This window comes from Sceloporus occidentalis, unplaced genomic scaffold (assembly GCF_023333645.1).
Source record: "Sceloporus occidentalis isolate IW3139 unplaced genomic scaffold, rSceOcc1.0.p SCAF_22, whole genome shotgun sequence".
Classification (NCBI taxonomy): Eukaryota; Metazoa; Chordata; class Lepidosauria; order Squamata; family Phrynosomatidae; genus Sceloporus; species Sceloporus occidentalis.
The window spans coordinates 15,193,163-15,336,840 of NW_028317002.1; the positions used below are offsets into that span (position 1 = coordinate 15,193,163).

General features: G+C 46.4%; 15 non-coding genes across 15 annotated transcripts; all 15 read left to right on the plus strand.

Moving 5' to 3' along the window:
* The first annotated feature begins 26,054 nt into the window (after positions 1-26,054).
* TRNAD-GUC (transfer RNA aspartic acid (anticodon GUC)) lies at positions 26,055-26,126 on the plus strand. The gene has a single exon. It is a non-coding gene; the product is annotated as a tRNA-Asp (tRNA).
* Positions 26,127-34,361: 8,235 nt separating this feature from the next.
* TRNAD-GUC (transfer RNA aspartic acid (anticodon GUC)) lies at positions 34,362-34,433 on the plus strand. Its single transcript has one exon. It is a non-coding gene; the product is annotated as a tRNA-Asp (tRNA).
* A 1,010-nt stretch (positions 34,434-35,443) lies between these two features.
* Positions 35,444-35,515, plus strand: TRNAD-GUC (transfer RNA aspartic acid (anticodon GUC)). Its single transcript has one exon. It is a non-coding gene; the product is annotated as a tRNA-Asp (tRNA).
* Positions 35,516-37,463: 1,948 nt separating this feature from the next.
* Positions 37,464-37,535, plus strand: TRNAD-GUC (transfer RNA aspartic acid (anticodon GUC)). Its single transcript has one exon. It is a non-coding gene; the product is annotated as a tRNA-Asp (tRNA).
* Positions 37,536-58,645: 21,110 nt separating this feature from the next.
* On the plus strand, positions 58,646-58,717 carry TRNAD-GUC (transfer RNA aspartic acid (anticodon GUC)). Its single transcript has one exon. It is a non-coding gene; the product is annotated as a tRNA-Asp (tRNA).
* Positions 58,718-59,727: 1,010 nt separating this feature from the next.
* Positions 59,728-59,799, plus strand: TRNAD-GUC (transfer RNA aspartic acid (anticodon GUC)). Its single transcript has one exon. It is a non-coding gene; the product is annotated as a tRNA-Asp (tRNA).
* A 7,184-nt stretch (positions 59,800-66,983) lies between these two features.
* Positions 66,984-67,055, plus strand: TRNAD-GUC (transfer RNA aspartic acid (anticodon GUC)). Its single transcript has one exon. It is a non-coding gene; the product is annotated as a tRNA-Asp (tRNA).
* Positions 67,056-68,065: 1,010 nt separating this feature from the next.
* On the plus strand, positions 68,066-68,137 carry TRNAD-GUC (transfer RNA aspartic acid (anticodon GUC)). Its single transcript has one exon. It is a non-coding gene; the product is annotated as a tRNA-Asp (tRNA).
* Positions 68,138-72,344: 4,207 nt separating this feature from the next.
* Positions 72,345-72,416, plus strand: TRNAD-GUC (transfer RNA aspartic acid (anticodon GUC)). The gene has a single exon. It is a non-coding gene; the product is annotated as a tRNA-Asp (tRNA).
* Positions 72,417-86,913: 14,497 nt separating this feature from the next.
* TRNAD-GUC (transfer RNA aspartic acid (anticodon GUC)) lies at positions 86,914-86,985 on the plus strand. The gene has a single exon. It is a non-coding gene; the product is annotated as a tRNA-Asp (tRNA).
* Positions 86,986-90,280: 3,295 nt separating this feature from the next.
* On the plus strand, positions 90,281-90,352 carry TRNAD-GUC (transfer RNA aspartic acid (anticodon GUC)). Its single transcript has one exon. It is a non-coding gene; the product is annotated as a tRNA-Asp (tRNA).
* Positions 90,353-100,007: 9,655 nt separating this feature from the next.
* On the plus strand, positions 100,008-100,079 carry TRNAD-GUC (transfer RNA aspartic acid (anticodon GUC)). The gene has a single exon. It is a non-coding gene; the product is annotated as a tRNA-Asp (tRNA).
* Positions 100,080-120,723: 20,644 nt separating this feature from the next.
* TRNAD-GUC (transfer RNA aspartic acid (anticodon GUC)) lies at positions 120,724-120,795 on the plus strand. Its single transcript has one exon. It is a non-coding gene; the product is annotated as a tRNA-Asp (tRNA).
* A 3,613-nt stretch (positions 120,796-124,408) lies between these two features.
* TRNAD-GUC (transfer RNA aspartic acid (anticodon GUC)) lies at positions 124,409-124,480 on the plus strand. Its single transcript has one exon. It is a non-coding gene; the product is annotated as a tRNA-Asp (tRNA).
* An 18,745-nt stretch (positions 124,481-143,225) lies between these two features.
* Positions 143,226-143,297, plus strand: TRNAD-GUC (transfer RNA aspartic acid (anticodon GUC)). The gene has a single exon. It is a non-coding gene; the product is annotated as a tRNA-Asp (tRNA).
* The last annotated feature ends 381 nt before the right edge of the window (positions 143,298-143,678 follow it).

Below are 143,678 nucleotides of genomic sequence, written 5' to 3' on the forward strand. Positions count from 1 at the left end.
CCGCAGACAGAGGCAGCCAGGGGGGAGAAACTGCCCTTACCGTTAGGGACATTTTGGGCATGACTCTAGCCAGGAAGCAAACTGGCACGGAAGAGATGCTGGCACCACCACCACCAGCAGCAGCAGTGAAAAATGGGAAAGGCGAATGAGTGGGCAATTGGCGACCCACTCACCTGTTTCACCCCAGGGCAAAGCACCCAAACACTGTCAGTCTTAGACGTTTGGCAGCAGACTTCCAGAGCTCAGACACTAGGCCCTAGCGTAAGCTGGCCACTCCGGCGGAGGTAGCAGGCGTTGCCACACCGCAAACAGACGCAGCCAGGGGGGAGAAACTGCCCTCACCATTAGGGACATTTTGGGCATGACACCAGCCAGGAAGCGAACTGGCATTGAAGAGACGCTGGCACCACCAGCAGCAGCAGCAGAATTGGGAAAGGCGAATGAGTGGGCAATTGGCGACCCACTCACCTGTTTCACCCCAGGGCAAAGCACCCAAACACTGTCAGTCTTAGACGTTTGGCAGCAGACTTCCAGAGCTCAGACACTAGGCCCTAGCGTAAGCTGGCCACTCCGGCGGAGGTAGCAGGCGTTGCCACACCGCAGACAGAGGCAGCCAGGGGGAGAAACTGCCCTTACCGTTAGGGACATTTTGGGCATGACTCTAGCCAGGAAGCAAACTGGCACGGAAGAGATGCTGGCACCACCACCACCAGCAGCAGCAGTGAAAAATGGGAAAGGCGAATGAGTGGGCAATTGGCAACCCACTCACCTGTTTCACCCCAGGGCAAAGCACCCAAACACTGTCAGTCTTAGACGTTTGGCAGCAGACTTCCAGAGCTCAGACACTAGGCCATAGCGTAAGCTGGCCACTCCGGCGGAGGTAGCAGGCGTTGCCACACCGCAAACAGACGCAGCCAGGGGGGAGAAACTGCCCTCACCATTAGGGACATTTTGGGCATGACACCAGCCAGGAAGCGAACTGGCATTGAAGAGACGCTGGCACCACCAGCAGCAGCAGCAGAATTGGGAAAGGCGAATGAGTGGGCAATTGGCAACCCACTCACCTGTTTCACCCCAGGGCAAAGCATCCAAACACTGTCAGTCCTTGGCGTTTGGGAGCGGACTTCCAGAACTCAGACACAAGGCCCTAGCGTAAGCTGGCTACACTGGCGGAGGTAGCAGGCGTTGCCACTCCGCAGCAAGTGCAACCGGGGGGGAGAAACTGCCATTACCATTAGGGACATTTGAGGCATGACACTAGCCAGGAAGCGAACTGGCATTGAAGAGACGCTGGCACCACCAGCAGCAGCAGCAGAATTGGGAAAGGCGAATGAGTGGGCAATTGGAGACCCACTGACCTGTTTAACCCCAGGGCAAAGCATCCAAGCACTGTCAGTCCTTGGCGTTTGGGAGCGGACTTCCAGAACTCAGACACAAGGCCCTAGCGTAAGCTGGCTACACCGGCGGAGGTAGCAGGCGTTGCCACACCGCAAACAGACGCAGCCAGGGGGGAGAAACTACCCTCTCCATTAGGGACATTTAAGGCATGACACTAGCCAGGAAGCGAACTGGCAGAGAAGAGACGCTGGCACCACCACCACCAGCAGCAGCAGCAGCATTGGAAAAGGCGAATGAGTGGGCAATTGACGACCCGCTCACCTGTTTCACCCCAGGGCAAAGCATCCAAAGACTGTCAGTCCTTGGCGTTTGGGAGCGGACTTCCAGAACTCAGACACTAGGCCCTAGCGTAAATTGGCTACACCGGCGGAGGTAGCAGGCATTGCCACACCGCAGCAAGTGCAACCAGGGGGAGAAACTACCCTCTCCATTAGGGACATTTGAGGCATGATTTCAGCCAGGAAGCGAACTGGCAAAAGATACTGGCACCACCACCAGCAGCAGCGTTGGAAACGGAAAAAGGTGGATGAGTGGGCAATTGACGACCCGCTCACCTGTTTCACCCCAGGGCAAAGCATCCGAAGACTGTCAGTCCTTGGCGTTTGGGAGCGGACTTCCAGAACTCAGACACTAGGCCCTAGCGTAAATTGGCTACACCGGCGGAGGTAGCAGACGTTGCCACACCACAAACACGTGCAACCAGGGGGAGAAGCTACCTTAAACATTACAGAGAAAAAAAATTAACTTTCCAAGCTAAGAGCTGGGTAACCCAACTTGGGCAGATTGAATTTAAGAAAGGCAATCTGCTCCATCAGATGAGGTGCCATGCGTGAGCTCTGTGGACTCAGTATGTTTCCAGTCATAGAAAACACGCGCTCACTTTGAACAGTGGTTGGCGGACATGATAGTAGCTGCTGCGCAACCCATGAGAGTGCAGGCCACACACTCTTCTTTTCATCCCAGTAGCTAAGAGGATCAACATTAGGCGCAGAAGGAACTTCACAGAGGTAAAGTTTGACCATTTCAGCAGCACTACTCTCCTTTCTGCTGCTAGCTCTGTCAGATGGTCCAACTATACTCCCAAGTGCCTCTTCCCAAAACGCAGCTGCTCCACTCAGCTGTGTTGTGCTGCTTGTGGCACTGCTGCTGATGCTGCTGCTAGGAGTAGCAGACCACATCATCTCTTCCTCCTCCTGCACCCTCCCTCCTCGGACAGCATTCCCATTTTACGCTGCCAGTCACGCACCTTGTTGACCAATTGCTCCCGGTAGCTACTGAGAACATTAAATTTCAAAGCTAGCTTTCCCTTAATTCTTGGATCGCAAAGGCACGCTAGCATCATTTTGGGACTCTCTTCCATTCGTTTGCGAAGGTGTACTTTTAGCAGATCCTTCAGCTTCCTGGCTATGGCTGCTACGTCAGGATGTAGAGTGCCACCTTGAACAGCCTCACGGTTTCCAAGGAACACATCCATCTTGCTGCCTAGATGGGAGAACACTGGGATTACCTGGGCCAGACTGGCAGTGTTTGAGCTTAAATTTTCTGTGGCATCCCTGAATGGTTTAAGGACTGCCATTAGCTGGGCGATCACTGTCCAATCCTCCCTATTCAATGGAGAGGTAATCCCAATATTGTGCTCTGAGGCAAGATTATGGATTGCCCTCTGCTGCTCCAAAATCCTCTCCAGCATGTCTAACGTGGAGTTCCACCGTGTACTGACATCCTGGCGTAGGCAGTGTACGGGAAGACCTGACCTCTCTTGCTCTTCCCTCAAAAGTTGGCTAGCCTTAACACTATGGTGAAAGTGCCCAGCGATCTTTCTGCAGCGGGACAGAACTACTGCTGCCACATTAGTTCCTTCTGACATTGCTGCCTTCACTACAAGATGGATGATGTGGGCTGCACAGCGCACACCAACAATATGACCATCTCGCAGCGCTTTCACCATATTGGCACCTCCGTCAGTTACCACAAAACCAACTTCAACATTGGTGCCCGCCTCTGCTCCCACCCAAAGGCTAAACATTTTCCTCATTGCATGCAGAATATTTTGGGAAGTGTGCTTTTCATCCATCACTTCTGCATGGAGAAGGAAAGATCGGTAGCCTGCTGCAGCAGCTTCCTTAGACACACCGGGCTGCCACCAGTGTGCTGTCAAAGAAAGAAAGGCATGCTGGCCGCTAGGTGCACTCCACAAATCTGTAGTGAAATGAACACACTGACCAGCAGCCTTGGAAAGCTCCTCTTTCACTGCTGCAACACAGGACCAATACAATGAGGGGACAATGTTCCTGCTGAAAGTGGAACGTGACGGAACTGTATATTGTGGAGCCACAGCCGCCATCAATTGTTTGAAAGGCTCCCCTTCGATCATAGAGAAGGATGCCCCTCCAACAGCAATGAACTGACCAATCAGTCGCGTTACTTTATTGGCCTGCTGTTTGGGCATTGACCTTTTGGATTGGAATGCCACAAATTGTTCCAGGGTGGGCTGGACATGCAGTGCTCCAACCTGCCTTGGTCTCTGGCTGCCAGCACTAGCTGCTGCTGCTGCTGCTGCTGCTTTTGGCACAGAAGAAGAAGCTGTTGGGGTTTTTCCACGGCCACCAGCTATGCTGCCTGCACTAAGTTTTACTTCTGCATCTTTCCCCAATAGCACAGCGTTGTGTTGAGTGCTGAGGTGATGCTTCATGCTAGCACTGGTAAAATGGCCAGACACTTTCCCTCTGCTTATTAGCTTCCCACAATGTTTGCACTTTCCATAGCGCCCTTCTTCAACATTTTCAAAGTACTCCCAAATTGGGGCGCGCATAGCCTTGGAGTGTGCCTTGGGTGCTGCTCCTACTGCTCGGGGTGGATGAACAGAGGCAGAACTAGTGGTGGTGGGACTGGTGGTAACAGTACTGGCCATAGTGGGACTGCTAAATGCTTTAGATTTGCTAGGTTTTGCTGCTGCTGCTGCTGCTGGTGGTGGTGGTGATGGTGATGATCATAGCGGAGAAGGTGGAGGCTCAGGGGAAAATTGTGCACTAGTCATTTGGACACTGCTCCCTGAGGAATCTGATTCCTGACCACTCATCTCCTCTACTTCCTCTGGCTCATAGTCTAGCTCTTCATTAGCCAGATCGAATGGAATTCCTGCTAGGCTGGAGCTAAGACTGATATCGTCGTGAGACTCATGACTAGTAGTAGTGCGAGCAGGAAGAATAGACTCTGCACTTGGCCTCTCGGTCTCAGGCTCCTCTGCTACCTCGCTAGGTGGAGTCCCACTATGTGTAGCCCTCTCTCTAACTGTCTTTACAAAAATGTTGTAAGGACTTGGTGGCTTGCTAGAGGTACTAGGAGGACATGGCGTGGCGGGACCAGTGGGAACAGTAGGTGCAGCACTAGTGGTGGTAGAGGCGGTGGGGGTGGTGGTGGTGGTTTTCCCTACAAAGGAATGAGATCGCTTTTGTTTTAGACCCCTCTGAGTCTTGCTGCTAATTTGGCTCTGCTTGGTACCTTGCATGCTGCTTGTGGATGGGGAAGATGCTGCTTGGGGCAAAAGGCACTTCTTTTTAGTCACTGGGCTGGTACTACTTGTGCTACCCTTTAACTTTGAACGTGCTTCTGGTGCTTTAGGCTTTCCGTAAAAAACCATAGAGCTTGTGGGCCTAGCCGCACTACTACTGCCTGCTTTTGGTGCCTTTCCTTTACTTGATGATCCTTCAAGCAATGCTTCCCCAAATGATAAGCGAGAGCTTGGCCTACTTGGCCGACTAGACTGACGCAAAGGCTGCATCTTAGAACTGGTGGTGGTGGTGCTGGTGGTGGTGGTGGTGGTAGATGGAGCTTGTCCCTCCTTAGTCCCAAAAGGAGGATCCATTTCAAATTTTGTGTTGTGTGTGTAGTGTAGTGTAGTGTTTAAAAAACTATTAAAAAAAAATAAATAAAAAAAAAATTAAAAAAAAGGAAAAATGAATTAAAGACAAAAAAATTAGAGGAAGTTCTCTTCAGTGCTACTGCTTAAAAAGTAAAACTATGCACTACTGCACTGTGCTGTTGTGTGCAATCTGGCAAAGTGCTAAAGTTATTTAAATTATTAACTATTTAATAACTAGCAGTATTTTATTTTTAATTTGAATTTACACGGGCCTAAGAGCTTAGCCTACTACTATGCTAGCCTAAAGCTATATTTCCTTACTATAAGTCTATCTCTAGGCAGACGCTCTCAAACCCACTAAGCTAAAGTGAGGTTAAATCAGATTCGGTATGATTTATTAATTAATATTAAGTTATATAATATTAATAGATTAGAAATAATTTACTTATATATTATGTATTATAGATAGAAGAATATAGATTATGAATTAGAATTTAGAATTAGAATTACTTATATTATAGATTATGAATTAGAATTTAGATTGTTATATATTATTTATAATATATTATAGATTAAGATTAAAGAAGATTAGAATTATTTTAGTACTACAGCTAGTAGCTTGAAGCTTTGCTTAGTACAGCTCGTCACAGTCAATTTTTCTTGAAAAGAATTAGAAATAAAATAAAATGTCACAGCAAAACAGTTAGCTTCACTGCTTGCTGAACAAAAACACACAGCACTTATGCGGCTGCACTCACTAGCCCAACAAGTTCACTTCACTGATGGACTGAGGTGAGCAAAACACTAAGGGTACTTTTAATAAAATTGAAATAAAATGTAAAATAAATGAGAAAATCTTTGCAAAACAGTTAACGTCACTGCTTGCGGATCAAAAAAAAACACAGCACTTATGCGGCTGCACTCACTAGCCCAACAAGTTCACTTCACTGATGGACTGAGGTGAGCAAAACAAATGAAATAAAATGAAAGATTATTAATTAAGAAAAATTGACTTGGTCTCTTGCTGTTGCTAAAACAAAGCACAAACTATAGAGCTGCAGCACCAGTACTAATAAGATTAGCTGAACTATACACTAGTAGTAATTAATTAATATTATTACTTTTATTTATAGCTAATTTAATTAACTATTAAGATAAGAAAGAATTATAGAATTATTGATATTACTGATTTTAGATTAGACACTAGTAGATGTCTTGAATGTCTACAGTACACTCTACACTAGTATACTATTACTAACTATAACTGACAAATATATATATAATTTTATAATGAATTCAATTATTAATTATATTAATTAATATTACTGATTTTAAATTAGACACTAGTAGATGAATGTCTACAGTACACTCTACACTAGTATACTATAGTATATATATATATGACTGACAAATATATATATATATAATATTATAATGAACTATTAAATTATAGACTCTATTAAATTATTATTTATAAATTCTATTTAATTTATTTAAGCAGGACAGGCAGTAGACACTAGTGCCAGCCCAGGGCAAGGGCACCCCAGTGCCACTGAGACACTGGGTGCACTGTCAACTCAACAGCACTTACACTACAGTTGATGACAAATTAAATTAAAAAAAATTAAATTAATCAAATTATTATTATTATTAATTATATTAAGTAGCACTGAAGTGAGGATGAAGTACACTGTGAGAAATGGCAGGCTAAGGCTTACCAGTCTCACACAGAACAGAACAATCTCTCTGTAACGCTCGGATGCAGCACAGGAGTGTTGCCAAAGCAGTCACAGCGAAAAATGAATGGATCTCTCAGGCAAGCTCTGGTCTTATAAAGGCGCCTTCAGAATTCAAAAAACAGCAGCACAGGCATTGGACGAGACCCTTAGCGTGACGTCACAAGAGTGAGCTGATTGGACAGACGAGATCAGCTCACTCCTGTTTGAAATTTTGGCGGCTGCGCGGCAAAAACGAAGACGATCACGAAGAATCTTCGATTCTTCGTGGTTGGGAGTCTTCGTCTTCTCCTACGTTTTGCCGGCACTGTATTCTCTTCGGCGTGTCTTCGGAACGAACAAAAAAACGGCCTCTTCGTGCTCGTTTTCATGTTCGCCCAAAGACGAATGCGCAAGTCTACTTTTCAGCACAGTCTTAACATGAGCTGTTGCAACTTGCAAACCTTGTCCCATACGCACGTTGCATCTGGCTAAGGAAAGCTACTGATACAGGATTTAGGGCTGTTTGGAGCACGTGCTTGCAGTTAGTCTGCGCTTTCCAGCGGAAGGAAGTTGGTACAAAACGTAGTGGCAAGGTAAGTCCTTTAGTTGATTCCCTTTTGATGACAATCCAAATTTCCAAGCAATTGTACTGGAAATAATAATGCCAAGGTCGCAGGTTCAATCCCCGTATGGTCCTGTTGCTTCTTTTCTCTCTTTTCAGCACAGTCTTAACATGAGCTGTTGCAACGTGCAAACCTTGTCCCGTACGCACGTTGCATCTGGCTAAGGAAAGCTACTGCAACAGGATTTAGGGCTTTTTGGAGCACGTGCTTGCACTTAGTCCTCCTTAGTATAGAGTAAACTTCTTACTCTGCACTGTCCACCTCTGAATCTGTTGCGGATGGATAGCATTAAATATGTCTCGCAAGCCTGATTGCCTATGCCGGGAGATATGGTAAGATCTCTAACTAGCACTCGTCCTCTTTTTCACAAGCTGGGGCAAGCCCGGGGGTAGAGACCCTTTACCTTTTTAACGATACAGCTTGTCCATTAGTAGCTTTTTTGATGATGACAATACAAATTTTGGGGCAATTGTACGGGAAATAATAATGGCAAGGTCGCGAGTTCCATCCCGGTACAAGCCAGTCACTTCTATTCTCTCCTTTCAGTACAGTCTTAAAAGGTGCGTGAGCTTTTGCAGTGTACAAACCTTGCACCAGACACTCTTTAAATCTGTCTAACGAAAGTCACTGATACAGGTTTTAGGGCTTTCGGGAGCAGCCGCATCCACAGCTGGTCCTCGTTAGTATAGTGGTGAGTATCCCCGCCTGTCACGTGGGAGACCGGGGTTCGATTCCCTGATGGGGAGGCCTTCCCTTAGTGCTTTTGATTGCTCTGCTGGATTTCCAACTTTGCAAATGAAACCCCAATACCGATTGTAAGAGTAAAATCCTTACTCTGCGCTTTCCAGCGGAAGGAAGTTGGTACAAAACGTAGTGGCAAGGTAAGTCCTTTAGTTGATTCCCTTTTGATGACAATCCAAATTTCCAAGCAATTGTACTGGAAATAATAATGCCAAGGTCGCAGGTTCAATCCCCGTATGGTCCTGTTGCTTCTTTTCTCTCTTTTCAGCACAGTCTTAACATGAGCTGTTGCAATGTGCAAACCTTGTCCCGTACGCACGTTGCATCTGGCTAAGGAAAGCTACTGCAACAGGATTTAGGGCTTTTTGGAGCACGTGCTTGCACTTAGTCCTCCTTAGTATAGAGTAAACTTCTTACTCTGCGCTGTCCACCTCTGAATCTGTTGCGGATGGATAGTAATAAATACGTCTAGCAAGCCTGATTGCCTATGGCGTGAGATATGGTAAGGTCTCTCTGACTAGCACTCGTCCTCTTTTTCACAAGCTGGGGCAAGCCCGGGGGTAGAGACTCTTTACCTTTTTAACGATACAGCTTGTCCATTATTAGCTTTTTTGATGATGACAATACAAATTTTTAGGCAATTGTACGGGAAATAATAATGGCAAGGTCGCGAGTTCCATCCCGGTACAAGCCAGTCACTTCTATTCTCTCCTTTCAGTACAGTCTTAAAAGGTGCGAAGTTGGTACAAAACGTAGTGGCGAGGTAAGTCCTTTAGTTGATTCCCTTTTGATGACAATCCAAATTTTCAAGCAATTGTACTGGAAATAATAATGGCAAGGTCGCGAGTTCCATCCCGATACAAGCCAGTCGCTTCTATTCTCTCCTTTCAGTACAGTCTTAAAAGGTGCGTGAGCTTTTGCAGTGTACAAACCTTGCACCAGACACTCTTTAAATCTGTCTAACGAAAGTCACTGATACAGGTTTTAGGGCTTTCGGGAGCAGCTGCACTCACAGCTAGTCCTCGTTAGTATAGTGGTGAGTATCCCCGCCTGTCACGCGGGAGACCGGGGTTCGATTCCTTGCCTTAGTGCTTTTGATTGCTCTGCTGGATTTCCAGCTTTGCAAATGAAACCCCAACACCGATTGTAAGAGTAAAATAATTACTCTGCGCTTTCCAGCGGAAGGAAGTTGGTACAAAACGTAGTGGCGAGGTAAGTCCTTTAGTTGATTCCCTTTTGATGACAATCCAAATTTTCAAGCAATTGTACTGGAAATAATAATGCCAAGGTCGCAGGTTCAATCCCCGTATGGTCCTGTTGCTTCTTTTCTCTCTTTTCAGCACAGTCTTAACATGAGCTGTTGCAACTTGCAAACCTTGTCCCATACGCACGTTGCATCTGGCTAAGGAAAGCTACTGATACAGGATTTAGGGCTTTTTGGAGCACGTGCTTGCAGTTAGTCCTCCTTAGTATAGAGTAAACTTCTTATTCTGCGCTGTCCACCTCTGAATCTGTTGCGGATGGGTAGTATTAAATACGTGTTGCAAGCCTGATTGCCTATGGCGGGAGATATGGTAAGGTCTCTCTGAGTAGCACTCGTCCTCTTTTTCACAAGCTGGGGCAACCCCGGGGTAGAGACTCTTTACCTTTTTAACGATACAGCTTGTCCATTAGTAGCTTTTTTGATGATGACAATACAAATTTTTGGGCAATTGTACGGGAAATAATAATGGCAAGGTCGCGAGTTCCATCCCGGTACAAGCCAGTCACTTCTATTCTCTCCTTTCAGTACAGTTTTAAAAGGTGCGAAGTTGGTACAAAACGTAGTGGCGAGGTAAGTCCTTTAGTTGATTCCCTTTTGATGACAATCCAAATTTTCAAGCAATTGTACTGGAAATAATAATGGCAAGGTCGCGAGTTCCATCCCGGTACTAGCCAGTCGCTTCTATTCTCTCCTTTCAGTCCAGTCTTAAAAGGTGCGTGAGCTTTTGCAGTGTACAAACCTTGCACCACACACTCTTTAAATCTGTCTAACGAAAGTCACTGATACAGGTTTTAGGGCTTTCGGGAGCAGTCGCAGCCACCGCTAGTCCTCGTTAGTATAACGGTGCGTATCCCCGCCTGTCACGCGGGAGACCGGGGTTCGATTCCCCGTCGTGGAGGCTTTCTTTTAGCGCTTTTGATTGCTCTGCTGGAGTTCCACCTTTGCAAATGAAACCCAAATACCGATTGTAAGAGTAAAATCCTTACTCTGCGCTTTCCAGCGGAAGGAAGTTGGTACAAAACGTAGTGGCGAGGTAAGTCCTTTAGTTGATTCCCGTTTGATGACAATTACATGATTTTAATATTTACATGACGAAAAGTCATGATTTTATTAAAGACACGGAGGCGAGTATTGCTTAACTCTTTCTTTACTGGATAAAATAGCCGCAAGAAAACATGAATAAAGGTACAAAGAGAAAAAATATATAGTATAACATGTGACTCCAACAACCAATCCCACAACAGACTGCTTCATAACGCCAAACTCCTCCTCCAAAACTTCCTCTTTCTTTGGCTGGCGAACGTGAAGAAACTTGGAACCAGCAGTCAGACACGAACGTCAAGGTCCCGAAATCCACATCTGGGAGAAACGTAGAACAAAGAAACATCCTGGAATCCACTTAGGCTGCAGAAGAAACAAGAAATAGTAGGCGATCCATGGGTTAATACCAGCGGACCAAACAGAAATATACGGCATAGGCAACAAATACAAAACTGACAATGAGGATACAGAACATCATACACAATCAAAGATGTAATGAAAAGAGAAATAATTAAACTGATCATATGAGTATGCACCCAACACTTACCCATACCAGAACCAATCATCGGGAGGGAACGAGGAAAAATCAGACGAAGGGAGGGAAGCAATACTCGCCTCCGTGTCTTTAATAAAATCATGACTTTTCGTCATGTAAATAGCAAAATCATGTAATTTTATGACAAGACACGGAGGCTCCTCTTGCAAGTTTAAAGCTGGGCAATAATCGAGGAGAACAGATTAGGGGCAGGTTTGAAATAAAATTCTTTAAACGTAGAATGTCTGGACCAATCTGCCGCTTTCATAAGATCCTCCAAACGGCCGCCAAAAGTAATGACTTTGGTAGCCACGGCACTCCTGGATGAATGAGCCCCAAAAACCGAGGTATCCACCCCGGCGAGCCCCATAACACGCCGCAACCAGCGAGCCAAAGTTGTAGAAGACACAGGTCCGAATGGAGCTTTGAATGAAATAAAAAGATTAGGGTGAGATAGAGATCGAAACTCCACTGTGCGAGATTCATACTCCCGAAGACAAGCCACTGGGCATAAGGCCAAATTAGATGGAAAAGCCGGGTAAAAAACAGATGTGATCGACGTTTTTGTCCGCCTGGATATGTTAAAGGTAACCCCGTCCGGGTCGAAGGAACGATTGTCAAAGTCCAAAGCACGGACATCGGCTACTCGTTTGCACGAGATCAAACACAATAAAGTTACCAGTTTGGCCGATAAGTCCTTTAGGGAAAGGTCTTCATTCCGAGGCCAGGCCTCCAGGAAAGAGAGAACACAAGAGACATCCCAGGTAGTGGAATACCTAGGACGAGGAGGTCTACTATATCGAACACCCTTCAGCAAACGACAAACCAAAGGGTGTTTGCCGATCGGACAACCATTCAGGCCTCCATGCGAAGCAGAAATGGCAGATCTGTAAACGTTAACCGTCCTGTAAGCCTTGCCGTCCTCAAAAAGAGATGTAAGAAACTGGAGTACCGCGTTCAAAGGTGCTGAAGCGGGATCCAAGTCCCTAGCCACGCACCAACGGGACCAAACTCTCCAAGCTGACCCGTAAGCCTTCCTGGTTCCCGGAGCCCAAGATGCTGCCAAAAGCCGATTAGTCGTGTCCGATACACCGCAGATTGACCAAGGTTCCCGGAAATCAGCCATGCTACCAGAAGCAGGGAGCCATCCTGGACCAAAGGATGAGGATGACCCTCCGGATTCCGTAGAAGGAAGAGTGACGTTGGCAACAACCTGGGGTGGTCTATCGACATTTCCAACAGAGAAGGGAACCACGGTTGCGACCTCCATAGTGGCGCAATGATCACCAACTGAACCCCTTGACGTCTGACTTGAAGTAGGGTACGAGGGATCATGGAAAAGGGGGGAAACGCATAATGGAGGTTTCCCGTCCAATCCTGCGCGAACGCCTCTACTGCCACAGCTTCCGGGTCCGGACGCCAGCTGAAGAACCTCGGGAGCTGAGCGTTGAGTCTGGAGGCGAACAGGTCTGTACATAAAGGGCCCCAAAGAGAAGCGATAGAAAGGAACACCGTCGGATCCAATTTCCAGTCGCTGTAGTCCCGCAGGTATCGTGAGTACCAATCCGCTACCGTGTTGTGCAGACCCGGTAAGTATTCGGCCTGGATGGTAATGTTCCTGAGAAGACAGTGGTGCCAGAAATCCAACGCCAGAATCGCCAATGCCTTGGAATGGGTACCCCCCATGTGGTTGATGTATCGGACTGCCGAGACATTGTCCATCCGGAGTCTGATACAAACATTGGCGCAATCTTTCGAAAAACTGCGAACAGCAAACGATCCTGCCAGAAGTTCCAGACAATTGATATGGAGCCTGGTTTCCCCTGGAGACCAACTGCCTCCCGTAGTGAATCCCTCGCAATGAGCACCCCAACCATGAAGGCTGGCATCCGAGTCTATGGTGAACTCCGGTTGCGGACCCATAATGGCTCTGCCATTCCACGCTTCCAGGTTCTTGATCCACCATCGCAATTCGTCCCGTGTGTCCGAGTCCAAGGAAATGAGATCTGCGTAAGAAGCCCCTTCGCGGAGGTGAGCTATCTTCAGACATTGAAGAGCTCGATAGTGCAACGGGGCAGGAAAGATCGCCTGGATCGATGATGTTAACAATCCCATGATCCTGGCAAGGTAACAAATAGAAATGAAAGGGCGGTTGAGAGCCCGGGTCAATTCCTTGCGAATAGTACGGATCTTGGCAGAGGGTAGACTGAGGGACCCTGATTCCGCGTCCACTAGGAAACCCAGAAATTCCATCCTGTGGGCAGGCGTCATACATGACTTCTCCTCGTTGATGAGGAAGCCCAAATCCACCAGAAGGGTAATTGTCAACTGAAGGTGCAACAACAACGTCTGCTGGTCCTGGGCCATGATCAGGAGATCGTCCAGGTAGATGATAAGCCTTACTCCTTGCATACGAAGCCAAGCCACCACAGGCCGTAGCAGTTTGGTGAAGCACCACGGAGCTGATGAAAGCCCAAAAGGAAGACATGTAAAACGCCATCTCCGTGCCTTCCAAAAGAACTGGAGCAGGTCCCGCGACGTTTCTGCCATGGGTACAGTGAGATACGCGTCTTGTAAGTCCAACTTCACCATCCAGTCGTTTGGTAAAAGTAAGTCTCGAAGGAGATGGATTCCTTCCATCTTGAAATGTCTGTAACGAACTAAAGCGTTTAGTGACCTGAGATTGATCACTGGACGAAAGCCGCCTCCCTTCTTTTGAACCAGAAATATGTTGCTTACATAACCTGGCGACTCTGCGTTGGCGAGTTCTATAGCACCTTTCTCCCATAAATTTGACAATTCTGTCTCTATCAAAATCTGGTCTTGAGGGGAGAACATAATAGGAGACGGAAGAACAGGCTGGTACGGAATATCTATCAACTCTATTTCGTAACCCCGAACACAATTGAGGACCCACACGTCTGCCGTGAGATTTTCCCAAGCAGGGAAAAAATGACGGAGACGACCTCCCACCAGAAGACGGGAAGAAGGGATGGTTATATGTGTACTCACCATAGGGACGTCGCTGTGCTCTTCCCGAACCTCGTGAGCGCCATGGTCTGGCTCTTGACGGGAAAAATGGTGAAACCTGTCTGTACTGTCGGAAGTTGTCCATCCTGGTAGGAGGGGGTTGAGAGAAAGAGCCTCTGGAAGTTCGTGATGAACTAAAGGTGTTACGGCCGGCCAGACGGCCCCTGAATCTGCCGGCCCTGGTGGAAACCCGATTGTCGAAGACACGTCTCATAGAGGATTGGGCCTTATCTAACGCAGTGAAAGCCCCTACAAACCTCCCAAGTTCTTTTATGAAAGAATCTCCAAACAATAGCCCCTGAGCATCCTTGCCCGATTCAGTAAGGGCAAGGTTAACCAACTTAGGCTCCACTTTTAAGAGAATGGCTTTACGCCTCTCAATACAAAATGAGGTGTTAACGTTGCCCGCAATACATATAGCCCTCTGGATCCAGCCTAAGAGGGTATCCGGGTCAACGGCCTCACCCTTGTCTTTGGCAGTAGCCGCCAATTCAAACAATTTGGCCAAAGGACCAAAAATATCTAGGTGCTTGTCTTGACAAGACTTGAGGGCAGCCTCTAAGCCCTTTCTGGGGTTCCACCCTGACTTAGATAAGTATTGAACCATTTTAGGGTCCACCACAGGAGTCTCACAGACCTTGTTAGGTACAATAGGTCGTGGACATTCAGCCCGGAGCTTTTGTCTAGCAGTTTTACTAAGTGGTCGCCTGACCCATTTCTCGAGGTATTGGGCGATATGATCCGCCGGAACCCATTCAGCTGATCTAGGGTGATGGAGATCCTCGGGATCGAAAAGGGAATCACACTGGGGATCCAGAATACCCTCCGTGGTCGGGGAAACGTGAGAGACCTTTTGGTCCTCGAGAGTGGGGGATGCTAGCCCCGAGGAACGTAAAGGTTCCTCATCCAAAACCTCATCCTCGGCCGAGGACACATCCGACACAGACCAGACCTCCTCTGCGGAGTCAAGCTCCGAATCCGAAACGTCGATGAGTGCCTTTGCGCACTTCCACCGCCGCGCCCGTTCTGCCTGGCGCGGAAAGGCTCGTTTGCGTGCTGAAATCACGCCATCTTGGGCGGCATGTACATCGCCAGTCATATAATTTCTGGAGGTCGGAGGATTAAGATGCTTACGTTTAGCAAGCGCCTTCCTAGGTGCTGATAACATGGGAGGGGCTGAGGAATGATGGTCAGGTGGTAAACTAGAAGTATGTTGAGGTACATTTTGATGAGAGGATTTTAGGGCCTGAGAAATTGAGTGAGACAATGTGGAGGTCATGGAGCCCATGGCTGCCAAAATGGCCTCTGAGACAGACTTTTGAAAGTCCATGTGGAGGCCTGCCCCTGAAGAGGATTCACCTCCTTCCATACTCATAGGTGAAACATTAGCAGTAACTTCCCCAGTAGGGGTTAAATTTTTGGTTGCCTGAGCAGGCATATCACTAGAAGTTTTATGCATGACTGAACAGGTGCTTAGAAGATAAGAACCTATGTGAAGAAAAAACTAACCTACTAAAATAAACTTACCCCTGCCTGGAAAAAACTGTGAAAAAAGTAATAAAACGCGGTACTGCAAGACAAAGACAGGTTCACCAGGGTGTAAGAGATGCTGATAGGTAGAAACGCCTGAAAACGATCAGAAAACGCTAACACGGCCGTCACAGCAGGCTTCGTGAGGAAGAAAAACGAAGCCACAATATGAAGAAACGGCGGACTCGCACATGCGCAGAAGAACGCGTAACACGTCCATTGCCGGAATGGCAGAGAAAAAAACCCCGCGAACAGCCGAAAAACGGAACGGAGCCGTCGGGTTCGCGTCTAAGAGGGACACAACTCAAACAAACTAAAGTCCAAGGCAGAACCAAACTCAAAAGCACAACGAACTGACAATAAGGAGAGAGTAACACTGGAGGTAGGAAACACTACATACGAAAGAGGGGTCAGCCGAAGGAGAAATAAGCAATAGAGCAAAATAAGAAAATACACATATCGAAGAATTATATAAAAAAAAATCAAATATATATGGTAAAATATGAGAGAATGCACTGGCAATACTTATCTTTCCAGTGAGCAGCAAAGAAAGAGGAAGTTTTGGAGGAGGAGTTTGGCGTTATGAAGCAGTCTGTTGTGGGATTGATTGTTGGAGTCACATGTTATACTATATATTTTTTCTCTTTGTACCTTTATTCATTTTTTCTTGCTGCTATTTTATCCAGTAAAGAAAGAGTTAAGCAATAGGAGCCTCCGTGTCTTGTCATAAAATCCAAATTTTCAAGCAATTGTACTGGAAATAATAATGCCAAGGTCGCAGGTTCAATCCCCGTATGGTCCTGTTGCTTCTTTTCTCTCTTTTCAGCACAGTCTTAACATGAGCTGTTGCAACGTGCAAACCTTGTCCCGTACGCACGTCGTATCTGGCTAAGGAAAGCTACTGATACAGGATTTAGCGCTTTTTGGAGCACGTGCTTGTAGTTAGTCCTCCTTAGTATAGAGAAAACTTCTTACTCTGTGCTGTCTACCTCTGAATCTGTTGCGGATGGATAGTATTAAATACGTCTCGCAAGCCTAATTGCCTATGCCGGGAGATATGGTAAGGTATCTCTAACTAGCACTCGTCCTCTTTTTCACAAGCTGGGGCAAGCCCGGGGGTAGAGACTCTTTACCTTTTTAACGATACAGCTTGTCCATTAGTAGCTTTTTTGATGATGACAATACAAATTTTTGGCGCAATTGTACGGGAAATAATAATGGCAAGGTCGCGAGTTCCATCCCGGTACAAGCCAGTCACTTCTATTCTCTCCTTTCAGTACAGTCTTAAAAGGTGCGAAGTTGGTACAAAACGTAGTGGCGAGGTAAGTCCTTTAATTGATTCCCTTTTGATGACAATCCAAATTTTCAAGCAGTCTTAAAAGGTGCGTGAGCTTTTGCAGTGTACAAATCTTGCACCACACACTCTTTAAATCTGTCTACCGAAAATCACTGATACAGGTTTTATGGCTTTCGGGAGCGGCCACACCCACTGCTAGTCCTCGTTAGTATAGTGGTGAGTATCCCTGCCGGTCACGTGGGAGTTCGATTCCCTGACGGGGAGGCCTTCTGTGCTGTCTTCTGTACTGTTCTCATATTTATTTAACTGTCCACCATATTATCGGTTCTTCCATCACCATATTGTTTCTATGTATGGTCGTTTTGCTGCCATCTGCTGGCCAGAATTTGTATGCTGCACGCCTCTGTTCTTGTTAATAAAGCTTTCCTTTGCTGGGTGTGTTTTCAGGAGCCTGGGTCCATGTCACTTCCTGCAACCCTTGTGTGAGGGATCTGCTTTCTGTGTGACTGGACATTCATCACTCGGGCTCGTAAGGCATCAGTTTTTTGACCAGCAGTTAGCCTCAGGAAAGATATCAACAGACAACACCAAGGTCATTTCAGTATTATACCAATGTTTGTATTTTGGGTCAAATAAACCCACATTGATTCAAATCACTGTGTCTACGTGTATCCGTCTAACCTGAGCTTTTGCCGGTCCTGTCTGCTCCACTGCTTGGACACGAAGGTAGGAAAGTCACACAGCCACTACCAGTTACACCTTCATTCGCCTTCATGTGGAGACAGAACAGTCAAAAAACTGCCTTAGTGACCAGTACCACACTCAGGAATCTCCCTAGCAACAGGCCCACGTGCAGCAAATCTGCCCAGCCACTGAACATGTCTGGACAAGCCTAGGGGAATCAACGTGCATCCGCAGTATCTACTCCCTCGCCTGGAAGTCCTCCACAACTCCAAAAACCCAGCAATTCACTCAAAACACCTTAGGAAGCTTATCAAGTGCCCTATAGGAACCGTGCAGCAATTTTCAGCCCCCAATTCAAAAGTTTATTTTCTTAAAGAGATAGCGCACCTTAAATCAAAATGGCCGAAAAGGACCTTGCTCAGTTCCCCAGTGATAAAACAAAGCAAATGCAACCTGATAATGATAATTATGAAGAGCAGGAAGCAGAACCCACGCTTCCAGCAGACCAAGACGCACGACCAAGACGCTTTCTTAAACCGACGATAAAGGTCATTGAAAACTATCACACCATGAAAGATGAGCTATGTGATAACCTGGAAGAGCAATGGGAACGGGTTTCCTCCCTCATGTCAGGACTTAAATCCTCCTCAGGTGGTGCTGCCAGCTTACAAGTCGCCGTTGGACGGCTGAACACAGCTTATGAAAGATACAAGGGACTATCCACAAGGTATATAACCTTTCTAAGAGACTCTAATATCGATGAAGCCTCATCAGAACTGAGCAAGGCAGAATCATTAGACAGAGAAAGAGACGCCATGGTGCAGGATGTTAAAGATAAAGCGGAACTCCATATCTCTCATATGCAGGAAACTAGATCACACAGATCAAATTCATCTAAACATTCCTCCCGGTCATACAGATCATCGCGCTCTAGAAGCTCAGCCATGAGTGACAGAATAATAGAGGCCCGCATAAATGCAGAACAATCCAAGGCGAGACGTACCTTCATTGAGAAAACAGCTCTTGCAAAGGCAGAAGCAGAAGCTCGGATAAAGATTTTTGAATCAGAGATGGATGAGGAAATTGTGTTAGCCAAAGTAAGAATACTTGAGCAAGCATTGAGCCAAGGTCTTGATCCAGTCTGCTCGCTACCACTGGAAATGGACGATCCAGTCGATCGCACCAGTGACTATGTGCTGAAACAGTTACCCGTGCCACCCCTTATTTCCAGTACTGTACAAGTCGACAACACTGAAACCTCCGAACCAGCTTTACCTACGGTGCTAGTGCCACCCACAGCACCCGAGCAAGCTAATAACTGTCACCCGGATGTGCCCACTCAAGGACAGTTATTACAGCAAGATCAGGTGCTTTCTGGCCTACCTCCACAGCTCAAGCAGCAGTCATCAGAATCTACAGAGGCTAAACCACGGCTCAACCCTGCAGCAACATCATTCTACCCGGTAGCGTCTCACCCTTTCACGCCAAGCAACCCATACGCCCCAGGGGCATCACAAGTTGTCATGGCAACAAGCAGTGAGAAATCAGATATGTCTGAGTTTGCCAGGTTTATGGTGAGCAGAGAGCTAATCAACACCAGTCTTTCAAAGTTCGATGACCGTGCAGAGAGCTATAGAGCCTGGAAAGCAACCTTCAAAGCCGCCATTGCCAACCTCAACCTAACCGTAGAGCAAGAACTTGACCTCATGATCAAATGGTTGGGCCCAGGCTCTACAAATCGTATCAAGAGCCTCAGAACTGTCTATGTGGGACAAGCAGAAGCAGGTCTCGCTGCCGCCTGGCAGAGACTTGAACGGACCTTTGGTAGTGCAGAAGCGATAGAGAAGGCCCTATTCCAGAGACTGCAAAACATCCCAAAGATCAATCTCAAGGAAGTCCATAAGCTTCAGGACTTAAGTGATCTGCTCATGGAACTGGAGCTAGCCAAAAGAGACCCTCGTTTGACTGGGCTGTGCTACCTGGATACAGCGCATGGAGTGAACCCAATTGTTGTGAAGCTACCATACGGTCTGCAAGAGAAGTGGGCAGCGTCGGTCTCAAGGTACAAAAGAGCACATGACGTCACCTTTCCCCCATTTATTCATTTCTGTAGGTTCATCGATGAACAGTCCCAGATGAGGAATGACCCCAGCCTTGACTTCCTGGGGTCCAACACTATAGCCTCAGCGACGTCATCATCAGGGTTTGAAAGTGTCATGCATAAACACAGAGACTTTAAGAGCAGCGTGAGCGTTAGAAAGACTAACCTACCATCACCTGCAGTACCCACGGGAAAACAGTACACTACCTCATTAGGAAACAAGTCCTTCAATCGTGAATGTCCCATTCATAAAAAACCACACTCACTGAACAAATGCAGAGGGTTTAGATCCAAAACCATACAGGAGCGCAAGAAAGTCCTCACCGAGCTTGGGGTATGTTTCAGATGCTGCGCTTCATTGGAGCACATGGCCAAGGACTGTAAATCTGCCATCAAGTGTGAAGAGTGTCATAGCGAAAGACATGCCTCAGCTATGCACCCAACCCCACTCGCCAGGGACTCACCGGCTGCAGTTGCCATTAGCCCCGCTCCAAGTCATGGCGGGGAGCCCCAGAATCACGCCAACACCGCCACAGCTGTTTCCTGCTCATGCTTGGAAGTATGTGGGGAGAGTCAGAATGAGAAATGTTGTGCCCGACTATGCCTAATCAAGGTTTACCCAGACGGACAACCAGAAAAGGCAGTAAGAATGTATGCCATCATCGACGACCAAAGTAACCGGTCCCTAGCGGGACCTAAATTCTTTGAAGCCTTTGGAATCAAAGGACCATCAGAACCCTACACCTTAAACACCTGCTCGGGCCGCATAGAGACTAGCGGCAGAAGGGCACAAGGATTCATTGCTTCTCCTATCAATGGGGATACCGAAATACCCCTACCGACGCTGATCGAATGCGACCAAATACCCAACCATAGGGATGAGATTCCTACCCCAGAAGTTGCATTTCACCAACCACACCTAAGGCACCTAGCCAGCCTTATCCCACCTATGGACATCAACGCCGAGATTCTACTCCTGCTCGGCAGAGACAATCTAAGGGTACACAAGGTGCGTCAACAATGTAATGGTCCCGACTATGCACCATACGCCCAGAGACTGGACTTGGGATGGGTAGTCATAGGGAACGTATGCTTAGATCAACCAGGAATTGACTCCTTCAAGACTTATGTGCGTGGAGATGGACGCACAACTTGCATTAAGCCGTGTCCTCATCACTATGAGGTGAAAGAGAAGTCTCCAGACCTCATACAGCCACCTGACATAATTTCTCCCTTCTTTGCCGAAGACTTGGGGAGATCAGTCTTTCACACAACCAAGAACGACGATAAAGTAGCCTTGTCAGTAGAGGACAGAGAATTTGTCAAGATAATGGACAGAGAGTCCTTTAAAGACGAAACCGATCACTGGGTTTCTCCATTACCCTTCCGAGCTACCAGGCTAAGACTCCCTAACAATCTGGAACAAGCTCTGTCTAGATTTAACTCTCTTCAGCGTACCATGAACAGCAAGCCTGAAATGAGAAAACACATTGTCGCCTTTATGGATAAAATATTCCGTAACAACCACGCAGAAACAGCTCCATCCTTAAGGAAGAACGAAGAGTGCTGGTACTTGCCTTCATTCGGAGTGTATCATCAATGGAAACCTAATCAAATTAGGGTTGTTTTCGATTCAAGCGCCAAACATCAAGGTGTATCTCTAAATGATGTTCTTCTCACAGGTCCCAATCTGACAAATAACTTAGTAGGAGTGCTGATGAGGTTCAGGAAAGAGCCTGTCGCCATCACTGCCGACATTGAACAGATGTTCCACTGTTTCGTAGTCAGAGAGGACCACCGGAATTTCCTCAGGTTTCTGTGGTACAAGGACAATGACACCAATGCAAAGATGGTGGAGTATCGAATGAGGGTGCATGTATTTGGAAACAGCCCTTCACCTGCCGTAGCAACTTACGGCCTTCGGAGAACTGCATTAGAAGGGGAGTCCGAGTATGGAGCAGACGCGAGAGACTTTGTAGAAAAGGACTTCTACGTAGATGACGGACTCAAATCACTACCGACTGAAGAAGCGGCTATCAGTCTGCTCAAGAGGACTCAAAGAATGTTGTACCAAGCTAAACTTAGACTACACAAAATTGCTTCAAACAGCCTGGCCGTAATGAGAGCCTTCGAGTCAGGTGATCATGCACCTGGATTCAAGGACATTAACCTGGGACTGGACAGTCCACCTGTGCAGAGGAGCTTGGGCCTCAGGTGGGATCTCTCGGCCGACTCCTTCGGTTTTCAAATAAGTTGTGCAGACAAGCCATTCACAAAACGTGGTGTCCTATCAGTGGTGAACAGCCTATTTGATCCGCTGGGATTTGTAGCACCCATCACCATACAAGGTAGATCCCTACTGAGACAACTTTCTGAAACCGTCAAGGATTGGGATACCCCACTTCCTTCTGATAAAGAGCAAAAATGGGAAGCCTGGAAACAATGTTTGTGTGCCTTGGATGAGATCCACATCCCGAGATGCTATGTCAAAACCTCATCTACCTCTAGCATAAAGAAAGAACTCCACGTGTTCTCAGACGCCTCCACGGAAGCCATTGCAGCGGTTGCCTATCTGAAGGTGACAGAACTCAACAAACAAAGTCACATTGGATTCGTCTTTGGTAAGGCTAAGTTGGCTCCCAAGCCTGATCATACTATTCCCAGACTTGAACTCTGTGGGACTGTGTTAGCAGTGGAGATTGCAGACTTCATACAACAAGAACTGGGTGTCGACATAGAAGAGGTCCAGTATTACACGGACAGTAAGGTCGTTTTAGGTTACATTTATAATCGGACTAAACGATTTTATGTGTACGTCAGTAACCGCATAGAGAGAATCAGGAGGTCTTCAAAACCTGAACAATGGCACTATGTGCCATCCAACTTTAATCCAGCAGACCACGCCACTAGGCCGATGTCTATAGGTTCCTTTATTAACTCTTCTTGGCTTACAGGTCCGGAGTTTCTGTTGAGACAGAGGGACGAATGTGTACAGGAAGTTTTCAGCATCCAGGATCCGGATAATGATCCAGAAATCCGCGCTGAAGTTAGTGCATTAGTTACTGGAATAAAGCAAACCTCCAGCCTCGGTTGTCAGCGCTTCCAGCGTTTCTCCTGTTGGATGAGACTCGTCAGAACTATCGCTAGGTTAGTGCACATTGCGAGATGTTATCACAGTACTCAACAAGATAAGGATTGTCATGGCTGACACGTCTGTCATAAACCCCTCTCTGCTGAAGATATCTCTCATAGTGAGTCCCTCATAATACGCCATGTCCATCAGGAAGAATTCAACGTAGAATGGAAGTGCTTGTACAACAAGCAGCGGATTCCAATAAAAGGCCCTCTTGCCAATTTAAATCCAGTTATGGACGGTTCTGGCTTGCTGAGAGTCGGTGGTCGTTTGAATCAAGCCCACCTAGGAGTTGCAGAACAAAATCCTCTCATCATTCCCAGCAAACATCATATCACTGTCTTGCTGATCCGACACCACCACGAAAAGGCTGAACACCAAGGCAGACAAATCTCTGAGGGCAGGTTACGGTCTGCAGGCCTTTGGATTATAGGTATGAAAAAACGTGTGGCCCAAATACTTCACGACTGCGTGCACTGTCGTAAAGCAAGAGGAAAACAACTATACCAACAAATGGCTGACTTGCCTGTGGATAGACTATGTACAGAGCCACCATTCACCTACGTTGGCCTAGACATTTTCGGGCCATGGATGGTGTCTGCACGCAGGACCAAAAGTAAGCGTTGGGCTGTACTATTCACTTGCATGAGTGTGCGTGCCGTTCACATAGAGGTGATAGAATCCATGGACACATCCAGCCTTATTAATGCCTTAAGACGGTTCTTCGCAATCAGAGGACCAGCGAAACAGTTGAGGTCTGACCGCGGAGGAAACTTCATCAGAGCAAGTAAAGAACTGAACATCGATACCAAGCCCACTCAAGATCAGTTGGCAGAGAAAGGTTGCACTTGGATTTTCAATCCTCCTCATAGTTCCCACATGGGGGGCTCCTGGGAGAGGATGATCGGGATCTCACGCAGCATCTTGAATTCTATGTTAATGGATGTAAACTCTTCAAGGCTCACACATGAGACCCTAGTCACCCTTCTCGCTGAAGTTTCAGCCATAATCAATTCAAGACCACTTGTGCCAGTGTCGATGGATCCTGAAACACCAACTGTACTGACTCCTGCTATTCTCCTTACCCAAAAAACGGAGGATACGCTAATACCTAGTAAAGAATTTACCCATGCGAACATCTACCAGAAACAATGGAAACGTGTACAATACCTAGCGGATTACTTCTGGAAGAAGAAAATGGCAACACCACAAACCAAACTTGAAAGAAGGAGACCTCGTGTTGATGAAGGAGCAACAAACCGAACGGATTCACTGGCCTATGGGACTTATTACAAAGGTTTTTCCTAGCAAAGATGGCAGGGTCCGGAAGGTGGAGTTGACTATCTTCAGGGTGAGCATAAAACGTTTGCAAGGCCAATTAACGAACTTATTATGATACTACCCATCGAGAACATCCCTGCAGGATAAACAGAACTGAACTTGAATTTTGTGGATCTTCTCCATTCCAAGTTTGAAACAGGACTATGTTGTAATGTTTCCTGTTTTATTCTAACATGTTTGTTACAGGTTTGTTCCATATATTTTTTGGAAATTACTCATAGTGAAATTCCCTTGGGAATTTCAGACGGGGAGTGTGCTGTCTTCTGTACTGTTCTCATATTTATTTAACTGTCCACCATATTATCGGTTCTTCCATCACCATATTGTTTCTATGTATGGTCGTTTTGCTGCCATCTGCTGGCCAGAATTTGTATGCTGCACGCCTCTGTTCTTGTTAATAAAGCTTTCCTTTGCTGGGTGTGTTTTCAGGAGCCTGGGTCCATGTCACTTCCTGCAACCCTTGTGTGAGGGATCTGCTTTCTGTGTGACTGGACATTCATCACTCGGGCTCGTAAGGCATCAGTTTTTTGACCAGCAGTTAGCCTCAGGAAAGATATCAGCAGACAACACCAAGGTCATTTCAGTATTATACCAATGTTTGTATTTTGGGTCAAATAAACCCACATTGATTCAAATCACTGTGTCTACGTGTATCCGTCTAACCTGAGCTTTTGCCGGTCCTGTCTGCTCCACTGCTTGGACACGAAGGTAGGAAAGTCACACAGCCACTACCAGTTACACCTTCATTCGCATTCATGTGGAGACAGAATACCTTCCTTTAGTGCTTTTGATTGCTCTGCTGGATTTCCACCTTTGCAAATGAAACCCCAATACCGATTGTAAGAGTAAAATCCTTACTCTGCGCTTTCCAGCGGAAGGAAGTTGGTACAAAACGTAGTGGCGAGGTAAGTCCATTAGTTGATTCCCTTTTGATGACAATCCAAATTTTCAAGCAATTGTACTGGAAATAATAATGCCAAGGTCGCAGGTTCAATCCCCGTATGGTCCTGTTGCTTCTTTTCTCTCTTTTCAGCACAGTCTTAACATGAGCTGTTGCAACTTGCAAACCTTGTCCCGTACGCACGTTGCATCTGGCTAAAGAAAGCTACTGATACAGGATTTAGGGCTTTTTGGAGCACGTGCTTGCAGTTAGTCTGCGCTTTCCAGTGGAAGGAAGTTGGTACAAAACGTAGTGGCGAGGTAAGTCCTTTAGTTGATTCCCTTTTGATGACAATCCAAATTTTCAAGCAATTGTACTGGAAATAATAATGGCAAGGTCGCGAGTTCCATCCCGGTACAAGCCAGTCACTTCTATTCTCTCCTTTCAGTACAGTCTTAAAAGGTGCGTGAGCTTTTGCAGTGTACAAACCTTGCACCACACACTCTTTAAATCTGTCTAACGAAAGTCACTGATACAGCTTTTAGGGCTTTCCGGAGCAATTGCACCCACAGCTAGTCCTCGTTAGTATAGTGGTGAGTATCCCCGCCTGTCACGCGGGAGACCGGGGTTCGATTCCTTTTTTGATGATGACAATACAAATTTTTGGGCAATTGTACGGGAAATAATAATGGCAAGGTCGCGAGTTCCATCCCGGTACAAGCCAGTCACTTCTATTCTCTCCTTTCAGTACAGTCTTAAAAGGTGCGTGAGCTTTTGAAGTGTACAAACCTTGCACCAGACATTCTTTAAATCTGTCTAACGAAAGTCACTGATACAGGTTTTAGGGCTTTCGGGAGCAGCCGCACCCACAGCGAGTCCTCGTTAGTATAGTGGTGAGTATCCCCGCCTGTCACGCGGGAGACCGGGGTTCGATTCCCTGACGGGGAGGCCTTCCCTAAGTGCTTTTGATTGCTCTGCTGGATTTCCAGCTTTGCAAATGAAACACCAATACCGATTGTAAGAGTAAAATCCTTACTCTGCGCTTTCCAGCGGAAGGAAGTTGGTACAAAACGTAGTGGCAAGGTAAGTCCTTTAGTTGATTCCCTTTTGATAACAATCCAAATTTCCAAGCAATTGTACTGGAAATAATAATGCCAAGGTCGCAGGTTCAATCCCCGTATGGTCCTGTTGCTTCTTTTCTCTCTTTTCAGCACAGTCTTAACATGAAGCCCATGGAGCAGCGCAGCTTAGGCGGAGTGGGCCTTGACAGAGCTAGGTGGTGTGCAAAAAGGAAGGATTTAATTTAATTGGTTTAGAATTGTTATGGGTGGGGTTATTAGTAAGGTATATAAGTGGCAACCATTTTGTAAACTGTCACTTAACTGCTTATCCAAATCCTGGTTGTTCTGTATTGAGCAATTTGGTTCGGAGAGGCTTTTGCTTTCTTTTTCAGATGGAGCGGGAAATTGAGGAGACTCTGGAGGGGCTTCGGATGGCTACGAGGGAACGTGGTACCGGTTGGCTGAGGGAGCAGTTGGCACCTGTGTTGGACGTCGCGGCGGTTCCTTCGTCGGGTCGGCCTGTGCGGCGCACACGGCCTCCGGAACGCTTGAGCCCGGAGTTGTCATCTGGTGGACGTCGGGTCCGGAGCCGTTCAGGAGACAGGCGTGACGAGAGTGTTGGAGGCCGGGGCGGAGTTGGTGTTCGTGGGAGTGGTACTTCGCGGGCGCCCCGTGGTTTTCAACGGGCCCTGGCGGAACAGCAGAGGTTGGAGGTCGACATGGCTGGTGTGGGTCGCGGCTACGTTGGCAGGTATGAGGAAACGAGTGCGGCGGGCCCCGGGAGGTCGAGGGGTGCTGTTAGGTCAGCGGGGGGTGAGATAGGTGGCAGCGTGGTTGGCGGTGCGTCTGCCCCTGAGGTGCGCAGTGGTGGGAATTCTCCGTCGTGCTCGTCGGAGGAGGAGGGAGCGGTTTCTGCAGCGTTGAGGGTTAGTGGCAGCCCCCGAGCGTTTTCTGCGGGCCTTCGGTGCGGAGAAGGTGCCGTTTCGGCGGCTGAGCAGCTGACTGGAGGTGGTGAGAGTTTCGCGGCGGGCCTCGGGCGGTCCCGTGGTGCCGTCTCCGGTTTTACGGCCACTTCATTGGGCCGGGCTCAGCGTGTGACGCAGGATGTTGGGTTGTTGGTTGAGGAGGCTAGTTCTAGGCAGGTGGGTCGCGGTGGCCGCACTTTGGGGTTTGAGAGTCAGGCGCAGGATGTTTCTTTTCTTCGGGATAGTATTGAGGCGCTGTCTTCGTCGGGGGGTTTAGGTAGAGGTTTTAATAGGGCTTGTGATAGGTCTAGGTCTCCCTGTGGTAGTCCGGGGAGGGAGGTTGGGGATGTTAGTGGTTTTCGGTCTCGGATTCCTGTTCGGCGTGGTTCGTCTGTTCGTGTGGAATCTTTTTCTGTGCCTCGTATTTTATCTCCTTCTAGGTCTTTCGGTGCGGTTGGAGGTCATGGCCCGGGTCCTCAGCGACGTCCTTCTGCGGCGGCTGGGGGTGATGGGAGTGCGGCCTTGCCAAGGGATTCTCATGATGGCGGCGGCCAGGATGCAGCCTCGGGGCTTGGAGCTGCAGCCAGAGGTTCCGGTGGTGAGTCTAGAGCTATGGTTGAAACCCGACAATTGTTAGACGGTTTGAAGGGGTTGTTGGGGTCTCTGCAGAAGGGGTCTCAGGTGAGTTCTGGTTGTGGGCAGGTGTGGTCTTCAGTTGGCTCCTGTGTGGGAGCAGGCGGTGCGGTAGTTGTGCCAGCAGTGGAGGGAGCGGATAGTGGTGAGGCTTTGGTCTCGGGGGCTTCTTCGGTTAGTGTCGAGAGGGCAGAATTGACAGGTGGGATTCCGGATTCGGCTAGGCAGAACGCCTATGTTTCTTTTGCTGGCCCCCTGGGGGTTCATCTGAAGCAGGATGTTAAGGATAAGATTTGGAAAGGGGATTTTGTGGAGATATTTTCTTTGTTGCCTTTGGAGGAGTTTATAGATTTGAAAGAGGAGGATAAGAAGGATGCTAAGAAGGAGGAGGAGGAAAAGAAAAAGCGTTATAGGAAGATTCCCAAGTCGTTTGGTAACTGGTTGAGGGCATTTTGTATATTGGCTAGTGTTATTGGGGAGAAGTCGGCTAATTTGTGCTCTCCCCTTTTTTGTTACTTGGATGGTATCTGGGAAGCGTATAGAACGTATGGGGGTCTGGCGTGGTGGAAATACGACGAGCAGTTTAGGCAGCGGTTGTCGGCTAATCCAGGTATGCGGTGGGACCAGATGGACCTGCCATTGTGGATGAAGCTTATGATGGCGCAGAAGGCGCAGCCCTTTCAGTCGGGGGCCGGCGCGGGCGGGCACGGTTCCGCGTCGGCCGTCAATAGGAAAGGTTTTTGTTGGCTGTTCAACGACAGCCATTGTAAGTGGGGGTCTGCTTGCAAGTTCAAGCATGAATGTTCCGGTTGTGGGGGCGCCCATAGTTTCACGAAGTGTTTCAAGAAGGGGAAATCTGGAGGAGTCCCGGGAACTACGTCTTCCGGGTCCGGGGCCGCTTCCTCTGGGGCTAACCCCGGTGAGGTTAAACGCGATGCTACCCTGGCTAAGCCGTTACGGTAATCGTGAAGCGGCTCAGTTGTTGTGCGACGGTTTTCGGTATGGGTTTTACATTCCTTTTTCTGTTAGGCAATTTAGAAGTTGTAATCGGAATTTGAAGTCGGTTTTGGAGTTTCCAGAGGTGGTGAGGGACAAGTTGGCAAAGGAAGTCTCTTTGGGCAGGATGGCGGGTCCTTTTTCTTCTCCCCCTCTGGGTAATTTACGTCTGTCACCTTTGGGGGTGGTACCTAAGAAGGAAGTTGGGAAGTACAGGTTGATCCATCACCTGTCATACCCGAAGGGTTTGTCGGTGAACGATGACATTGCTGAGGTGCTGTGTTCTGTTTCCTATGCATCATTTGACCAGGCTGTCGAGTTGGTTAGGAAGGCGGGCCCTAATGCCCTTATGGCTAAGGCAGATATTGAATCGGCATTTCGTTTGTTACCGATTCACCCGGATTGTCATCATCTGTTGGGTTGTTATTTTGAGGGTCAGTATTTTGTCGACTTGTGTCTCCCTATGGGTTGCTCCATCTCTTGTTCTTATTTTGAGACGTTCAGTTCGTTCCTCGAATGGGTGGTCAGGATGGAGGCGGGGAGTCGGTTTTTGGTTCACTATCTGGATGACTTTCTTTGTGTGGGTCCGTGTGGATCTGGGGAGTGTGGTTACTTGTTACGGATGTTGGAGTGGGTGGCCGGGTCGTTTGGCGTCCCGCTGGCTGCGGACAAAACCGAGGGTCCTACTACCTGTTTGAGTTTTTTGGGCTTGGAAATTGACTCGGTGGCGGGTGAATGCAGGCTGCCGCAAGATAAGCTGCGGGCGCTTAGGGATGTGGTTCACGAGTTTCGTGGTGTTCGGAAGGTGACCTTACGGCAGTTACAAGCCTTGATTGGTCGTTTGAATTTTGCGTGTAGGGCCATTCCCATGGGTAGGATTTTCATTCGAAGTTTGTCACGGGCCACTTCGGGCGTCCAGTTGGCGCATCATTTTGTACGGGTTTCGGCAGCTATGAGAGCTGATTTGGAGGTATGGGAGGTGTTTTTGCAACATTTTAATGGTACGGTGTTTTTTCGCAGGGAGTCGGTGTCCGCCGAAGAGTTGGAGCTTTATACTGACGCTTCGGGGAGTGTTGGTTTTGGGGCGTATTTTCAGGGCCATTGGTGTGCGGAACGTTGGCCGGATTCTTGGAGGGATAGTCCGCTCATGCGCAACTTGGCGTTTTTGGAGTTTTTTCCTTTGGTGGTCGCCTTGTCTTTGTGGGGCGATTCGTTTCGTGATAAGAAGGTGGTGTTTTTCTCGGATAATATGGCGGTGGTTCATGCGGTAAATCGGCTGTCGGCTTCTTCTATGGCGGTGGTTCGGTTGTTACGGAGGTTTGTTCTGCTCTGCATGTCTCTTAATGTGGTGTTTCGGGCTGAGCATGTCCCGGGTTTCTTAAATGTTATAGCGGATTCCCTGTCTCATTTTCAGTGGGATCGGGGCTCAGGATTCAGGTCTGGTCTGTCCGGACGAGATGTGGCACTTAGGGACGAGTTGCTTGCTGGAGGCGTGAGGGCATCGTTGGCGCCGGTAACATGGTCGGCTTATGGTAAGGTTTGGGCCGATTGGGACAGGATGGTTTCCTGTGTGGGATCTGTGCATACGGCAGCGGAACAGCTGGATGTGCTGTTGTGGTTCCTGTTTGATTTGGTTTCAAAAGGGGCTTCCCCCGCGGTCTTGGGGAGGAATATGTCAGCTTTGGCGTTTTTGTTCAAGCTTAAGGGTTGGAAAGATCATACTAAGGAATTTTTGGTTCGTCAGGCTTTGAGGGGTTTTCGGAGGCGGGTTGGTGTTGGTGACAATAGGCGCCCGGTGTCGGTGCAGGTGTTACAGAAAGTGTTGGATGTTTTGCCATCGGTGTGTTTTTCAGTTTATGAGTCCAGGCTGTTTGGGTTGGCATTCATTTTGGCGTTTTTCGGAGCTTTCCGGATCGGGGAGCTGGTGAGTAGGAGTCGGGCTGGAGGTGGGGGTCTTCAGGGGTCTGACGTGCTGGTCAGCGAGGACATGGTGTCTATTCGTTTACGGCGGTCCAAGACGGATGTGCTTGGGAAGGGGTGTGATGTCGTGTTGTATCCATGGCCTGGGTCCATGATGTGTCCAGTTCGGGGTTGTTTGGAATACTTGGCTCATCGCCCTGCTGTGGTGGGACCTTTTTTCTTATCGCGGTTTCAATTTTTACAGATCTTCCGTGTATGTTTGGAGCGCGTGGGTTTGGATCCGCGTCAATTTGGTACGCACTCTTTTCGTATTGGGGCTGCTACGGTAGCAGCCCAGATGGGGTTCGGTGATGATTTGGTCAAGAAGTTGGGGCGTTGGGAGTCGGTTCGTTTTAGGTCGTATGTTCGGCCTGAAGGTCTGTTGTGAGCTCTGCTCTGCTGGAGGGTTTTGTTTACTGTTGTTTTGTTTTTCAGGTTTGGTGGCCTGGATCATGGGCCATTCCTACGTCTATTGGGCTGGTCAGAGAGCTGCAGTTCGTGGGACGTGTGCGCAACTGGGCTTTCAGGAGGATCGGCTGTTGCTGCGATGGATCGGCCTTCGCGGTGCGGGATGGAATGATGTGTGTGCGGAACTTTGGCGACTCTTGAGGGATGAAGGGGTTCCGGACATTGTTTTGTTCCATGCGGGAGGGAACGATTTAGGTGTGGTTCCCCAGAAGGAATTAGTTTGGCGAATGAAACGGGATGTGGAGAGATTGAGGGCTTTAGTTCCTCGTGTTTTGGTTGTATGGTCGGAGATTGTTCCGAGGTTACACTGGAGGCATGCACGTGATGCGGATGCCCTTGCGCGGTGCAAGGGTAAGGTGAATAAGCTCATGGCGAGCTTTATTAGGCGTTGTGGTGGCCTGGTGATACGGCATTGGGAGTTGGAGTCCCTGTTGCCTGGCTATTTTAGGGAGGACGGTGTCCACTTATCTGATGTGGGCCTGGATTTTTTGAATTTGGGTTTTCAGGACGCGTTAACCCAAGCTTTGTTTTTTCGGTGTGGCGGGGCTCAGACGGCTTGAGGGGTTCAAGGTCTGGCCTGTGGCGGGGTTAGTTGGGGATTATTGCCTAATACGGTGTTTTGTTATGTTTTTGGTTAATAATTTGACTTGGTTCAAGTTATTGGTGTAGGTTTCGAGCTGGTCTGTGGCTCAGAACCTGGGGTGGTGTAGGGGTGTCGCGGTATGCCCCTGCATTGGTGTGTGGTTAAATTGGTTGTGTTGGGGTGTCTCGGTATGCCCCTGCAGTGGTAATTTGGTTAAATCGGTGGTGTAGGGGTGTCTCGGTATGCCCCTACATAGTTATAATTTGGTTAAACGGTCTGGTAGGGGTGTCTCGGTACATCCCTATTGTGGTCAATATGTTAATATGTTAATGTGGAGGCACCTGGTATGTGTTGGTGCCATTATATGGTTAATTTATTGGTTATGTGAGGTCATTGTCAGTGTTAATAAGATTTGAGCTGTTAATAATGTTAACCGGGGTGGCTGGGTTGACAATGACCTCTAAATATTGTATATATGTTAATAAAGCTGTGGACAAAATATTTTGCACCCAAGTAAAGTGTCAGAGTCATTATTTGGGTATGGGGGTATGAGCTTCCTGGGGCACAAACTCAACTATGCGCTTGTCATGAGCTGTTGCAACATGCAAACCTTGTCCCGTACGCACGTTGCATCTGGCTAAGGAAAGCTACTGCAACAGGATTTAGGGCTTTTTGGAGCACGTGCTTGCACTTAGTCCTCCTTAGTATAGAATAAACTTCGTACTCTGCGCTGTCCACCTCTGAATCTGTTGCGGATGGATAGTAATAAATACGTCTTGCAAGCCTGATTGCCTATGGCGGGAGATATGGTAAGGTCTCTCTGACTAGCACTCGTCCTCTTTTTCACAAGCTGGGGCAAGCCCGGGGGTAGAGACCCTTTACCTTTTTAACGATACAGCTTGTCCATTAGTAGCTTTTTTGATGATGACAATACAAATTTTTGGGCAATTGTACGGGAAATAATAATGGCAAGGTCGCGAGTTCCATCCCGGTACAAGCCAGTCGCTTCTATTCTCTCCTTTCAGTACAGTCTTAAAAGGTGCGAAGTTGGTACAAAACGTAGTGGCGAGGTAAGTCCTTTAGTTGATTCCCTTTTGATGACAATCCAAATTGTCAAGCAATTGTACTGGAAATAATAATGGCAAGGTCGCGAGTTCCATCCCGGTACAAGCCAGTCGCTTCTATTCTCTCCTTTCAGTACAGTCTTAAAAGGTGCGTGAGCTTTTGCAGTGTACAAACCTTGCACCACACACTCTTTAAATCTAACGAAAGTCACTGATACAGCTTTTAGGGCTTTCAGGAGCAATTGCTCCCACAGCTAGTCCTTGTTAGTATAGTGGTGAGTATCCCCGCCTGTCACGCGGGAGTCCGGGGTTTGATTCCCCGACGGGTAGGCTTTCTTTTTAGCGCTTTTGATTGCTCTGCTGGAGTTCCACCTTTGCAAATGAAACCCCAATACCGATTGTAAGAGTAAAATAATTACTCTGCGCTTTCCAGCGGAAGGCAGTTGGTACAAAACGTAGTGGCGAGGTAAGTCCTTTAGTTGATTCCCTTTTGATGACAATCCAAATTTTCAAGCAATTGTACTGGAAATAATAATGCCAAGGTCGCAGGTTCAATCCCCGTATGGTCCTGTTGCTTCTTTTCTCTCTTTTCAGCACAGTCTTAACATGAGCTGTTGCAACGTGCAAACCTTGTCCCGTACGCACGTTGCATCTGGCTAAGGAAAGCTACTGCAACAGGATTTAGGGCTTTTTGGAGCACGTGCTTGCACTTAGTCCTCCTTAGTATAGAGTAAACTTCTTACTCTGCGCGGTCCACCTCTGAATCTGTTGCGGATGGATAGTAATAAATACGTCTCGCAAGCCTGATTGCCTATGGCGGGAGATATGGTAAGATCTCTAACTAGCACTCGTCCTCTTTTTCACAAGCTGGGGCAAGCCCGGGGGTAGAGACCCTTTACCTTTTTAACCATACAGCTTGTCCATTAGTAGCTTTTTTGATGATGACAATACAAATTTTTGGGCACTTGTACGGGAAATAATAATGGCAAGGTCGCGAGTTCCATCCCGGTACAAGCCAGTCACTTCTATTCTCTCCTTTCAGTATAGTCTTAAAAGGTGCGAAGTTGGTACAAAATGTAGTGGCAAGGTAAGTCCTTTAGTTGATTCCCTTTTGATGATGATTTAGGGCTGTTTGGAGCACGTGCTTGCAGTTAGTCTGCGCTTTCCAGCGGAAGGATGTTGGTACAAAACGTAGTGGCAAGGTAAGTCCTTTAGTTGATTCCCTTTTGATGACAATCCAAATTTCCAATCAATTGTACTGGAAATAATAATGGCAAGGTCGCGAGTTCCATCCCGGTACAAGCCAGTCGCTTCTATTCTCTCCTTTCAGTACAGTCTTAAAAGGTGCGTGAGCTTTTGCAGTGTACAAACCTTGCACCACACACTCTTTAAATCTAACGAAAGTCACTGATACAGGTTTTAGGGCTTTCGGGAGCAGCCGCACCCACACCTAGTCCTCGTTAGTATAGTGGTGAGTATCCCCGCCTGTCACGCGGGAGACCGGGGTTCGATTCCCTGACGGGGAGGCCTTCCATTAGTGCTTTTGATTGCTCTGCTGGATTTCCAGCTTTGCAAATGAAACCCCAATACCGATTGTAAGAGTAAAATCCTTACTCTGCGCTTTCCAGCAGAAGGAAGTTGGTACAAAACGTAGTGGCGAGGTAAGTCCTTTAGTTGATTCCCTTTTGATGACAATCCAAATTTCCAAGCAATTGTACTGGAAATAATAATGCCAAGGTCGCAGGTTCAATCCCCGTATGGTCCTGTTGGTTCTTTTCTCTCTTTTCAGCACAATCTTAACGTGAGCTGTTGCAACGTGCAAACCTTGTCCCGTACGCACGTTGCATCTGACTAAGGAAAGCTACTGCAACAGGATTTAGGGCTTTTTGGAGCACGTGCTTGCACTTAGTCCTCCTTAGTATAGAGTAAACTTCTTACTCTGCGCGGTCCACCTCTGAATCTGTTGCGGATGGATAGTAATAAATACGTCTCGCAAGCCTGATTGCCTATGGCGGGAGATATGGTAAGGTCTCTCTGACTAGCACTCGTCCTCTTTTTCACAAGCTGGGCCAAGCCCGGGGGTAGAGACTCTTTACCTTTTTAACGATACAGCTTGTCCATTAGTAGCTTTTTTGATGATGACAATACAAATTTTTAGGCAATTGTACGGGAAATAGTAATGGCAAGGTCGCGAGTTCCATCCCGGTACAAGCCAGTCACTTCTATTCTCTCCTTTCAGTACAGTCTTAAAAGGTGCGAAGTTGGTACAAAACGTAGTGGCGAGGTAAGTCCTTTAGTTGATTCCCCTTTGATGACAATCCAAATTTTCAAGCAATTGTACTGGAAATAATAATGGCAAGGTCGCGAGTTCCATCCCGGTACAAGCCAGTCGCTTCTATTCTCTCCTTTCAGTACAGTCTTAAAAGGTGCGTGAGCTTTTGCAGTGTACAAACCTTGCACCACACACTCTTTAAATCTAACGAAAGTCACTGATACAACTTTTAGGGCTTTCAGGAGCAATTGCACCCACAGCTAGTCCTCGTTAGTATAGTGGTGAGTATCCCCGCCTGTCACGCGGGAGACCGGGGTTCGATTCCCCGACGGGGAGGCTTTCTTTTAGCGCTTTTGATTGCTCTGCTGGAGTTCCACCTTTGCAAATGAAACCCCAATACCGATTGTAAGAGTAAAATAATTACTCTGCGCTTTCCAGCGGAAGGAAGTTGGTACAAAACGTAGTGGCGAGGTAAGTCCTTTAGTTGATTCCCTTTTGATGACAATGCAAATTTTCAAGCAATTGTACTGGAAATAATAATGCCAAGGTCGCAGGTTCAATCCCCGTATGGTCCTGTTGGTTCTTTTCTCTCTTTTCAGCACAGTCTTAACATGAGCTGTTGCAACGTGCAAACCTTGTCCCGTACGCATATTGCATCTGGCTAAGGAAAGCTACTGATACAGGATTTAGGGCTTTTTGGAGCACGTGCTTGCAGTTCCAGCGGAAGGAAGTTGGTACAAAACGTAGTGGCGAGGTAAGTCCTTTAGTTGATTCCCTTTTGATGACAATCTAAATTTTCAAGCAATTGTAATGGAAATAATAATGCCAAGGTCGCAGGTTCAATCCCCGTATGGTCCTGTTGCTTCTTTTCTGATACAGGATTTAGGGCTTTTTGGAGCACGTGCTTGCAGTTAGTCCTCCTTAGTATAGAGTAAACTTCTTACTCTGCGCTGTCCACCTCTGAATCTGTTGCGCATGGATAGTATTAAATACGTCTCGCAAGCCTGATTGCCTATGGCGGGAGATATGGTAAGGTGTCTCTGACTAGCACTCGTCCTCTTTTTCACAAGCTGGGGCAAGCCCGGGGGTAGAGACCCTTTACCTTTTTAACGATACAGCTTGTCCATTAGTAGCTTTTTTGATGATGACAATACAAATTTTTGGGCACTTGTACGGGAAATAATAATGGCAAGGTCGCGAGTTCCATCCCGGTACAAGCCAGTCACTTCTATTCTCTCCTTTCAGTATAGTCTTAAAAGGTGCGAAGTTGGTACAAAATGTAGTGGCGAGGTAAGTCCTTTAGTTGATTCCCTTTTGATGACAATCCAAATTTTCAACTAATTGTACTGGAAATAATAATGCCAAGGTCGCAGGTTCAATCCCCGTATGGTCCTGTTGCTTCTTTTCTCTCTTTTCAGCACAGTCTTAACATGAGCTGTTGCAACTTGCATACCTTGTCCCATAAGCACGTTGCATCTGGCTAAGGAAAGCTACTGATACAGGATTTAGGGCTTTTTGGAGCACATGCTTGCAGTTAGTCCTCCTTAGTATAGAGTAAACTCTTTACTCTGCGCTGTCCACCTCTGAATCTGTTGCGGATGGATAGCATTAAATACGTCTCGCAAGCCTGATTGCCTATGCCGGGAGATATGGTAAGATCTCTAACTAGCACTCGTCCTCTTTTTCACAAGCTGGGGCAAGCCCGGGGGTAGAGACCCTTTACCTTTTTAACGATACAGCTTGTCCATTAGTAGCTTTTTTGATGATAACAATACAAATTTTTGGGCAATTGTACGGGAAATAATAATGGCAAGGTCGCGAGTTCTATCCCGGTACAAGCCAGTCACTTCTATTCTCTCCTTTCAGTACAGTCTTAAAAGGTGCGTGAGCTTTTGCAGTGTACAAACCTTGCACCACACACTCTTTAAATCTAACGAAAGTCACTGATACAGCTTTTAGGGCTTTCAGGAGCAATTGCACCCACAGTTAGTATAGTGGTGAGTATCCCCGCCTGTCACGCGAGAGACCGGGGTTCGATTCCTTCCTTTCTTGATGATGACAATACAAATTTTTGGGCAATTGTACGGGAAATAATAATGGCAAGGTCGCGAGTTCCATCCAGGTACAAGCCAGTCACTTCTATTGTCTCCTTTCATTACAGTCTTAAAAGGTGCGTGAGCTTTTGCAGTGTACAAACCTTGCACCAGACACTCTTTAAATCTGTCTAACGAAAGTCACTGATACAGGTTTTAGGGCTTTCGGGAGCAGCCGCACCCACAGCTAGTCCTCGTTAGTATAGTGGTGAGTATCCCCGCCTGTCACGCGGGAGACCGGGGTTCGATTCCCTGACGGGGAGGCCTTCCATTAGTGCTTTTGATTGCTCTGCTGGATTTCCAGCTTTGCAAATGAAACCCCAATACCGATTGTAAGAGTAAAATCCTTACTCTGCGCTTTCCAGCAGAAGGAAGTTGGTACAAAACGTCGTGGCGAGGTAAGTCATTTAGTTGATTCCCTTTTGATGACAATCCAAATTTTCAAGCAATTGTACTGGAAATAATAATGCCAAGGTCGCAGGTTCAATCCCCGTATGGTCCTGTTGCTTCTTTTCTCTCTTTTCAGCACAGTCTTAACATGAGCTGTTGCAACTTGCAAACCTTGTCCCATACGCACATTGCATCTGGCTAAGGAAAGCTACTGATACAGGATTTAGGGCTGTTTGGAGCACGTGCTTGCAGTTAGTCTGCGCTTTCCAGCGGAAGGATGTTGGTACAAAACGTAGTGGCAAGGTAAGTCCTTTAGTTGATTCCCTTTTGATGACAATCCAAATTTCCAAGCAATTGTAATGGAAATAATAATGGCAAGGTCGCGAGTTCCATCCCGGTACAAGCCAGTCGCTTCTATTCTCTCCTTTCAGTACAGTCTTAAAAGGTGTGTGAGCTTTTGCAGTGTACAAACCTTGCACCACACACTCTTTAAATCTAACGAAAGTCACTGATACAGCTTTTAGGGCTTTCAGGAGCAATTGCACCCACAGTTAGTATAGTGGTGAGTATCCCTGCCTGTCACGCGAGAGACCGGGGTTCGATTCCTTTCTTGATGATGACAATACAAATTTTTGGGCAATTGTACGGGAAATAATAATGGCAAGGTCGCGAGTTCCATCCCGGTACAAGCCAGTCACTTCTATTCCTTCCTTTCAGTACAGTCTCAAAAGGTGCGTGAGCTTTTGCAGTGTACAAACCTTGCACCAGACACTCTTTAAATCTGTCTAACGAAAGTCACTGATACAGGTTTTAGGGCTTTCGGGAGCAGCTGCATCCACAGCTGGTCCTCGTTAGTATAGTGGCGAGTATCCCCGCCTGTCACGTGGGAGACCGGGGTTCGATTCCCTGACGGGGAGGCCTTCCCTTAGTGCTTTTGATTGCTCTGCTGGATTTCCAACTTTGCAAATGAAACCCCAATACCGATTGTAAGAGTAAAATCCTTACTCTGCGCTTTCCAGCGGAAGGAAGTTGGTACAAAACGTAGTGGCAAGGTAAGTCCTTTAGTTGATTCCCTTTTGATGACAATCCAAATTTCCAAGCAATTGTACTGGAAATAATAATGCCAAGGTCGCAGGTTCAATCCCCGTATGGTCCTGTTGCTTCTTTTCTCTCTTTTCAGCACAGTCTTAACATGAGCTGTTGCAACGTGCAAACCTTGTCCCGTACGCACGTTGCATCTGGCTAAGGAAAGCTACTGCAACAGGATTTAGGGCTTTTTGGAGCACGTGCTTGCACTTAGTCCTCCTTAGTATAGAGTAAACTTCTTACTCTGCGCTGTCCACCTCTGAATCTGTTGCGGATGGATAGTAATAAATACGTCTCGCAAGCCTGATTGCCTATGGCGTGAGATATGGTAAGGTCTCTCTGACTAGCACTCGTCCTCTTTTTCACAAGCTGGGGCAAGCCCGGGGGTAGAGACTCTTTACCTTTTTAACGATACAGCTTGTCCATTATTAGCTTTTTTGATGATGACAATACAAACTTTTAGGCAATTGTACGGGAAATAATAATGGCAAGGTCGCGAGTTCCATCCCGGTACAAGCCAGTCACTTCTATTCTCTCCTTTCAGTACAGTTTTAAAAGGTGCGAAGTTGGTACAAAACGTAGTGGCGAGGTAAGTCCTTTAGTTGATTCCCTTTTGATGACAATCCAAATTTTCAAGCAATTGTACTGGAAATAATAATGGCAAGGTCGCGAGTTCCATCCCGGTACAAGCCAGTCGCTTCTATTCTCTCCTTTCAGTAGTCTTAAAAGGTGCGTGAGCTTTTGCAGTGTACAAACCTTGCACCAGACACTCTTTAAATCTGTCTAACGAAAGTCACTGATACAGGTTTTAGGGCTTTCGGGAGCAGCCACACCCACAGCTAGTCCTCGTTAGTATAGTGGTGAGTATCCCCGCCTGTCACGCGGGAGACCGGGATTCGATTCCCTGACGTGGAGGCCTTCCCTTAGTGCTTTTGATTGCTCAGCCGGAGTTCCACCTTTGCAAATGAAACCCCAACACCGATTGTAAGAGTAAAATAATTACTCTGCGCTTTACAGCGGAAAGAAGTTGGTACAAAACGTAGTGGCGAGGTAAGTCCTTTAGTTGATTCCCTTCTGATGACAATGCAAATTTTCAAGCAATTGTACTGGAAATAATAATGCCAAGGTCGCAGGTTCAATCCCCGTATGGTCCTGTTGCTTCTTTTCTCTCTTTTCAGCACAGTCTTAACATGAGCTGTTGCAACGTGCAAACCTTGTCCCGTACGCACGTTGCATCTGGCTAAGGAAAGCTACTGATACAGGATTTAGGGCTTTTTGGAGCACGTGCTTGCAGTTAGTCTGCGCTTTCCAGCGGAAGGAAGTTGGTACAAAACGTAGTGGCGAGGTAAGTCCTTTAGTTGATTCCCTTTTGATGACAATGCAAATTTTCAAGCAATTGTACTGGAAATAATAATGCCAAGGTCGCAGGTTCAATCCCCGTATGGTCCTGTTGGTTCTTTTCTCTCTTTTCAGCACAGTCTTAACATGAGCTGTTGCAACGTGCAAACCTTGTCCCGTACGCACGTTGCATCTGGCTAAGGAAAGCTACTGATACAGGATTTAGGGCTTTTTGGAGCACGTGCTTGCAGTTAGTCCTCCTTAGTATAGAGTAAACTTCTTACTCTGCGCTGTCCACCTCTGAATTTGTTGCGGATGGATAGCATTAAATACGTCTCGCAAGCCTGATTGCCTATGCCGGGAGATATGGTAAGATCTCTAACTAGCACTCGTCCTCTTTTTCACAAGCTGGGGCAAGCCCGGGGGTAGAGACCCTTTACCTTTTTAACGATACAGCTTGTCCATTAGTAGCTTTTTTGATGATGACAATACAAATTTTTGGGCAATTGTACGGGAAATAATAATGGCAAGGTCGCGAGTTCCATCCTGGTACAAGCCAGTCACTTCTATTCTCTCCTTTCAATACAGTCTTAAAATGTGCGTGAGCTTTTGCAGTGTACAAACCTTGCACCAGACACTCTTTAAATCTGTCTAACGAAAGTCACTGATACAGGTTTTAGGGCTTTCGGGAGCAGCCGCACCCACAGCTAGTCCTCGTTAGTATAGTGGTGAGTATCCCCGCCTGTCACGCGGGAGACCGGGGTTCGATTCCCTGACTGGGAGGCCTTCCATTAGTGCTTTTGATTGCTCTGCTGGATTTCCAGCTTTGCAAATGAAACCCCAATACCGATTGTAAGAGTAAAATCCTTACTCTGCGCTTTCCAGCAGAAGGAAGTTGGTACAAAACGTAGTGGCGAGGTAAGTCCTTTAGTTGATTCCCTTTTGATGACAATCCAAATTTCCAAGCAATTGTACTGGAAATAATAATGCCAAGGTCGCAGGTTCAATCCCCGTATGGTCCTGTTGCTTCTTTTCTCTCTTTTCAGCACAGTCTTAACATGAGCTGTTGCAAGGTGCAAACCTTGTCCCGTACGCACGTTGCATCTGGCTAAGGACAGCTACTGCAACAGGATTTAGGGCTTTTTGGAGCACGTGCTTGCAGTTAGTCTGCGCTTTCCAGCGGAAGGAAGTTGGTACAAAACGTAGTGGAAAGGTAAGTCCTTTAGTTGATTCCCTTTTGATGACAATCCAAATTTCCAAGCAATTGTACTGGAAATAATAATGCCAAGGTCGCAGGTTCAATCCCCGTATGGTCCTGTTGCTTCTTTTCTCTCTTTTCAGCACAGTCTTAACATGAGCTGTTGCAACTTGCAAACCTTGTCCCATACGCACGTTGCATCTGGCTAAGGAAAGCTACTGATACAGGATTTAGGGCTTTTTGGAGCACGTGCTTGCAGTTAGTCCTCCTTAGTATAGAGTAAACTTCTTACTCTGCGCTGACCACCTCTGAATCTGTTGCGGATGGGTAGTATTAAATACGTCTTGCAAGCCTGATTGCCTATGGCGGGAGATATGGTAAGGTCTCTCTGACTAGCACTCGTCCTCTTTTTCACAAGCTGGGGCAACCCCGGGGGTAGAGACCCTTTACCTTTTTAACGATACAGCTTGTCCATTAGTAGCTTTTTTGATGATGACAATACAAATTTTTGGGCAATTGTACGGGAAATAATAATGGCAAGGTCGCGAGTTCCATCCCGGTACAAGCCAGTCACTTCTATTCTCTCCTTTCAGTACAGTCTTAAAAGGTGCGAAGTTGGTACAAAACGTAGTGGCAAGTTAAGTCCTTTAGTTGATTCCCTTTTGATGACAATCCAAATTTTCAAGCAATTGTACTGGAAATAATAATGGCAAGGTCGCGAGTTCCATCCCGGTACAAGCCAGTCGCTTCTATTCTCTCCTTTCAGTACAGTCTTAAAAGGTGCGTGAGCTTTTGCAGTGTACAAACCTTGCACCACACACTCTTTAAATCTGTCTAACGAAAGTCACTGATACAGGTTTTAGGGCTTTCGGGAGCAGTCGCGGCCACCGCTAGTCCTCGTTAGTATAATGGTGCGTATCCCCGCCTGTCACGCGGGAGACCGGGGTTCGATTCCCCGTCGTGGAGGCTTTCTTTTAGCGCTTTTGATTGCTCTGCTGGAGTTCCACCTTTGCAAATGAAACCCAAATACCGATTGTAAGAGTAAAATCCTTACTCTGCGCTTTCCAGCGGAAGGAAGTTGGTACAAAACGTAGTGGCGAGGTAAGTCCTTTAGTTGATTCCCGTTTGATGACAATTACATGATTTTAATATTTACATGACGAAAAGTCATGATTTTATTAAAGACACGGAGGCGAGTATTGCTTAACTCTTTCTTTACTGGATAAAATAGCCGCAAGAAAACATGAATAAAGGTACATTCAGAAAAAATATATAGTATAACATTTGACTCCAACAACCAATCCCACAACAGACTGCTTCATAACGCCAAACTCCTCCTCCAAAACTTCCTCTTTCTTTGGCTGGCGAACGTGAAGAAACTTGGAACCAGCAGTCAGACACGAACGTCAAGGTCCCGAAATCCACATCTGGGAGAAACGTAGAACAAAGAAACATCCTGGAATCCACTTAGGCTGCAGAAGAAACAAGAAATAGTAGGCGATCCATGGGTTAATACCAGCGGACCAAACAGAAATATACGGCTCAACAAATACAAAACTGACAATGAGGATACAGAACATCATACACAATCAAAGATGTAATGAAAAGAGAAATAATTAAACTGATCATATGAGTATGCACCCAACACTTACCCATACCAGAACCAATCATCGGGAGGGAACGAGGAAAAATCAGACGAAGGGAGGGAAGCAATACTCGCCTCCGTGCCTTTAATAAAATCATGACTTTTCGTCATGTAAATAGCAAAATCATGTAATTTTATGACAAGACACGGAGGCTCCTCTTGCAAGTTTAAAGCTGGGCAATAATCGAGGAGAACAGATTAGGGGCAGGTTTGAAATAAAATTCTTTAAACGTAGAATGTCTGGACCAATCTGCCGCTTTCATAAGATCCTCCAAACGGCCGCCAAAAGTAATGACTTTGGTAGCCACGGCACTCCTGGATGAATGAGCCCCAAAAACCGAGGTATCCACCCCGGCGAGCCCCATAACACGCCGCAACCAGCGAGCCAAAGTTGTAGAAGACACAGGTCCGAATGGAGCTTTGAATGAAATAAAAAGATTAGGGTGAGATAGAGATCGAAACTCCACTGTGCGAGATTCATACTCCCGAAGACAAGCCACTGGGCATAAGGCCAAATTAGATGGAAAAGCCGGGTAAAAAACAGATGTGATCGACGTTTTTGTCCGCCTGGATATGTTAAAGGTAACCCCGTCCGGGTCGAAGGAACGATTGTCAAAGTCCAAAGCACGGACATCGGCTACTCGTTTGCACGAGATCAAACACAATAAAGTTACCAGTTTGGCCGATAAGTCCTTTAGGGAAAGGTCTTCATTCCGAGGCCAGGCCTCCAGGAAAGAGAGAACACAAGAGACATCCCAGGTAGTGGAATACCTAGGACGAGGAGGTCTACTATATCGAACACCCTTCAGCAAACGACAAACCAAAGGGTGTTTGCCGATCGGACAACCATTCAGGCCTCCATGCGAAGCAGAAATGGCAGATCTGTAAACGTTAACCGTCCTGTAAGCCTTGCCGTCCTCAAAAAGAGATGTAAGAAACTGGAGTACCGCGTTCAAAGGTTCTGAAGCGGGATCCAAGTCCCTAGCCACGCACCAACGGGACCAAACTCTCCAAGCTGACCCGTAAGCCTTCCTGGTTCCCGGAGCCCAAGATGCTGCCAAAAGCCGATTAGTCGTGTCCGATACACCGCAGATTGACCAAGGTTCCCGGAAATCAGCCATGCTACCAGAAGCAGGGAGCCATCCTGGACCAAAGGATGAGGATGACCCTCCGGATTCCGTAGAAGGAAGAGTGACGTTGGCAACAACCTGGGGTGGTCTATCGACATTTCCAACAGAGAAGGGAACCACGGTTGCGACCTCCATAGTGGCGCAATGATCACCAACTGAACCCCTTGACGTCTGACTTGAAGTAGGGTACGAGGGATCATGGAAAAGGGGGGAAACGCATAATGGAGGTTTCCCGTCCAATCCTGCGCGAACGCCTCTACTGCCACAGCTTCCGGGTCCGGACGCCAGCTGAAGAACCTCGGGAGCTGAGCGTTGAGTCTGGAGGCGAACAGGTCTGTACATAAAGGGCCCCAAAGAGAAGCGATAGAAAGGAACACCGTCGGATCCAATTTCCAGTCGCTGTAGTCCCGCAGGTATCGTGAGTACCAATCCGCTACCGTGTTGTGCAGACCCGGTAAGTATTCGGCCTGGATGGTAATGTTCCTGAGAAGACAGTGGTGCCAGAAATCCAACGCCAGAATCGCCAATGCCTTGGAATGGGTACCCCCCATGTGGTGGATGTATCGGACTGCCGAGACATTGTCCATCCGGAGTCTGATACAAACATTGGCGCAATCTTTCGAAAAACTGCGAACAGCAAACGATCCTGCCAGAAGTTCCAGACAATTGATATGGAGCCTGGTTTCCCCTGGAGACCAACTGCCTCCCGTAGTGAATCCCTCGCAATGAGCACCCCAACCATGAAGGCTGGCATCCGAGTCTATGGTGAACTCCGGTTGCGGACCCATAATGGCTCTGCCATTCCACGCTTCCAGGTTCTTGATCCACCATCGCAATTCGTCCCGTGTGTCCGAGTCCAAGGAAATGAGATCTGCGTAAGAAGCCCCTTCGCGGAGGTGAGCTATCTTCAGACGTTGAAGAGCTCGATAGTGCAACGGGGCAGGAAAGATCGCCTGGATCGATGATGTTAACAATCCCATGATCCTGGCAAGGTAACAAATAGAAATGAAAGGGCGGTTGAGAGCCCGGGTCAATTCCTTGCGAATAGTACGGATCTTGGCAGAGGGTAGACTGAGGGACCCTGATTCCGCGTCCACTAGGAAACCCAGAAATTCCATCCTGTGGGCAGGCGTCATACATGACTTCTCCTCGTTGATGAGGAAGCCCAAATCCACCAGAAGGGTAATTGTCAACTGAAGGTGCAACAACAACGTCTGCTGGTCCTGGGCCATGATCAGGAGATCGTCCAGGTAGATGATAAGCCTTACTCCTTGCATACGAAGCCAAGCCACCACAGGCCGTAGCAGTTTGGTGAAGCACCACGGAGCTGATGAAAGCCCAAAAGGAAGACATGTAAAACGCCATCTCCGTGCCTTCCAAAAGAACTGGAGCAGGTCCCGCGACGTTTCTGCCATGGGTACAGTGAGATACGCGTCTTGTAAGTCCAACTTCACCATCCAGTCGTTTGGTAAAAGTAAGTCTCGAAGGAGATGGATTCCTTCCATCTTGAAATGTCTGTAACGAACTAAAGCGTTTAGTGACCTGAGATTGATCACTGGACGAAAGCCGCCTCCCTTCTTTTGAACCAGAAATATGTTGCTTACATAACCTGGCGACTCTGCGTTGGCGAGTTCTATAGCACCTTTCTCCCATAAATTTGACAATTCTGTCTCTATCAAAATCTGGTCTTGAGGGGAGAACATAATAGGAGACGGAAGAACAGGCTGGTACGGAATATCTATCAACTCTATTTCGTAACCCCGAACACAATTGAGGACCCACACGTCTGCCGTGAGATTTTCCCAAGCAGGGAAAAAATGACGGAGACGACCTCCCACCAGAAGACGGGAAGAAGGGATGGTTATATGTGTACTCACCATAGGGACGTCGCTGTGCTCTTCCCGAACCTCGTGAGCGCCATGGTCTGGCTCTTGACGGGAAAAATGGTGAAACCTGTCTGTACTGTCGGAAGTTGTCCATCCTGGTAGGAGGGGGTTGAGAGAAAGAGCCTCTGGAAGTTCGTGATGAACTAAAGGTGTTACGGCCGGCCAGACGGCCCCTGAATCTGCCGGCCCTGGTGGAAACCCGATTGTCGAAGACACGTCTCATAGAGGATTGGGCCTTATCTAACGCAGTGAAAGCCCCTACAAACCTCCCAAGTTCTTTTATGAAAGAATCTCCAAACAATAGCCCCTGAGCATCCTTGCCCGATTCAGTAAGGGCAAGGTTAACCAACTTAGGCTCCACTTTTAAGAGAATGGCTTTACGCCTCTCAATACAAAATGAGGTGTTAACGTTGCCCGCAATACATATAGCCCTCTGGATCCAGCCTAAGAGGGTATCCGGGTCAACGGCCTCACCCTTGTCTTTGGCAGTAGCCGCCAATTCAAACAATTTGGCCAAAGGACCAAAAATATCTAGGTGCTTGTCTTGACAAGACTTGAGGGCAGCCTCTAAGCCCTTTCTGGGGTTCCACCCTGACTTAGATAAGTATTGAACCATTTTAGGGTCCACCACAGGAGTCTCACAGACCTTGTTAGGTACAATAGGTCGTGGACATTCAGCCCGGAGCTTTTGTCTAGCAGTTTTACTAAGTGGTCGCCTGACCCATTTCTCGAGGTATTGGGCGATATGATCCGCCGGAACCCATTCAGCTGATCTAGGGTGATGGAGATCCTCGGGATCGAAAAGGGAATCACACTGGGGATCCAGAATACCCTCCGTGGTCGGGGAAACGTGAGAGACCTTTTGGTCCTCGAGAGTGGGGGATGCTAGCCCCGAGGAACGTAAAGGTTCCTCATCCAAAACCTCATCCTCGGCCGAGGACACATCCGACACAGACCAGACCTCCTCTGCGGAGTCAAGCTCCGAATCCGAAACGTCGATGAGTGCCTTTGCGCACTTCCACCGCCGCGCCCGTTCTGCCTGGCGCGGAAAGGCTCGTTTGCGTGCTGAAATCACGCCATCTTGGGCGGCATGTACATCGCCAGTCATATAATTTCTGGAGGTCGGAGGATTAAGATGCTTACGTTTAGCAAGCGCCTTCCTAGGTGCTGATAACGTGGGAGGGGCTGAGGAATGATGGTCAGGTGGTAAACTAGAAGTATGTTGAGGTACATTTTGATGAGAGGATTTTAGGGCCTGAGAAATTGAGTGAGACAATGTGGAGGTCATGGAGCCCATGGCTGCCAAAATGGCCTCTGAGACAGACTTTTGAAAGTCCATGTGGAGGCCTGCCCCTGAAGAGGATTCACCTCCTTCCATACTCATAGGTGAAACATTAGCAGTAACATCCCCAGTAGGGGTTAAATTTTTGGTTGCCTGAGCAGGCATATCACTAGAAGTTTTATGCATGACTGAACAGGTGCTTAGAAGATAAGAACCTATGTGAAGAAAAAACTAACCTACTAAAATAAACTTACCCCTGCCTGGAAAAAACTGTGAAAAAAGTAATAAAACGCGGTACTGCAAGACAAAGACAGGTTCACCAGGGTGTAAGAGATGCTGATAGGTAGAAACGCCTGAAAACGATCAGAAAACGCTAACACGGCCGTCACAGCAGGCTTCGTGAGGAAGAAAAACGAAGCCACAATATGAAGAAACGGCGGACTCGCACATGCGCAGAAGAACGCGTAACACGTCCATTGCCGGAATGGCAGAGAAAAAAAAACCCCGCGAACAGCCGAAAAACGGAACGGAGCCGTCGGGTTCGCGTCTAAGAGGGACACAACTCAAACAAACTAAAGTCCAAGGCAGAACCAAACTCAAAAGCACAACGAACTGACAATAAGGAGAGAGTAACACTGGAGGTAGGAAACACTACATACGAAAGAGGGGTCAGCCGAAGGAGAAATACGCAATAGAGCAAAATAAGAAAATACACATATCGAAGAATTATATAAAAAAAAATCAAATATATATGGTAAAATATGAGAGAATGCACTGGCAATACTTATCTTTCCAGTGAGCAGCAAAGAAAGAGGAAGTTTTGGAGGAGGAGTTTGGCGTTATGAAGCAGTCTGTTGTGGGATTGATTGTTGGAGTCACATGTTATACTATATATTTTTTCTCTTTGTACCTTTATTCATTTTTTCTTGCTGCTATTTTATCCAGTAAAGAAAGAGTTAAGCAATAGGAGCCTCCGTGTCTTGTCATAAAATCCAAATTTTCAAGCAATTGTACTGGAAATAATAATGCCAAGGTCGCAGGTTCAATCCCCGTATGGTCCTGTTGCTTCTTTTCTCTCTTTTCAGCACAGTCTTAACATGAGCTGTTGCAACGTGCAAACCTTGTCCCGTACGTACGTCGCATCTGGCTAAGGAAAGCTACTGATACAGGATTTAGGGCTTTTTGGAGCACGTGCTTGCAGTTAGTCAGGCCCCTGGGAATCAGCGTAGCTAAATGGACAGGGAGCATGTATGTGTGTGGGTTAGTGCATGCTCAGGGCATGTCCGTGTTTTGATTGGGGGATGTTAATTGAGGGGTGGGAGACCCTAGGTGATATAAGGTGCCCTCTGGGTGACCCCGGTCACTGTCCTTTTTTACAGACACGGCCAACAGTCTTACCTGCTTCCCACCCACCCTCCCTCCCTATTTCTTGTGTACTAACTTTCTTTCTTTTGTCACAGCTGGCGGTTTGTGTGTCCTTGCCGGTCTGGTTTTGGTAAGTGATGGAGTTTGGATGCTGGTGTAATGGAAGGCTCAATCCTCCCCTAACCTCTGGTGTTTTATTGGACGTGCCCACCGAGCTTGTTGGACAGCTGGTGGTTAGCATTGGTGGTGGGACAGCGAAAGGTAGCTGTCAATTTTGTTTGGACGAGGGGGGAGGTGAGTACCTGTGGTCTGGATTGTGCAGTGTGAGAGGCCGGCAAGGACGGGGTTAATTCGGTTCCTGTGTTGGTTATGTTTTGAATATGTTACGGTAATGTGTTATGTATATTTGTATATTTGTATTTATTATTTATCGGTATTGTATATTATTCTTATTGGTTTATGGTGTTTTGGGCCAACACAGTGTTTTATGGTTTTATAATAAAATTGTGCTGTGGCCTGCTTTATCCAATTTCGGTCTCCGTGTCGTTATTTGGTGGGTTAAACTGGTATTGGGTTTACAATGCACGATACACACTACCTACATACATGCGCTTTCCAGCGGACGGAAGTTGGTACAAAATGTAGTGGCGAGTTAAGTCCTTTAGTTGATTCCCTTTTGATGACAATCCAAATTTTCAAGCAATTGTACTGGAAATAATAATGCCAAGGTCGCAGGTTCAATCCCCGTATGGTCCTATTGGTTCTTTTCTCTCTTTTCAGCACAGTCTTAACATGAGCTGTTGCAACGTGCAAACCTTGTCCCGTACGCACGTCGTATCTGGCTAAGGAAAGCTACTGATACAGGATTTAGCGCTTTTTGGAGCACGTGCTTGTAGTTAGTCCTCCTTAGTATAGAGTAAACTTCTTACTCTGTGCTGTCTACCTCTGAATCTGTTGCGGATAGATAGTATTAAATACGTCTCGCAAGCCTAATTGCCTATGCCGGGAGATATGGTAAGGTATCTCTAACTAGCACTCGTCCTCTTTTTCACAAGCTGGGGCAAGCCCGGGGGTAGAGACTCTTTACCTTTTTAACGATACAGCTTGTCCATTAGTAGCTTTTTTGATGATGACAATACAAATTTTTGGCGCAATTGTACGGGAAATAATAATGGCAAGGTCGCGAGTTCCATCCCGGTACAAGCCAGTCACTTCTATTCTCTCCTTTCAGTACAGTCTTAAAAGGTGCGAAGTTGGTACAAAACGTAGTGGCGAGGTAAGTCCTTTAGTTGATTCCCTTTTGATGACAATCCAAATTTTCAAGCAATTGTACTGGAAATAATAATGGCAAGGTCGCGAGTTCCATCCCGGTACAAGCCAGTCGCTTCTATTCTCTCCTTTCAGTACAGTCTTAAAAGGTGCGTGAGCTTTTGCAGTGTACAAATCTTGCACCACACACTCTTTAAATCTTTCTAACGAAAATCACTGATACAGGTTTTATGGCTTTCGGGAGCGGCCACACCCACCGCTAGTCCTCGTTAGTATAGTGGTGAGTATCCCTGCCGGTCACGTGGGAGTTCGATTCCCTGACGGGGAGGCCTTCTGTGCTGTCTTCTGTACTGTTCTCATATTTATTTAACTGTCCACCATATTATCGGTTCTTCCATCACCATATTGTTTCTATGTATGGTCGTTTTGCTGCCATCTGCTGGCCAGAATTTGTATGCTGCACGCCTCTGTTCTTGTTAATAAAGCTTTCCTTTGCTGGGTGTGTTTTCAGGAGCCTGGGTCCATGTCACTTCCTGCAACCCTTGTGTGAGGGATCTGCTTTCTGTGTGACTGGACATTCATCACTCGGGCTCGTAAGGCATCAGTTTTTTGACCAGCAGTTAGCCTCAGGAAAGATATCAACAGACAACACCAAGGTCATTTCAGTATTATACCAATGTTTGTATTTTGGGTCAAATAAACCCACATTGATTCAAATCACTGTGTCTACGTGTATCCGTATAACCTGAGCTTTTGCCGCTCCTGTCTGCTCCACTGCTTGGACACGAAGGTAGGAAAGTCACACAGCCACTACCAGTTACACCTTCATTCGCCTTCATGTGGAGACAGAACAGTCAAAAAACTGCCTTAGTGACCAGTACCACACTCAGGAATCTCCCTAGCAACAGGCCCACGTGCAGCAAATCTGCCCAGCCACTGAACATGTCTGGGCAAGCCTAGGGGAATCAACGTGCATCCGCAGTATCTACTCCCTCGCCTGGACGTCCTCCACAACTCTAAAAACCCAGCAATTCACTCAAAACACCTTAGGAAGCTTATCAAGTGCCCTATAGGAACCGTGCAGCAATTTTCAGCCCCCAATTCAAAAGTTTATTTTCTTAAAGAGATAGCGCACCTTTAATCAAAATGGCCGAAAAGGACCCTGCTCAGTTCCCCAGTGATAAAACAAAGCAAATGCAACCTGATAATGATAATTATGAAGAGCAGGAAGCAGAACCCACGCTTCCAGCAGACCAAGACGCACGACCAAGACGCTCTCTTAAACCGACGATAAAGGTCATTGAAAACTATCACACCATGAAAGATGAGCTATGTGATAACCTGGAAGAGCAATGGGAACGGGTTTCCTCCCTCATGTCAGGACTTAAATCCTCCTCAGGTGGTGCTGCCAGCTTACAAGTCGCCGTTGGACGGCTGAACACAGCTTATGAAAGCTACAAGGGACTATCCACAAGGTATATAACCTTTCTAAGAGACTCTAATATCGATGAAGCCTCATCAGAACTGAGCAAGGCAGAATCATTAGACAGAGAAAGAGACGCCATGGTGCAGGATGTTAAAGATAAAGCGGAACTCCATATCTCTCATATGCAGGAAACTAGATCACACAGATCAAATTCATCTAAACATTCCTCCCGGTCATACAGATCATCGCGCTCTAGAAGCTCAGCCATGAGTGACAGAATAATAGAGGCCCGCATAAATGCAGAACAATCCAAGGCGAGACGTACCTTCATTGAGAAAACAGCTCTTGCAAAGGCAGAAGCAGAAGCTCGGATAAAGATTTTTGAATCAGAGATGGATGAGGAAATTGCGTTAGCCAAAGTAAGAATACTTGAGCAAGCATTGAGCCAAGGTCTTGATCCAGTCTGCTCGCTACCACAGGAAATGGACGATCCAGTCGATCGCACCAGTGACTATGTGCTGAAACAGTTACCCGTGCCACCCCTTATTTCCAGTACTGTACAAGTCGACAACACTGAAACCTCCGAACCAGCTTTACCTACGGTGCTAGTGCCACCCACAGCACCCGAGCAAGCTAATAACTGTCACCCGGATGTGCCCACTCAAGGACAGTTATTACAGCAAGATCAGGTGCTTTCTGGCCTACCTCCACAGCTCAAGCAGCAGTCATCAGAATCTACAGAGGCTAAACCACGGCTCAACCCTGCAGCAACATCATTCTACCCGGTAGCGTCTCACCCTTTCACGCCAAGCAACCCATACGCCCCAGGGGCATCACAAGTTGTCATGGCAACAAGCAGTGAGAAATCAGATATGTCTGAGTTCGCCAGGTTTATGGTGAGCAGAGAGCTAATCAACACCAGTCTTTCAAAGTTCGATGACCGTGCAGAGAGCTATAGAGCCTGGAAAGCAACCTTCAAAGCCGCCATTGCCAACCTCAACCTAACCGTAGAGCAAGAACTTGACCTCATGATCAAATGGTTGGGCCCAGGCTCTACAAATCGTATCAAGAGCCTCAGAACTGTCTATGTGGGACAAGCAGAAGCAGGTCTCGCTGCCGCCTGGCAGAGACTTGAACGGACCTTTGGTAGTGCAGAAGCGATAGAGAAGGCCCTATTCCAGAGACTGCAAAACATCCCAAAGATCAATCTCAAGGAAGTCCATAAGCTTCAGGACTTAAGTGATCTGCTCATGGAACTGGAGCTAGCCAAAAGAGACCCTCGTTTGACTGGGCTGTGCTACCTGGATACAGCGCATGGAGTGAACCCAATTGTTGTGAAGCTACCATACGGTCTGCAAGAGAAGTGGGCAGCGTCGGTCTCAAGGTACAAAAGAGCACATGACGTCACCTTTCCCCCATTTATTCATTTCTGTAGGTTCATCGATGAACAGTCCCAGATGAGGAATGACCCCAGCCTTGACTTCCTGGGGTCCAACACTATAGCCTCAGCGACGTCATCATCAGGGTTTCAAAGTGTCATGCATAAACACAGAGACTTTAAGAGCAGCGTGAGCGTTAGAAAGACTAACCTACCATCACCTGCAGTACCCACGGGAAAACAGTACACTACCTCATTAGGAAACAAGTCCTTCAATCGTGAATGTCCCATTCATAAAAAAACCACACTCACTGAACAAATGCAGAGGGTTTAGATCCAAAACCATACAGGAGCGCAAGAAAGTCCTCACCGAGCTTGGGGTATGTTTCAGATGCTGCGCTTCATTGGAGCACATGGCCAAGGACTGTAAATCTGCCATCAAGTGTGAAGAGTGTCATAGCGAAAGACATGCCTCAGCTATGCACCCAACCCCACTCGCCAGGGACTCACCGGCTGCAGTCGCCATTAGCCCCGCTCCAAGTCATGGCGGGGAGCCCCAGAATCACGCCAACACCGCCACAGCTGTTTCCTGCTCATGCTTGGAAGTATGTGGGGAGAGTCAGAGTGAGAAATGTTGTGCCCGACTATGCCTAATCAAGGTTTACCCAGACGGACAACCAGAAAAGGCAGTAAGAATGTATGCCATCATCGACGACCAAAGTAACCGGTCCCTAGCGGGACCTAAATTCTTTGAAGCCTTTGGAATCAAAGGACCATCAGAACCCTACACCTTAAACACCTGCTCGGGCCGCATAGAGACTAGCGGCAGAAGGGCACAAGGATTCATTGCTTCTCCTATCAATGGGGATACCGAAATACCCCTACCGACGCTGATCGGATGCGACCAAATACCCAACCATAGGGATGAGATTCCTACCCCAGAAGTTGCATTTCACCAACCACACCTAAGGCACCTAGCCAGCCTTATCCCACCTATGGACATCAACGCCGAGATTCTACTCCTGCTCGGCAGAGACAATCTAAGGGTACACAAGGTGCGTCAACAATGTAATGGTCCCGACTATGCACCATACGCCCAGAGACTGGACTTGGGATGGGTAGTCATAGGGAACGTATGCTTAGATCAACCAGGAATTGACTCCTTCAAGACTTATGTGCGTGGAGATGGACGCACAACTTGCATTAAGCCGTGTCCTCATCACTATGAGGTGAAAGAGAAGTCTCCAGACCTCATACAGCCACCTGACATAATTTCTCCCTTCTTTGCCGAAGACTTGGGGAGATCAGTCTTTCATACAACCATATAATGGACAGAGAGTCCTTTAAAGACGAAACCGATCACTGGGTTTCTCCATTACCCTTCCGAGCTACCAGGCTAAGACTCCCTAACAATCTGGAACAAGCTCTGTCTAGATTTAACTCTCTTCAGCGTACCATGAACAGGAAGCCTGAAATGAGAAAACACATTGTCGCCTTTATGGATAAAATATTCCGTAACAACCACGCAGAAACAGCTCCATCCTTAAGGAAGAACGAAGAGTGCTGGTACTTGCCTTCATTCGGAGTGTATCATCAATGGAAACCTAATCAAATTAGGGTTGTTTTCGATTCAAGCGCCAAACATCAAGGTGTATCTCTAAATGATGTTCTTCTCACAGGTCCCAATCTGACAAATAACTTAGTAGGAGTGCTGATGAGGTTCAGGAAAGAGCCTGTCGCCATCACTGCCGACATTGAACAGATGTTCCACTGTTTCGTAGTCAGAGAGGACCACCGGAATTTCCTCAGGTTTCTGTGGTACAAGGACAATGACACCAATGCAAAGATGGTGGAGTATCGAATGAGGGTGCATGTATTTGGAAACAGCCCTTCACCTGCCGTAGCAACTTACGGCCTTCGGAGAACTGCATTAGAAGGAGAGTCCGAGTATGGAGCAGACGCAAGAGACTTTGTAGAAAAGGACTTCTACGTAGATGACGGACTCAAATCACTACCGACTGAAGAAGCGGCTATCAGTCTGCTCAAGAGGACTCAAAGAATGTTGTACCAAGCTAAACTTAGACTACACAAAATTGCTTCAAACAGCCTGGCCGTAATGAGAGCCTTCGAGTCAGGTGATCATGCACCTGGATTCAAGGACATTAACCTGGGACTGGGCAGTCCACCTGTGCAGAGGAGCTTGGGCCTCAGGTGGGATCTCTCGGCCGACTCCTTCGGTTTTCAAATAAGTTGTGCAGACAAGCCATTCACAAAACGTGGTGTCCTATCAGTGGTGAACAGCCTATTTGATCCGCTGGGATTTGTAGCGCCCATCACCATACAAGGTAGATCCCTACTGAGACAACTTTCTGAAACCGTCAAGGATTGGGATACCCCACTTCCTTCTGATAAAGAGCAAAAATGGGAAGCCTGGAAACAATGTTTGTGTGCCTTGGATGAGATCCACATCCCGAGATGCTATGTCAAAACCTCATCTACCTCTAGCATAAAGAAAGAACTCCACGTGTTCTCAGACGCCTCCACGGAAGCCATTGCAGCGGTTGCCTATCTGAAGGTGACAGAACTCAACAAACAAAGTCACATTGGATTCGTCTTTGGTAAGGCTAAGTTGGCTCCCAAGCCTGATCATACTATTCCCAGACTTGAACTCTGTGGGACTGTGTTAGCAGTGGAGATTGCAGACTTCATACAACAAGAACTGGGTGTCGACATAGAAGAGGTCCAGTATTACACGGACAGTAAGGTCGTTTTAGGTTACATTTATAATCGGACTAAACGATTTTATGTGTACGTCAGTAACCGCATAGAGAGAATCAGGAGGTCTTCAAAACCTGAACAATGGCACTATGTGCCATCCAACTTTAATCCAGCAGACCACGCCACTAGGCCGATGTCTATAGGTTCCTTTATTAACTCTTCTTGGCTTACAGGTCCGGAGTTTCTGTTGAGACAGAGGGACGAATGTGTACAGGAAGTTTTCAGCATCCAGGATCCGGATAATGATCCAGAAATCCGCGCTGAAGTTAGTGCATTAGTTACTGGAATAAAGCAAACCTCCAGCCTCGGTTGTCAGCGCTTCCAGCGTTTCTCCTGTTGGATGAGACTCGTCAGAACTATCGCTAGGTTAGTGCACATTGCGAGATGTTATCACAGTTCTCAACAAGATAAGGATTGTCATGGTTGACACGTCTGTCATAAACCCCTCTCTGCTGAAGATATCTCTCATAGTGAGTCCCTCATAATACGCCATGTCCATCAGGAAGAATTCAACCTAGAATGGAAGTGCTTGTACAACAAACAGCGGATTCCAATAAAAGGCCCTCTTGCCAATTTAAATCCAGTTATGGACGGTTCTGGCTTGCTGAGAGTCGGTGGTCGTTTGAATCAAGCCCACCTAGGAGTTGCAGAACAAAATCCTCTCATCATTCCCAGCAAACATCATATCACTGTCTTGCTGATCCGACACCACCACGAAAAGGCTGAACACCAAGGCAGACAAATCTCTGAGGGCAGGTTACGGTCTGCAGGCCTTTGGATTATAGGTATGAAAAAACGTGTGGCCCAAATACTTCACGACTGCGTGCACTGTCGTAAAGCAAGAGGAAAACAACTATACCAACAAATGGCTGACTTGCCTGTGGATAGACTATGTACAGAGCCACCATTCACCTACGTTGGCCTAGACATTTTCGGGCCATGGATGGTGTCTGCACGCAGGACCCGTGGCGGTCACGCAAACAGTAAGCGTTGGGCTGTACTATTCACTTGCATGAGTGTGCGTGCCGTTCACATAGAGGTGATAGAATCCATGGACACATCCAGCCTTATTAATGCCTTAAGACGGTTCTTCGCAATCAGAGGACCAGCGAAACAGTTGAGGTCTGACCGCGGAGGAAACTTCATCAGAGCAAGTAAAGAACTGAACATCGATACCAAGCCCACTCAAGATCAGTTGGCAGAGAAAGGTTGCACTTGGATTTTCAATCCTCCTCATAGTTCCCACATGGGGGGCTCCTGGGAGAGGATGATCGGGATCTCACGCAGCATCTTGAATTCTATGTTAATGGATGTAAACTCTTCAAGGCTCACACATGAGACCCTAGTCACCCTTCTCGCTGAAGTTTCAGACATAATCAATTCAAGACCACTTGTGCCAGTGTCGATGGATCCTGAAACACCAACTGTACTGACTCCTGCTATTCTCCTTACCCAAAAAACGGAGGATACGCTAATACCTAGTAAAGAATTTACCCATGCGAACATCTACCAGAAACAATGGAAACGTGTACAATACCTAGCGGATTACTTCTGGAACAGGTGGTGAAAGGAGTATCTTGTGATTCTTCAAGGAAGAAGAAAATGGCAACACCACAAACCAAACTTGAAAGAAGGAGACCTCGTGTTGATGAAGGAGCAACAAACCGAACGGATTCACTGGCCTATGGGACTTATTACAAAGGTTTTTCCTAGCAAAGATGGCAGGGTCCGGAAGGTGGAGTTGACTATCTTCAGAAAGGGTGAGCATAAAACGTTTGCAAGGCCAATTAACGAACTTATTATGATACTACCCATCGAGAACATCCCTGCAGGATAAACAGAACTGAACTTGAATTTTGTGGATCTTCTCCATTCCAAGTTTGAAACAGGACTATGTTGTAATGTTTCCTGTTTTATTCTAACATGTTTGTTACAGGTTTGTTCCATATATTTTTTGGAAATTACTCATAGTGAAATTCCCTTGGGAATTTCAGACGGGGAGTGTGCTGTCTTCTGTACTGTTCTCATATTTATTTAACTGTCCACCATATTATCGGTTCTTCCATCACCATATTGTTTCTATGTATGGTCGTTTTGCTGCCATCTGCTGGCCAGAATTTGTATGCTGCACGCCTCTGTTCTTGTTAATAAAGCTTTCCTTTGCTGGGCGTGTTTTCAGGAGCCTGGGTCCATGTCACTTCCTGCAACCCTTGTGTGAGGGATCTGCTTTCTGTGTGACTGGACATTCATCACTCGGGCTCGTAAGGCATCAGTTTTTTGACCAGCAGTTAGCCTCAGGAAAGATATCAACAGACAACACCAAGGTCATTTCAGTATTATACCAATGTTTGTATTTTGGGTCAAATAAACCCACATTGATTCAAATCACCGTGTCTACGTGTATCCTTCTAACCTGAGCTTTTGCCGGTCCTGTCTGCTCCACTGCTTGGACACGAAGGTAGGAAAGTCACACAGCCACTACCAGTTACACCTTCATTCGCATTCATGTGGAGACAGAATACCTTCCTTTAGTGCTTTTGATTGCTCTGCTGGATTTCCACCTTTGCAAATGAAACCCCAATACCGATTGTAAGAGTAAAATCCTTACTCTGCGCTTTCCAGCGGAAGGAAGTTGGTACAAAACGTAGTGGCGAGGTAAGTCCATTAGTTGATTCCCTTTTGATGACAATCCAAATTTTCAAGCAATTGTACTGGAAATAATAATGCCAAGGTCGCAGGTTCAATCCCCGTATGGTCCTGTTGCTTCTTTTCTCTCTTTTCAGCACAGTCTTAACATGAGCTGTTGCAACTTGCAAACCTTGTCCCGTACGCACGTTGCATCTGGCTAAAGAAAGCTACTGATACAGGATTTAGGGCTTTTTGGAGCACGTGCTTGCAGTTAGTCTGCGCTTTCCAGTGGAAGGAAGTTGGTACAAAACGTAGTGGCGAGGTAAGTCCTTTAGTTGATTCCCTTTTGATGACAATCCAAATTTTCAAGCAATTGTACTGGAAATAATAATGGCAAGGTCGCGAGTTCCATCCCGGTACAAGCCAGTCGCTTCTATTCTCTCCTTTCAGTACAGTCTTAAAAGGTGCGTGAGCTTTTGCAGTGTACAAACCTTGCACCACACACTCTTTAAATCTAACGAAAGTCACTGATACAGGTTTTAGGGCTTTCGGGAGCAGCCGCACCCACACCTAGTCCTCGTTAGTATAGTGGTGAGTATCCCCGCCTGTCACGCGGGAGACCGGGGTTCGATTCCCTGACGGGGAGGCCTTCCATTAGTGCTTTTGATTGCTCTGCTGGATTTCCAGCTTTGCAAATGAAACCCCAATACCGATTGTAAGAGTAAAATCCTTACTCTGCGCTTTCCAGCAGAAGGAAGTTGGTACAAAACGTAGTGGCGAGGTAAGTCCTTTAGTTGATTCCCTTTTGATGACAATCCAAATTTCCAAGCAATTGTACTGGAAATAATAATGCCAAGGTCGCAGGTTCAATCCCCGTATGGTCCTGTTGGTTCTTTTCTCTCTTTTCAGCACAATCTTAACGTGAGCTGTTGCAACGTGCAAACCTTGTCCCGTACGCACGTTGCATCTGGCTAAGGAAAGCTACTGCAACAGGATTTAGGGCTTTTTGGAGCACGTGCTTGCACTTAGTCCTCCTTAGTATAGAGTAAACTTCTTACTCTGCGCGGTCCACCTCTGAATCTGTTGCGGATGGATAGTAATAAATACGTCTCGCAAGCCTGATTGCCTATGGCGGGAGATATGGTAAGGTCTCTCTGACTAGCACTCATCCTCTTTTTCACAAGCTGGGGCAAGACCGGGGGTAGAGACTCTTTACCTTTTTAACGATACAGCTTGTCCATTAGTAGCTTTTTTGATGATGACAATACAAATTTTTAGGCAATTGTACGGGAAATAGTAATGGCAAGGTCGCGAGTTCCATCCCGGTACAAGCCAGTCACTTCTATTCTCTCCTTTCAGTACAGTCTTAAAAGGTGCGAAGTTGGTACAAAACGTAGTGGCGAGGTAAGTCCTTTAGTTGATTCCCTTTTGATGACAATCCAAATTTTCAAGCAATTGTACTGGAAATAATAATGGCAAGGTCGCGAGTTCCATCCTGGTACAAGCCAGTCGCTTCTATTCTCTCCTTTCAGTACAGTCTTAAAAGGTGCGTGAGCTTTTGCAGTGTACAAACCTTGCACCACACACTCTTTAAATCTAACGAAAGTCACTGATACAACTTTTAGGGCTTTCAGGAGCAATTGCACCCACAGCTAGTCCTCGTTAGTATAGTGGTGAGTATCCCCGCCTGTCACGCGGGAGACCGGGGTTCGATTCCCCGACGGGGAGGCTTTCTTTTAGCGCTTTTGATTGCTCTGCTGGAGTTCCACCTTTGCAAATGAAACCCCAATACCGATTGTAAGAGTAAAATAATTACTCTGCGCTTTCCAGCGGAAGGAAGTTGGTACAAAACGTAGTGGCGAGGTAAGTCCTTTAGTTGATTCCCTTTTGATGACAATGCAAATTTTCAAGCAATTGTACTGGAAATAATAATGCCAAGGTCGCAGGTTCAATCCCCGTATGGTCCTGTTGGTTCTTTTCTCTCTTTTCAGCACAGTCTTAACATGAGCTGTTGCAACGTGCAAACCTTGTCCCGTACGCACGTTGCATCTGGCTAAGGAAAGCTACTGATACAGGATTTAGGGCTTTTTGGAGCACGTGCTTGCAGTTAGTCCTCCTTAGTATAGAGTAAACTTCTTACTCTGCGCTGTCCACCTCTGAATCTGTTGCGGATGGATATCATTAAATACGTCTCGCAAGCCTGATTGCCTATGCCGGGAGATATGGTAAGATCTCTAACTAGCACTCGTCCTCTTTTTCACAAGCTGGGGCAAGCCCGGGGGTAGAGACCCTTTACCTTTTTAACGATACAGCTTGTCCATTAGTAGCTTTTTTGATGATGACAATACAAATTTTTGGGCAATTGTACGGGAAATAATAATGGCAAGGTCGCGAGTTCCATCCCGGTACAAGCCAGTCACTTCTATTCTCTCCTTTCAATACAGTCTTAAAATGTGCGTGAGCTTTTGCAGTGTACAAACCTTGCACCAGACACTCTTTAAATCTGTCTAACGAAAGTCACTGATACAGGTTTTAGGGCTTGCGGGAGCAGCCACACCCACAGCTAGTCCTCGTTAGTATAGTGGTGCGTATCCCCGCCTGTCACGCGCGAGACCGGGGTTCGATTCCCTGACGGGGAGGCCTTCCATTAGTGCTTTTGATTGCTCTGCTGGATTTCCAGCTTTGCAAATGAAACCCTAATACCGATTGTAAGAGTAAAATCCTTACTCTGCGCTTTCCAGCAGAAGGAAGTTGGTACAAAACGTAGTGGCGAGGTAAGTCCTTTAGTTGATTCCCTTTTGATGACAATCCAAATTTCCAAGCAATTGTACTGGAAATAATAATGCCAAGGTCGCAGGTTCAATCCCCGTATGGTCCTGTTGCTTCTTTTCTCTCTTTTCAGCACAGTCTTAACATGAGCTGTTGCAACGTGCAAACCTTGTCCCGTACGCACGTTGCATCTGGCTAAGAAAAGCTACTGCAACAGGATTTAGGGCTTTTTGGAGCACGTGCTTGCAGTTAGTCTGCGCTTTCCAGCGGAAGGAAGTTGGTACAAAACGTAGTGGCAAGGTAAGTCCTTTAGTTGATTCCCTTTTGATGACAATCCAAATTTCCAAGCAATTGTACTGGAAATAATAATGCCAAGGTCTCAGGTTCAATCCCCGTATGGTCCTGTTGGTTCTTTTCTCTCTTTTCAGCACAGTCTTAACATGAGCTGTTGCAACGTGCAAACCTTGTCCCGTACGCACGTTGCATCTGACTAAGGAAAGCTACTGCAACAGGATTTAGGGCTTTTTGGAGCACGTGCTTGCACTTAGTCCTCCTTAGTATAGAGTAAACTTCTTACTCTGCGCGGTCCACCTCTGAATCTGTTGCGGATGGATAGTAATAAATACGTCTCGCAAGCCTGATTGCCTATGGCGGGAGATATGGTAAGGTCTCTCTGACTAGCACTCGTCCTCTTTTTCACAAGCTGGGCCAAGCCCGGGGGTAGAGACTCTTTACCTTTTTAACGATACAGCTTGTCCATTAGTAGCTTTTTTGATGATGACAATACAAATTTTTAGGCAATTGTACGGGAAATAGTAATGGCAAGGTCGCGAGTTCCATCCCGGTACAAGCCAGTCACTTCTATTCTCTCCTTTCAGTACAGTCTTAAAAGGTGCGTGAGCTTTTGCAGTGTACAAACCTTGCACCACACACTCTTTAAATCTAACGAAAGTCACTGATACAGCTTTTAGGGCTTTCAGGAGCAAGTGCACCCACAGCTAGTCCTCGTTAGTATAGTGGTGAGTATCCCTTCCTGTCGCGCGGGAGACCGGGGTTCGATTCCCCGATGGGGAGGCTTTCTTTTAGCGCTTTTGATTGCTCTGCTGGAGTTCCACCTTTGCAAATGAAACCCAAATACCGATTGTAAGAGTAAAATAATTACTCTGCGCTTTCCAGCGGAAGGAAGTTGGTACAAAACGTAGTGGCGAGGTAAGTCCTTTAGTTGATTCCCTTTTGATGACAATGCAAATTTTCAAGCAATTGTACTGGAAATAATAATGCCAAGGTCGCAGGTTCAATCCCCGTATGGTCCTGTTGCTTCTTTTCTCTCTTTTCAGCACAGTCTTAACATGAGCTGTTGCAACGTGCAAACCTTGTCCCGTACGCACGTTGCATCTGGCTAAGGAAAGCTACTGATACAGGATTTAGGGCTTTTTGGAGCACGTGCTTGCAGTTAGTCCTCCTTAGTATAGAGTAAACTTCTTACTCTGCGCTGTCCACCTCTGAATCTGTTGCGGATGGATAGCATTAAATACGTCTCGCAAGCCTGATTGCCTATGCCGGGAGATATGGTAAGATCTCTAACTAGCACTCGTCCTCTTTTTCACAAGCTGGGGCAAGCCCGGGGGTAGAGACCCTTTACCTTTTTAACGATACAGCTTGTCCATTAGTAGCTTTTTTGATGATGACAATACAAATTTTTGTACGGGAAATAATAATGGCAAGGTCGCGAGTTCCATCCCGGTACAAGCCAGTCACTTCTATTCTCTCCTTTCAATACAGTCTTAAAATGTGCGTGAGCTTTTGCAGTGTACAAACCTTGCACCAGACTCTCTTTAAATCTGTCTAACGAAAGTCACTGATACAGGTTTTAGGGCTTTCGGGAGCAGCCACACCCACAGCTAGTCCTCGTTAGTATAGTGGTGCGTATCCCCGCTTGTCACGCGGGAGACCGGGGTTCGATTCCCTGACGGGGAGGCCTTCCATTAGTGCTTTTGATTGCTCTGCTGGATTTCCAGCTTTGCAAATGAAACCCCAATTCCGATTGTAAGAGTAAAATCCTTACTCTGCGCTTTCCAGCAGAAGGAAGTTGGTACAAAACGTAGTGGCGAGGTAAGTCCTTTAGTTGATTCCCTTTTGATGACAATCCAAATTTCCAAGCAATTGTACTGGAAATAATAATGCCAAGGTCGCAGGTTCAATCCCCGTATGGTCCTGTTGCTTCTTTTCTCTCTTTTCAGCACAGTCTTAACATGAGCTGTTGCAACGTGCAAACCTTGTCCCGTACACACGTTGCATCTAGCTAAGGAAAGCTACTGCAACAGGATTTAGGGCTTTTTGGGGCACGTGCTTGCAGTTAGTCTGCGCTTTCCAGCGGAAGGAAGTTGGTACAAAACGTAGTGGCAAGGTAAGTCCTTTAGTTGATTCCCTTTTGATGACAATCTAAATTTTCAAGCAATTGTAATGGAAATAATAATGCCAAGGTCGCGGGTTCAATCCCCGTATGGTCCTGTTGGTTCTTTTCTCTCTTTTCAGCACAGTCTTAACATGAGCTGTTGCAACGTGCAAACCTTGTCCTGTACGCACGTTGCATCTGGCTAAGGTAAGCTACTGATACAGGAATTAGGGCTTTTTGGAGCACGTGCTTGCAGTTAGTCCTCCTTAGTATAGAGTAAACTTCTTACTCTGCGCTGTCCACCTCTGAATCTGTTGCGCATGGATAGTATTAAATACGTCTCGCAAGCCTGATTGCCTATGGCGGGAGATATGGTAAGGTGTCTCTGACTAGCACTCATCCTCTTTTTCACCAGCTGGGGCAAGCCCGGGGGTAGAGACTCTTTACCTTTTTAACGATACAGCTTGTCCATTAGTAGCTTTTTTGATGATGACAATACAAATTTTTGGGCACTTGTACGGGAAATAATAATGGCAAGGTCGCGAGTTCCATCCCGGTACAAGCCAGTCACTTCTATTCTCTCCTTTCAGTATAGTCTTAAAAGGTGCGAAGTTGGTACAAAATGTAGTGGCGAGGTAAGTCCTTTAGTTGATTCCCTTTTGATGACAATCCAAATTTTCAAGCAATTGTACTGGAAATAATAATGCCAAGGTCGCAGCTTCAATCCCCGTATGGTCCTGTTGCTTCTTTTCTCTCTTTTCAGCACAGTCTTAACATGAGCTGTTGCAATGTGCAAACCTTGTCCCGTACGCATGTTGCATCTGGCTAAGGAAAGCTACTGATACAGGATTTAGGGCTTTTTGGAGCACGTGCTTGCAGTTAGTCTGCGCTTTCCAGCGGAAGGAAGTTGGTACAAAACGTAGTGGCGAGGTAAGTCCTTTAGTTGATTCCCTTTTGATGACAATCTAAATTTTCAAGCAATTGTAATGGAAATAATAATGCCAAGGTCGCGGGTTCAATCCCCGTATGGTCCTGTTGGTTCTTTTCTCTCTTTTCAGCACAGTCTTAACATGAGCTGTTGCAACGTGCAAACCTTGTCCTGTACGCACGTTGCATCTGGCTAAGGTAAGCTACTGATACAGGAATTAGGGCTTTTTGGAGCACGTGCTTGCAGTTAGTCCTCCTTAGTATAGAGTAAACTTCTTACTCTGCGCTGTCCACCTCTGAATCTGTTGCGCATGGATAGTATTAAATACGTCTCGCAAGCCTGATTGCCTATGGCGGGAGATATGGTAAGGTGTCTCTGACTAGCACTCGTCTTCTTTTTCACAAGCTGGGGCAAGCCCGGGGGTAGAGACCCTTTACCTTTTTAACGATACAGCTTGTCCATTAGTAGCTTTTTTGATGATGACAATACAAATTTTTGGGCACTTGTACGGGAAATAATAATGGCAAGGTCGCGAGTTCCATCCCGGTACAAGCCAGTCACTTCTATTCTCTCCTTTCAGTATAGTCTTAAAAGGTGCGAAGTTGGTACAAAATGTAGTGGCGAGGTAAGTCCTTTAGTTGATTCCCTTTTGATGACAATCCAAATTTTCAACTAATTGTACTGGAAATAATAATGCCAAGGTCGCAGGTTCAATCCCCGTATGGTCCTGTTGCTTCTTTTCTCTCTTTTCAGCACAGTCTTAACATGAGCTGTTGCAACTTGCAAACCTTGTCCCATAAGCACGTTGCATCTGGCTAAGGAAAGCTACTGATACAGGATTTAGGGCTTTTTGGAGCACGTGCTTGCAGTTAGTCCTCCTTAGTATAGAGTAAACTCTTTACTCTGCGCTGTCCACCTCTGAATCTGTTGCGGATGGATAGCATTAAATACGTCTCGCAAGCCTGATTGCCTATGCCGGGAGATATGGTAAGATCTCTAACTAGCACTCGTCCTCTTTTTCACAAGCTGGGGCAAGCCCGGGGGTAGAGACCCTTTACCTTTTTAACGATACAGCTTGTCCATTAGTAGCTTTTTTGATGATAACAATACAAATTTTGGGGCAATTGTACGGGAAATAATAATGGCAAGGTCGCGAGTTCCATCCCGGTACAAGCCAGTCACTTCTATTCTCTCCTTTCAGTACAGTCTTAAAAGGTGCGTGAGCTTTTGCAGTGTACAAACCTTGCACCAGACACTCTTTAAATCTGTCTAACGAAAGTCACTGATACAGGTTTTAGGGCTTTCGGGAGCAGCCGCACCCACAGCTAGTCCTCGTTAGTATAGTGGTGAGTATCCCCGCCTGTCACGCGGGAGACCGGGGTTCGATTTCCCGACAGCGAGTCCTTCCTTTAGCGCTTTTGATTGCTCTGCTGGATTTCCCCCTTTGCAAATGAAACCCAAATACCGATTGTAAGAGTAAAATCCTTACTCTGCGCTTTCCAGTGGAAGGAATTGGTACAAAACGTAGTGGCTAGGTAAGTCCTTTAGTTGATTCCCTTTTGGTGACAATCCATATTTTCAAGCAATTGTACTGGAAATAATAATGCCAAGGTCGCAGCTTCAATCCCCGTATGGTCCTGTTGCTTCTTTTCTCTCTTTTCAGCACAGTCTTAACATGAGCTGTTGCAATGTGCAAACCTTGTCCCGTACGCATGTTGCATCTGGCTAAGGAAAGCTACTGATACAGGATTTAGGGCTTTTTGGAGCACGTGCTTGCAGTTAGTCTGCGCTTTCCAGCGGAAGGAAGTGGGCACAAAACGTAGTGGCGAGGTAAGTCCTTTAGTTGATTCCCTTTTGATGACAATCCAAATTTTCAAGCAATTGTAATGGAAATAATAATGCCAAGGTCGCAGGTTCAATCCCCGTATGGTCCTGTTGGTTCTTTTCTCTCTTTTCAGCACAGTCTTAACATGAGCTGTTGCAACGTGCAAACCTTGTCCTGTACGCACGTTGCATCTGGCTAAGGTAAGCTACTGATACAGGATTTAGGGCTTTTTGGAGCACGTGCTTGCAATTAGTCCTCCTTAGTATAGAGTAAACTTCTTACTCTGCGCTGTCCACCTCTGAATCTGTTGCGCATGGATAGTATTAAATACGTCTCGCAAGCCTGATTGCCTATGGCGGGAGATATGGTAAGGTGTCTCTGACTAGCACTCGTTCTCTTTTTCACAAGCTGGGGCAAGCCCGGGGGTAGAGACCCTTTACCTTTTTAACGATACAGCTTGTCCATTAGTAGCTTTTTTGATGATGACAATACAAATTTTTGGGCACTTGTACGGGAAATAATAATGGCAAGGTCGCGAGTTCCATCCCGGTACAAGCCAGTCACTTCTATTCTCTCCTTTCAGTATAGTCTTAAAAGGTGCGAAGTTGGTACAAAACGTAGTGGCAAGGTAAGTCCTTTAGTTGATTCCCTTTTGATGATGATTTAGGGCTGTTTGGAGCACGTGCTTGCAGTTAGTCTGCGCTTTCCAGCGGAAGGATGTTGGTACAAAACGTAGTGGCAAGGTAAGTCCTTTAGTTGATTCCCTTTTGATGACAATCCAAATTTCCAAGCAATTGTACTGGAAATAATAATGGCAAGGTCGCGAGTTCCATCCCGGTACAAGCCAGTCGCTTCTATTCTCTCCTTTCAGTACAGTCTTAAAAGGTGCGTGAGCTTTTGCAGTGTACAAACCTTGCACCACACACTCTTTAAATCTAACGAAAGTCACTGATACAGGTTTTAGGGCTTTCGGGAGCAGCCGCACCCACACCTAGTCCTCGTTAGTATAGTGGTGAGTATCCCCGCCTGTCACGCGGGAGACCGGGGTTCGATTCCCTGACGGGGAGGCCTTCCATTAGTGCTTTTGATTGCTCTGCTGGATTTCCAGCTTTGCAAATGAAACCCCAATACCGATTGTAAGAGTAAAATCCTTACTCTGCGCTTTCCAGCAGAAGGAAGTTGGTACAAAACGTAGTGGCGAGGTAAGTCCTTTAGTTGATTCCCTTTTGATGACAATCCAAATTTCCAAGCAATTGTACTGGAAATAATAATGCCAAGGTCGCAGGTTCAATCCCCGTATGGTCCTGTTGGTTCTTTTCTCTCTTTTCAGCACAATCTTAACGTGAGCTGTTGCAACGTGCAAACCTTGTCCCGTACGCACGTTGCATCTGGCTAAGGAAAGCTACTGCAACAGGATTTAGGGCTTTTTGGAGCACGTGCTTGCACTTAGTCCTCCTTAGTATAGAGTAAACTTCTTACTCTGCGCGGTCCACCTCTGAATCTGTTGCGGATGGATAGTAATAAATACGTCTCGCAAGCCTGATTGCCTATGGCGGGAGATATGGTAAGGTCTCTCTGACTAGCACTCATCCTCTTTTTCACAAGCTGGGGCAAGACCGGGGGTAGAGACTCTTTACCTTTTTAACGATACAGCTTGTCCATTAGTAGCTTTTTTGATGATGACAATACAAATTTTTAGGCAATTGTACGGGAAATAGTAATGGCAAGGTCGCGAGTTCCATCCCGGTACAAGCCAGTCACTTCTATTCTCTCCTTTCAGTACAGTCTTAAAAGGTGCGAAGTTGGTACAAAACGTAGTGGCGAGGTAAGTCCTTTAGTTGATTCCCTTTTGATGACAATCCAAATTTTCAAGCAATTGTACTGGAAATAATAATGGCAAGGTCGCGAGTTCCATCCTGGTACAAGCCAGTCGCTTCTATTCTCTCCTTTCAGTACAGTCTTAAAAGGTGCGTGAGCTTTTGCAGTGTACAAACCTTGCACCACACACTCTTTAAATCTAACGAAAGTCACTGATACAACTTTTAGGGCTTTCAGGAGCAATTGCACCCACAGCTAGTCCTCGTTAGTATAGTGGTGAGTATCCCCGCCTGTCACGCGGGAGACCGGGGTTCGATTCCCCGACGGGGAGGCTTTCTTTTAGCGCTTTTGATTGCTCTGCTGGAGTTCCACCTTTGCAAATGAAACCCCAATACCGATTGTAAGAGTAAAATAATTACTCTGCGCTTTCCAGCGGAAGGAAGTTGGTACAAAACGTAGTGGCGAGGTAAGTCCTTTAGTTGATTCCCTTTTGATGACAATGCAAATTTTCAAGCAATTGTACTGGAAATAATAATGCCAAGGTCGCAGGTTCAATCCCCGTATGGTCCTGTTGGTTCTTTTCTCTCTTTTCAGCACAGTCTTAACATGAGCTGTTGCAACGTGCAAACCTTGTCCCGTACGCACGTTGCATCTGGCTAAGGAAAGCTACTGATACAGGATTTAGGGCTTTTTGGAGCACGTGCTTGCAGTTAGTCCTCCTTAGTATAGAGTAAACTTCTTACTCTGCGCTGTCCACCTCTGAATCTGTTGCGGATGGATAGCATTAAATACGTCTCGCAAGCCTGATTGCCTATGCCGGGAGATATGGTAAGATCTCTAACTAGCACTCGTCCTCTTTTTCACAAGCTGGGGCAAGCCCGGGGGTAGAGACCCTTTACCTTTTTAACGATACAGCTTGTCCATTAGTAGCTTTTTTGATGATGACAATACAAATTTTTGGGCAATTGTACGGGAAATAATAATGGCAAGGTCGCGAGTTCCATCCCGGTACAAGCCAGTCACTTCTATTCTCTCCTTTCAATACAGTCTTAAAATGTGCGTGAGCTTTTGCAGTGTACAAACCTTGCACCAGACACTCTTTAAATCTGTCTAACGAAAGTCACTGATACAGGTTTTAGGGCTTGCGGGAGCAGCCACACCCACAGCTAGTCCTCGTTAGTATAGTGGTGCGTATCCCCGCCTGTCACGCGGGAGACCGGGGTTCGATTCCCTGACGGGGAGGCCTTCCATTAGTGCTTTTGATTGCTCTGCTGGATTTCCAGCTTTGCAAATGAAACCCTAATACCGATTGTAAGAGTAAAATCCTTACTCTGCGCTTTCCAGCAGAAGGAAGTTGGTACAAAACGTAGTGGCGAGGTAAGTCCTTTAGTTGATTCCCTTTTGATGACAATCCAAATTTCCAAGCAATTGTACTGGAAATAATAATGCCAAGGTCGCAGGTTCAATCCCCGTATGGTCCTGTTGCTTCTTTTCTCTCTTTTCAGCACAGTCTTAACATGAGCTGTTGCAACGTGCAAACCTTGTCCCGTACGCACGTTGCATCTGGCTAAGAAAAGCTACTGCAACAGGATTTAGGGCTTTTTGGAGCACGTGCTTGCAGTTAGTCTGCGCTTTCCAGCGGAAGGAAGTTGGTACAAAACGTAGTGGCAAGGTAAGTCCTTTAGTTGATTCCCTTTTGATGACAATCCAAATTTCCAAGCAATTGTACTGGAAATAATAATGCCAAGGTCTCAGGTTCAATCCCCGTATGGTCCTGTTGGTTCTTTTCTCTCTTTTCAGCACAGTCTTAACATGAGCTGTTGCAACGTGCAAACCTTGTCCCGTACGCACGTTGCATCTGACTAAGGAAAGCTACTGCAACAGGATTTAGGGCTTTTTGGAGCACGTGCTTGCACTTAGTCCTCCTTAGTATAGAGTAAACTTCTTACTCTGCGCGGTCCACCTCTGAATCTGTTGCGGATGGATAGTAATAAATACGTCTCGCAAGCCTGATTGCCTATGGCGGGAGATATGGTAAGGTCTCTCTGACTAGCACTCGTCCTCTTTTTCACAAGCTGGGCCAAGCCCGGGGGTAGAGACTCTTTACCTTTTTAACGATACAGCTTGTCCATTAGTAGCTTTTTTGATGATGACAATACAAATTTTTAGGCAATTGTACGGGAAATAGTAATGGCAAGGTCGCGAGTTCCATCCCGGTACAAGCCAGTCACTTCTATTCTCTCCTTTCAGTACAGTCTTAAAAGGTGCGAAGTTGGTACAAAACGTAGTGGCGAGGTAAGTCCTTTAGTTGATTCCCTTTTGATGACAATCCAAATTTTCAAGCAATTGTACTGGAAATAATAATGGCAAGGTCGCGAGTTCCATCCTGGTACAAGCCAGTCGCTTCTATTCTCTCCTTTCAGTACAGTCTTAAAAGGTGCGTGAGCTTTTGCAGTGTACAAACCTTGCACCACACACTCTTTAAATCTAACGAAAGTCACTGATACAACTTTTAGGGCTTTCAGGAGCAATTGCACCCACAGCTAGTCCTCGTTAGTATAGTGGTGAGTATCCCTGCCTGTCACGCGGGAGACTGGGGTTCGATTCCCCGACGGGGAGGCTTTCTTTTAGCGCTTTTGATTGCTCTGCTGGAGTTCCACCTTTGCAAATGAAACCCCAATACCGATTGTAAGAGTAAAATAATTACTCTGCGCTTTCCAGCGGAAGGAAGTTGGTACAAAACGTAGTGGCGAGGTAAGTCCTTTAGTTGATTCCCTTTTGATGACAATGCAAATTTTCAAGCAATTGTACTGGAAATAATAATGCCAAGGTCGCAGGTTCAATCCCCGTATGGTCCTGTTGGTTCTTTTCTCTCTTTTCAGCACAGTCTTAACATGAGCTGTTGCAACGTGCAAACCTTGTCCCGTACGCACGTTGCATCTGGCTAAGGAAAGCTACTGATACAGGATTTAGGGCTTTTTGGAGCACGTGCTTGCAGTTAGTCCTCCTTAGTATAGAGTAAACTTCTTACTCTGCGCTGTCCACCTCTGAATCTGTTGCGGATGGATAGCATTAAATACGTCTCGCAAGCCTGATTGCCTATGCCGGGAGATATGGTAAGATCTCTAACTAGCACTCGTCCTCTTTTTCACAAGCTGGGGCAAGCCCGGGGGTAGAGACCCTTTACCTTTTTAACGATACAGCTTGTCCATTAGTAGCTTTTTTGATGATGACAATACAAATTTTTGGGCAATTGTACGGGAAATAATAATGGCAAGGTCGCGAGTTCCATCCCGGTACAAGCCAGTCACTTCTATTCTCTCCTTTCAATACAGTCTTAAAATGTGCGTGAGCTTTTGCAGTGTACAAACCTTGCACCAGACACTCTTTAAATCTGTCTAACGAAAGTCACTGATACAGGTTTTAGGGCTTGCGGGAGCAGCCACACCCACAGCTAGTCCTCGTTAGTATAGTGGTGCGTATCCCCACCTGTCACGCGGGAGACCGGGGTTCGATTCCCTGACGGGGAGGCCTTCCATTAGTGCTTTTGATTGCTCTGCTGGATTTCCAGCTTTGCAAATGAAACCCTAATACCGATTGTAAGAGTAAAATCCTTACTCTGCGCTTTCCAGCAGAAGGAAGTTGGTACAAAACGTAGTGGCGAGGTAAGTCCTTTAGTTGATTCCCTTTTGATGACAATCCAAATTTCCAAGCAATTGTACTGGAAATAATAATGCCAAGGTCGCAGGTTCAATCCCCGTATGGTCCTGTTGCTTCTTTTCTCTCTTTTCAGCACAGTCTTAACATGAGCTGTTGCAACGTGCAAACCTTGTCCCGTACGCACGTTGCATCTGGCTAAGGAAAGCTACTGCAACAGGATTTAGGGCTTTTTGGAGCACGTGCTTGCACTTAGTCCTCCTTAGTATAGAGTAAACTTCTTACTCTGCGCGGTCCACCTCTGAATCTGTTGCGGATGGATAGTAATAAATACGTCTCGCAAGTCTGATTGCCTATGGCGGGAGATATGGTAAGGTCTCTCTGACTAGCACTCATCCTCTTTTTCACCAGCTGGGGCAAGCCCGGGGGTAGAGACTCTTTACCTTTTTAACGATACAGCTTGTCCATTAGTAGCTTTTTTGATGATGACAATACAAATTTTTAGGCAATTGTACGGGAAATAATAATGGCAAGGTCGCGAGTTCCATCCCGGTACAAGCCAGTCACTTCTATTCTCTCCTTTCAGTATAGTCTTAAAAGGTGCGAAGTTGGTACAAAACGTAGTGGCGAGGTAAGTCCTTTAGTTGATTCCCTTTTGATGACAATCCAAATTTTCAAGCAATTGTACTGGAAATAATAATGGCAAGGTCGCGAGTTCCATCCCGGTACAAGCCAGTCGCTTCTATTCTCTCCTTTCAGTACAGTCTTAAAAGGTGCGTGAGCTTTTGCAGTGTACAAACCTTGCACCCCACACTTTAAATCTACCGAAAGTCACTGATACAGCTTTTAGGGCTTTCTGGAGCCATTGCACCCACCGCTAGTCCTCGTTAGTATAGTGGTGAGTATCCCCGCCTGTCACGCGGGAGACCGGGGTTCGATTCCCCGACGTGGAGGCTTTCTTTTAGCGCTTTTGATTGCTCTGCTGGAGTTCCACCTTTGCAAATGAAACCCCAACACCGATTGTAAGAGTAAAATAATTACTCTGCGCTTTCCAGCGGAAGGAAGTTGGTACGAAACGTAGTGGCGAGGTAAGTCCTTTAGTTGATTCCCTTTTGATGACAATCCAAATTTTCAAGCAATTGTACTGGAAATAATAATGCCAAGGTCGCAGGTTCAATCCCCGTATGGTCCTGTTGCTTCTTTTCTCTCTTTTCAGCACAGTCTTAACATGAGCTGTTGCAACTTGCAAACCTTGTCCCATACGCACGTTGCATCTGGCTAAGAAAAGCTACTGATACAGGATTTAGGGCTTTTTGGAGCACGTGCTTGCAGTTAGTCCTCCTTAGTATAGAGTAAACTTCTTACTCTGCGCGGTCCACCTCTGAATCTGTTGCGCATGGATAGTATTAAATACGTCTCGCAAGCCTGATTGCCTATGGCGGGAGATATGGTAAGATCTCTGACTAGCACTCGTTCTCTTTTTCACAAGCTGGGGCAAGCCCGGGGGTAGAGACCCTTTACCTTTTTAACGATACAGCTTGTCCATTAGTAGCTTTTTTGATGATGACAATACAAATTTTTGGGCAATTGTACGGGAAATAATAATGGCAAGGTCGCGAGTTCCATCCCGGTACAAGCCAGTCACTTCTATTCTCTCCTTTCAGTACAGTCTTAAAAGGTGCAAAGTTGGTACAAAACGTAGTGGCGAGGTAAGTCCTTTAGTTGATTCCCTTTTGATGACAATCCAAATTTTCAAGCAATTGTACTGGAAATAATAATGGCAAGGTCGCGAGTTCCATCCTGGTACAAGCCAGTCGCTTCTATTCTCTCCTTTCAGTACAGTCTTAAAAGGTGCGTGAGCTTTTGCAGTGTACAAACCTTGCACCACACACTCTTTAAATCTAACGAAAGTCACTGATACAGCTTTTAGGGCTTTCAGGAGCAAGTGCACCCACAGCTAGTCCTCGTTAGTATAGTGGTGAGTATCCCTTCTTGTCGCGCGGGAGACCGGGGTTCGATTCCCCCATGGGGAGGCTTTCTTTTAGCGCTTTTGATTGCTCTGCTGGAGTTCCACCTTTGCAAATGAAACCCAAATACCGATTGTAAGAGTAAAATAATTACTCTGCGCTTTCCAGCGGAAGGAAGTTGTTACAAAACGTAGTGGCGAGGTAAGTCCTTTAGTTGATTCCCTTTTGATGACAATCCAAATTTTCAAGCAATTGTACTGGAAATAATAATGCCAAGGTCGCAGGTTCAATCCCCGTATGGTCCTGTTGCTTCTTTTCTCTCTTTTCAGCACAGTCTTAACATGAGCTGTTGCAACTTGCAAACCTTGTCCCATACGCACATTGCATCTGGCTAAGGAAAGCTACTGATACAGGATTTAGGGCTTTTTGGAGCACGTGCTTGCAGTTAGTCTGCGCTTTCCAGCGGAAGGAAGTTGGTACAAAACGTAGTGGCGAGGTAAGTCCTTTAGTTGATTCCCTTTTGATGACAATGCAAATTTTCAAGCAATTGTACTGGAAATAATAATGCCAAGGTCGCAGGTTCAATCCCCGTATGGTCCTGTTGCTTCTTTTCTCTCTTTTCAGCACAGTCTTAACATGAGCTGTTGCAACGTGCAAACCTTGTCCCGTACGCACGTTGCATCTGGCTAAGGAAAGCTACTGATACAGGATTTAGGGCTTTTTGGAGCACGTGCTTGCAGTTAGTCCTCCTTAGTATAGAGTAAACTTCTTACTCTGCGCTGTCCACCTCTGAATCTGTTGCGGATGGATAGCATTAAATACGTCTCGCAAGCCTGATTGCCTATGCCGGGAGATATGGTAAGATCTCTAACTAGCACTCGTCCTCTTTTTCACAAGCTGGGGCAAGCCCGGGGGTAGAGACCCTTTACGTTTTTAACGATACAGCTTGTCCATTAGTAGCTTTTTTGATGATGACAATACAAATTTTTGGGCAATTGTACGGGAAATAATAATGGCAAGGTCGCGAGTTCCATCCCGGTACAAGCCAGTCACTTCTATTCTCTCCTTTCAATACAGTCTTAAAATGTGCGTGAGCTTTTGCAGTGTACAAACCTTGCACCAGACTCTCTTTAAATCTGTCTAACGAAAGTCACTGATACAGGTTTTAGGGCTTTCGGGAGCAGCCACACCCACAGCTAGTCCACGTTAGTATAGTGGTGCGTATCCCCGCTTGTCACGCGGGAGACTGGGGTTCGATTCCCTGACGGGGAGGCCTTCCATTAGTGCTTTTGATTGCTCTGCTGGATTTCCAACTTTGCAAATGAAACCCCAATACCGATTGTAAGAGTAAAATCCTTACTCTGCGCTTTCCAGCAGAAGGAAGTTGGTACAAAACGTAGTGGCTAGGTAAGTCCTTTAGTTGATTCCCTTTTGATGACAATCCAAATTTCCAAGCAATTGTACTGGAAATAATAATGCCAAGGTCGCAGGTTCAATCCCCGTATGGTCCTGTTGCTTCTTTTCTCTCTTTTCAGCACAGTCTTAACATGAGCTGTTGCAACGTGCAAACCTTGTCCCGTACACACGTTGCATCTAGCTAAGGAAAGCTACTGCAACAGGATTTAGGGCTTTTTGGGGCACGTGCTTGCAGTTAGTCTGCGCTTTCCAGCGGAAGGAAGTTGGTACAAAACGTAGTGGCAAGGTAAGTCCTTTAGTTGATTCCCTTTTGATGACAATCCAAATTTCCAAGCAATTGTACTGGAAATAATAATGCCAAGGTCGCAGGTTCAATCCCCGTATGGTCCTGTTGCTTCTTTTCTCTCTTTTCAGCACAGTCTTAACATGAGCTGTTGCAACGTTCAAACCTTGTCCCGTACGCACGTTGCATCTGGCTAAGGAAAGCTACTGCAACAGGATTTAGGGCTTTTTGGAGCACGTGCTTGCACTTAGTCCTCCTTAGTATAGAGTAAACTTCTTACTCTGCGCGGTCCACCTCTGAATCTGTTGCGGATGGATAGTAATAAATACGTCTCGCAAGTCTGATTGCCTATGGCGGGAGATATGGTAAGGTCTCTCTGACTAGCACTCATCCTCTTTTTCACCAGCTGGGGCAAGCCCGGGGGTAGAGACTCTTTACCTTTTTAACGATACAGCTTGTCCATTAGTAGCTTTTTTGATGATGACAATACAAATTTTTAGGCAATTGTACGGGAAATAATAATGGCAAGGTCGCGAGTTCCATCCCGGTACAAGCCAGTCGCTTCTATTCTCTCCTTTCAGTACAGTCTTAAAAGGTGCGTGAGCTTTTGCAGTGTACAAACCTTGCACCACACACTCTTTAAATCTAACGAAAGTCACTGATACAGCTTTTAGGGCATTCAGGAGCAATTGCACCCACTGCTAGTCCTCGTTAGTATAGTGGTGAGTATCCCTGCCTGTCACGCGGGAGACTGGGGTTCGATTCCCCGACGGGGAGGCTTTCTTTTAGCGCTTTTGATTGCTCTGCTGGAGTTCCACCTTTGCAAATGAAACCCCAATACCGATTGTAAGAGTAAAATAATTACCTTGCGCTTTCCAGCGGAAGGAAGTTGGTACAAAACGTAGTGGCGAGGTAAGTCCTTTAGTTGATTCCCTTTTGATGACAATGCAAATTTTCAAGCAATTGTACTGGAAATAATAATGCCAAGGTCGCAGGTTCAATCCCCGTATGGTCCTGTTGCTTCTTTTCTCTCTTTTCAGCACAGTCTTAACATGAGCTGTTGCAACGTGCAAACCTTGTCCCATACGCACGTTGCATCTGGCTAAGAAAAGCTACTGATACAGGATTTAGGGCTTTTTGGAGCACGTGCTTGCAGTTAGTCTGCGCTTTCCAGCGGAAAGAAGTTGGTACAAAACGTAGTGGCGAGGTAAGTCCTTTAGTTGATTCCCTTTTGATGACAATGCAAATTTTCAAGCAATTGTACTGGAAATAATAATGCCAAGGTCGCAGGTTCAATCCCTGTATGGTCCTGTTGGTTCTTTTCTCTCTTTTCAGCACAGTCTTAACATGAGCTGTTGCAACGTGCAAACCTTGTCCCGTACGCACGTTGCATCTGGCTAAGGAAAGCTACTGATACAGGATTTAGGGCTTTTTGGAGCACGTGCTTGCAGTTAGTCCTCCTTAGTATAGAGTAAACTTCTTACTCTGCGCTGTCCACCTCTGAATCTGTTGCGGATGGATAGCATTAAATACGTCTCGCAAGCCTGATTGCCTATGCCGGGAGATATGGTAAGATCTCTAACTAGCACTCGTCCTCTTTTTCACAAGCTGGGGCAAGCCCGGGGGTAGAGACCCTTTACCTTTTTAACGATACAGCTTGTCCATTAGTAGCTTTTTTGATGATGACAATACAAATTTTTGGGCAATTGTACGGGAAATAATAATGGCAAGGTCGCGAGTTCCATCCCGGTACAAGCCAGTCACTTCTATTCTCTCCTTTCAATACAGTCTTAAAATGTGCGTGAGCTTTTGCAGTGTACAAACCTTGCACCAGACACTCTTTAAATCTGTCTAACGAAAGTCACTGATACAGGTTTTAGGGCTTTCGGGAGCAGCCACACCCACAGCTAGTCCTCGTTAGTATAGTGGAGAGTATCCCCGCCTGTCACGCGGGAGACCGGGGTTCGATTCCCTGACAGGGAGGCCTTCCATTAGTGCTTTTGATTGCTCTGCTGGATTTCCAGCTTTGCATATGAAACCCCAATACCGATTGTAAGAGTAAAATCCTTACTCTGCGCTTTTCAGCAGAAGGAAGTTGGTACAAAACGTAGTGGCGAGGTAAGTCCTTTAGTTGATTCCCTTTTGATGACAATCCAAATTTCCAAGCAATTGTACTGGAAATAATAATGCCAAAGTCGCAGGTTCAATCCCCGTATGGTCCTGTTGGTTCTTTTCTCTCTTTTCAGCACAATCTTAACGTGAGCTGTTGCAACGTGCAAACCTTGTCCCGTACGCACGTTGCATCTGGCTAAGGAAAGCTACTGCAACAGGATTTAGGGCTTTTTGGAGCACGTGCTTGCACTTAGTCCTCCTTAGTATAGAGTAAACTTCTTACTCTGCGCGGTCCACCTCTGAATCTGTTGCGGATGGATAGTAATAAATACGTCTCGCAAGCCTGATTGCCTATGGCGGGAGATATGGTAAGGTCTCTCTGACTAGCACTCATCCTCTTTTTCACAAGCTGGGGCAAGCCCGGGGGTAGAGACTCTTTACCTTTTTAACGATACATCTTGTCCATTAGTAGCTTTTTTGATGATGACAATACAAATTTTTAGGCAATTGTACGGGAAATAATAATGGCAAGGTCGTGAGTTCCATCCCGGTACAAGCCAGTCACTTCTATTCTCTCCTTTCAGTACAGTCTTAAAAGGTACGAAGTTGGTACAAAACGTAGTGGCGAGGTAAGTCCTTTAGTTGATTCCCTTTTGATGACAATCCAAATTTTCAAGCAGTCTTAAAAGGTGCGTGAGCTTTTGCAGTGTACAAATCTTGCACCACACACTCTTTAAATCTGTCTAACGAAAATCACTGATACAGGTTTTATGGCTTTCGGGAGCGGCCACACCCACTGCTAGTCCTTGTTAGTATAGTGGTGAGTATCCCTGCCGGTCACGTGGGAGTTCGATTCCCTGACGGGGAGGCCTTCTGTGCTGTCTTCTGTACTGTTCTCATATTTATTTAACTGTCCACCATATTATCGGTTCTTCCATCACCATATTGTTTCTATGTATGGTCGTTTTGCTGCCATCTGCTGGCCAGAATTTGTATGCTGCACGCCTCTGTTCTTGTTAATAAAGCTTTCCTTTGCTGGGTGTGTTTTCAGGAGCCTGGGTCCATGTCACTTCCTGCAACCCTTGTGTGAGGGATCTGCTTTCTGTGTGACTGGACATTCATCACTCGGGCTCGTAAGGCATCAGTTTTTTGACCAGCAGTTAGCCTCAGGAAAGATATCAACAGACAACACCAAGGTCATTTCAGTATTATACCAATGTTTGTATTTTGGGTCAAATAAACCCACATTGATTCAAATCACTGTGTCTACGTGTATCCGTCTAACCTGAGCTTTTGCCGGTCCTGTCTGCTCCACTGCTTGGACACGAAGGTAGGAAAGTCACACAGCCACTACCAGTTACACCTTCATTCGCCTTCATGTGGAGACAGAACAGTCAAAAAACTGCCTTAGTGACCAGTACCACACTCAGGAATCTCCCTAGCAACAGGCCCACGTGCAGCAAATCTGCCCAGCCACTGAACATGTCTGGACAAGCCTAGGGGAATCAACGTGCATCCGCAGTATCTACTCCCTCGCCTGGAAGTCCTCCACAACTCCAAAAACCCAGCAATTCACTCAAAACACCTTAGGAAGCTTATCAAGTGCCCTATAGGAACCGTGCAGCAATTTTCAGCCCCCAATTCAAAAGTTTATTTTCTTAAAAAGATAGCGCACCTTAAATCAAAATGGCCGAAAAGGACCCTGCTCAGTTCCCCAGTGATAAAACAAAGCAAATGCAACCTGATAATGATAATTATGAAGAGCAGGAAGCAGAACCCATGCTTCCAGCAGACCAAGACGCACGACCAAGACGCTCTCTTAAACCGACGATAAAGGTCATTGAAAACTATCACACCATGAAAGATGAGCTATGTGATAACCTGGAAGAGCAATGGGAACGGGTTTCCTCCCTCATGTCAGGACTTAAATCCTCCTCAGGTGGTGCTGCCAGCTTACAAGTCGCCGTTGGACGGCTGAACACAGCTTATGAAAGATACAAGGGACTATCCACAAGGTATATAACCTTTCTAAGAGACTCTAATATCGATGAAGCCTCATCAGAACTGAGCAAGGCAGAATCATTAGACAGAGAAAGAGACGCCATGGTGCAGGATGTTAAAGATAAAGCGGAACTCCATATCTCTCATATGCAGGAAACTAGATCACACAGATCAAATTCATCTAAACATTCCTCCCGGTCATACAGATCATCGCGCTCTAGAAGCTCAGCCATGAGTGACAGAATAATAGAGGCCCGCATAAATGCAGAACAATCCAAGGCGAGACGTACCTTCATTGAGAAAACAGCTCTTGCAAAGGCAGAAGCAGAAGCTCGGATAAAGATTTTTGAATCAGAGATGGATGAGGAAATTGTGTTAGCCAAAGTAAGAATACTTGAGCAAGCATTGAGCCAAGGTCTTGATCCAGTCTGCTCGCTACCACTGGAAATGGACGATCCAGTCGATCGCACCAGTGACTATGTGCTGAAACAGTTACCCGTGCCACCCCTTATTTCCAGTACTGTACAAGTCGACAACACTGAAACCTCCGAACCAGCTTTACCTACGGTGCTAGTGCCACCCACAGCACCCGAGCAAGCTAATAACTGTCACCCGGATGTGCCCACTCAAGGACAGTTATTACAGCAAGATCAGGTGCTTTCTGGCCTACCTCCACAGCTCAAGCAGCAGTCATCAGAATCTACAGAGGCTAAACCACGGCTCAACCCTGCAGCAACATCATTCTACCCGGTAGCGTCTCACCCTTTCACGCCAAGCAACCCATACGCCCCAGGGGCATCACAAGTTGTCATGGCAACAAGCAGTGAGAAATCAGATATGTCTGAGTTCGCCAGGTTTATGGTGAGCAGAGAGCTAATCAACACCAGTCTTTCAAAGTTCGATGACCGTGCAGAGAGCTATAGAGCCTGGAAAGCAACCTTCAAAGCCGCCATTGCCAACCTCAACCTAACCGTAGAGCAAGAACTTGACCTCATGATCAAATGGTTGGGCCCAGGCTCTACAAATCGTATCAAGAGCCTCAGAACTGTCTATGTGGGACAAGCAGAAGCAGGTCTCGCTGCCGCCTGGCAGAGACTTGAACGGACCTTTGGTAGTGCAGAAGCGATAGAGAAGGCCCTATTCCAGAGACTGCAAAACATCCCAAAGATCAATCTCAAGGAAGTCCATAAGCTTCAGGACTTAAGTGATCTGCTCATGGAACTGGAGCTAGCCAAAAGAGACCCTCGTTTGACTGGGCTGTGCTACCTGGATACAGCGCATGGAGTGAACCCAATTGTTGTGAAGCTACCATACGGTCTGCAAGAGAAGTGGGCAGCGTCGGTCTCAAGGTACAAAAGAGCACATGACGTCACCTTTCCCCCATTTATTCATTTCTGTAGGTTCATCGATGAACAGTCCCAGATGAGGAATGACCCCAGCCTTGACTTCCTGGGGTCCAACACTATAGCCTCAGCGACGTCATCATCAGGGTTTGAAAGTGTCATGCATAAACACAGAGACTTTAAGAGCAGCGTGAGCGTTAGAAAGACTAACCTACCATCACCTGCAGTACCCACGGGAAAACAGTACACTACCTCATTAGGAAACAAGTCCTTCAATCGTGAATGTCCCATTCATAAAAAACCACACTCACTGAACAAATGCAGAGGGTTTAGATCCAAAACCATACAGGAGCGCAAGAAAGTCCTCACCGAGCTTGGGGTATGTTTCAGATGCTGCGCTTCATTGGAGCACATGGCCAAGGACTGTAAATCTGCCATCAAGTGTGAAGAGTGTCATAGCGAAAGACATGCCTCAGCTATGCACCCAACCCCACTCGCCAGGGACTCACCGGCTGCAGTTGCCATTAGCCCCGCTCCAAGTCATGGCGGGGAGCCCCAGAATCACGCCAACACCGCCACAGCTGTTTCCTGCTCATGCTTGGAAGTATGTGGGGAGAGTCAGAATGAGAAATGTTGTGCCCGACTATGCCTAATCAAGGTTTACCCAGACGGACAACCAGAAAAGGCAGTAAGAATGTATGCCATCATCGACGACCAAAGTAACCGGTCCCTAGCGGGACCTAAATTCTTTGAAGCCTTTGGAATCAAAGGACCATCAGAACCCTACACCTTAAACACCTGCTCGGGCCGCATAGAGACTAGCGGCAGAAGGGCACAAGGATTCATTGCTTCTCCTATCAATGGGGATACCGAAATACCCCTACCGACGCTGATCGAATGCGACCAAATACCCAACCATAGGGATGAGATTCCTACCCCAGAAGTTGCATTTCACCAACCACACCTAAGGCACCTAGCCAGCCTTATCCCACCTATGGACATCAACGCCGAGATTCTACTCCTGCTCGGCAGAGACAATCTAAGGGTACACAAGGTGCGTCAACAATGTAATGGTCCCGACTATGCACCATACGCCCAGAGACTGGACTTGGGATGGGTAGTCATAGGGAACGTATGCTTAGATCAACCAGGAATTGACTCCTTCAAGACTTATGTGCGTGGAGATGGACGCACAACTTGCATTAAGCCGTGTCCTCATCACTATGAGGTGAAAGAGAAGTCTCCAGACCTCATACAGCCACCTGACATAATTTCTCCCTTCTTTGCCGAAGACTTGGGGAGATCAGTCTTTCACACAACCAAGAACGACGATAAAGTAGCCTTGTCAGTAGAGGACAGAGAATTTGTCAAGATAATGGACAGAGAGTCCTTTAAAGACGAAACCGATCACTGGGTTTCTCCATTACCCTTCCGAGCTACCAGGCTAAGACTCCCTAACAATCTGGAACAAGCTCTGTCTAGATTTAACTCTCTTCAGCGTACCATGAACAGCAAGCCTGAAATGAGAAAACACATTGTCGCCTTTATGGATAAAATATTCCGTAACAACCACGCAGAAACAGCTCCATCCTTAAGGAAGAACGAAGAGTGCTGGTACTTGCCTTCATTCGGAGTGTATCATCAATGGAAACCTAATCAAATTAGGGTTGTTTTCGATTCAAGCGCCAAACATCAAGGTGTATCTCTAAATGATGTTCTTCTCACAGGTCCCAATCTGACAAATAACTTAGTAGGAGTGCTGATGAGGTTCAGGAAAGAGCCTGTCGCCATCACTGCCGACATTGAACAGATGTTCCACTGTTTCGTAGTCAGAGAGGACCACCGGAATTTCCTCAGGTTTCTGTGGTACAAGGACAATGACACCAATGCAAAGATGGTGGAGTATCGAATGAGGGTGCATGTATTTGGAAACAGCCCTTCACCTGCCGTAGCAACTTACGGCCTTCGGAGAACTGCATTAGAAGGAGAGTCCGAGTATGGAGCAGACGAGAGAGACTTTGTAGAAAAGGACTTCTACGTAGATGACGGACTCAAATCACTACCGACTGAAGAAGCGGCTATCAGTCTGCTCAAGAGGACTCAAAGAATGTTGTACCAAGCTAAACTTAGACTACACAAAATTGCTTCAAACAGCCTGGCTGTAATGAGAGCCTTCGAGTCAGGTGATCATGCACCTGGATTCAAGGACATTAACCTGGGACTGGACAGTCCACCTGTGCAGAGGAGCTTGGGCCTCAGGTGGGATCTCTCGGCCGACTCCTTCGGTTTTCAAATAAGTTGTGCAGACAAGCCATTCACAAAACGTGGTGTCCTATCAGTGGTGAACAGCCTATTTGATCCGCTGGGATTTGTAGCGCCCATCACCATACAAGGTAGATCCCTACTGAGACAACTTTCTGAAACCGTCAAGGATTGGGATACCCCACTTCCTTCTGATAAAGAGCAAAAATGGGAAGCCTGGAAACAATGTTTGTGTGCCTTGGATGAGATCCACATCCCGAGATGCTATGTCAAAACCTCATCTACCTCTAGCATAAAGAAAGAACTCCACGTGTTCTCAGACGCCTCCACGGAAGCCATTGCAGCGGTTGCCTATCTGAAGGTGACAGAACTCAACAAACAAAGTCACATTGGATTCGTCTTTGGTAAGGCTAAGTTGGCTCCCAAGGCTGATCATACTATTCCCAGACTTGAACTCTGTGGGACTGTGTTAGCAGTGGAGATTGCAGACTTCATACAACAAGAACTGGGTGTCGACATAGAAGAGGTCCAGTATTACACGGACAGTAAGGTCGTTTTAGGTTACATTTATAATCGGACTAAACGATTTTATGTGTACATCAGTAACCGCATAGAGAGAATCAGGAGGTCTTCAAAACCTGAACAATGGCACTATGTGCCATCCAACTTTAATCCAGCAGACCACGCCACTAGGCCGATGTCTATAGGTTCCTTTATTAACTCTTCTTGGCTTACAGGTCTGGAGTTTCTGTTGAGACAGAGGGACGAATGTGTACAGGAAGTTTTCAGCATCCAGGATCCGGATAATGATCCAGAAATCCGCGCTGAAGTTAGTGCATTAGTTACTGGAATAAAGCAAACCTCCAGCCTCGGTTGTCAGCGCTTCCAGCGTTTCTCCTGTTGGATGAGACTCGTCAGAACTATCGCTAGGTTAGTGCACATTGCGAGATGTTATCACAGTTCTCAACAAGATAAGGATTGTCATGGTTGACACGTCTGTCATAAACCCCTCTCTGCTGAAGATATCTCTCATAGTGAGTCCCTCATAATACGCCATGTCCATCAGGAAGAATTCAACCTAGAATGGAAGTGCTTGTACAACAAACAGCGGATTCCAATAAAAGGCCCTCTTGCCAATTTAAATCAAGTTATGGACGGTTCTGGCTTGCTGAGAGTCGGTGGTCGTTTGAATCAAGCCCACCTAGGAGTTGCAGAACAAAATCCTCTCATCATTCCCAGCAAACATCATATCACTGTCTTGCTGATCCGACACCACCACGAAAAGGCTGAACACCAAGGCAGACAAATCTCTGAGGGCAGGTTACGGTCTGCAGGCCTTTGGATTATAGGTATGAAAAAACGTGTGGCCCAAATACTTCACGACTGCGTGCACTGTCGTAAAGCAAGAGGAAAACAACTATACCAACAAATGGCTGACTTGCCTGTGGATAGACTATGTACAGAGCCACCATTCACCTACATTGGCCTAGACATTTTCGGGCCATGGATGGTGTCTGCACGCAGGACCCGTGGCGGTCACGCAAACAGTAAGCGTTGGGCTGTACTATTCACTTGCATGAGTGTGCGTGCCGTTCACATAGAGGTGATAGAATCCATGGACACATCCAGCCTTATTAATGCCTTAAGACGGTTCTTCGCAATCAGAGGACCAGCGAAACAGTTGAGGTCTGACCGCGGAGGAAACTTCATCAGAGCAAGTAAAGAACTGAACATCGATACCAAGCCCACTCAAGATCAGTTGGCAGAGAAAGGTTGCACTTGGATTTTCAATCCTCCTCATAGTTCCCACATGGGGGGCTCCTGGGAGAGGATGATCGGGATCTCACGCAGCATCTTGAATTCTATGTTAATGGATGTCAACTCTTCAAGGCTCACACATGAGACCCTAGTCACCCTTCTCGCTGAAGTTTCAGCCATAATCAATTCAAGACCACTTGTGCCAGTGTCGATGGATCCTGAAACACCAACTGTACTGACTCCTGCTATTCTCCTTACCCAAAAAACGGAGGATACGCTAATACCTAGTAAAGAATTTACCCATGCGAACATCTACCAGAAACAATGGAAACGTGTACAATACCTAGCGGATTACTTCTGGAACAGGTGGCGAAAGGAGTATCTTGTGATTCTTCAAGGAAGAAGAAAATGGCAACACCACAAACCAAACTTGAAAGAAGGAGACCTCGTGTTGATGAAGGAGCAACAAACCGAACGGATTCACTGGCCTATGGGACTTATTACAAAGGTTTTTCCTAGCAAAGATGGCAGGGTCCGGAAGGTGGAGTTGACTATCTTCAGAAAGGGTGAGCATAAAACGTTTGCAAGGCCAATTAACGAACTTATTATGATACTACCCATCGAGAACATCCCTGCAGGATAAACAGAACTGAACTTGAATTTTGTGGATCTTCTCCATTCCAAGTTTGAAACAGGACTATGTTGTAATGTTTCCTGTTTTATTCTAACATGTTTGTTACAGGTTTGTTCCATATATTTTTTGGAAATTACTCATAGTGAAATTCCCTTGGGAATTTCAGACGGGGAGTGTGCTGTCTTCTGTACTGTTCTCATATTTATTTAAATGTCCACCATATTATCGGTTCTTCCATCACCATATTGTTTCTATGTATGGTCGTTTTGCTGCCATCTCCTGGCCAGAATTTGTATGCTGCACGCCTCTGTTCTTGTTAATAAAGCTTTCCTTTGCTGGCCGTGTTTTCAGGAGCCTGGGTCCATGTCACTTCCTGCAACCCTTGTGTGAGGGATCTGCTTTCTGTGTGACTGGACATTCATCACTCGGGCTCGTAAGGCATCAGTTTTTTGACCAGCAGTTAGCCTCAGGAAAGATATCAACAGACAACACCAAGGTCATTTCAGTATTATACCAATGTTTGTATTTTGGGTCAAATAAACCCACATTGATTCAAATCACCGTGTCTACGTGTATCCGTCTAACCTGAGCTTTTGCCGGTCCTGTCTGCTCCACTGCTTGGACACGAAGGTAGGAAAGTCACACAGCCACTACCAGTTACACCTTCATTCGCCTTCATGTGGAGACAAAATACCTTCCTTTAGTGCTTTTGAATGCTCTGCTGGATTTCCACCTTTGCAAATGAAACCCCAATACCGATTGTAAGAGTAAAATCCTTACTCTGCGCTTTCCAGCGGAAGGAAGTTGGTACAAAACGTAGTGGCGAGGTAAGTCCTTTAGTTGATTCCCTTTTGATGACAATCCAAATTTTCAAGCAATTGTACTGGAAATAATAATGCCAAGGTCGCAGGTTCAATCCCCGTATGGTCCTGTTGCTTCTTTTCTCTCTTTTCAGCACAGTCTTAACATGAGCTGTTGCAACTTGCAAACCTTGTCCCATACGCACGTTGCATCTGGCTAAGGAAAGCTACTGATACAGGATTTAGGGCTGTTTGGAGCACGTGCTTGCAGTTAGTCTGCGCTTTCCAGCGGAAGGATGTTGGTACAAAACGTAGTGGCAAGGTAAGTCCTTTAGTTGATTCCCTTTTGATGACAATCCAAATTTCCAAGCAATTGTACTGGAAATAATAATGGCAAGGTCGCGAGTTCCATCCCGGTACAAGCCAGTCGCTTCTATTCTCTCCTTTCAGTACAGTCTTAAAAGGTGCGTGAGCCTTTGCAGTGTACAAACCTTGCACCACACACTCTTTAAATCTAACGAAAGTCACTGATACAGCTTTTAGGGCTTTCAGGAGCAATTGCACCCACAGCTGCTCCTCGTTAGTATAGTGGTGAGTATCCCCGCCTGTCACGCGGGAGACCGGGGTTCGATTCCTTTTTTGATGATGACAATACAAATTTTTGGGCAATTGTACGGGAAATAATAATGGCAAGGTCGCGAGTTCCATCCCGGTACAAGCCAGTCACTTCTATTCTCTCCTTTCAGTACAGTCTTAAAAGGTGCGTGACCTTTTGCAGTGTACAAACCTTGCACCAGACACTCTTTAAATCTGTCTAACGAAAGTCACTGATACAGGTTTTAGGGCTTTCGGGAGCAGCTGCACCCACAGCTAGTCCTCGTTAATATAGTGGTGAGTATCCCCGCCTGTCACGCGGGAGACCGGGGTTCGATTCCCTGACGGGGAGGCCTTCCCTAAGTGCTTTTGATTGCTCTGCTGGATTTCCAGCTTTGCAAATGAAACCCCAATACCGATTGTAAGAGTAAAATCCTTACTCTGCGCTTTCCAGTGGAAGGAATTGGTACAAAACGTAGTGGCTAGGTAAGTCATTTAGTTGATTCCCTTTTGATGACAATCCAAATTTTCAAGCAATTGTACTGGAAATAATAATGGCAAGGTCGCGAGTTCCATCCCGGTACAAGCCAGTCGCTTCTATTCTCTCCTTTCAATACAGTCTTAAAAGGTGCGTGAGCTTTTGCAGTGTACAAACCTTGCACCACACACTCTTTAAATCTGTCTAACGAAAGTCACTGATACAGGATTTTGGGGCTTTCGGGAGCGGACAAACCCACAGCTAGTCCTCGTTAGTATAGTGGTGAGTATCCCCGCCTGTCACGCGGGAGACCGGGGTTCGATTTCCCGACAGCGAGTCCTTCCTTTAGCGCTTTTGATTGCTCTGCTGGATTTCCCCCTTTGCAAATGAAACCCAAATACCGATTGTAAGAGTAAAATCCTTACTCTGCGCTTTCCAGTGGAAGGAATTGGTACAAAACGTAGTGGCTAGGTAAGTCATTTAGTTGATTCCCTTTTGGTGACAATCCAAATTTTCAAGCAATTGTACTGGAAATAATAATGCCAAGGTCGCAGCTTCAATCCCCGTATGGTCCTGTTGCTTCTTTTCTCTCTTTTCAGCACAGTCTTAACATGAGCTGTTGCAATGTGCAAACCTTGTCCCGTACGCATGTTGCATCTGGCTAAGGAAAGCTACTGATACAGGATTTAGGGCTTTTTGGAGCACGTGCTTGCAGTTAGTCTGCGCTTTCCAGCGGAAGGAAGTTGGTACAAAACGTAGTGGCGAGGTAAGTCCTTTAGTTGATTCCCTTTTGATGACAATCTAAATTTTCAAGCAATTGTAATGGAAATAATAATGCCAAGGTCGCAGGTTCAATCCCCGTATGGTCCTGTTGGTTCTTTTCTCTCTTTTCAGCACAGTCTTAACATGAGCTGTTGCAACGTGCAAACCTTGTCCTGTACGCACGTTGCATCTGGCTAAGGTAAGCTACTGATACAGGATTTAGGGCTTTTTGGAGCACGTGCTTGCAGTTAGTCCTCCTTAGTATAGAGTAAACTTCTTACTCTGCGCTGTCCACCTCTGAATCTGTTGCGCATGGATAGTATTAAATACGTCTCGCAAGCCTGATTGCCTATGGCGGGAGATATGGTAAGGTGTCTCTGACTAGCACTCGTCCTCTTTTTCACAAGCTGGGGCAAGCCCGGGGGTAGAGACCCTTTACCTTTTTTAACGATACAGCTTGTCCATTAGTAGCTTTTTTGATGATGACAATACAAATTTTTGGGCACTTGTACGGGAAATAATAATGGCAAGGTCGCGAGTTCCATCCCGGTACAAGCCAGTCACTTCTATTCTCCAGTTCTAAGATGCAGCCTTTGCGTCAGTCTAGTCGGCCAAGTAGGCCAAGCTCTCGCTTATCATTTGGGGAAGCATTGCTTGAAGGATCATCAAGTAAAGGAAAGGCACCAAAAGCAGGCAGTAGTAGTGCGGCTAGGCCCACAAGCTCTATGGTTTTTTACGGAAAGCCTAAAGCACCAGAAGCACGTTCAAAGTTAAAGGGTAGCACAAGTAATACCAGCCCAGTGACTAAAAACCTTGTCCCATAAGCACGTTGCATCTGGCTAAGGAAAGCTACTGATACAGGATTTAGGGCTTTTTGGAGCACGTGCTTGCAGTTAGTCCTCCTTAGTATAGAGTAAACTTCTTACTCTGCGCTGTCCACCTCTGAATCTGTTGCGGATGGATAGCATTAAATACGTCTCGCAAGCCTGATTGCCTATGCCGGGAGATATGGTAAGATCTCTAACTAGCACTCGTCCTCTTTTTCACAAGCTGGGGCAAGCCCGGGGGTAGAGACCCTTTACCTTTTTAACGATACAGCTTGTCCATTAATAGCTTTTTTGATGATGACAATACAAATTTTTGGGCAATTGTACGGGAAATAATAATGGCAAGGTCGCGAGTTCCATCCCGGTACAAGCCAGTCACTTCTATTCTCTCCTTTCAGTACAGTCTTAAAAGGTGCGTGAGCTTTTGCAGTGTACAAACCTTGCACCAGACACTCTTTAAATCTGTCTAACGAAAGTCACTGATACAGGTTTTAGGGCTTTCGGGAGAAGCCGCACCCACAGTTAGTCCTCATTAGTATAGTGGTGAGTATCCCCGCCTGTCACGCGGGAGACCGGGGTTCGATTCCCTCACGGGGAGGCCTTCCCTTAGTGCTTTTGATTGCTCTGCTGGATTTCCAGCTTTGCAAATGAAACCCCAATACCGATTGTAAGAGTAAAATCCTTACTCTGCGCTTTCCAGCGGAAGGAAGTTGGTACAAAACGTAGTGGCGAGGTAAGTCCTTTAGTTGATTCCCTTTTGATGACAATCCAAATTTTCAAGCAATTGTACTGGAAATAATAATGCCAAGGTCGCAGGTTCAATCCCCGTATGGTCCTGTTGCTTCTTTTCTCTCTTTTCAGCACAGTCTTAACATGAGCTGTTGCAACTTGCAAACCTTGTCCCATACGCACGTTGCATCTGGCTAAGGAAAGCTACTGATACAGGATTTAGGGCTGTTTGGAGCACGTGCTTGCAGTTAGTCTGCGCTTTCCAGCGGAAGGATGTTGGTACAAAACGTAGTGGCAAGGTAAGTCCTTTAGTTGATTCCCTTTTGATGACAATCCAAATTTCCAAGCAATTGTACTGGAAATAATAATGGCAAGGTCGCGAGTTCCATCCCGGTACAAGCCAGTCGCTTCTATTCTCTCCTTTCAGTACAGTCTTAAAAGGTGCGTGAGCTTTTGCAGTGTACAAACCTTGCACCACACACTCTTTAAATCTAACGAAAGTCACTGATACAGCTTTTAGGGCTTTCAGGAGCAATTGCACCCACAGCTGCTCCTCGTTAGTATAGTGGTGAGTATCCCCGCCTGTCACGCGGGAGACCGGGGTTCGATTCCTTTTTTGATGATGACAATACAAATTTTTGGGCAATTGTACGGGAAATAATAATGGCAAGGTCGCGAGTTCCATCCCGGTACAAGCCAGTCACTTCTATTCTCTCCTTTCAGTACAGTCTTAAAAGGTGCGTGACCTTTTGCAGTGTACAAACCTTGCACCAGACACTCTTTAAATCTGTCTAACGAAAGTCACTGATACAGGTTTTAGGGCTTTCGGGAGCAGCTGCACCCACAGCTAGTCCTCGTTAATATAGTGGTGAGTATCCCCGCCTGTCACGCGGGAGACCGGGGTTCGATTCCCTGACGGGGAGGCCTTCCCTAAGTGCTTTTGATTGCTCTGCTGGATTTCCAGCTTTGCAAATGAAACCCCAATACCGATTGTAAGAGTAAAATCCTTACTCTGCGCTTTCCAGCAGAAGGAAGTTGGTACAAAACGTAGTGGCGAGGTAAGTCCTTTAGTTGATTCCCTTTTGATGACAATCCAAATTTTCAAGCAATTGTACTGGAAATAATAATGCCAAGGTCGCAGGTTCAATCCCCGTATGGTCCTGTTGCTTCTTTTCTCTCTTTTCAGTAGACTTGGGCACCAGGGGGCTCTTCGTGTTCGTCTTCGTGCTCGTCTTCGGGGGAAAAAAAACCTTCGTATTCCGCGAATATTCGCCCGTGCCTGTCTTCTCTTCGTGCGAATATTCGCGGACATTCTTCGTGCTCGTTTAATCTTCGTTTCCTTCCCGGTTGCTTAGCAGGGGTTAATACGGGGTTAACAACACATCGGAGCAGCAGCAGCTGCCGTGAAGGAACGTGTGTGCAACTCTATTGGTCGTTTCGGCTGGGGGCTGGTCTGGCATCAACAAGTGAATTGCAGAACGCACTTCATTCGTTGATGGCAGGCCAGCCCCCTGCCGAAACGACCAATAGAGTTGCACACACGTACTGAGGTGTACTGTACACAAAATGACCTAGAGACAAATGCTCCAAGGAACTTGGCCTCCGTTTATCATACACAGTCACACATCCATAGATGTTTAATAAAAGAATAGGGATTATTTTACATTTTTAAATTGATTTTGGACCACTTGTAATACATGCCTAACATTTGCTACCTATTCACAATGGCATACTTTGCAACAACCCAACTTTTACTGGACAGGACTGGAAAAAAGCAGGACTGTCCACCAAAATCTTAGGTGTGTTGGCAGGTATGCGGATGGAAAAATGTTGGACAAGAACTAAAAAATAGCTTAGGGTTAATGTACGGTTATGTTTAAGATTAGTAGCAGTGCACTGGTTTGGTTAAAGATGTATTATGTCTAAATAATAATTTAATTTTAATGGGTTTTAAAAAATTAAGGGGTTTATTTAAATGTATTTTAAAGTTAGATTTATTATTTAGTACTTTATTATATTTATTTAATGTTTATACTAGTGCTACCTACCGAGCTATAACTACCAACGTGTATTTGCATACCTAGATAGCTAAATTAGATGGGACAGGACTGGAAAAAAGCAGGACTGTCCCTGAAAAAGTTGGGTCTGTTGGCAGGTATGTGGATGGAAAAATGTTATAGTATGAAGTGTGAGTTATAGCGTTAATGCTAGTGAGTGTAGAAGTGAAGGCCAGGACAAATAACAAGAGGAAAGGTCCTTGTGATTTGTGCATTGTACGTGTATGTGTTATGTGTGTTATGTGTGTTGTCACTGTGTGTTATATGTGTTATGTATTATGTCACTGTGTTATTTGTGTTATTGTGTGTGTTATGTTTGGTTGGTTGGTTGTGTATCAGAAGGAAAATAATGAAATGGAAATGGAAAAGGAAATGGAAAAGGCGAATGAGTGGGCAATTGGCGACCCACTCACCTGTTTCACCCCAGGGCAAAGCACCCAAACACTGTCAGTCTTAGACGTTTGGCAGCAGACTTCCAGAGCTCAGACACTAGGCCCTAGCGTAAGCTGGCCACTCCGGCGGAGGTAGCAGGCGTTGCCACACCCCAGACAGAGGCAGCCAGGGGGGAGAAACTGCCCTTACCGTTAGGGACATTTTGGGCATGACTCTAGCCAGGAAGCAAACTGGCACGGAAGAGATGCTGGCACCACCACCACCAGCAGCAGCAGTGAAAAATGGGAAAGGCGAATGAGTGGGCAATTGGCAACCCACTCACCTGTTTCACCCCAGGGCAAAGCACCCAAACACTGTCAGTCTTAGACGTTTGGCAGCAGACTTCCAGAGCTCAGACACTAGGCCATAGCGTAAACTGGCCACTCCGGCGGAGGTAGCAGGCGTTGCCACACCGCAAACAGACGCAGCCAGGGGGGAGAAACTGCCCTCACCATTAGGGACATTTTGGGCACGACACTAGCCAGGAAGCGAACTGGCAGAGAAGAGACGCTGGCACCACCACCACCAGCAGCAGCAGCATTGGAAAAGGCGAATGAGTGGGCAATTGACGACCCGCTCACCTGTTTCACCCCAGGGCAAAGCATCCAAAGACTGTCAGTCCTTGGCGTTTGGGAGCGGACTTCCAGAACTCAGACACAAGGCCCTAGCGTAAGCTGGCTACACTGGCGGAGGTAGCAGGCGTTGCCACTCCGCAGCAAGTGCAACCGGGGGGGAGAAACTGCCATTACCATTAGGGACATTTGAGGCATGACACTAGCCAGGAAGCGAACTGGCATTGAAGAGACGCTGGCACCACCAGCAGCAGCAGCAGAATTGGGAAAGGCGAATGAGTGGGCAATTGGCGACCCACTCACCTGTTTAACCCCAGGGCAAAGCATCCAAGCACTGTCAGTCCTTGGCGTTTGGGAGCGGACTTCCAGAACTCAGACACAAGGCCCTAGCGTAAGCTGGCTACACCGGCGGAGGTAGCAGGCGTTGCCACACCGCAAACAGACGCAGCCAGGGGGGAGAAACTACCCTCTCCATTAGGGACATTTAAGGCATGACACTAGCCAGGAAGCGAACTGGCAGAGAAGAGACGCTGGCACCACCACCACCAGCAGCAGCAGCAGCATTGGAAAAGGCGAATGAGTGGGCAATTGACGACCCGCTCACCTGTTTAACCCCAGGGCAAAGCATCCAAAGACTGTCAGTCCTTGGCGTTTGGGAGCGGACTTCCAGAACTCAGACACTAGGCCCTAGCGTAAATTGGCTACACCGGCGGAGGTAGCAGGCATTGCCACACCGCAGCAAGTGCAACCAGGGGGAGAAACTACCCTCTCCATTAGGGACATTTGAGGCATGATTTCAGCCAGGAAGCGAACTGGCAAAAGATACTGGCACCACCACCAGCAGCAGCGTTGGAAACGGAAAAAGGTGAATGAGTGGGCAATTGACGACCCGCTCACCTGTTTCACCCCAGGGCAAAGCATCCGAAGACTGTCAGTCCTTGGCGTTTGGGAGCGGACTTCCAGAACTCAGACACTAGGCCCTAGCGTAAATTGGCTACACCGGCGGAGGTAGCAGACGTTGCCACACCACAAACACGTGCAACCAGGGGGAGAAGCTACCTTAAACATTACAGAGAAAAAAAATTAACTTTCCAAGCTAAGAGCTGGGTAACCCAACTTGGGCAGATTGAATTTAAGAAAGGCAATCTGCTCCATCAGATGAGGTGCCATGCGTGAGCTCTGTGGACTCAGTATGTTTCCAGTCATAGAAAACACGCGCTCACTTTGAACAGTGGTTGGCGGACATGATAGTAGCTGCTGCGCAACCCATGAGAGTGCAGGCCACACACTCTTCTTTTCATCCCAGTAGCTAAGAGGATCAACATTAGGCGCAGAAGGAACTTCACAGAGGTAAAGTTTGACCATTTCAGCAGCACTACTCTCCTTTCTGCTGCTAGCTCTGTCAGATGGTCCAACTATACTCCCAAGTGCCTCTTCCCAAAACGCAGCTGCTCCACTCAGCTGTGTTGTGCTGCTTGTGGCACTGCTGCTGATGCTGCTGCTAGGAGTAGCAGACCACATCATCTCTTCCTCCTCCTGCACCCTCCCTCCTCGGACAGCATTCCCATTTTACGCTGCCAGTCACGCACCTTGTTGACCAATTGCTCCCGGTAGCTACTGAGAACATTAAATTTCAAAGCTAGCTTTCCCTTAATTCTTGGATCGCAAAGGCACGCTAGCATCATTTTGGGACTCTCTTCCATTCGTTTGCGAAGGTGTACTTTTAGCAGATCCTTCAGTTTGACCATTTCAGCAGCACTACTCTCCTTTCTGCTGCTAGCTCTGTCAGATGGTCCAACTATACTCCCAAGTGCCTCTTCCCAAAACGCAGCTGCTCCACTCAGCTGTGTTGTGCTGCTTGTGGCACTGCTGCTGATGCTGCTGCTAGGAGTAGCAGACCACATCATCTCTTCCTCCTCCTGCACCCTCCCTCCTCGGACAGCATTCCCATTTTACGCTGCCAGTCACGCACCTTGTTGACCAATTGCTCCCGGTAGCTACTGAGAACATTAAATTTCAAAGCTAGCTTTCCCTTAATTCTTGGATCGCAAAGGCACGCTAGCATCATTTTGGGACTCTCTTCCATTCGTTTGCGAAGGTGTACTTTTAGCAGATCCTTCAGCTTCCTGGCTATGGCTGCTACGTCAGGATGTAGAGTGCCACCTTGAACAGCCTCACGGTTTCCAAGGAACACATCCATCTTGCTGCCTAGATGGGAGAACACTGGGATTACCTGGGCCAGACTGGCAGTGTTTGAGCTTAAATTTTCTGTGGCATCCCTGAATGGTTTAAGGACTGCCATTAGCTGGGCGATCACTGTCCAATCCTCCCTATTCAATGGAGAGGTAATCCCAATATTGTGCTCTGAGGCAAGATTATGGATTGCCCTCTGCTGCTCCAAAATCCTCTCCAGCATGTCTAACGTGGAGTTCCACCGTGTACTGACATCCTGGCGTAGGCAGTGTACGGGAAGACCTGACCTCTCTTGCTCTTCCCTCAAAAGTTGGCTAGCCTTAACACTATGGTGAAAGTGCCCAGCGATCTTTCTGCAGCGGGACAGAACTACTGCTGCCACATTAGTTCCTTCTGACATTGCTGCCTTCACTACAAGATGGATGATGTGGGCTGCACAGCGCACACCAACAATATGACCATCTCGCAGCGCTTTCACCATATTGGCACCTCCGTCAGTTACCACAAAACCAACTTCAACATTGGTGCCCGCCTCTGCTCCCACCCAAAGGCTAAACATTTTCCTCATTGCATGCAGAATATTTTGGGAAGTGTGCTTTTCATCCATCACTTCTGCATGGAGAAGGAAAGATCGGTAGCCTGCTGCAGCAGCTTCCTTAGACACACCGGGCTGCCACCAGTGTGCTGTCAAAGAAAGAAAGGCATGCTGGCCGCTAGGTGCACTCCACAAATCTGTAGTGAAATGAACACACTGACCAGCAGCCTTGGAAAGCTCCTCTTTCACTGCTGCAACACAGGACCAATACAATGAGGGGACAATGTTCCTGCTGAAAGTGGAACGTGACGGAACTGTATATTGTGGAGCCACAGCCGCCATCAATTGTTTGAAAGGCTCCCCTTCGATCATAGAGAAGGATGCCCCTCCAACAGCAATGAACTGACCAATCAGTCGCGTTACTTTATTGGCCTGTTGGATTGGAATGCCACAAATTGTTCCAGGGTGGGCTGGACATGCAGTGCTCCAACCTGCCTTGGTCTCTGGCTGCCAGCACTAGCTGCTGCTGCTGCTGCTGGTGCTTTTGGCACAGAAGAAGAAGCTGTTGGGGTTTTTCCACGGCCACCAGCTATGCTGCCTGCACTAAGTTTTACTTCTGCATCTTTCCCCAATAGCACAGCGTTGTGTTGAGTGCTGAGGTGATGCTTCATGCTAGCACTGGTAAAATGGCCAGACACTTTCCCTCTGCTTATTAGCTTCCCACAATGTTTGCACTTTCCATAGCGCCCTTCTTCAACATTTTCAAAGTGCTCCCAAATTGGGGCGCGCATAGCCTTGGAGTGTGCCTTGGGTGCTGCTCCTACTGCTCGGGGTGGATGAACAGAGGCAGAACTAGTGGTGGTGGGACTGGTGGTAACAGTACTGGCCATAGTGGGACTGCTAAATGCTTTAGATTTGCTAGGTTTTGCTGCTGCTGCTGCTGCTGCTGCTGCTGGTGGTGGTGGTGATGGTGATGATCGTAGCGGAGAAGGTGGAGGCTCAGGGGAAAATTGTGCACTAGTCATTTGGACACTGCTCCCTGAGGAATCTGATTCCTGACCACTCATCTCCTCTACTTCCTCTGGCTCATAGTCTAGCTCTTCATTAGCCAGATCGAATGGAATTTCTGCTAGGCTGGAGCTAAGACTGATATCGTCGTGAGACTCGTGACTAGTAGTAGTGCGAGCAGGAAGAATAGACTCTGCACTTGGCCTCTCGGTCTCAGGCTCCTCTGCTACCTCGCTAGGTGGAGTCCCACTATGTGTAGCCCTCTCTCTAACTGTCTTTACAAAAATGTTGTAAGGACTTGGTGGCTTGCTAGAGGTACTAGGAGGACATGGCGTGGCGGGACCAGTGGGAACAGTAGGTGCAGCACTAGTGGTGGTAGAGGCGGTGGGGGTGGTGGTGGTGGTTTTCCCTACAAAGGAATGAGATCGCTTTTGTTTGGGACCCCTCTGAGTCTTGCTGCTAATTTGGCTCTGCTTGGTACCTTGCATGCTGCTTGTGGATGGGGAAGATGCTGCTTGGGGCAAAAGGCACTTCTTTTTAGTCACTGGGCTGGTACTACTTGTGCTACCCTTTAACTTTGAACGTGCTTCTGGTGCTTTAGGCTTTCCGTAAAAAACCATAGAGCTTGTGGGCCTAGCCGCACTACTACTGCCTGCTTTTGGTGCCTTTCCTTTACTTGATGATCCTTCAAGCAATGCTTCCCCAAATGATAAGCGAGAGCTTGGCCTACTTGGCCGACTAGACTGACGCAAAGGCTGCATCTTAGAACTGCTGGTGGTGGTGGTGGTGGTAGATGGAGCTTGTCCCTCCTTAGTCCCAAAAGGAGGATCCATTTCAAATTTTGTGTTGTGTGTGTAGTGTAGTGTAGTGTTTAAAAAACTATAAAAAAATAAAAAAAAAGGAAAAATGAATTAAAGACAAAAAAATTAGAGGAAGTTCTCTTCAGTGCTACTGCTTAAAAAGTAAAACTATGCACTACTGCACTGTGCTGTTGTGTGCAATCTGGCAAAGTGCTAAAGTTATTTAAATTATTAACTATTTAATAACTAGCAGTATTTTATTTTTAATTTGAATTTACACGGGCCTAAGAGCTTAGCCTACTACTATGCTAGCCTAAAGCTATATTTCCTTACTATAAGTCTACCTCTAGGCAGACGCTCTCAAACCCACTAAGCTAAAGTGAGGTTAAATCAGATTCGGTATGATTTATTAATTAATATTAAGTTATATAATATTAATAGATTAGAAATAATTTACTTATATATTATGTATTATAGATAGAAGAATATAGATTATGAATTAGAATTTAGAATTAGAATTACTTATATTATAGATTATGAATTAGAATTTAGATTGTTATATATTATTTATAATATATTATAGATTAAGATTAAAGAAGATTAGAATTATTTTAGTACTACAGCTAGTAGCTTGAAGCTTTGCTTAGTACAGCTCGTCACAGTCAATTTTTCTTGAAAAGAATTAGAAATAAAATAAAATGTCACAGCAAAACAGTTAGCTTCACTGCTTGCTGAACAAAAACACACAGCACTTATGCGGCTGCACTCACTAGCCCAACAAGTTCACTTCACTGATGGACTGAGGTGAGCAAAACACTAAGGGTACTTTTAATAAAATTGAAATAAAATGTAAAATAAATTAGAAAATCTTTGCAAAACAGTTAACGTCACTGCTTGCGGATCAAAAAAAAACACAGCACTTATGCGGCTGCACTCACTAGCCCAACAAGTTCACTTCACTGATGGACTGAGGTGAGCAAAACAAATGAAATAAAATGAAAGATTATTAATTAAGAAAAATTGACTTGGTCTCTTGCTGTTGCTAAAACAAAGCACAAACTATAGAGCTGCAGCACCAGTACTAATAAGATTAGCTGAACTATACACTAGTAGTAATTAATTAATATTATTACTTTTATTTATAGCTAATTTAATTAACTATTAAGATAAGAAAGAATTATAGAATTATTGATATTACTGATTTTAGATTAGACACTAGTAGATGTCTTGAATGTCTACAGTACACTCTACACTAGTATACTATTACTAACTATAACTGACAAATATATATATAATTTTATAATGAATTCAATTATTAATTATATTAATTAATATTACTGATTTTAAATTAGACACTAGTAGATGAATGTCTACAGTACACTCTACACTAGTATACTATAGTATATATATATATATGACTGACAAATATATATATATATAATATTATAATGAACTATTAAATTATAGACTCTATTAAATTATTATTTATAAATTCTATTTAATTTATTTAAGCAGGACAGGCAGTAGGCACTAGTGCCAGCCCAGGGCAAGGGCACCCCAGTGCCACTGAGACACTGGGTGCACTGTCAACTCAACAGCACTTACACTACAGTTGATGAAAAATTAAATTAAAAAAAATTAAATTAATCAAATTATTATTATTAATTATATTAAGTAGCACTGAAGTGAGGATGAAGTACACTGTGAGAAATGGCAGGCTAAGGCTTACCAGTCTCACACAGAACAGAACAATCTCTCTGTAACGCTCGGATGCAGCACAGGAGTGTTGCCAAAGCAGTCACAGCGAAAAATGAATGGATCTCTCAGGCAAGCTCTGGTCTTATAAAGGCGCCTTCAGAATTCAAAAAACAGCAGCACAGGCATTGGACGAGACCCTTAGCGTGACGTCACAAGAGTGAGCTGATTGGACAGACGAGATCAGCTCACTCCTGTTTGAAATTTTGGTTTCGTGGTTGGGAGTCTTCGTCTTCTCCTACGTTTTGCCGGCACTGTATTCTCTTCGGCGTGTCTTCGGAACGAACAAAAAAACGGCCTCTTCGTGCTCGTTTTCATGTTCGCCCAAAGACGAATGCCCAAGTCTACTTTTCAGCACAGTCTTAACATGAGCTGTTGCAACTTGCAAACCTTGTCCCATACTCACGTTGCATCTGGCTAAGGAAAGCTACTGATACAGGATTTAGGGCTTTTTGAAGCACTTGCTTGCAGTTAGTCTGCGCTTTCCAGTGGAAGGAAGTTGGTACAAAACGTAGTGGCGAGGTAAGTCCTTTAGTTGATTCCCATTTGATGACAATGCAAATTTTCAAGCAATTGTATTGTAAATAATAATGCCAAGGTCGCAGGTTCAATCCCCGTATGGTACTGTTGGTTCTATTCTCTCTTTTCAGCACAGTCTTAACATGTGCTGTTGCAACGTGCAAACCTTGTCCCGTACGCACGTTGCATCTGGCTAAGGAAAGCTACTGATACAGGATTTAGGGCTTTTTGGAGCACGTGCTTGCAGTTAGTCCTCCTTAGTATAGAGTAAACTTCTTACTCTGCGCTGTCCACCTCTGAATCTGTTGCGGATGGATAGCATTAAATATGTCTCGCAAGCCTGATTGCCTATGCCGGGAGATATGATAAGATCTCTAACTAGCACTCGTCCTCTTTTTCACAAGCTGGGGCAAGCCCGGGGGTAGAGACCCTTTACCTTTTTAACGATACAGCTTGTCCATTAGTAGCTTTTTTGATGATGACAATACAAATTTTTGGGCAATTGTACGGGAAATAATAATGGCAAGGTCGCGAGTTCCATCCCGGTACAAGCCAGTCACTTCTATTCTCTCCTTTCAGTACAGTCTTAAAAGGTGCGTGAGCTTTTGCAGTGTACAAACCTTGCACCAGACACTCTTTAAATCTGTCTAACGATTGTCACTGATACAGGTTTTAGGGCTTTCGGGAGCAGCCGCACCCACAGCTGGTCCTCGTTAGTATAGCGGTGATTATCCCCGCCTGTCACGCGGGAGACCGGGGTTCGATTCCCTGACGGGGAGGCCTTCCCTTAGTGCTTTTGATTGCTCTGCTGGATTTCCAGCTTTGCAAATGAAACCCCAATACCAATTGTAAGAGTAAAATCCTTACTCTGCGCTTTCCAGCGGAAGGAAGTTGGTACAAAACGTAGTGGCAAGGTAAGTCCTTTAGTTGATTCCCTTTTGATGACAATCCAAATTTCCAAGCAATTGTACTGGAAATAATAATGCCAAGGTCGCAGGTTCAATCCCCGTATGGTCCTGTTGCTTCTTTTCTCTCTTTTCAGCACAGTCTTAACATGAGCTGTTGCAACGTGCAAACCTTGTCCCGTACGCACGTTGCATCTGGCTAAGGAAAGCTACAGCAACAGGATTTAGGGCTTTTTGGAGCACGCGCTTGCACTTAGTCCTCCTTAGTATAGAGTAAGCTTCTTACTCTGCGCTGTCCACCTCTGAATCTGTTGCGGATGGATAGTAATAAATACGTCTCGCAAGCCTGATTGCCTATGGCGGGAGATATGGTAAGGTCTCTCTGACTAGCACTCGTCCTCTTTTTCACAAGCTGGGGCAAGCCCGGGGGTAGAGACTCTTTACCTTTTTAACGATACAGCTTGTCCATTATTAGCTTTTTTGATGATGACAATACAAATTTTTAGGCAATTGTACGGGAAATAATAATGGCAAGGTCGCGAGTTCCATCCCGGTACAAGCCAGTCACTTCTATTCTCTCCTTTCAGTACACTCTTAAAAGGTGCAAAGTTGGTACAAAACGTAGTGGCGAGGTAAGTCCTTTAGTTGATTCCCTTTTGATGACAATCCAAATTTTCAAGCAATTGTACTGGAAATAATAATGGCAAGGTCGTGAGTTCCATCCCGGTACAAGCCAGTCGCTTCTATTCTCTCCTTTCAGTACAGTCTTAAAAGGTGCGTGAGCTTTTGCAGTGTACAAACCTTGCACCACACACTTTAAATCTACCGAAAGTCACTGATACAGCTTTTAGGGCTTTCTGGAGCCATCGCACCCACCGCTAGTCCTCGTTAGTATAGTGGTGAGTATCCCCGCCTGTCACACGGGAGACCGGGGTTCGATTCCCCGACGTGGAGGCTTTCTTTTAGCGCTTTTGATTGCTCTGCTGGCGTTCCACCTATGCAAATGAAACCCCAACACCGATTGTAAGAGTAAAATAATTACTCTGCGCTTTCCAGCGGAAGGAAGTTGGTACAAAACGTAGTGGCGAGGTAAGTCCTTTAGTTGATTCCCTTTTGATGACAATCCAAATTTTCAACCAATTGTACTGGAAATAATAATGCCAAGGTCGCAGGTTCAATCCCCGTATGGTCCTGTTGCTTCTTTTCTCTCTTTTCAGCACATTCTTAACATGAGCTGTTGCAACTTGCAAACCTTGTCCCATACGCACGTTGCATCTGGCTAAGGAAAGCTACTGATACAGGATTTAGGGCTGTTTGGAGCACGTGCTTGCAGTTAGTCTGCGCTTTCCAGCGGAAGGAAGTTGGTACAAAACGTAGTGGCAAGGTAAGTCCTTTAGTTGATTCCCTTTTGATGACAATCCAAATTTCCAAGCAATTGTACTGGAAATAATAATGCCAAGGTCGCAGGTTCAATCCCCGTATGGTCCTGTTGCTTCTTTTCTCTCTTTTCAGCACAGTCTTAACATGAGCTGTTGCAACGTGCAAACCTTGTCCCGTACGCATGTTGCATCTGGCTAAGGAAAGCTACTGCAACAGGATTTAGGGCTTTTTGGAGCACGTGCTTGCACTTAGTCCTCCTTAGTATAGAGTAAACTTCTTACTCTGCGCTGTCCACCTCTGAATCTGTTGCGGATGGATAGTAATAAATACGTCTCGCAAGCCTGATTGCCTATGGCGGGATATATGGTAAGGTCTCTCTGACTAGCACTCGTCCTCTTTTTCACAAGCTGGGTCTTGCAAGCCTGATTGCCTATGGCGGGATATATGGTAAGGTCTCTCTGACTAGAACTCGTCCTCTTTTTCACAAGCTGGGGCAAGCCCGGGGGTAGAGACCCTTTACCTTTTTAACGATACAGCTTGTCCATTAGTAGCTTTTTTGATGATGACAATACAAATTTTTGGGCAATTGTACGGGAAATAATAATGGCAAGGTCGCGAGTTCCATCCCGGTACAAGCCAGTCGCTTCTATTCTCTCCTTTCAGTACAGTCTTAAAAGGTGCGTGAGCTTTTGCAGTGTACAAACCTTGCACCAGACACTCTTTAAATCTGTCTAACGAAAGTCACTGATACAGGTTTTAGGGCTTTCGGGAGCAGCTGCACCCACAGCTACTCCTCGTTAGTATAGTGATGAGTATCCCCGCCTGTCATGCGGGAGACCGGGGTTCGATTCCCTGACGGGGAGGCCTTCCCTTAGTGCTTTTGATTGCTCTGCTGGAGTTCCACCTTTGCAAATGAAACCCCAATACCGATTGTAAGAGTAAAATCGTTACTCTGCGCTTTCCAGCGGACAGAAGTTGGTACAAAACGTAGTGGCGAGGTAAGTCCTTTAGTTGATTCACTTTTGATGACAATCCAAATTTTCAAGTAATTGTACTGGAAATAAAAATGGGAAGGTCGCGAGTTCCATCCCGGTACAAGCCAGTCGCTTCTATTCTCTCCTTTCAGTACAGTCTTAAAAGGTGCGTGACTTTTTCCGTGTACAAACCTTGCACCAGACACTCTTTAAATCTGTCTAACGAAAGTCACTGATACAGGTTTTAGGGCTTTCGGGAGCAGCCGCACCCACAGCTCGTCCTCGTTAGTATAGTGGTGAGTATCCCCGCCTGTCACGCGGGAGACCGGGGTTTGAGTCCCTGACGGGGAGGCCTTTCCTTAGTGCCTTTGATTGCTCTGCCGGAGTTCCACCTTTGCAAATGAAACCCCAACACCGATTGTAAGAGTAAAATAATTACTCTGCGCTTTCCAGCGGAAAGAAGTTGGTACAAAACGTAGTGGCGAGGTAAGTCCTTTAGTTGATTCCCTTTTGATGACAATGCAAATTTTCAAGCAATTGTACTGGAAATAATAATGCCAAGGTCGCAGGTTCAATCCCCGTATGGTCCTGTTGCTTCTTTTCTCTCTTTTCAGCACAGTCTTAACATGAGCTGTTGCAACGTGCAAACCTTGTCCCGTACGCACGTTGCATCTGGCTAAGGAAAGCTACTGATACAGGATTTAGGGCTTTTTGGAGCACGTGCTTGCAGTTAGTCCTCCTTAGTATAGAGTAAACTTCTTACTCTGCGCTGTCCACCTCTGAATCTGTTGCGGATGGGTAGTATTAAATACGTCTTGCAAGCCTGATTGCCTATGGCGGGAGATATGGTAAGGTCTCTCTGACTAGCACTCGTCCTCTTTTTCACAAGCTGGGGCAACCCCGGGGGTAGAGACCCTTTACCTTTTTAACGATACAGCTTGTCCATTAGTAGCTTTTTTGATGATGACAATACAAATTTTTGGGCAATTGTACGGGAAATAATAATGGCAAGGTCGCGAGTTCCATCCCGGTACAAGCCAGTCACTTCTATTCTCTCCTTTCAGTACAGTCTTAAAAGGTGCGAAGTTGGTACAAAACGTAGTGGCAAGTTAAGTCCTTTAGTTGATTCCCTTTTGATGACAATCCAAATTTTCAAGCAATTGTACTGGAAATAATAATGGCAAGGTCGCGAGTTCCATCCCGGTACAAGCCAGTCGCTTCTATTCTCTCCTTTCAGTCCAGTCTTAAAAGGTGCGTGAGCTTTTGCAGTGTACAAACCTTGCACCACACACTCTTTAAATCTGTCTAACGAAAGTCACTGATACAGGTTTTAGGGCTTTCGGGAGCAGTCGCGGCCACCGCTAGTCCTCGTTAGTATAACGGTGCGTATCCCCGCCTGTCACGCGGGAGACCGGGGTTCGATTCCCCGTCGTGGAGGCTTTATTTTAGCGCTTTTGATTGCTCTGCTGGAGTTCCACCTTTGCAAATGAAACCCAAATACCGATTGTAAGAGTAAAATCCTTACTCTGCGCTTTCCAGCGGAAGGAAGTTGGTACAAAACGTAGTGGCGAGGTAAGTCCTTTAGTTGATTCCCGTTTGATGACAATTACATGATTTTAATATTTACATGACGAAAAGTCATGATTTTATTAAAGACACGGAGGCGAGTATTGCTTAACTCTTTCTTTACTGGATAAAATAGCCGCAAGAAATCATGAATAAAGGTACAAAGAGAAAAAATATATAGTATAACATGTGACTCCAACAACCAATCCCACAACAGACTGCTTCATAACACCAAACTCCTCCTCCAAAACTTCCTCTTTCTTTGGCTGGCGAACGTGAAGAAACTTGGAACCAGCAGTCAGACACGAACGTCAAGGTCCCGAAATCCACATCTGGGAGAAACGTAGAACAAAGAAACATCCTGGAATCCACTTAGGCTGCAGAAGAAACAAGAAATAGTAGGCGATCCATGGGTTAATACCAGCGGACCAAACAGAAATATACGGCATAGGCAACAAATACAAAACTGACAATGAGGATACAGAACATCATACACAATCAAAGATGTAATGAAAAGAGAAATAATTAAACTGATCATATGAGTATGCACCCAACACTTACCCATACCAGAACCAATCATCGGGAGGGAACGAGGAAAAATCAGACGAAGGGAGGGAAGCAATACTCGCCTCCGTGCCTTTAATAAAATCATGACTTTTCGTCATGTAAATAGCAAAATCATGTAATTTTATGACAAGACACGGAGGCTCCTCTTGCAAGTTTAAAGCTGGGCAATAATCGAGGAGAACAGATTAGGGGCAGGTTTGAAATAAAATTCTTTAAACGTAGAATGTCTGGACCAATCTGCCGCTTTCATAAGATTCTCCAAACGGCCGCCAAAAGTAATGACTTTGGTAGCCACGGCACTCCTGGATGAATGAGCCCCAAAAACCGAGGTATCCACCCCGGCGAGCCCCATAACACGCCGCAACCAGCGAGCCAAAGTTGTAGAAGACACAGGTCCGAATGGAGCTTTGAATGAAATAAAAAGATTAGGGTGAGATAGAGATCGAAACTCCACTGTGCGAGATTCATACTCCCGAAGACAAGCCACTGGGCATAAGGCCAAATTAGATGGAAAAGCCGGGTAAAAAACAGATGTGATCGACGTTTTTGTCCGCCTGGATATGTTAAAGGTAACCCCGTCCGGGTCGAAGGAACGATTGTCAAAGTCCAAAGCACGGACATCGGCTACTCGTTTGCACGAGATCAAACACAATAAAGTTACCAGTTTGGCCGATAAGTCCTTTAGGGAAAGGTCTTCATTCCGAGGCCAGGCCTCCAGGAAAGAGAGAACACAAGAGACATCCCAGGTAGTGGAATACCTAGGACGAGGAGGTCTACTATATCGAACACCCTTCAGCAAACGACAAACCAAAGGGTGTTTGCCGATCGGACAACCATTCAGGCCTCCATGCGAAGCAGAAATGGCAATCTGTAAACGTTAACCGTCCTGTAAGCCTTGCCGTCCTCAAAAAGAGATGTAAGAAACTGGAGTACCGCGTTCAAAGGTGCTGAAGCGGGATCCAAGTCCCTAGCCACGCACCAACGGGACCAAACTCTCCAAGCTGACCCGTAAGCCTTCCTGGTTCCCGGAGCCCAAGATGCTGCCAAAAGCCGATTAGTCGTGTCCGATACACCGCAGATTGACCAAGGTTCCCGGAAATCAGCCATGCTACCAGAAGCAGGGAGCCATCCTGGACCAAAGGATGAGGATGACCCTCCGGATTCCGTAGAAGGAAGAGTGACGTTGGCAACAACCTGGGGTGGTCTATCGACATTTCCAACAGAGAAGGGAACCACGGTTGCGACCTCCATAGTGGCGCAATGATCACCAACTGAACCCCTTGACGTCTGACTTGAAGTAGGGTACGAGGGATCATGGAAAAGGGGGGAAACGCATAATGGAGGTTTCCCGTCCAATCCTGCGCGAACGCCTCTACTGCCACAGCTTCCGGGTCCAGACGCCAGCTGAAGAACCTCGGGAGCTGAGCGTTGAGTCTGGAGGCGAACAGGTCTGTACATAAAGGACCCCAAAGAGAAGCGATAGAAAGGAACACCGTCGGATCCAATTTCCAGTCGCTGTAGTCCCGCAGGTATCGTGAGTACCAATCCGCTACCGTGTTGTGCAGACCCGGTAAGTATTCGGCCTGGATGGTAATGTTCCTGAGAAGACAGTGGTGCCAGAAATCCAACGCCAGAATCGCCAATGCCTTGGAATGGGTACCCCCCATGTGGTTGATGTATCGGACTGCCGAGACATTGTCCATCCGGAGTCTGATACAAACATTGGCGCAATCTTTCGAAAAACTGCGAACAGCAAACGATCCTGCCAGAAGTTCCAGACAATTGATATGGAGCCTGGTTTCCCCTGGAGACCAACTGCCTCCCGTAGTGAATCCCTCGCAATGAGCACCCCAACCATGAAGGCTGGCATCCGAGTCTATGGTGAACTCCGGTTGCGGACCCATAATGGCTCTGCCATTCCACGCTTCCAGGTTCTTGATCCACCATCGCATGATGTCCGAGTCCAAGGAAATGAGATCTGCGTAAGAAGCCCCTTCGCGGAGGTGAGCTATCTTCAGACGTTGAAGAGCTCGATAGTGCAACGGGGCAGGAAAGATCGCCTGGATCGATGATGTTAACAATCCCATGATCCTGGCAAGGTAACAAATAGAAATGAAAGGGCGGTTGAGAGCCCGGGTCAATTCCTTGCGAATAGTACGGATCTTGGCAGAGGGTAGACTGAGGGACCCTGATTCCGCGTCCACTAGGAAACCCAGAAATTCCATCCTGTGGGCAGGCGTCATACATGACTTCTCCTCGTTGATGAGGAAGCCCAAATCCACCAGAAGGGTAATTGTCAACTGAAGGTGCAACAACAACGTCTGCTGGTCCTGGGCCATGATCAGGAGATCGTCCAGGTAGATGATAAGCCTTACTCCTTGCATACGAAGCCAAGCCACCACAGGCCGTAGCAGTTTGGTGAAGCACCACGGAGCTGATGAAAGCCCAAAAGGAAGACATGTAAAACGCCATCTCCGTGCCTTCCAAAAGAACTGGAGCAGGTCCCGCGACGTTTCTGCCATGGGTACAGTGAGATACGCGTCTTGTAAGTCCAACTTCACCATCCAGTCGTTTGGTAAAAGTAAGTCTCGAAGGAGATGGATTCCTTCCATCTTGAAATGTCTGTAATGAACTAAAGCGTTTAGTGACCTGAGATTGATCACTGGACGAAAGCCGCCTCCCTTCTTTTGAACCAGAAATATGTTGCTTACATAACCTGGCAACTCTGCGTTGGCGAGTTCTATAGCACCTTTCTCCCATAAATTTGACAATTCTGTCTCTATCAAAATCTGGTCTTGAGGGGAGAACATAATAGGAGACGAAGAACAGGCTGGTACGGAATATCTATCAACTCTATTTCGTAACCCCGAACACAATTGAGGACCCACACGTCTGCCGTGAGATTTTCCCAAGCAGGGAAAAAATGACGGAGACGACCTCCCACCAGAAGACGGGAAGAAGGGATGGTTATATGTGTACTCACCATAGGGACGTCGCTGTGCTCTTCCCGAACCTCGTGAGCGCCATGGTCTGGCTCTTGACGGGAAAAATGGTGAAACCTGTCTGTACTGTCGGAAGTTGTCCATCCTGGTAGGAGGGGGTTGAGAGAAAGAGCCTCTGGAAGTTCGTGATGAACTAAAGGTGTTACGGCCGGCCAGACGGCCCCTGAATCTGCCGGCCCTGGTGGAAACCCGATTGTCGAAGACACGTCTCATAGAGGATTGGGCCTTATCTAACGCAGTGAAAGCCCCTACAAACCTCCCAAGTTCTTTTATGAAAGAATCTCCAAACAATAGCCCCTGAGCACCCTTGCCCGATTCAGTAAGGGCAAGGTTAACCAACTTAGGCTCCACTTTTAAGAGAATGGCTTTACGCCTCTCAATACAAAATGAGGTGTTAACGTTGCCCGCAATACATATAGCCCTCTGGATCCAGCCTAAGAGGGTATCCGGGTCAACGGCCTCACCCTTGTCTTTGGCAGTAGCCGCCAATTCAAACAATTTGGCCAAAGGACCAAAAATATCTAGGTGCTTGTCTTGACAAGACTTGAGGGCAGCCTCTAAGCCCTTTCTGGGGTTCCACCCTGACTTAGATAAGTATTGAACCATTTTAGGGTCCACCACAGGAGTCTCACAGACCTTGTTAGGTACAATAGGTCGTGGACATTCAGCCCGGAGCTTTTGTCTAGCAGTTTTACTAAGTGGTCGCCTGACCCATTTCTCGAGGTATTGGGCGATATGATCCGCCGGAACCCATTCAGCTGATCTAGGGTGATGGAGATCCTCGGGATCGAAAAGGGAATCACACTGGGGATCCAGAATACCCTCCGTGGTCGGGGAAGCGTGAGAGACCTTTTGGTCCTCGAGAGTGGGGGATGCTAGCCCCGAGGAACGTAAAGGTTCCTCATCCAAAACCTCATCCTCGGCCGAGGACACATCCGACACAGACCAGACCTCCTCTGCGGAGTCAAGCTCCGAATCCGAAACATCGGTGAGTGCCTTTGCGCACTTCCACCGCCGCGCCCGTTCTGCCTGGCGCGGAAAGGCTCATTTGCGTGCTGAAATCACGCCATCTTGGGCGGCATGTACATCGCCAGTCATATAATTTCTGGAGGTCGGAGGATTAAGATGCTTATGTTTAGCAAGCGCCTTCCTAGGTGCTGATAACGTGGGAGGGGCTGAGGAATGATGGTCAGGTGGTAAACTAGAAGTATGTTGAGGTACATTTTGATGAGAGGATTTTAGGGCCTGAGAAATTGAGTGAGACAATGTGGAGGTCATGGAGTCCATGGCTGCCAAAATGGCCTCTGAGACAGACTTTTGAAAGTCCATGTGGAGGCCTGCCCCTGAAGAGGATTCACCTCCTTCCATACTCATAGGTGAAACATTAGCAGTAACTTCCCCAGTAGGGGTTAAATTTTTGGTTGCCTGAGCAGGCATATCACTAGAAGTTTTATGCATGACTGAACAGGTGCTTAGAAGATAAGAACCTATGTGAAGAAAAAACTAACCTACTAAAATAAACTTACCCCTGCCTGGAAAAAACTGTGAAAAAAGTAATAAAACGCGGTACTGCAAGACAAAGACAGGTTCACCAGGGTGTAAGAGATGCTGATAGGTAGAAACGCCTGAAAACGATCAGAAAACGCTAACACGGCCGTCACAGCAGGCTTCGTGAGGAAGAAAAACGAAGCCACAATATGAAGAAACGGCGGACTCGCACATGCGCAGAAGAACGCGTAACACGTCCATTGCCGGAATGGCAGAGAAAAAAAAACCCCGCGAACAGCCGAAAAACGGAACGGAGCCGTCGGGTTCGCGTCTAAGAGGGACACAACTCAAACAAACTAAAGTCCAAGGCAGAACCAAACTCAAAAGCACAACGAACTGACAATAAGGAGAGAGTAACACTGGAGGTAGGAAACACTACATACGAAAGAGGGGTCAGCCGAAGGAGAAATACGCAATAGAGCAAAATAAGAAAATACACATATCGAAGAATTATATAAAAAAAAATCAAATATATATGGTAAAATATGAGAGAATGCACTGGCAATACTTATCTTTCCAGTGAGCAGCAAAGAAAGAGGAAGTTTTGGAGGAGGAGTTTGGCGTTATGAAGCAGTCTGTTGTGGGATTGATTGTTGGAGTCACATGTTATACTATATATTTTTTCTCTTTGTACCTTTATTCATTTTTTCTTGCTGCTATTTTATCCAGTAAAGAAAGAGTTAAGCAATAGGAGCCTCCGTGTCTTGTCATAAAATCCAAATTTTCAAGCAATTGTACTGGAAATAATAATGCCAAGGTCGCAGGTTCAATCCCCGTATGGTCCTGTTGCTTCTTTTCTCTCTTTTCAGCACAGTCTTAACATGAGCTGTTGCAACGTGCAAACCTTGTCCCGTACGTACGTCGCATCTGGCTAAGGAAAGCTACTGATACAGGATTTAGGGCTTTTTGGAGCACGTGCTTGCAGTTAGTCAGGCCCCTGGGAATCAGCGTAGCTAAATGGACAGGGAGCATGTATGTGTGTGGGTTAGTGCATGCTCAGGGAATGTCCGTGTTTTGATTGGGGGATGTTAATTGAGGGGTGGGAGACCCTAGGTGATATAAGGTGCCCTCTGGGTGACCCCGGTCACTGTCCTTTTTTACAGACACGGCCAACAGTCTTACCTGCTTCCCATCCACCCTCCCTCCCTATTTCTTGTGTACTAACTTTCTTTCTTTTGTCACAGCTGGCGGTTTGTGTGTCCTTGCCGGTCTGGTTTTGGTAAGTGATGGAGTTTGGATGCTGGTGTAATGGAAGGCTCAATCCTCCCCTAACCTCTGGTGTTTTATTGGACGTGCCCACCGAGCTTGTTGGATGGCTGGTGGTTAGCATTGGTGGTGGGACAGCGAAAGGTAGCTGTCAATTTTGTTTGGACGAGGGGGGAGGTGAGTACCTGTGGTCTGGATTGTGCAGTGTGAGAGGCCGGCAAGGACGGGGTTAATTCGGTTCCTGTGTTGGTTATGTTTTGAATATGTTACGGTAATGTGTTATGTATATTTGTATATTTGTATTTATTATTTATCGGTATTGTATATTATTCTTATTGGTTTATGGTGTTTTGGGCCAACACAGTGTTTTATGGTTTTATAATAAAATTGTGCTGTGGCCTGCTTTATCCAATTTCGGTCTCCGTGTCGTTATTTGGTGGGTTAAACTGGTATTGGGTTTACAATGCACGATACACACTACCTACATACATGCGCTTTCCAGCGGACGGAAGTTGGTACAAAACGTAGTGGCGAGTTAAGTCCTTTAGTTGATTCCCTTTTGATGACAATCCAAATTTTCAAGCAATTGTACTGGAAATAATAATGCCAAGGTCACAGGTTCAATCCCCGTATGGTCCTGTTGCTTCTTTTCTCTCTTTTCAGCACAGTCTTAACATGAGCTGTTGCAACGTGCAAACCTTGTCCCGTACGCACGTCGTATCTGGCTAAGGAAAGCTACTGATACAGGATTTAGCGTTTTTTGGAGCACGTGCTTGTAGTTAGTCCTCCTTAGTATAGAGTAAACTTCTTACTCTGTGCTGTCTACCTCTGAATCTGTTGCGGATGGATAGTATTAAATACGTCTCGCAAGCCTAATTGCCTATGCCGGGAGATATGGTAAGGTATCTCTAACTAGCACTCGTCCTCTTTTTCACAAGCTGGGGCAAGCCCGGGGGTAGAGACTCTTTACCTTTTTAACGATACAGCTTGTCCATTAGTAGCTTTTTTGATGATGACAATACAAATTTTTGGCGCAATTGTACGGGAAATAATAATGGCAAGGTCGCGAGTTCCATCCCGGTACAAGCCAGTCACTTCTATTCTCTCCTTTCAGTACAGTCTTAAAAGGTGCGAAGTTGGTACAAAACGTAGTGGCGAGGTAAGTCCTTTAGTTGATTCCCTTTTGATGACAATCCAAATTTTCAAGCAATTGTACTGGAAATAATAATGGCAAGGTCGCGAGTTCCATCCCGGTACAAGCCAGTCGCTTCTATTCTCTCCTTTCAGTACAGTCTTAAAAGGTGCGTGAGCTTTTGCAGTGTACAAATCTTGCACCACACACTCTTTAAATCTTTCTAACGAAAATCACTGATACAGGTTTTATGGCTTTCGGGAGCGGCCACACCCACCGCTAGTCCTCGTTAGTATAGTGGTGAGTATCCCTGCCGGTCACGTGGGAGTTCGATTCCCTGACGGGGAGGCCTTCTGTGCTGTCTTCTGTACTGTTCTCATATTTATTTAACTGTCCACCATATTATCGGTTCTTCCATCACCATATTGTTTCTATGTATGGTCGTTTTGCTGCCATCTGCTGGCCAGAATTTGTATGCTGCACGCCTCTGTTCTTGTTAATAAAGCTTTCCTTTGCTGGGTGTGTTTTCAGGAGCCTGGGTCCATGTCACTTCCTGCAACCCTTGTGTGAGGGATCTGCTTTCTGTGTGACTGGACATTCATCACTCGGGCTCGTAAGGCATCAGTTTTTTGACCAGCAGTTAGCCTCAGGAAAGATATCAACAGACAACACCAAGGTCATTTCAGTATTATACCAATGTTTGTATTTTGGGTCAAATAAACCCACATTGATTCAAATCACTGTGTCTACGTGTATCCGTATAACCTGAGCTTTTGCCGCTCCTGTCTGCTCCACTGCTTGGACACGAAGGTAGGAAAGTCACACAGCCACTACCAGTTACACCTTCATTCGCCTTCATGTGGAGACAGAACAGTCAAAAAACTGCCTTAGTGACCAGTACCACACTCAGGAATCTCCCTAGCAACAGGCCCACGTGCAGCAAATCTGCCCAGCCACTGAACATGTCTGGACAAGCCTAGGGGAATCAACGTGCATCCGCAGTATCTACTCCCTCGCCTGGAAGTCCTCCACAACTCCAAAAACCCAGCAATTCACTCAAAACACCTTAGGAAGCTTATCAAGTGCCCTATAGGAACCGTGCAGCAATTTTCAGCCCCCAATTCAAAAGTTTATTTTCTTAAAGAGATAGCGCACCTTAAATCAAAATGGCCGAAAAGGACCTTGCTCAGTTCCCCAGTGATAAAACAAAGCAAATGCAACCTGATAATGATAATTATGAAGAGCAGGAAGCAGAACCCACGCTTCCAGCAGACCAAGACGCACGACCAAGACGCTCTCTTAAACCGACGATAAAGGTCATTGAAAACTATCACACCATGAAAGATGAGCTATGTGATAACCTGGAAGAGCAATGGGAACGGGTTTCCTCCCTCATGTCAGGACTTAAATCCTCCTCAGGTGGTGCTGCCAGCTTACAAGTCGCCGTTGGACGGCTGAACACAGCTTATGAAAGCTACAAGGGACTATCCACAAGGTATATAACCTTTCTAAGAGACTCTAATATCGATGAAGCCTCATCAGAACTGAGCAAGGCAGAATCATTAGACAGAGAAAGAGACGCCATGGTGCAGGATGTTAAAGATAAAGCGGAACTCCATATCTCTCATATGCAGGAAACTAGATCACACAGATCAAATTCATCTAAACATTCCTCCCGGTCATACAGATCATCGCGCTCTAGAAGCTCAGCCATGAGTGACAGAATAATAGAGGCCCGCATAAATGCAGAACAATCCAAGGCGAGACGTACCTTCATTGAGAAAACAGCTCTTGCAAAGGCAGAAGCAGAAGCTCGGATAAAGATTTTTGAATCAGAGATGGATGAGGAAATTGCGTTAGCCAAAGTAAGAATACTTGAGCAAGCATTGAGCCAAGGTCTTGATCCAGTCTGCTCGCTACCACAGGAAATGGACGATCCAGTCGATCGCACCAGTGACTATGTGCTGAAACAGTTACCCGTGCCACCCCTTATTTCCAGTACTGTACAAGTCGACAACACTGAAACCTCCGAACCAGCTTTACCTACGGTGCTAGTGCCACCCACAGCACCCGAGCAAGCTAATAACTGTCACCCGGATGTGCCCACTCAAGGACAGTTATTACAGCAAGATCAGGTGCTTTCTGGCCTACCTCCACAGCTCAAGCAGCAGTCATCAGAATCTACAGAGGCTAAACCACGGCTCAACCCTGCAGCAACATCATTCTACCCGGTAGCGTCTCACCCTTTCACGCCAAGCAACCCATACGCCCCAGGGGCATCACAAGTTGTCATGGCAACAAGCAGTGAGAAATCAGATATGTCTGAGTTCGCCAGGTTTATGGTGAGCAGAGAGCTAATCAACACCAGTCTTTCAAAGTTCGATGACCGTGCAGAGAGCTATAGAGCCTGGAAAGCAACCTTCAAAGCCGCCATTGCCAACCTCAACCTAACCGTAGAGCAAGAACTTGACCTCATGATCAAATGGTTGGGCCCAGGCTCTACAAATCGTATCAAGAGCCTCAGAACTGTCTATGTGGGACAAGCAGAAGCAGGTCTCGCTGCCGCCTGGCAGAGACTTGAACGGACCTTTGGTAGTGCAGAAGCGATAGAGAAGGCCCTATTCCAGAGACTGCAAAACATCCCAAAGATCAATCTCAAGGAAGTCCATAAGCTTCAGGACTTAAGTGATCTGCTCATGGAACTGGAGCTAGCCAAAAGAGACCCTCGTTTGACTGGGCTGTGCTACCTGGATACAGCGCATGGAGTGAACCCAATTGTTGTGAAGCTACCATACGGTCTGCAAGAGAAGTGGGCAGCGTCGGTCTCAAGGTACAAAAGAGCACATGACGTCACCTTTCCCCCATTTATTCATTTCTGTAGGTTCATCGATGAACAGTCCCAGATGAGGAATGACCCCAGCCTTGACTTCCTGGGGTCCAACACTATAGCCTCAGCGACGTCATCATCAGGGTTTGAAAGTGTCATGCATAAACACAGAGACTTTAAGAGCAGCGTGAGCGTTAGAAAGACTAACCTACCATCACCTGCAGTACCCACGGGAAAACAGTACACTACCTCATTAGGAAACAAGTCCTTCAATCGTGAATGTCCCATTCATAAAAAAACCACACTCACTGAACAAATGCAGAGGGTTTAGATCCAAAACCATACAGGAGCGCAAGAAAGTCCTCACCGAGCTTGGGGTATGTTTCAGATGCTGCGCTTCATTGGAGCACATGGCCAAGGACTGTAAATCTGCCATCAAGTGTGAAGAGTGTCATAGCGAAAGACATGCCTCAGCTATGCACCCAACCCCACTCGCCAGGGACTCACCGGCTGCAGTCGCCATTAGCCCCGCTCCAAGTCATGGCGGGGAGCCCCAGAATCACGCCAACACCGCCACAGCTGTTTCCTGCTCATGCTTGGAAGTATGTGGGGAGAGTCAGAGTGAGAAATGTTGTGCCCGACTATGCCTAATCAAGGTTTACCCAGACGGACAACCAGAAAAGGCAGTAAGAATGTATGCCATCATCGACGACCAAAGTAACCGGTCCCTAGCGGGACCTAAATTCTTTGAAGCCTTTGGAATCAAAGGACCATCAGAACCCTACACCTTAAACACCTGCTCGGGCCGCATAGAGACTAGCGGCAGAAGGGCACAAGGATTCATTGCTTCTCCTATCAATGGGGATACCGAAATACCCCTACCGACGCTGATCGGATGCGACCAAATACCCAACCATAGGGATGAGATTCCTACCCCAGAAGTTGCATTTCACCAACCACACCTAAGGCACCTAGCCAGCCTTATCCCACCTATGGACATCAACGCCGAGATTCTACTCCTGCTCGGCAGAGACAATCTAAGGGTACACAAGGTGCGTCAACAATGTAATGGTCCCGACTATGCACCATACGCCCAGAGACTGGACTTGGGATGGGTAGTCATAGGGAACGTATGCTTAGATCAACCAGGAATTGACTCCTTCAAGACTTATGTGCGTGGAGATGGACGCACAACTTGCATTAAGCCGTGTCCTCATCACTATGAGGTGAAAGAGAAGTCTCCAGACCTCATACAGCCACCTGACATAATTTCTCCCTTCTTTGCCGAAGACTTGGGGAGATCAGTCTTTCACACAACCAAGAACGACGATAAAGTAGCCTTGTCAGTAGAGGACAGAGAATTTGTCAAGATAATGGACAGAGAGTCCTTTAAAGACGAAACCGATCACTGGGTTTCTCCATTACCCTTCCGAGCTACCAGGCTAAGACTCCCTAACAATCTGGAACAAGCTCTGTCTAGATTTAACTCTCTTCAGCGTACCATGAACAGCAAGCCTGAAATGAGAAAACACATTGTCGCCTTTATGGATAAAATATTCCGTAACAACCACGCAGAAACAGCTCCATCCTTAAGGAAGAACGAAGAGTGCTGGTACTTGCCTTCATTCGGAGTGTATCATCAATGGAAACCTAATCAAATTAGGGTTGTTTTCGATTCAAGCGCCAAACATCAAGGTGTATCTCTAAATGATGTTCTTCTCACAGGTCCCAATCTGACAAATAACTTAGTAGGAGTGCTGATGAGGTTCAGGAAAGAGCCTGTCGCCATCACTGCCGACATTGAACAGATGTTCCACTGTTTCGTAGTCAGAGAGGACCACCGGAATTTCCTCAGGTTTCTGTGGTACAAGGACAATGACACCAATGCAAAGATGGTGGAGTATCGAATGAGGGTGCATGTATTTGGAAACAGCCCTTCACCTGCCGTAGCAACTTACGGCCTTCGGAGAACTGCATTAGAAGGAGAGTCCGAGTATGGAGCAGACGCGAGAGACTTTGTAGAAAAGGACTTCTACGTAGATGACGGACTCAAATCACTACCGACTGAAGAAGCGGCTATCAGTCTGCTCAAGAGGACTCAAAGAATGTTGTACCAAGCTAAACTTAGACTACACAAAATTGCTTCAAACAGCCTGGCCGTAATGAGAGCCTTCGAGTCAGGTGATCATGCACCTGGATTCAAGGACATTAACCTGGGACTGGACAGTCCACCTGTGCAGAGGAGCTTGGGCCTCAGGTGGGATCTCTCGGCCGACTCCTTCGGTTTTCAAATAAGTTGTGCAGACAAGCCATTCACAAAACGTGGTGTCCTATCAGTGGTGAACAGCCTATTTGATCCGCTGGGATTTGTAGCGCCCATCACCATACAAGGTAGATCCCTACTGAGACAACTTTCTGAAACCGTCAAGGATTGGGATACCCCACTTCCTTCTGATAAAGAGCAAAAATGGGAAGCCTGGAAACAATGTTTGTGTGCCTTGGATGAGATCCACATCCCGAGATGCTATGTCAAAACCTCATCTACCTCTAGCATAAAGAAAGAACTCCACGTGTTCTCAGACGCCTCCACGGAAGCCATTGCAGCGGTTGCCTATCTGAAGGTGACAGAACTCAACAAACAAAGTCACATTGGATTCGTCTTTGGTAAGGCTAAGTTGGCTCCCAAGCCTGATCATACTATTCCCAGACTTGAACTCTGTGGGACTGTGTTAGCAGTGGAGATTGCAGACTTCATACAACAAGAACTGGGTGTCGACATAGAAGAGGTCCAGTATTACACGGACAGTAAGGTCGTTTTAGGTTACATTTATAATCGGACTAAACGATTTTATGTGTACGTCAGTAACCGCATAGAGAGAATCAGGAGGTCTTCAAAACCTGAACAATGGCACTATGTGCCATCCAACTTTAATCCAGCAGACCACGCCACTAGGCCGATGTCTATAGGTTCCTTTATTAACTCTTCTTGGCTTACAGGTCCGGAGTTTCTGTTGAGACAGAGGGACGAATGTATACAGGAAGTTTTCAGCATCCAGGATCCGGATAATGATCCAGAAATCCGCGCTGAAGTTAGTGCATTAGTTACTGGAATAAAGCAAACCTCCAGCCTCGGTTGTCAGCGCTTCCAGCGTTTCTCCTGTTGGATGAGACTCGTCAGAACTATCGCTAGGTTAGTGCACATTGCGAGATGTTATCACAGTACTCAACAAGATAAGGATTGTCATGGCTGACACGTCTGTCATAAACCCCTCTCTGCTGAAGATATCTCTCATAGTGAGTCCCTCATAATACGCCATGTCCATCAGGAAGAATTCAACGTAGAATGGAAGTGCTTGTACAACAAACAGCGGATTCCAATAAAAGGCCCTCTTGCCAATTTAAATCAAGTTATGGACGGTTCTGGCTTGCTGAGAGTCGGTGGTCGTTTGAATCAAGCCCACCTAGGAGTTGCAGAACAAAATCCTCTCATCATTCCCAGCAAACATCATATCACTGTCTTGCTGATCCGACACCACCACGAAAAGGCTGAACACCAAGGCAGACAAATCTCTGAGGGCAGGTTACGGTCTGCAGGCCTTTGGATTATAGGTATGAAAAAACGTGTGGCCCAAATACTTCACGACTGCGTGCACTGTCGTAAAGCAAGAGGAAAACAACTATACCAACAAATGGCTGACTTGCCTGTGGATAGACTATGTACAGAGCCACCATTCACCTACGTTGGCCTAGACATTTTCGGGCCATGGATGGTGTCTGCACGCAGGACCCGTGGCGGTCACGCAAACAGTAAGCGTTGGGCTGTACTATTCACTTGCATGAGTGTGCGTGCCGTTCACATAGAGGTGATAGAATCCATGGACACATCCAGCCTTATTAATGCCTTAAGACGGTTCTTCGCAATCAGAGGACCAGCGAAACAGTTGAGGTCTGACCGCGGAGGAAACTTCATCAGAGCAAGTAAAGAACTGAACATCGATACCAAGCCCACTCAAGATCAGTTGGCAGAGAAAGGTTGCACTTGGATTTTCAATCCTCCTCATAGTTCCCACATGGGGGGCTCCTGGGAGAGGATGATCGGGATCTCACGCAGCATCTTGAATTCTATGTTAATGGGTGTAAACTCTTCAAGGCTCACACATGAGACCCTAGTCACCCTTCTCGCTGAAGTTTCAGCCATAATCAATTCAAGACCACTTGTGCCAGTGTCGATGGATCCTGAAACACCAACTGTACTGACTCCTGCTATTCTCCTTACCCAAAAAACGGAGGATACGCTAATACTTAGTAAAGAATTTACCCATGCGAACATCTACCAGAAACAATGGAAACGTGTACAATACCTAGCGGATTACTTCTGGAACAGGTGGCGAAAGGAGTATCTTGTGATTCTTCAAGGAAGAAGAAAATGGCAACACCACAAACCAAACTTGAAAGAAGGAGACCTCGTGTTGATGAAGGAGCAACAAACCGAACGGATTCACTGGCCTATGGGACTTATTACAAAGGTTTTTCCTAGCAAAGATGGCAGGGTCCGGAAGGTGGAGTTGACTATCTTCAGAAAGGGTGAGCATAAAACGTTTGCAAGGCCAATTAACGAACTTATTATGATACTACCCATCGAGAACATCCCTGCAGGATAAACAGAACTGAACTTGAATTTTGTGGATCTTCTCCATTCCAAGTTTGAAACAGGACTATGTTGTAATGTTTCCTGTTTTATTCTAACATGTTTGTTACAGGTTTGTTCCATATATTTTTTGGAAATTACTCATAGTGAAATTCCCTTGGGAATTTCAGACGGGGAGTGTGCTGTCTTCTGTACTGTTCTCATATTTATTTAACTGTCCACCATATTATCGGTTCTTCCATCACCATATTGTTTCTATGTATTGTCGTTTTGCTGCCATCTGCTGGCCAGAATTTGTATGCTGCACGCCTCTGTTCTTGTTAATAAAGCTTTCATTTGCTGGGCGTGTTTTCAGGAGCCTGGGTCCATGTCACTTCCTGCAACCCTTGTGTGAGGGATCTGCTTTCTGTGTGACTGGACATTCATCACTCGGGCTCGTAAGGCATCAGTTTTTTGACCAGCAGTTAGCCTCAGGAAAGATATCAACAGACAACACCAAGGTCATTTCAGTATTATACCAATGTTTGTATTTTGGGTCAAATAAACCCACATTGATTCAAATCACCGTGTCTACGTGTATCCTTCTAACCTGAGCTTTTGCCGGTCCTGTCTGCTCCACTGCTTGGACACGAAGGTAGGAAAGTCACACAGCCACTACCAGTTACACCTTCATTCGCCTTCATGTGGAGACAGAATACCTTCCTTTAGTGCTTTTGATTGCTCTGCTGGATTTCCAGCTTTGCAAATGAAACCCCAATACCGATTGTAAGAGTAAAATCCTTACTCTGCGCTTTCCAGCAGAAGGAAGTTGGTACAAAACGTAGTGGCGAGGTAAGTCCTTTAGTTGATTCCCTTTTGATGACAATCCAAATTTCCAAGCAATTGTACTGGAAATAATAATGCCAAGGTCGCAGGTTCAATCCCCGTATGGTCCTGTTGCTTCTTTTCTCTCTTTTCAGCACAGTCTTAACATGAGCTGTTGCAAGGTGCAAACCTTGTCCCGTACGCACGTTGCATCTGGCTAAGGAAAGCTACTGCAACAGGATTTAGGGCTTTTTGGAGCACGTGCTTGCAGTTAGTCTGCGCTTTCCAGCGGAAGGAAGTTGGTACAAAACGTAGTGGCGAGGTAAGTCCTTTAGTTGATTCCCTTTTGATGACAATCCAAATTTTCAAGCAATTGTACTGGAAATAATAATGGCAAGGTCGCGAGTTCCATCCCGGTACAAGCCAGTCGCTTCTATTCTCTCCTTTCAGTACAGTCTTAAAAGGTGCGTGAGCTTTTGCAGTGTACAAACCTTGCACCACACACTCTTTAAATCTAACGAAAGTCACTGATACAGCTTTTAGGGCTTTCAGGAGCAATTGCACCCACAGTTAGTATAGTGGTGAGTATCCCTGCCTGTCACGCAAGAGACCGGGGTTCGATTCCTTTCTTGATGATGACAATACAAATTTTTGGGCAATTGTACGGGAAATAATAATGGCAAGGTCGCGAGTTCCATCCCGGTACAAGCCAGTCACTTCTATTCTCTCCTTTCAGTACAGTCTTAAAAGGTGCGTGAGCTTTTGCAGTGTACAAACCTTGCACCAGACACTCTTTAAATCTGTCTAACGAAAGTCACTGATACAGGTTTTAGGGCTTTCGGGAGCAGCCGCACCCACAGCTAGTCCTCGTTAGTATAGTGGTGAGTATCCCCGCCTGTCACGCGGGAGACCGGGGTTCGATTCCCTGACGGGGAGGCCTTCCATTAGTGCTTTTGATTGCTCTGCTGGATTTCCAGCTTTGCAAATGAAACCCCAATACCGATTGTAAGAGTAAAATCCTTACTCTGCGCTTTCCAGCAGAAGGAAGTTGGTACAAAACGTCGTGGCGAGGTAAGTCATTTAGATGATTCCCTTTTGATGACAATCCAAATTTTCAAGCAATTGTACTGGAAATAATAATGGCAAGGTCGCAGGTTCAATCCCCGTATGGTCCTGTTGCTTCTTTTCTCTCTTTTCAGCACAGTCTTAACATGAGCTGTTGCAACTTGCAAACCTTGTCCCATACGCACGTTGCATCTGGCTAAGGAAAGCTACTGCAACAGGATTTAGGGCTTTTTGGAGCACGTGCTTGCACTTAGTCCTCCTTAGTATAGAGTAAACTTCTTACTCTGCGCTGTCCACCTCTGAATCTGTTGCGGATGGATAGTAATAAATACGTCTCGCAAGCCTGATTGCCTATGGCGGGAGATATGGTAAGGTCTCTCTGACTAGCACTTGTCCTCTTTTTCACAAGCTGGGTCTTGCAAGCCTGATTGCCTATGGCGGGAGATATGGTAAGGTCTCTCTGACTAGCACTCATCCTCTTTTTCACAAGCTGGGGCAAGCCCGGGGGGAGAGACTCTTTACCTTTTTAACGATACATCTTGTCCATTAGTAGCTTTTTTGATGATGACAATACAAATTTTTAGGCAATTGTACGGGAAATAATAATGGCAAGGTCGTGAGTTCCATCCCGGTACAAGCCAGTCACTTCTATTCTCTCCTTTCAGTACAGTCTTAAAAGGTACGAAGTTGGTACAAAACGTAGTGGCGAGGTAAGTCCTTTAGTTGATTCCCTTTTGATGACAATCCAAATTTTCAAGCAATTGTACTGGAAATAATAATGGCAAGGTCGCGAGTTTCATCCTGGTACAAGCCAGTCGCTTCTATTCTCTCCTTTCAGTACAGTCTTAAAAGGTGCGTGAGCTTTTGCAGTGTACAAACCTTGCACCACACACTCTTTAAATCTAACGAAAGTCACTGATACAGCTTTTAGGGCTTTCAGGAGCAATTGCACCCACAGCTAGTCCTCGTTAGTATAGTGGTGAGTATCCCCACCTGTCACGCGGGAGACCGGGGTTCGATTCCCTGACAGGGAGGCTTTCTTTTGATTGCTCTGCTGGAGTTCCACCTTTGCAAATGAAACCCCAATACCGATTGTAAGAGTAAAATAATTACTCTGCGCTTTCCAGCGGAAGGAAGTTGGTACAAAACGTCGTGGCGAGGTAAGTCATTTAGATGATTCCCTTTTGATGACAATCCAAATTTTCAAGCAATTGTACTGGAAATAATAATGGCAAGGTCGCAGGTTCAATCCCCGTATGGTCCTGTTGCTTCTTTTCTCTCTTTTCAGCACAGTCTTAACATGAGCTGTTGCAACTTGCAAACCTTGTCCCATACGCACGTTGCATCTGGCTAAGGAAAGCTACTGCAACAGGATTTAGGGCTTTTTGGAGCACGTGCTTGCACTTAGTCCTCCTTAGTATAGAGTAAACTTCTTACTCTGCGCTGTCCACCTCTGAATCTGTTGCGGATGGATAGTAATAAATACGTCTCGCAAGCCTGATTGCCTATGGCGGGAGATATGGTAAGGTCTCTCTGACTAGCACTTGTCCTCTTTTTCACAAGCTGGGTCTTGCAAGCCTGATTGCCTATGGCGGGAGATATGGTAAGGTCTCTCTGACTAGCACTCATCCTCTTTTTCACAAGCTGGGGCAAGCCCGGGGGGAGAGACTCTTTACCTTTTTAACGATACATCTTGTCCATTAGTAGCTTTTTTGATGATGACAATACAAATTTTTAGGCAATTGTACGGGAAATAATAATGGCAAGGTCGTGAGTTCCATCCCGGTACAAGCCAGTCACTTCTATTCTCTCCTTTCAGTACAGTCTTAAAAGGTACGAAGTTGGTACAAAACGTAGTGGCGAGGTAAGTCCTTTAGTTGATTCCCTTTTGATGACAATCCAAATTTTCAAGCAATTGTACTGGAAATAATAATGGCAAGGTCGCGAGTTTCATCCTGGTACAAGCCAGTCGCTTCTATTCTCTCCTTTCAGTACAGTCTTAAAAGGTGCGTGAGCTTTTGCAGTGTACAAACCTTGCACCACACACTCTTTAAATCTAACGAAAGTCACTGATACAGCTTTTAGGGCTTTCAGGAGCAATTGCACCCACAGCTAGTCCTCGTTAGTATAGTGGTGAGTATCCCCACCTGTCACGCGGGAGACCGGGGTTCGATTCCCTGACAGGGAGGCTTTCTTTTGATTGCTCTGCTGGAGTTCCACCTTTGCAAATGAAACCCCAATACCGATTGTAAGAGTAAAATAATTACTCTGCGCTTTCCAGCGGAAGGAAGTTGGTACAAAACGTAGTGGCGAGGTAAGTCCTTTAGTTGATTCCCTTTTGATGACAATCCAAATTTTCAAGCAATTGTACTGGAAATAATAATGCCACGGTCACAGGTTCAATCCCCGTATGGTCCTGTTGCTTCTTTTCTCTCTTTTCAGCACAGTCTTAACATGAGCTGTTGCAACTTGCAAACCTTGTCCCATAGGCACATTGCATCTGGCTAAGGAAAGCTACTGATACAGGATTTAGGGCTTTTTGGAGCACGTGCTTGCAGTTAGTCTGCGCTTTCCAGCGGAAGGAAGTTGGTACAAAACGTAGTGGCGAGGTAAGTCCTTTAGTTGATTCCCTTTTGATGACAATGCAAATTTTCAAGCAATTGTACTGGAAATAATAATGCCAAGGTCGTAGGTTCAATCCCCGTATGGTCCTGTTGGTTCTTTTCTCTCTTTTCAGCACAGTCTTAACATGAGCTGTTGCAACGTGCAAACCTTGTCCCGTACGCACGTTGCATCTGGCTAAGGAAAGCTACTGCAACAGGATTTAGGGCTTTTTGGAGCACGTGCTTGCACTTAGTCCTCCTTAGTATAGAGTAAACTTCTTACTCTGCGCGGTCCACCTCTGAATCTGTTGCGGATGGATAGTAATAAATACGTCTCGCAAGCCTGATTGCCTATGGCGGGAGATATGGTAACGTCTCTCTGACTAGCACTCGTCCTCTTTTTCACAAGCTGGGGCAAGCCCGGGGGTAGAGACCCTTTACCTTTTTAACGATACAGCTTGTCCATTAGTAGCTTTTTTGATGATGACAATACAAATTTTTGGCCAATTGTACGGGAAATAATAATGGCAAGGTCGCGGGTTCCATCCCGGTACTAGCCAGTCACTTCTATTCTCTCCTTTCAGTACAGTCTTAAAAGGTGCAAAGTTGGTACAAAACGTAGTGGCGAGGTAAGTCCTTTAGTTGATTCCCTTTTGATGACAATCCAAATTTTCAAGCAATTGTACTGGAAATAATAATGGCAAGGTCGCGAGTTCCATCCTGGTACAAGCCAGTCGCTTCTATTCTCTCCTTTCAGTACAGTCTTAAAAGGTGCGTGAGCTTTTGCAGTGTACAAACCTTGCACCACACACTCTTTAAATCTAACGAAAGTCACTGATACAGCTTTTAGGGCTTTCAGGAGCAATTGCACCCACAGCTAGTCCTCGTTAGTATAGTGGTGAGTATCCCCGCCTGTCACGCGGGAGACCGGGGTTCGATTCCCCGACGGGGAGGCTTTCTTTTAGCGCTTTTGATTGCTCTGCTGGAGTTCCACCTTTGCAAATGAAACCCCAATACCGATTGTAAGAGTAAAATAATTACTCTGCGCTTTCCAGCGGAAGGAAGTTGGTACAAAACGTAGTGGCGAGGTAAGTCCTTTAGTTGATTCCCTTTTGATGACAATCCAAATTTTCAAGCAATTGTACTGGAAATAATAATGCCAAGGTCGCAGGTTCAATCCCCGTATGGTCCTGTTGCTTCTTTTCTCTCTTTTCAGCACAGTCTTAACATGAGCTGTTGCAACTTGCAAACCTTGTCCCAGACGCACATTGCATCTGGCTAAGGAAAGCTACTGATACAGGATTTAGGGCTTTTTGGAGCACGTGCTTGCAGTTAGTCTGCGCTTTTCAGCGGAAGGAAGTTGGTACAAAACGTAGTGGCGAGGTAAGTCCTTTAGTTGATTCCCTTTTGATGACAATGCAAATTTTCAAGCAATTGTACTGGAAATAATAATGCCAAGGTCGCAGGTTCAATCCCCGTATGGTCCTGTTGGTTCTTTTCTCTCTTTTCAGCACAGTCTTAACATGAGCTGTTGCAACGTGCAAACCTTGTCCCGTACGCACATTGCATCTGGCTAAGGAAAGCTACTGATACAGGATTTAGGGCTTTTTGGAGCACGTGCTTGCAGTTAGTCCTCCTTAGTATAGAGTAAACTTCTTACTCTGCGCTGTCCACCTCTGAATCTGTTGCGGATGGATAGCATTAAATACGTCTCGCAAGCCTGATTGCCTATGCCGGGAGATATGGTAAGATCTCTAACTAGCACTCGTCCTCTTTTTCACAAGCTGGGGCAAGCCCGGGGGTAGAGACCCTTTACCTTTTTAACGATACAGCTTGTCCATTAGTAGCTTTTTTGATGATGACAATACAAATTTTTGGGCAATTGTACGGGAAATAATAATGGCAAGGTCGCGAGTTCCATCCCGGTACAAGCCAGTCACTTCTATTCTCTCCTTTCAATACAGTCTTAAAATGTGCGTGAGCTTTTGCAGTGTACAAACCTTGCACCAGACACTCTTTAAATCTAACGAAAGTCACTGATACAGCTTTTAGGGCTTTCGGGAGCAGCCGCACCCACAGCTAGTCCTCGTTAGTATAGTGGTGAGTATCCCCGCCTGTCACGCGGGAGACCGGGGCTCGATTCCCTGACGGGGAGGCCTTCCAGTAGTGCTTTTGATTGCTCTGCTGGATTTCCACCTTTGCAAATGAAACCCCAATACCCATTGTAAGAGTAAAATCCTTACTCTGCGCTTTCCAGCGGAAGGAAGTTGGTACAAAACGTAGTGGCGAGGTAAGTACTTTAGTTGATTCCCTTTTGATGACAATTACATGATTTTGCTATTTACATGACGAAAAGTCATGATTTTATTAAAGACACGGAGGCGAGTATTGCTTAACTCTTTCTTTACTGGATAAAATAGCCGCAAGAAAACATGAATAAAGGTACAAAGAGAAAAAATATATAGTATAACATGTGACTCCAACAACCAATCCCACAACAGACTGCTTCATAACGCCAAACTCCTCCTCCAAAACTTCCTCTTTCTTTGGCTGGCGAACGTGAAGAAACTTGGAACCAGCAGTCAGACACGAACGTCAAGGTCCCGAAATCCACATCTGGGAGAAACGTAGAACAAAGAAACATCCTGGAATCCACTTAGGCTGCAGAAGAAACAAGAAATAGTAGGCGATCCATGGGTTAATACCAGCGGACCAAACAGAAATATACGGCATAGGCAACAAATACAAAACTGACAATGAGGATACAGAACATCATACACAATCAAAGATGTAATGAAAAGAGAAATAATTAAACTGATCATATGAGTATGCACCCAACACTTACCCATACCAGAACCAATCATCGGGAGTGAACGAGGAAAAATCAGACGAAGGGAGGGAAGCAATACTCGCCTCCGTGTCTTTAATAAAATCATGACTTTTCGTCATGTAAATAGCAAAATCATGTAATTTTATGACAAGACACGGAGGCTCCTCTTGCAAGTTTAAAGCTGGGCAATAATCGAGGAGAACAGATGAGGATGACCCTCCGGATTCCGTAGAAGGAAGAGTGACGTTGGCAACAACCTGGGGTGGTCTATCGACATTTCCAACAGAGAAGGGAACCACGGTTGCGACCTCCATAGTGGCGCAATGATCACCAACTGAACCCCTTGACGTCTGACTTGAAGTAGGGTACGAGGGATCATGGAAAAGGGGGGAAACGCATAATGGAGGTTTCCCGTCCAATCCTGCGCGAACGCCTCTACTGCCACAGCTTCCGGGTCCGGACGCCAGCTGAAGAACCTCGGGAGCTGAGCGTTGAGTCTGGAGGCGAACAGGTCTGTACATAAAGGGCCCCAAAGAGAAGCGATAGAAAGGAACACCGTCGGATCCAATTTCCAGTCTCTGTAGTCCCGCAGGTATCGTGAGTACCAATCCGCTACCGTGTTGTGCAGACCCGGTAAGTATTCGGCCTGGATGGTAATGTTCCTGAGAAGACAGTGGTGCCAGAAATCCAACGCCAGAATCGCCAATGCCTTGGAATGGGTACCCCCCATGTGGTTGATGTATCGGACTGCCGAGACATTGTCCATCCGGAGTCTGATACAAACATTGGCGCAATCTTTCGAAAAACTGCGAACAGCAAACGATCCTGCCAGAAGTTCCAAACAATTGATATGGAGCCTGGTTTCCCCTGGAGACCAACTGCCTCCCGTAGTGAATCCCTCGCAATGAGCACCCCAACCATGAAGGCTGGCATCCGAGTCTATGGTGAACTCCGGTTGCGGACCCATAATGGCTCTGCCATTCCACGCTTCCAGGTTCTTGATCCACCATCGCAATTCGTCCCGTGTGTCCGAGTCCAAGGAAATGAGATCTGCGTAAGAAGCTCCTTCGCGGAGGTGAGCTATCTTCAGACGTTGAAGAGCTCGATAGTGCAACGGGGCAGGAAAGATCGCCTGGATCGATGATGTTAACAATCCCATGATCCTGGCAAGGTAACAAATAGAAATGAAAGGGCGGTTGAGAGCCCGGGTCAATTCCTTGCGAATAGTACGGATCTTGGCAGAGGGTAGACTGAGGGACCCTGATTCCGCGTCCACTAGGAAACCCAGAAATTCCATCCTGTGGGCAGGCGTCATACATGACTTCTCCTCGTTGATGAGGAAGCCCAAATCCACCAGAAGGGTAATTGTCAACTGAAGGTGCAACAACAACGTCTGCTGGTCCTGGGCCATGATCAGGAGATCGTCCAGGTAGATGATAAGCCTTACTCCTTGCATACGAAGCCAAGCCACCACAGGCCGTAGCAGTTTGGTGAAGCACCACGGAGCTGATGAAAGCCCAAAAGGAAGACATGTAAAACGCCATCTCCGTGCCTTCCAAAAGAACTGGAGCAGGTCCCGCGACGTTTCTGCCATGGGTACAGTGAGATACGTGTCTTGTAAGTCCAACTTCACCATCCAGTCGTTTGGTAAAAGTAAGTCTCGAAGGAGATGGATTCCTTCCATCTTGAAATGTCTGTAACGAACTAAAGCGTTTAGTGACCTGAGATTGATCACTGGACGAAAGCCGCCTCCCTTCTTTTGAACCAGAAATATGTTGCTTACATAACCTGGCGACTCTGCGTTGGCGAGTTCTATAGCACCTTTCTCCCATAAATTTGACAATTCTGTCTCTATCAAAATCTGGTCTTGAGGGGAGAACATAATAGGAGACGGAAGAACAGGCTGGTACGGAATATCTATCAACTCTATTTCGTAACCCCGAACACAATTGAGGACCCACACGTCTGCCGTGAGATTTTCCCAAGCAGGGAAAAAATGACGGAGACGACCTCCCACCAGAAGACGGGAAGAAGGGATGGTTATATGTGTACTCACCATAGGGACGTCGCTGTGCTCTTCCCGAACCTCGTGAGCGCCATGGTCTGGCTCTTGACGGGAAAAATGGTGAAACCTGTCTGTACTGTCGGAAGTTGTCCATCCTGGTAGGAGGGGGTTGAGAGAAAGAGCCTCTGGAAGTTCGTGATGAACTAAAGGTGTTACGGCCGGCCAGACGGCCCCTGAATCTGCCGGCCCTGGTGGAAACCCGATTGTCGAAGACACGTCTCATAGAGGATTGGGCCTTATCTAACGCAGTGAAAGCCCCTACAAACCTCCCAAGTTCTTTTATGAAAGAATCTCCAAACAATAGCCCCTGAGCATCCTTGCCCGATTCAGTAAGGGCAAGGTTAACCAACTTAGGCTCCACTTTTAAGAGAATGGCTTTACGCCTCTCAATACAAAATGAGGTGTTAACGTTGCCCGCAATACATATAGCCCTCTGGATCCAGCCTAAGAGGGTATCCGGGTCAACGGCCTCACCCTTGTCTTTGGCAGTAGCCGCCAATTCAAACAATTTGGCCAAAGGACCAAAAATATCTAGGTGCTTGTCTTGACAAGACTTGAGGGCAGCCTCTAAGCCCTTTCTGGGGTTCCACCCTGACTTAGATAAGTATTGAACCATTTTAGGGTCCACCACAGGAGTCTCACAGACCTTGTTAGGTACAATAGGTCGTGGACATTCAGCCCGGAGCTTTTGTCTAGCAGTTTTACTAAGTGGTCGCCTGACCCATTTCTCGAGGTATTGGGCGATATGATCCGCCGGAACCCATTCAGCTGATCTAGGGTGATGGAGATCCTCGGGATCGAAAAGGGAATCACACTGGGGATCCAGAATACCCTCCGTGGTCGGGGAAACGTGAGAGACCTTTTGGTCCTCGAGAGTGGGGGATGCTAGCCCCGAGGAACGTAAAGGTTCCTCATCCAAAACCTCATCCTCGGCCGAGGACACATCCGACACAGACCAGACCTCCTCTGCGGAGTCAAGCTCCGAATCCGAAACGTCGATGAGTGCCTTTGCGCACTTCCACCGCCGCGCCCGTTCTGCCTGGCGCGGAAAGGCTCGTTTGCGTGCTGAAATCACGCCATCTTGGGCGGCATGTACATCGCCAGTCATATAATTTCTGGAGGTCGGAGGATTAAGATGCTTACGTTTAGCAAGCGCCTTCCTAGGTGCTGATAACGTGGGAGGGGCTGAGGAATGATGGTCAGGTGGTAAACTAGAAGTATGTTGAGGTACATTTTGATGAGAGGATTTTAGGGCCTGAGAAATTGAGTGAGACAATGTGGAGGTCATGGAGCCCATGGCTGCCAAAATGGCCTCTGAGACAGACTTTTGAAAGTCCATGTGGAGGCCTGCCCCTGAAGAGGATTCCATACTCATAGGTGAAACATTAGCAGTAACTTCCCCAGTAGGGGTTAAATTTTTGGTTGCCTGAGCAGGCATATCACTAGAAGTTTTATGCATGACTGAACAGGTGCTTAGAAGATAAGAACCTATGTGAAGAAAAAACTAACCTACTAAAATAAACTTACCCCTGCCTGGAAAAAACTGTGAAAAAAGTAATAAAACGCGGTACTGCAAGACAAAGACAGGTCCACCAGGGTGTAAGAGATGCTGATAGGTAGAAACGCCTGAAAACGATCAGAAAACGCTAACACGGCCGTCACAGCAGGCTTCGTGAGGAAGAAAAACGAAGCCACAATATGAAGAAACGGCGGACTCGCACATGCGCAGAAGAACGCGTAACACGTCCATTGCCGGAATGGCAGAGAAAAAAAAAAACCCGCGAACAGCCGAAAAACGGAACGGAGCCGTCGGGTTCGCGTCTAAGAGGGACACAACTCAAACAAACTAAAGTCCAAGGCAGAACCAAACTCAAAAGCACAACGAACTGACAATAAGGAGAGAGTAACACTGGAGGTAGGAAACACTACATACGAAAGAGGGGTCAGCCGAAGGAGAAATAAGCAATAGAGCAAAATAAGAAAATACACATATCGAAGAATTATATAAAAAAAAATCAAATATATATGGTAAAATATGAGAGAATGCACTGGCAATACTTATCTTTCCAGTGAGCAGCAAAGAAAGAGGAAGTTTTGGAGGAGGAGTTTGGCGTTATGAAGCAGTCTGTTGTGGGATTGATTGTTGGAGTCACATGTTATACTATATATTTTTTCTCTTTGTACCTTTATTCATTTTTTCTTGCTGCTATTTTATCCAGTAAAGAAAGAGTTAAGCAATAGGAGCCTCCGTGTCTTGTCATAAAATCCAAATTTTCAAGCAATTGTACTGGAAATAATAATGCCAAGGTCGCAGGTTCAATCCCCGTATGGTCCTGTTGCTTCTTTTCTCTCTTTTCAGCACAGTCTTAACATGAGCTGTTGCAACGTGCAAACCTTGTCCCATACGCACGTCGTATCTGGCTAAGGAAAGCTACTGATACAGGATTTAGGGCTTTTTGGAGCACGTGCTTGCAGTTAGTCTGCGCTTTCCAGCGGACGGAAGTTGGTACAAAACGTAGTGGCGAGTTAAGTCCTTTAGTTGATTCCCTTTTGATGACAATCCAAATTTTCAAGCAATTGTACTGGAAATAATAATGCCAAGGTCGCAGGTTCAATCCCCGTATGGTCCTGTTGCTTCTTTTCTCTCTTTTCAGCACAGTCTTAACATGAGCTGTTGCAACGTGCAAACCTTGTCCCGTACGCACGTCGTATCTGGCTAAGGAAAGCTACTGATACAGGATTTAGCGCTTTTTGGAGCACGTGCTTGTAGTTAGTCCTCCTTAGTATAGAGTAAACTTCTTACTCTGTGCTGTCTACCTCTGAATCTGTTGCGGATGGATAGTATTAAATACGTCTCGCAAGCCTAATTGCCTATGCCGGGAGATATGGTAAGGTATCTCTAACTAGCACTCGTCCTCTTTTTCACAAGCTGGGGCAAGCCCAGAGGTAGAGACTCTTTACCTTTTTAACGATACAGCTTGTCCATTAGTAGCTTTTTTGATGATGACAATACAAATTTTTGGCGCAATTGTACGGGAAATAATAATGGCAAGGTCGCGAGTTCCATCCCGGTACAAGCCAGTCACTTCTATTCTCTCCTTTCAGTACAGTCTTAAAAGGTGCGAAGTTGGTACAAAACGTAGTGGCGAGGTAAGTCCTTTAGTTGATTCCCTTTTGATGACAATCCAAATTTTCAAGCAGTCTTAAAAGGTGCGTGAGCTTTTGCAGTGTACAAATCTTGCACCACACACTCTTTAAATCTGTCTAACGAAAATCACTGATACAGGTTTTATGGCTTTCGGGAGCGGCCACACCCACTGCTAGTCCTCGTTAGTATAGTGGTGAGTATCCCTGCCGGTCATGTGGGAGTTCGATTCCCTGACGGGGAGGCCTTCTGTGCTGTCTTCTGTACTGTTCTCATATTTATTTAACTGTCCACCATATTATCGGTTCTTCCATCACCATATTGTTTCTATGTATGGTCGTTTTGCTGCCATCTGCTGGCCAGAATTTGTATGCTGCACGCCTCTGTTCTTGTTAATAAAGCTTTCCTTTGCTGGGTGTGTTTTCAGGAGCCTGGGTCCATGTCACTTCCTGCAACCCTTGTGTGAGGGATCTGCTTTCTGTGTGACTGGACATTCATCACTCGGGCTCGTAAGGCATCAGTTTTTTGACCAGCAGTTAGCCTCAGGAAAGATATCAACAGACAACACCAAGGTCATTTCAGTATTATACCAATGTTTGTATTTTGGGTCAAATAAACCCACATTGATTCAAATCACTGTGTCTACGTGTATCCGTCTAACCTGAGCTTTTGCCGGTCCTGTCTGCTCCACTGCTTGGACACGAAGGTAGGAAAGTCACACAGCCACTACCAGTTACACCTTCATTCGCCTTCATGTGGAGACAGAACAGTCAAAAAACTGCCTTAGTGACCAGTACCACACTCAGGAATCTCCCTAGCAACAGGCCCACGTGCAGCAAATCTGCCCAGCCACTGAACATGTCTGGACAAGCCTAGGGGAATCAACGTGCATCCGCAGTATCTACTCCCTCGCCTGGAAGTCCTCCACAACTCCAAAAACCCAGCAATTCACTCAAAACACCTTAGGAAGCTTATCAAGTGCCCTATAGGAACCGTGCAGCAATTTTCAGCCCCCAATTCAAAAGTTTATTTTCTTAAAGAGATAGCGCACCTTAAATCAAAATGGCCGAAAAGGACCTTGCTCAGTTCCCCAGTGATAAAACAAAGCAAATGCAACCTGATAATGATAATTATGAAGAGCAGGAAGCAGAACCCACGCTTCCAGCAGACCAAGACGCACGACCAAGACGCTCTCTTAAACCGACGATAAAGGTCATTGAAAACTATCACACCATGAAAGATGAGCTATGTGATAACCTGGAAGAGCAATGGGAACGGGTTTCCTCCCTCATGTCAGGACTTAAATCCTCCTCAGGTGGTGCTGCCAGCTTACAAGTCGCCGTTGGACGGCTGAACACAGCTTATGAAAGATACAAGGGACTATCCACAAGGTATATAACCTTTCTAAGAGACTCTAATATCGATGAAGCCTCATCAGAACTGAGCAAGGCAGAATCATTAGACAGAGAAAGAGACGCCATGGTGCAGGATGTTAAAGATAAAGCGGAACTCCATATCTCTCATATGCAGGAAACTAGATCACACAGATCAAATTCATCTAAACATTCCTCCCGGTCATACAGATCATCGCGCTCTAGAAGCTCAGCCATGAGTGACAGAATAATAGAGGCCCGCATAAATGCAGAACAATCCAAGGCGAGACGTACCTTCATTGAGAAAACAGCTCTTGCAAAGGCAGAAGCAGAAGCTCGGATAAAGATTTTTGAATCAGAGATGGATGAGGAAATTGTGTTAGCCAAAGTAAGAATACTTGAGCAAGCATTGAGCCAAGGTCTTGATCCAGTCTGCTCGCTACCACAGGAAATGGACGATCCAGTCGATCGCACCAGTGACTATGTGCTGAAACAGTTACCCGTGCCACCCCTTATTTCCAGTACTGTACAAGTCGACAACACTGAAACCTCCGAACCAGCTTTACCTACGGTGCTAGTGCCACCCACAGCACCCGAGCAAGCTAATAACTGTCACCCGGATGTGCCCACTCAAGGACAGTTATTACAGCAAGATCAGGTGCTTTCTGGCCTACCTCCACAGCTCAAGCAGCAGTCATCAGAATCTACAGAGGCTAAACCACGGCTCAACCCTGCAGCAACATCATTCTACCCGGTAGCGTCTCACCCTTTCACGCCAAGCAACCCATACGCCCCAGGGGCATCACAAGTTGTCATGGCAACAAGCAGTGAGAAATCAGATATGTCTGAGTTCGCCAGGTTTATGGTGAGCAGAGAGCTAATCAACACCAGTCTTTCAAAGTTCGATGACCGTGCAGAGAGCTATAGAGCCTGGAAAGCAACCTTCAAAGCCGCCATTGCCAACCTCAACCTAACCGTAGAGCAAGAACTTGACCTCATGATCAAATGGTTGGGCCCAGGCTCTACAAATCGTATCAAGAGCCTCAGAACTGTCTATGTGGGGCAAGCAGAAGCAGGTCTCGCTGCCGCCTGGCAGAGACTTGAACGGACCTTTGGTAGTGCAGAAGCGATAGAGAAGGCCCTATTCCAGAGACTGCAAAACATCCCAAAGATCAATCTCAAGGAAGTCCATAAGCTTCAGGACTTAAGTGATCTGCTCATGGAACTGGAGCTAGCCAAAAGAGACCCTCGTTTGACTGGGCTGTGCTACCTGGATACAGCGCATGGAGTGAACCCAATTGTTGTGAAGCTACCATACGGTCTGCAAGAGAAGTGGGCAGCGTCGGTCTCAAGGTACAAAAGAGCACATGACGTCACCTTTCCCCCATTTATTCATTTCTGTAGGTTCATCGATGAACAGTCCCAGATGAGGAATGACCCCAGCCTTGACTTCCTGGGGTCCAACACTATAGCCTCAGCGACGTCATCATCAGGGTTTGAAAGTGTCATGCATAAACACAGAGACTTTAAGAGCAGCGTGAGCGTTAGAAAGACTAACCTACCATCACCTGCAGTACCCACGGGAAAACAGTACACTACCTCATTAGGAAACAAGTCCTTCAATCGTGAATGTCCCATTCATAAAAAAACCACACTCACTGAACAAATGCAGAGGGTTTAGATCCAAAACCATACAGGAGCGCAAGAAAGTCCTCACCGAGCTTGGGGTATGTTTCAGATGCTGCGCTTCATTGGAGCACATGGCCAAGGACTGTAAATCTGCCATCAAGTGTGAAGAGTGTCATAGCGAAAGACATGCCTCAGCTATGCACCCAACCCCACTCGCCAGGGACTCACCGGCTGCAGTCGCCATTAGCCCCGCTCCAAGTCATGGCGGGGAGCCCCAGAATCACGCCAACACCGCCACAGCTGTTTCCTGCTCATGCTTGGAAGTATGTGGGGAGAGTCAGAGTGAGAAATGTTGTGCCCGACTATGCCTAATCAAGGTTTACCCAGACGGACAACCAGAAAAGGCAGTAAGAATGTATGCCATCATCGACGACCAAAGTAACCGGTCCCTAGCGGGACCTAAATTCTTTGAAGCCTTTGGAATCAAAGGACCATCAGAACCCTACACCTTAAACACCTGCTCGGGCCGCATAGAGACTAGCAGCAGAAGGGCACAAGGATTCATTGCTTCTCCTATCAATGGGGATACCGAAATACCCCTACCGACGCTGATCGAATGCGACCAAATACCCAACCATAGGGATGAGATTCCTACCCCAGAAGTTGCATTTCACCAACCACACCTAAGGCACCTAGCCAGCCTTATCCCACCTATGGACATCAACGCCGAGATTCTACTCCTGCTCGGCAGAGACAATCTAAGGGTACACAAGGTGCGTCAACAATGTAATGGTCCCGACTATGCACCATACGCCCAGAGACTGGACTTGGGATGGGTAGTCATAGGGAACGTATGCTTAGATCAACCAGGAATTGACTCCTTCAAGACTTATGTGCGTGGAGATGGACGCACAACTTGCATTAAGCCGTGTCCTCATCACTATGAGGTGAAAGAGAAGTCTCCAGACCTCATACAGCCACCTGACATAATTTCTCCCTTCTTTGCCGAAGACTTGGGGAGATCAGTCTTTCACACAACCAAGAACGACGATAAAGTAGCCTTGTCAGTAGATGACAGAGAATTTGTCAAGATAATGGACAGAGAGTCCTTTAAAGACGAAACCGATCACTGGGTTTCTCCATTACCCTTCCGAGCTACCAGGCTAAGACTCCCTAACAATCTGGAACAAGCTCTGTCTAGATTTAACTCTCTTCAGCGTACCATGAACAGCAAGCCTGAAATGAGAAAACACATTGTCGCCTTTATGGATAAAATATTCCGTAACAACCACGCAGAAACAGCTCCATCCTTAAGGAAGAACGAAGAGTGCTGGTACTTGCCTTCATTCGGAGTGTATCATCAATGGAAACCTAATCAAATTAGGGTTGTTTTCGATTCAAGCGCCAAACATCAAGGTGTATCTCTAAATGATGTTCTTCTCACAGGTCCCAATCTGACAAATAACTTAGTAGGAGTGCTGATGAGGTTCAGGAAAGAGCCTGTCGCCATCACTGCCGACATTGAACAGATGTTCCACTGTTTCGTAGTCAGAGAGGACCACCGGAATTTCCTCAGGTTTCTGTGGTACAAGGACAATGACACCAATGCAAAGATGGTGGAGTATCGAATGAGGGTGCATGTATTTGGAAACAGCCCTTCACCTGCCGTAGCAACTTACGGCCTTCGGAGAACTGCATTAGAAGGAGAGTCCGAGTATGGAGCAGACGCGAGAGACTTTGTAGAAAAGGACTTCTACGTAGATGACGGACTCAAATCACTACCGACTGAAGAAGCGGCTATCAGTCTGCTCAAGAGGACTCAAAGAATGTTGTACCAAGCTAAACTTAGACTACACAAAATTGCTTCAAACAGCCTGGCCGTAATGAGAGCCTTCGAGTCAGGTGATCATGCACCTGGATTCAAGGACATTAACCTGGGACTGGACAGTCCACCTGTGCAGAGGAGCTTGGGCCTCAGGTGGGATCTCTCGGCCGACTCCTTCGGTTTTCAAATAAGTTGTGCAGACAAGCCATTCACAAAACGTGGTGTCCTATCAGTGGTGAACAGCCTATTTGATCCGCTGGGATTTGTAGCGCCCATCACCATACAAGGTAGATCCCTACTGAGACAACTTTCTGAAACCGTCAAGGATTGGGATACCCCACTTCCTTCTGATAAAGAGCAAAAATGGGAAGCCTGGAAACAATGTTTGTGTGCCTTGGATGAGATCCACATCCCGAGATGCTATGTCAAAACCTCATCTACCTCTAGCATAAAGAAAGAACTCCACGTGTTCTCAGACGCCTCCACGGAAGCCATTGCAGCGGTTGCCTATCTGAAGGTGACAGAACTCAACAAACAAAGTCACATTGGATTCGTCTTTGGTAAGGCTAAGTTGGCTCCCAAGCCTGATCATACTATTCCCAGACTTGAACTCTGTGGGACTGTGTTAGCAGTGGAGATTGCAGACTTCATACAACAAGAACTGGGTGTCGACATAGAAGAGGTCCAGTATTACACGGACAGTAAGGTCGTTTTAGGTTACATTTATAATCGGACTAAATGATTTTATGTGTACATCAGTAACCGCATAGAGAGAATCAGGAGGTCTTCAAAACCTGAACAATGGCACTATGTGCCATCCAACTTTAATCCAGCAGACCACGCCACTAGGCCGATGTCTATAGGTTCCTTTATTAACTCTTCTTGGCTTACAGGTCTGGAGTTTCTGTTGAGACAGAGGGACGAATGTGTACAGGAAGTTTTCAGCATCCAGGATCCGGATAATGATCCAGAAATCCGCGCTGAAGTTAGTGCATTAGTTACTGGAATAAAGCAAACCTCCAGCCTCGGTTGTGAGCGCTTCCAGCGTTTCTCCTGTTGGATGAGACTCGTCAGAACTATCGCTAGGTTAGTGCACATTGCGAGATGTTATCACAGTTCTCAACAAGATAAGGATTGTCATGGTTGACACGTCTGTCATAAACCCCTCTCTGCTGAAGATATCTCTCATAGTGAGTCCCTCATAATACGCCATGTCCATCAGGAAGAATTCAACCTAGAATGGAAGTGCTTGTACAACAAACAGCGGATTCCAATAAAAGGCCCTCTTGCCAATTTAAATCAAGTTATGGACGGTTCTGGCTTGCTGAGAGTCGGTGGTCGTTTGAATCAAGCCCACCTAGGAGTTGCAGAACAAAATCCTCTCATCATTCCCAGCAAACATCATATCACTGTCTTGCTGATCCGACACCACCACGAAAAGGCTGAACACCAAGGCAGACAAATCTCTGAGGGCAGGTTACGGTCTGCAGGCCTTTGGATTATAGGTATGAAAAAACGTGTGGCCCAAATACTTCACGACTGCGTGCACTGTCGTAAAGCAAGAGGAAAACAACTATACCAACAAATGGCTGACTTGCCTGTGGATAGACTATGTACAGAGCCACCATTCACCTACATTGACCTAGACATTTTCGGGCCATGGATGGTGTCTGCACGCAGGACCCGTGGCGGTCACGCAAACAGTAAGCGTTGGGCTGTACTATTCACTTGCATGAGTGTGCGTGCCGTTCACATAGAGGTGATAGAATCCATGGACACATCCAGCCTTATTAATGCCTTAAGACGGTTCTTCGCAATCAGAGGACCAGTGAAACAGTTGAGGTCTGACCGCGGAGGAAACTTCATCAGAGCAAGTAAAGAACTGAACATCGATACCAAGCCCACTCAAGATCAGTTGGCAGAGAAAGGTTGCACTTGGATTTTCAATCCTCCTCATAGTTCCCACATGGGGGGCTCCTGGGAGAGGATGATCGGGATCTCACGCAGCATCTTGAATTCTATGTTAATGGATGTCAACTCTTCAAGGCTCACACATGAGACCCTAGTCACCCTTCTCGCTGAAGTTTCAGCCATAATCAATTCAAGACCACTTGTGCCAGTGTCGATGGATCCTGAAACACCAACTGTACTGACTCCTGCTATTCTCCTTACCCAAAAAACGGAGGATACGCTAATACCTAGTAAAGAATTTACCCATGCGAACATCTACCAGAAACAATGGAAACGTGTACAATACCTAGCGGATTACTTCTGGAACAGGTGGCGAAAGGAGTATCTTGTGATTCTTCAAGGAAGAAGAAAATGGCAACACCACAAACCAAACTTGAAAGAAGGAGACCTCGTGTTGATGAAGGAGCAACAAACCGAACGGATTCACTGGCCTATGGGACTTATTACAAAGGTTTTTCCTAGCAAAGATGGCAGGGTCCGGAAGGTGGAGTTGACTATCTTCAGAAAGGGTGAGCATAAAACGTTTGCAAGGCCAATTAACGAACTTATTATGATACTACCCATCGAGAACATCCCTGCAGGATAAACAGAACTGAACTTGAATTTTGTGGATCTTCTCCATTCCAAGTTTGAAACAGGACTATGTTGTAATGTTTCCTGTTTTATTCTAACATGTTTGTTACAGGTTTGTTCCATATATTTTTTGGAAATTACTCATAGTGAAATTCCCTTGGGAATTTCAGACGGGGAGTGTGCTGTCTTCTGTACTGTTCTCATATTTATTTAAATGTCCACCATATTATCGGTTCTTCCATCACCATATTGTTTCTATGTATGGTCGTTTTGCTGCCATCTCCTGGCCAGAATTTGTATGCTGCACGCCTCTGTTCTTGTTAATAAAGCTTTCCTTTGCTGGCCGTGTTTTCAGGAGCCTGGGTCCATGTCACTTCCTGCAACCCTTGTGTGAGGGATCTGCTTTCTGTGTGACTGGACATTCATCACTCGGGCTCGTAAGGCATCAGTTTTTTGACCAGCAGTTAGCCTCAGGAAAGATATCAACAGACAACACCAAGGTCATTTCAGTATTATACCAATGTTTGTATTTTGGGTCAAATAAACCCACATTGATTCAAATCACCGTGTCTACGTGTATCCGTCTAACCTGAGCTTTTGCCGGTCCTGTCTGCTCCACTGCTTGGACACGAAGGTAGGAAAGTCACACAGCCACTACCAGTTACACCTTCATTCGCCTTCATGTGGAGACAAAATACCTTCCTTTAGTGCTTTTGAATGCTCTGCTGGATTTCCACCTTTGCAAATGAAACCCCAATACCGATTGTAAGAGTAAAATCCTTACTCTGCGCTTTCCAGCGGAAGGAAGTTGGTACAAAACGTAGTGGCGAGGTAAGTCCATTAGTTGATTCCCTTTTGATGACAATCCAAATTTTCAAGCAATTGTACTGGAAATAATAATGCCAAGGTCGCAGGTTCAATCCCCGTATGGTCCTGTTGCTTCTTTTCTCTCTTTTCAGCACAGTCTTAACATGAGCTGTTGCAACTTGCAAACCTTGTCCCGTACGCACGTTGCATCTGGCTAAAGAAAGCTACTGATACAGGATTTAGGGCTTTTTGGAGCACGTGCTTGCAGTTAGTCTGCGCTTTCCAGTGGAAGGAAGTTGGTACAAAACGTAGTGGCGAGGTAAGTCCTTTAGTTGATTCCCTTTTGATGACAATCCAAATTTTCAAGCAATTGTACTGGAAATAATAATGGCAAGGTCGCGAGTTCCATCCCGGTACAAGCCAGTCGCTTCTATTCTCTCCTTTCAATACAGTCTTAAAAGGTGCGTGAGCTTTTGCAGTGTACAAACCTTGCACCACACACTCTTTAAATCTGTCTAACGAAAGTCACTGATACAGGATTTTGGGGCTTTCGGGAGCGGACAAACCCACAGCTAGTCCTCGTTAGTATAGTGGTGAGTATCCCCGCCTGTCACGCGGGAGACCGGGGTTCGATTTCCCGACAGCGAGTCCTTCCTTTAGCGCTTTTGATTGCTCTGCTGGATTTCCCCCTTTGCAAATGAAACCCAAATACCGATTGTAAGAGTAAAATCCTTACTCTGCGCTTTCCAGTGGAAGGAATTGGTACAAAACGTAGTGGCTAGGTAAGTCATTTAGTTGATTCCCTTTTGGTGACAATCCAAATTTTCAAGCAATTGTACTGGAAATAATAATGCCAAGGTCGCAGCTTCAATCCCCGTATGGTCCTGTTGCTTCTTTTCTCTCTTTTCAGCACAGTCTTAACATGAGCTGTTGCAATGTGCAAACCTTGTCCCGTACGCATGTTGCATCTGGCTAAGGAAAGCTACTGATACAGGATTTAGGGCTTTTTGGAGCACGTGCTTGCAGTTAGTCTGCGCTTTCCAGCGGAAGGAAGTTGGTACAAAACGTAGTGGCGAGGTAAGTCCTTTAGTTGATTCCCTTTTGATGACAATCTAAATTTTCAAGCAATTGTAATGCAAATAATAATGCCAAGGTCGCAGGTTCAATCCCCGTATGGTCCTGTTGGTTCTTTTCTCTCTTTTCAGCACAGTCTTAACATGAGCTGTTGCAACGTGCAAACCTTGTCCTGTACGCACGTTGCATCTGGCTAAGGTAAGCTACTGATACAGGATTTAGGGCTTTTTGGAGCACGTGCTTGCAGTTAGTCCTCCTTAGTATAGAGTAAACTTCTTACTCTGCGCTGTCCACCTCTGAATCTGTTGGGCATGGATAGTATTAAATACGTCTCGCAAGCCTGATTGCCTATGGCGGGAGATATGGTAAGGTGTCTCTGACTAGCACTCGTCCTCTTTTTCACAAGCTGGGGCAAGCCCGGGCGTAGAGACCCTTTACCTTTTTTAACGATACAGCTTGTCCATTAGTAGCTTTTTTGATGATGACAATACAAATTTTTGGGCACTTGTACGGGAAATAATAATGGCAAGGTCGCGAGTTCCATCCCGGTACAAGCCAGTCACTTCTATTCTCCAGTTCTAAGATGCAGCCTTTGCGTCAGTCTAGTCGGCCAAGTAGGCCAAGCTCTCGCTTATCATTTGGGGAAGCATTGCTTGAAGGATCATCAAGTAAAGGAAAGGCACCAAAAGCAGGCAGTAGTAGTGCGGCTAGGCCCACAAGCTCTATGGTTTTTTACGGAAAGCCTAAAGCACCAGAAGCACGTTCAAAGTTAAAGGGTAGCACAAGTAATACCAGCCCAGTGACTAAAAACCTTGTCCCATAAGCACGTTGCATCTGGCTAAGGAAAGCTACTGATACAGGATTTAGGGCTTTTTGGAGCACGTGCTTGCAGTTAGTCCTCCTTAGTATAGAGTAAACTTCTTACTCTGCGCTGTCCACCTCTGAATCTGTTGCGGATGGATAGCATTAAATACGTCTCGCAAGCCTGATTGCCTATGCCGGGAGATATGGTAAGATCTCTAACTAGCACTCGTCCTCTTTTTCACAAGCTGGGGCAAGCCCGGGGGTAGAGACCCTTTACCTTTTTAACGATACAGCTTGTCCATTAGTAGCTTTTTTGATGATGACAATACAAATTTTTGGGCAATTGTACGGGAAATAATAATGGCAAGGTCGCGAGTTCCATCCCGGTACAAGCCAGTCACTTCTATTCTCTCCTTTCAGTACAGTCTTAAAAGGTGCGTGAGCTTTTGCAGTGTACAAACCTTGCACCAGACACTCTTTAAATCTGTCTAACGAAAGTCACTGATACAGGTTTTAGGGCTTTCGGGAGAAGCCGCACCCACAGTTAGTCCTCATTAGTATAGTGGTGAGTATCCCCGCCTGTCACGCGGGAGACCGGGGTTCGATTCCCTCACGGGGAGGCCTTCCCTTAGTGCTTTTGATTGCTCTGCTGGATTTCCAGCTTTGCAAATGAAACCCCAATACCGATTGTAAGAGTAAAATCCTTACTCTGCGCTTTCCAGCGGAAGGAAGTTGGTACAAAACGTAGTGGCGAGGTAAGTCCTTTAGTTGATTCCCTTTTGATGACAATCCAAATTTTCAAGCAATTGTACTGGAAATAATAATGCCAAGGTCGCAGGTTCAATCCCCGTATGGTCCTGTTGCTTCTTTTCTCTCTTTTCAGCACAGTCTTAACATGAGCTGTTGCAACTTGCAAACCTTGTCCCATACGCACGTTGCATCTGGCTAAGGAAAGCTACTGATACAGGATTTAGGGCTGTTTGGAGCACGTGCTTGCAGTTAGTCTGCGCTTTCCAGCGGAAGGATGTTGGTACAAAACGTAGTGGCAAGGTAAGTCCTTTAGTTGATTCCCTTTTGATGACAATCCAAATTTCCAAGCAATTGTACTGGAAATAATAATGGCAAGGTCGCGAGTTCCATCCCGGTACAAGCCAGTCGCTTCTATTCTCTCCTTTCAGTACAGTCTTAAAAGGTGCGTGAGCTTTTGCAGTGTACAAACCTTGCACCACACACTCTTTAAATCTAACGAAAGTCACTGATACAGCTTTTAGGGCTTTCAGGAGCAATTGCACCCACAGCTGCTCCTCGTTAGTATAGTGGTGAGTATCCCCGCCTGTCACGCGGGAGACCGGGGTTCGATTCCTTTTTTGATGATGACAATACAAATTTTTGGGCAATTGTACGGGAAATAATAATGGCAAGGTCGCGAGTTCCATCCCGGTACAAGCCAGTCACTTCTATTCTCTCCTTTCAGTACAGTCTTAAAAGGTGCGTGACCTTTTGCAGTGTACAAACCTTGCACCAGACACTCTTTAAATCTGTCTAACGAAAGTCACTGATACAGGTTTTAGGGCTTTCGGGAGCAGCTGCACCCACAGCTAGTCCTCGTTAATATAGTGGTGAGTATCCCCGCCTGTCACGCGGGAGACCGGGGTTCGATTCCCTGACGGGGAGGCCTTCCCTAAGTGCTTTTGATTGCTCTGCTGGATTTCCAGCTTTGCAAATGAAACCCCAATACCGATTGTAAGAGTAAAATCCTTACTCTGCGCTTTCCAGCAGAAGGAAGTTGGTACAAAACGTAGTGGCGAGGTAAGTCCTTTAGTTGATTCCCTTTTGATGACAATCCAAATTTTCAAGCAATTGTACTGGAAATAATAATGCCAAGGTCGCAGGTTCAATCCCCGTATGGTCCTGTTGCTTCTTTTCTCTCTTTTCAGTAGACTTGGGCACCAGGGGGCTCTTCGTGTTCGTCTTCGTGCTCGTCTTCGGGGGGAAAAAAAACCTTCGTATTCCGCGAATATTCGCCCGTGCCTGTCTTCTCTTCGGGCGAATATT